Source organism: Podarcis cretensis (assembly GCF_951804945.1).
Source record: "Podarcis cretensis genome assembly, chromosome: 8".
Classification (NCBI taxonomy): Eukaryota; Metazoa; Chordata; class Lepidosauria; order Squamata; family Lacertidae; genus Podarcis; species Podarcis cretensis.
Window position 1 is genome coordinate 90,438,738 of NC_137177.1, and position 142,218 is coordinate 90,580,955.

At 45.1% G+C, this 142,218-nt stretch overlaps 4 protein-coding genes across 9 annotated transcripts; 3 read left to right on the forward strand and 1 right to left on the reverse strand.

Annotated features, from left to right (window-relative positions):
• The first annotated feature begins 8,178 nt into the window (after positions 1-8,178).
• On the forward strand, positions 8,179-56,794 carry SNRNP200 (small nuclear ribonucleoprotein U5 subunit 200). Its single transcript, XM_079987406.1, has 45 exons — positions 8,179-8,339; positions 9,777-9,940; positions 12,647-12,818; positions 14,222-14,414; positions 15,425-15,480; positions 16,965-17,063; positions 17,337-17,489; positions 20,507-20,606; positions 21,535-21,671; positions 22,999-23,082; positions 23,297-23,470; positions 24,848-24,985; positions 25,140-25,295; positions 26,117-26,287; positions 26,501-26,694; positions 28,670-28,793; positions 30,433-30,582; positions 31,348-31,458; positions 32,228-32,359; positions 32,537-32,725; positions 34,421-34,618; positions 37,479-37,631; positions 38,141-38,221; positions 38,589-38,672; positions 39,342-39,448; positions 40,314-40,432; positions 40,668-40,822; positions 41,050-41,239; positions 43,894-44,067; positions 44,923-45,083; positions 45,505-45,732; positions 46,944-47,135; positions 47,375-47,553; positions 48,608-48,759; positions 50,217-50,325; positions 51,193-51,301; positions 51,530-51,719; positions 51,953-52,117; positions 52,252-52,373; positions 53,440-53,583; positions 53,786-53,962; positions 54,069-54,229; positions 54,547-54,628; positions 54,789-54,881; positions 56,334-56,794. Exons 1-45 carry the CDS (start codon positions 8,295-8,297, stop codon positions 56,475-56,477), a joined length of 6,411 nt encoding a protein of 2,136 aa, XP_079843532.1. The 5' UTR covers positions 8,179-8,294; the 3' UTR covers positions 56,478-56,794.
• Positions 56,795-58,167: 1,373 nt separating this feature from the next.
• On the reverse strand, positions 58,168-69,144 carry CIAO1 (cytosolic iron-sulfur assembly component 1). Of its 4 annotated transcripts, none has more exons than XM_079987580.1 (8): positions 69,020-69,144; positions 65,593-65,758; positions 64,812-64,960; positions 64,347-64,458; positions 64,012-64,100; positions 62,410-62,611; positions 61,029-61,116; positions 58,168-58,998 (listed from the first exon to the last, which is right to left on the reverse strand). In XM_079987580.1, the coding sequence occupies exons 2-8, from the start codon at positions 65,729-65,731 to the stop codon at positions 58,758-58,760; spliced, it is 1,020 nt and encodes a 339-aa protein (XP_079843706.1). In that variant the 5' UTR covers positions 65,732-65,758; positions 69,020-69,144; the 3' UTR covers positions 58,168-58,757. The 4 variants fall into 4 exon arrangements, with proteins under 4 accessions (XP_079843706.1, XP_079843707.1, XP_079843705.1 ...); XM_079987581.1 differs by having other exon boundaries at positions 69,016-69,128; XM_079987579.1 differs by lacking the exon at positions 69,020-69,144 and adding an exon at positions 68,599-68,645.
• Positions 68,824-83,166, forward strand: TMEM127 (transmembrane protein 127). 2 transcript variants are annotated; one of them, XM_079987615.1, is made up of 4 exons: positions 68,824-69,043; positions 71,464-71,893; positions 77,922-78,086; positions 80,350-83,166. In XM_079987615.1, the coding sequence occupies exons 2-4, from the start codon at positions 71,650-71,652 to the stop codon at positions 80,655-80,657; spliced, it is 717 nt and encodes a 238-aa protein (XP_079843741.1). In that variant the 5' UTR covers positions 68,824-69,043; positions 71,464-71,649; the 3' UTR covers positions 80,658-83,166. The 2 variants fall into 2 exon arrangements, with proteins under 2 accessions (XP_079843741.1, XP_079843740.1); XM_079987614.1 differs by lacking the exon at positions 68,824-69,043 and adding an exon at positions 69,193-69,330.
• Positions 83,167-85,835: 2,669 nt separating this feature from the next.
• STARD7 (StAR related lipid transfer domain containing 7) lies at positions 85,836-106,464 on the forward strand. 2 transcript variants are annotated; one of them, XM_079987539.1, is made up of 9 exons: positions 85,836-85,988; positions 89,745-90,188; positions 97,317-97,507; positions 98,367-98,416; positions 99,003-99,113; positions 99,205-99,287; positions 99,899-99,998; positions 102,634-102,718; positions 104,394-106,464. In XM_079987539.1, the coding sequence occupies exons 2-9, from the start codon at positions 89,764-89,766 to the stop codon at positions 104,591-104,593; spliced, it is 1,245 nt and encodes a 414-aa protein (XP_079843665.1). In that variant the 5' UTR covers positions 85,836-85,988; positions 89,745-89,763; the 3' UTR covers positions 104,594-106,464. The 2 variants fall into 2 exon arrangements, with proteins under 2 accessions (XP_079843665.1, XP_079843666.1); XM_079987540.1 differs by lacking the exon at positions 85,836-85,988 and adding an exon at positions 86,277-86,324.
• The last annotated feature ends 35,754 nt before the right edge of the window (positions 106,465-142,218 follow it).

Consider the following 142,218-nt stretch of genomic DNA (forward strand, 5'->3'; position numbering starts at 1 on the left):
TTTGCCAACAGGCTCAGGCGGACAGGAAAAAGGAATAAGTGCATTCATGGAGTCAGTGACGCAGGCATTACTGAAAATAAATGAATCTTTAGAAAGATTGAATAAACAGAGTACAGAAAATACTAAGCAACTGGCAGATTTAACGGCAAAATTAGACCTGAACACCAAGAGTGTGACATCTAACACACAGATTATACACAAATTGGTCGAGGAAAATGCCACAATAAGGAAGATTGCAGAAGAAGCTAAATCCACTGCGGAATCTACACAGGAAAATTTAGTACCGGTTTGCAGGAGGCTTGACCAGCATGAGGCGACCCTCTCTTTATGGGACATGCAGCGTAAGGAGAAGAATTTAAGACTTAGGCTGGTTCCAGAAAACGAAGGGGACAACCTAGTGGACTTTCTTACAAAAGAAATTTCAGATTTTTGGCAGGAAAACCTAGAGGGAACAGAATTTGAGATAACAACTGCCTTCAGATTGGGCAGAAGGCAAGGTAGGAAGATTCCAAGGGACTGCCTGATATCATTGAGATCCAAAGAGGAAAGAGACAAGATACTAAGTTTGCACTACCAGAAAACACTTCAGATCCAAAACGTCTCTGTGCAAATCTACAGGGATATCCCAAAATATATTCTGGAGGTGAGAACTCAATTCAAGACTTTGGTGGACCTGCTGAAGAAGAACAACATACCTTTCAGGTGGGAATTTCCACAGGGTTTGTCTTTTAATTTTAGAGGAAAGAAAGTCAAGATAAGAACAGTACAAGATAAAGAACAATTTCTGCACAAGTACGGAGAGGACTTGGTGAAAGGGGTTCTAAACTCAACCTCGGATACAGATTTGGGGAACTTGACATTTGGACTTAAATCACCAACGGACGAAGAACAGCTGCAGGGTGCAGTTGGAGGAAACTAATTAACAATGTCTCTGAGATTCCTAACTTGGAATTGTAATGGACTGAACCTTCCCAGAAAAAGGCGTGAGGTTTTTCACATTTTGAAAAGAGAACAATTGGATCTGATTTGTTTACAAGAAACCCACGTGACAAGGGCACAGAGAAGACTACTTATAAATAAAAGATTGGGACAAGAATTTATTTCATCAGATAAAGTTAAGAAAAGAGGAGTGGTGATCTATGCAAAAGAGAAATTGGCTCCAAAACAGATTTTTAAAGATGAATAGGGTAGAATTTTGGCAATTGAGATACAGATTCAAGGAGAAAAAATTCTGATATTTGGAATTTATGCACCGAATGAAGGGAAGGCAGAATTTTATAAGAAATTGCACGAGACATTAATGGACTATTTGGATTATAAGGTGATTCTTTTAGGCGATATGAATGGTGTCGTTTCTACAAATGTGGACAAAGCACAAAGACAGGTGATCTCCAAGGACGGGAGATTACCTAAAACTTTCTTTGAAATGACTGACAATTTGGACCTGATTGACATTTGGAGAACAAGAAATCCTCTCGAGAGGGAGGGAACATTCTTCTCAGAATCACAGATGACCTGGACAAGAATAGATCAAATATGGATTACTAGTGGAATGGCTCCAAAGATAAAGAAAGTGGAAATCTGCCCAAAGACATGCTCCGACCATAACGCGGTAAAGATGGAAATGAAAACAACAACAGCTGGTTCCTTCAGATGGAGAATGAATGACACCTTATTCAGAGATCCAGAGGTCTACCAAAAGGCCCAAAAGACTTTGAAGGACTACTTTGAGATAAATCTGAGGACAGAAGTGGAGAAACGAGTGATCTGGGACGCAAGCAAGGCCGTGATGAGGGGTTTCCTGATACAGCAGAATTCCTTGAAAAGGAGGAAACAGCAGGAGAAGAAAGATAAAATTTTGGAAAAGATAAAAGATAGTGAAAAGAAATTGAGATCTAATCCAAAGTCACATGAGATCTTGAGAGAAATTAAACTGTACCAGAAGCAATATATGGAATTGATGAATCAGGAGATTGAATGGAAAATTAAACGAATGAGACAAAAGACATTCGAATCGGCAGATAAATGTGGAAAACTCCTATCATGGCAATTGAAGAAGAGACAGAAATTGAACACAGTTACAAGTTTGGAGGTAGATGGAAAGAACATTTCTAAACCAAATGAGATCAGCAATTGCTTTCAGAGTTATTTCAGAAGACTTTACGCACAAGGGCCGGAAAACGAAAGAGAAATGGAAGAATTTCTCAAGAAATATGGATTACAAAAAATTTCGCAACAAAGTATGTTGCTTTTAAACGAGAAAATAACTGAACAAGAAATTGAGGGTGCCATTCAAAATATGCAATTGGGGAAATCTCCAGGGCCAGATGGATTAACCTCCAGATACTACAAAGCTTTGAAAGACTGGATAATACAGCCGCTTAAGGAGGTTTGCAACGAGATACTAGAGGGGAAAAGGGCACCTGAGACATGGAAAGAAGCTTTCATCACACTTATACCAAAGACTGAGGTTGATAAAAAACAGATCAAGAACTATCGCCCTATATCATTACTTAATGTGGATTATAAAATTTTTGCAGACATTTTGGCAAAAAGATTAAAGAAGGTGTCGGTGGAGGAGATCCATAAAGACCAGGCAGGCTTTCTCCCGGGTAGGCATATATCTACCAATGTAAGGAATATAATTGACATTATAGAAATGTTGACAGTGAACATTAATACAAAAGCAGTTCTAATTTTTGTGGACGCAGAGAAAGCCTTTGACAATATATCTTGGAAATTTATGAAAAAGAATCTCCATGGGATGGGGGTAGGCCAAAGGTTTGAAAATGGTATAAGTGCAATTTATTCTGAGCAAAAGGCAAAGTTAATTGTAAATAATGTGGTCATGGATGAATTACCTATAGAAAAAGGGACACGTCAGGGGTGCCCAATATCCCCATTACTTTTTATATCGGTCCTGGAGGTCCTGTTAAACATGATTAGGGGGGAACCAGCTGGTAAAAGGGATTCAGGTCGGAGCCAGACATTACAAATTGAAGGCCTTTGCAGACGACTTAGTATTGACCTTACAAGAGCCAGACACTAGTACCAAAAGAGCTTTAGAATTAATTCAAGTATTCGGCCAGGTCGCAGGATTTAAGTTGAACAAACAAAAAACCACGGTACTGGAAAAAAACTTAACAAATGTTGAAAGAGAGAGATTCCAAGAGGAAACTGGGTTAGTGGTGGCAAAAAGTGTAAAATACCTGGGGATTAACATGACATCTAAGAATATAAACTTATTTAAGGACAACTATGATAAGTGCTGGACTGAGATAAAGAAAGATTTAGAAATATGGTCAAACCTGAAGCTTTCCTTGTTAGGTCGAATTGCAGTAATCAAAATGAATGTATTGCCTAGAATGTTATTTTTGTTTCAGACACTACAAATTGTGGATAAACTGGACTGTTTCAAGAAGTGGCAGAAAGATATATCTAAATTTGTCTGGCAGGGCAAAAAGCCCAGAATTAAGTTTAAGATACTTACCGATTCTAAAGAAAGAGGGGGGTTTGCCCTGCCGGACTTGAGACTGTACTATGAATCGGCAGCTTTCTGCTGGTTAAAAGATTGGCTACTTCTTGAGAACGCAGATATTCTAGATTTGGAAGGATTTGATAATAACTTTGGTTGGCATGCATATATCTGGTATGACAAGGTTAAAGTGTACAAGGGTTTCAAAAATCACATTGTCAGGAAAGCACTATATAATGTTTGGATACGGTACAAAGATTTATTGGAAAATAAAACTCCCAGGTGGCTTTCACCTATGGAGGCCAAGGAGGTAAAGAAACTTAATATGAGAACTAATTGGCCGAAATATTCTGAAATTTTAGAACAAGAAGGTGGTGAACTTAAATTACAAAGTTATGAGAAAATAAAGTCCAAGGTACGAGATTGGCTCCATTATTTTCAAATAATGGAGGCTTACAAACAAGACAGGAAAATTGGTTTCCAGGTGGAGAAATCGAAATTAGAAACAGAACTGTTAGAACCCAATACTAAGAATTTATCAAGAATGTATAACTTGCTGTTGAAGTGGAATACATTAGAGGAGACGGTGAAGTCTGCTATGGTTAAATGGGCACAGGACATAGGTCATGACATTATGTTTGCTGACTGGGAGCAGTTATGGACCACAGGTATTAAATTCACGGCATGCAATGCCTTACGAGAAAACATTATGAAAATGATTTACAGGTGGTACATGACCCCAGTCAAGCTTGCGAAGATTTATCATTTGCCCAATAATGAATGTTGGAAATGTAAGGAGACTGAAGGTACCTTTTTCCACCTTTGGTGGACCTGCCCAAAGATTAAGGCCTTCTGGGAAATGATTTATAATGAAATTAAGAAAGTGCTTAAGTGCACCTTTAATAAGAAACCAGAGGCATTTCTCTTGGGTATGGTCAGCCAGTTGGTGCCGAAGAAGGATAAGAATTTCTTTTTGTATGCTACTACGGCAGCAAGGATTCTTCTAGCAAAGTATTGGAAGACACAAGAGCTACCCACGCTGGAGGAATGGCAGGCGAAAGTGATTGACTTTATGGGATTGGCAGAAATGACCGGCAGAATTCGCGACCAAGAGAAAGAGACTGTGGAAGAAGATTGGAAGAAATTTAAGATGTATCTTAAGAACTATTATAAAATTGAGGAGTGCTAAAATGCTGAGGGAAAGGAAGACGTAGAATTGCAGCGGTAAACTGTGTTTGATTTTAGGGTGGAATTGAAAAGGAGAATGAATTTATATTTAATTGGCTAAGAAGGGTTGCTGAATAATGGCTTATAATTAAGGATGCAAAAAGGGAAAGGTATGGGGAAGTCCGGGAAAGGAGGGCTATGGAAATAAGGTTAAGAAAATATGATTTTTATGTTTGTTTTTATGTTGTTTTTGTCTATGTTAAAAAATTTGGAAATTAATAAAAAAAAAGAAAAAAGAAAAAAAAGAAAACCCAAGATCTACCCACACTGGAAGAGTGGCAGATGCAGCTGATAGACTATATGGAACTAGCCGAGATGACTGGCAGAATCCGAGACCTGGGAGAAGAGAAGGTTGAAGAAGACTGGAAGAAATTCAAGATTTATTTTAAAAAGTATTGTAATTTGGTTGAATGTTAAGAAGGATGCTAGATCATAAATAATTGACCACCACTAAATTAGATGGAATTAGGATGATAAGTAGATCGAGGAAAATATAAATCATTTGGAGAACAATTAGATTATGTTTAAAAGAATGGGACCTAAGAATTTAAATAAGATGATAATTTGCTGGTTAAAATTTAAGACGATGTAAGTGGGAGTGGGAGATGTGAGGGAGTCCAAAGAGGTTTTGAAAATATGTTATGATATATGCTATATTGTTGATTATTTTTGCATTTGTATTTAAAAAATCTTAATAAACATTTATAAAAAAACAAAAAACAAAAGTGGTTTGTGGGAGGTCACAGCTCAGAGGTAGATGAGGGATGAAGTTGGGATATAATGGGAGAGGAGGAGGCAGAGCCAGAGCAGCTGGCTGACACGTTATCACTAGAAAGCATTCCAGACCCCCCTTCTCCCAGAACCTGGTGAGCATTGAAAGTAAGAGAGCAAAGGCTTGGAGACAAATGGCCCTAAACGACCACCATAAGGTAGGTGGTGCTGTTGATGATTGAGGAGATAAGGGGGGTGGAGATTACTTGGACCAATGCAATTACTCAAGAGGCAACATTTCTAAGACTCTCTCTGTGAATATTGAATAAAAGACCTTGGTAAGAACTTTCTTTGTCTATCTATTCCTGGCAGTCTACCATGGGGGGGACCAGGTTCCATGACGCCTGACAGGGGCAGATCAGTGTGAGCATACAATAAAGTTTGCAGCTTTGAGATTCAGGGTAGATTAAAAAAGAAAATATTGGTTGACGTTTTCCTTGGTTAGGGATAGGTTTTGGGTTAGGTTTAAGGTTAGGGTTGGGTAAGCATTAGGGTTAGGGTTAGGGTTAGGGTTAGCATTTTAGGATTAGGATTAGGCTTATGTTTAGTTTTAGGTTTAGGGTAAAGGTTAGGGTTTTCCCAGTAGTGATGTCTGGAAGTGAGAGCTGGACCATAAAGAAGGCTGATCGCCGAAGAATTGATGCTTTTGAATTATGGTGCTGGAGGACACTCTTGAGAGTCCCATGGACTGCAAGAAGATCAAACCGATCCATTCTTAAGGAAATCAGCCCTGAGTGCTCACTGGAAGGACAGATCCTGAAGCTGAGGCTCCAAGACTTTGGCCACCTCATGAGAAGAGAAGACTCCCTGGAAAAGACCCTGATGTTGGGAAAGATGGAGGGCACAAGGAGAAGGGGACGACAGAGGACGAGATGGTTGGACAGTGTTCTCAAAGCTACCAGCATGAGTTTGACCACTGCGGGAGGCAGTGGAAGACAGGAGTGCCTGGCGTGCTCTGGTCCAGGGGGTCACGAAGAGTCGGACACGACTAAACGACTAAACAACAACACCAAGCATTAGGGTTAGGGTTAGCATTTTAGGATTAGGATTAGGCTTATGTTTAGTCTTAGGTTTAGGTTTAAGGTAAAGGTTAGGGTTAGGGTTGTGTCCGGGTTAGGGTTATTCTCAGGGTTATGGTTAGGGTTGCCTTATGGTTAGAGTTAGAGTAAGGTTTAGGGTTAGGGTTAGGCTTCTGGTTAGGGTTACTATTGCGGATATGGTTAGGGTTGGGTTAGGGTTAGAATTGGTTAGGGTTAGGCATTGGGTTACTTTTAGGGGTAGGGACAGGATTAGGCTTATGGCAAGGGTTTGGGTTCCGTTAGGGTTTGGGTTTGGGTTAGGTTTAGGTTTAGGGTTATTCTCAGGGTTAGGTTTAGGGGTAGGTTAGGCTTACAGTTGCAGATAGGGTTAGGGTTAGGATTGTGTCCAGGTTAGGGTTAGGGAATACCCCTAAAAATGTTTAGGGGTACTCTCAATTCCTACTCAAAAGGAAATACTGGCTTAGCCTTTGGGTTACTGTTAGGGTTAGGATAGCCTAAGGGTTAGTGTTAGGTTATGGGTTATGGAATAGGGTTTGGGTTAGGCTTAAAATTAGGGTTGGGCAAGGATTAGGGTTAGCGTTAGGGTTGGTGTTTGAGTTATTCTCAGGGTTAGGGTTATTCTCAGCGTTAGGATAAGGTTACCAGACGTCCCCGTTTCCCAGGGACAGTCCCAGATTTACAAATCAGTCTCCTGACAAAATCCATCTGTTTAGTAGGAAGTCGAAAAGTGTCCCTGGATTCATTGAAAAAAATATTACCGTAGGTTAGATAGCCTTAGGTTAGGATTAGGGTTGGACTAGCATTAGGGTTAGGGTTAGGCATTGGGTTACTTTTAGGGGTAGGGATACCTTAGAGTTAGGGATAGGCTTAGGTTTATGGCCAGAGTTTGGGTTCTGTTAGGGTTTGTGTTTGGGTTAGGGATAGGTTTAGGGGTAGGGTTATTCTCAGGGTCGGATGTTCAGCTTCTGAAAAACATTCAAAAACCAGAACATTTACTTTTGGGTTTTCGGCATGCGGGAACCAAGGTTTGACCAAGGTTTGTGGTGGAGTCTCCTTCTTTGGAGGTCTTTAAGCAGAGGCTAGACAACCATATGTCAGGAGTGCTCTGATGGTGTTTCCTGCTTGGCAGGGGGTTGGACTCGCTGGCCCTTGTGGTCTCTTCCAACTCTTCTATGATTCTATGACCGTAACACTAATGTCTCAGAACAAATGTATCTGATCTTTAGAAAACACAACCTGAAAAAAGAGACAATGCATATACTTTTGTAAAATAAGAAATTCTTTAATAAAAATTATTTTTAAAATATTTTTAAATATTTAAGATCTGGGCAGCCAAGCAGAGATATATTTACACATTCGTGTGTGTGTGACAAATTCCAGAGGAACCATCCTGTTAGGCTGCAATAGATTGTAATGGATTGCTTTGCAGTCACCTCAGCACCAGATGAAAAAAAAGTTGCCGCATCAAGGCGGCAGCCCGAGGCTTCGGGCCCTCTCTATGGAAAGAGAAGGGAGGGAACCATGGCAATCAGAACCCGGAAGTGCAGTGCACAGGCCGCTCTAGGATTGTGAACTTATTTCTGCCCTCTATCCCTCCGAGCCAGTTTGAAAGAGGAAGAGCTTGTAGTGTTCACCCGGAAGCGGAAGTGTCGCGGCAGCCTGCTGCGTGTGGGGATCGTTTCGCAGCGTTCGAGGAGCGGGAGAAGGCGCCGCCGAGGCCGAGCGGGGCAGTAGCGGCTGCTCTTGCGGGGCAGTAGCGGGGCAGTAGCGGGGCAGCCGCCATGGCGGACGTCACCGCTCGGAGCCTGCAGTACGAGTACAAGGCGGTGAGTAGCGCGCGCGCGCGCGGGGGGTTAGCGGTGCTGTAAACCAGGCTTGTTGCTAGTGGGCAATGCTCACCGTTTGCTCTAGTCAGACCACATCCTCGGAAACTTGACTGGAGTTCAGTGGGTCTGTTCTGAATATGGCTACAAATATGGCTACAAACGGGGCTTCAATTTTCAACCGGAACTCACCGGGACTGAGTTCCGCTGCGTGTCGGAGGCGACGTTGTAATGCGGCCGCAAGCATGCCAGCAGTTGAGCGGAGAAGCGTCCCTCACCCAAAAAAGCGTTGTTTCCCCCTACAGGAGGCTTTGGCTCCCCCTAGTATAGTACTTTTTAGGTGCTTTAATGTTTCATAATAAATTATAAAAACACTGTTTTTAAAGAAATCATTTTTAATGATGTCCCAATAAAAATAGCCAATCAATATATCCACATCATAGTCTGGACCTCTGAAGCATATCTCCAAATCTCCAGTCCTGCCTCCTCTCATTGTTTTCATATTTTCCACATCCCAGTCCTAACGTTTTAATTATAAAAATACTGTTGATTGTTAGTATTGTTAATTGTTTATAATATTACTGGCGAAAAGTTGCTGTTTTTTGTGGCGAGAATGAAGAAGCTCTTTTCGACCCCCTGACTCCCTTTCTTTGCAGGCAGGCAGGGCAGGCAGGAAGCAGCCCAAATCTGTAAGGCCAGCTGAGAGGTGGCACCTGTCAGCTTGCATGATGCTTCTGCACTGATCTTTTGGAAGTTGAGCGGAAGGAATTTCTCCTCCCGCACCCTCAGTGCTAGCAGCGGCAATTTAAATCTGAAATCTTAGGCGCAGTATACTGCACCAAGAGTTCAGAAACTGCTCACACTAATGAAATCTCCTGTCACAAAACATGCCTAACACTATGGGAGTTTTGGAGGCTGCTGGATGATGATGGATTACAACACCCATCATTCCTGACCATTGGTCATGCTGGTTTGGGCTGATGGCAGTTGTATTCCAACAAGTTCCAGAGAGCCATAGGTTCCTCGCCTCTGTAGCAAAGTAACACAGTTGCCCATTTTAATAAAAACAGCAGGAATTACATAACATTTTTACTGATCAAAGCAAATAATACACAAATCTCTCAGACCAGTTTTACTATCTCCTTCCTACTGTGGAGAATAGATGTCTTGCTGATGCCACCTAGTGAATTTGAGTGAGCTGAAATTTGACTCACAGACCTTGGGATTGTAACGCAAGCTCTTAACAACTACAGCAGGTGCTGTTTTGCAAACTGCTGCTGACAATGATGTGAAACCCTAGAGCTGAAGCCGCTATTACTTTTATTCTTGAAGCCAATAATTGTGGGAGGGGTATGGCAAAGGAGGCTCTTCTAATAGCAGAATATTTGACAATATGTTTCATTTCCTTCTTCCCTCACATTGTCTTCTTGATTCTTCCAGAACTCTAATCTTGTACTTCAAGCTGATCGCTCCCTGATTGACAGGACCCGGCGTGATGAACCTACAGGAGAGGTCCTGTCGTTGGTGGGGAAGCTGGAAGGAACTCGAATGGGTGACAAGGCCCAGAGGACCAAACCCCAGATGCAGGAGGAGAGACGAGCAAAGTGGGTGAAGACTATTTAATATGTTCTTTCGTTTGTTGTGTAATAGCTCACTGAATTCTAGAGTTGGATCCAATAATTGAATGTCTCTGCTTATCATATTCAGGCCTTTGTCACTAATCAGCTGAGCGAAGTGCTCAGTTGTTCAGGGAACTTCTTTTTTTAATTTGTGTTTTTTATAATTTTATTTTTGTATTTTCTATTTTACATAAACAAACGAAATAAAAACATAAACATAAAATCCCCTTTGACTTCCCTCCCCCCATCGTGGATCTTAATATAATGATTTCCCCCTCCGCATCTCTTTTTATAACTCTATTCTTACAAATCCTTTATCATTCCATTTTTCAAATTTGTACTACAAGTTTTCTGTCAACCCTACCAATGTGTGTAATTGTTTACAATAGTTTTTCAAATAGATTGTAGACTTTCCCCATTCTTTATTAAAGTCTGCCTCTTCTTGGTTTCTAATTTCTTCCTGTAAGTTTTGCCATCTCAACATAGTTCATCAGTTTTATCTGCCACTCTTCCTTGGTCGGAGTTGTACCATCTTTCCATTTCTGGGCTAACAGAATCCGCGCAGCCGTGGTCGCATACATAAATAGTTTCATCTGGTCCTTCAGGATCTCTGGACCTATAATGTCTAAGAGAAAAGCTTAGGAAAGAGGTTTCCTAAGAGGTTTCTTAGGAAAAGTTATTTTCAACCTTTTTTTCAATTAATTGTATATCATTTCCCATAAGTCTTTTATCATCTTAAATGACCACTACATGTGATAAAAAGTACCCACTTTCTTTTTACATTTCCGAAATGTTTTAGACTTTGATTTATACATTTTAGCTAATTTACTAGGAGTTAAATACCAATGATACATCATTTTCATATAGTTCTCCTTCAAAGTGTAACAAGCTGTAAATTTTAATCCTGTCGTCCATATTCTCCCACACTGCTAATTCCATATTATAACCAAAATGCTTCACCCAGTAGACCATAACCAATTTGACCTGTTCTTTAGTTTGCCAATTTAATAGAAGTTTATACATTTTAGAAATTAACTTAGTTTTATTCTCTAATAGTTCCCTTTCAAACTGGGAGGTTTTATTTAAACAACCCTTCTTTTTGTCAAACACTTCATTAAGTTGGTGATATTGCAGCCAATCAGTTACTAATTCTCTTATATCTTCAAACCTCCTTAATTTTAATTCTTGATCTACTTCTATTAATAATTCTTTATATGTTGCACGATCATTTCTCATATTCCTTTTTTTTAAACCAGTATTGCTTCTAGTGGAAAGAGCCACCATGGTGTTATGTATTCCAATAATTATTTGTATTTGTCCCGTACTTCCTACACCAGTTATCTTATAACATGATTAAAAAAGCTTTATGAACTTTAACCTTGTCATACCACAAATAGGCATGCCCGCCAAATTGGTTATTGTGTCCTTCAAGATCTTATATGGAACCACTTTCCAATGATATACATTCCTTTAACTAGCAAAGAAAAGATGCCTCAAAATATAATTTCATATCTGGTAAGGAGAATCCTCCTCTTTCTTTGGCACCTGTCAGTAATTTATACTTTTTCTTGGTTTCTTCCCCTGACAGATAAATCTAGTAATATCTTTCTGTCATTATTTAAAGCATCTTGTATTGCTGATCACTGGTATTGTTTGAAACAGAAACAACATTTTTGGTAGCGCATTCATTTTTATCACATATACCCTCCCTATAAGTGACAAGTTCATCCTTCTCCAAATTTCTATGCTCTTCTTAACTCTAGACTTTCACATAATTACCTCTAAAAATTTATTCTATAACCCTTGGTATACTGACCTTCAACTATATCCTTCAGCTGCCTGCCCAGGAGAAATCCGGCCTGATCTTGATGTATTATGTCCTTTAATACGGTTTTTGTCTGTTTCGCCAGTATAGATAGATGCAAATAGCTTATAGTCAATTGTTCAATAGAGAGATCGACCTGTAATTTTTAACTGGCATTAAATCAGAGTCTTGTTTCAGAGTAAGTGTAATATAAGCATTAGTCCACGAATCTGGAACATTTCCTGCTACTAAAATTTCATTCATTACACCTTTCAGTAGTTGGAGTAAGAAGTCCTGTAGTTTCTTATAATATTTTGCTGATAGTCCATCTGGCCCTGGTGCTTTACCTATTTTGAGTTGGTTTATTACCTGTTGTATTTCCATCGTTGCTATAGGGGCGTTTAAGTTGTCCAGGGAACTTCTAACCTGCTTGTTTATTTTAACTGACAGCAACTCCTATCTTTCCCATCAACTACTCCCTGATCCTTGTAGCTGAAGATTAAACCTGGGCCTTCTGCATGCAAAATATATGATCCGCTGCTGAGCTACACCCTTGAAAATACTGTGTCAGGAAACACGGTAGTACTCCAACATCACTAAAAATAACATTATTCCCTAAGATAGTAGTAGCAGTAATAATAATAACAATAATAAGAATAAATTTATATGCCGCTCATCTGACTGGGTTCCCCCAGCCACTCTGAGCAGCTTCCAACAAATTAAAACACAATACAACATCAAACATTAAAAATTTCCCTCAACATGGCTGCCTTCGGGAAAGAAGCATGTGCTTTCTGTGTGTGTGCATGTGCTTATCTCTTCTGGCTATGAATTGGTCAGGTGTTCTCTTTCCTGATTGTGTGCCATTGATCTTCCCATCTTTCTAGGAGGCGGAAACGAGATGAGGACAGACATGACATTAACAAGATGAAAGGTTACACTCTGCTTTCTGAGGGCATTGATGAGATGGTGGGAATTATCTACAAACCCAAAACCAAGGAGACCCGAGAAACCTATGAAGTCTTGCTGAGCTTCATTCAGGCAGCTCTTGGAGATCAGGTGAGTGAAGAGAGTAATCCTCTTGGGGCATTGATTAACTAGATGCCTAATATCCCCATGTGTTCTGCTCTGTGTATGGACCAAAGAGAGTAATAATGTAAGCATATGAAGCATTTTAAATTTTCTGTAGTTATACCAGTATCCGGCATTATGAGTTCAGTTAACTTAATTGCATAGGCCTAGCAAATAATGTAATCAGCTAACACTAAATATATATAGCTCAGCAATTAGGAACCATTTCCTTGCTTCCGTGGTGGTGCTGAGATGGTAGAAATGCAAATAGAATCATAGAATCATAGAGTTGGAAGAGACCACAAGGGCCATCGAGTCCAACCCCCTGCCAAGCAGGAAAATAGCAGATGGGGACATTTCTCAGAGATGTATTTTATTTCTATTAAATAATTTTCTGGTCTTGTGTCTGCATGATGTGTCCATCATCTGAAATATTGCACCTGCTTCCCTTGGTTTCACACCATAGAAAAATCAGTGCTTATTCTGAAGTAAACTCAGGTATATGGAGACGTACTCTGAAATACATGTGGGACCTGTAATAAAATATTGTAGTGTAGGTAAAGGTAGAAGGTAAAGGACCCCTGGACATTTAAATCCAGTCAAAGGCTGTGGTGTGGTGCTCATCTCACTTTTCAGGCCGAGGGAGCCAGCACTTGTCCACAGATAGCTTTCCAGGTCATGTGGCCAGCATGCATTACTGATGCACTGAGGACCGTGACAAGTGCTAGAGTGCATGGAAACACCATTTACTTTCCCGCTGTAGTGGTACCTATTTATCTTCTTTCAGTGGTATGCTTTAAGACTGCTAGGTTGGTAGAAGCTGGGACAGAGCAACAGGAGCTCACCCCATTGCATGGATTTGAACTGCCGACCTTCCGATCGGCAAGCCCAAGAGGCTCAGTGACCACAGCACCACCCACATCCCCAAGTAATTTATGCTGTGAGATGCTCAGGCAAGGCATTTGTCCTTCCATATCCCATTTTTCTCTTCCAACTGGTAGTCAGCATTCTCTGACGACTGGGCATACTTAATCCTCATTGACTTTTTGGGTGGAAAGGGTCATCACATATAGAATTGTAGAGTTGGAAAGGATACCAAGGGTCATCTAGTCCAAGCCCCTGCAATGCAGGAATATCAGCTAGACCATACATGACAGATGACCATTGAGCCTCTGCTTAAAAACCTCTCATGGAAGTCTGCTCCACTGTCAAACAGTTCTTCCTGTCAGAAAGTAATTTTAAAAATACTTTTTATATTTCTGCAAAACTCGGCATTTCCCCAAGCTTGTTGATGCACCTCTTATTTGTCAGTTACCCCTTTTCGCTCCAGTCTTGTTGGCACTCATCACCTGAGTTGGGCGCTAGAGTAAGTCAAGTCTTGTTTCTTGCAGCCCCGAGACATTCTCTGTGGAGCTGCTGATGAAGTCCTGGCGGTCCTCAAGAATGAAAAACTACGCGACAAGGAGCGACGGAAAGAAATCGATCTGCTGCTGGGACAGACGGATGACACCCGCTATCACGTGCTGGTGAACTTGGGGAAGAAGATCACAGACTATGGCGGGGACAAGGAGATCCAGAACATGGGTAGGGCCTGCAGCCTCAGGATCTTCTAGCTTCTTCTGTGTTTATCAGTTGGATACTGAATTCTGTACAGAATAATAAAGGTTCTCAGAGCCACTTAAAAATTACTTCATATAATACTGCACCAGCTCTCAGGCTTACAGTCTAAAAATACATGGCACAAAAGGAAAGTGGTTTGGGACGGAGGAAAAAATAAGTAAACTCAGGTACAAGTTCTTAGTTGGAAGTTCTTCTCATGACTAGCTAGGATGGAAAGGTTCAAGGAGAGGAGGTAAAAGTTTGAGATTCCTGCTTTGCAGGAATTAGACTAGAACTCGATGACCCTCAGGCTCTCTTCCAACTCCCCCTTCTATGATTCTATGACCTACGCTGATGGAATGGCCCTAAATCCCTTCTTTTAGTTATAGTAGTGAAATTGTAAAGTTGTTCCTGAATGGTTGCTATAGGTAGTAGAGAGATTAGAGCTAAGTATTGTTTCCCAGTCCTGGACATCAAATAGCACTGAGAGGTGAATAGGTTTGGAAGCCTCTGCTAATGTGTTCTCATGGCAGAATGTGGTGGCTGTTGGGCAGGGTACGTGTATTACATGTTCAAACCTTAACAACTCCAGTTAAAGCTTCTTGAGTAACCCCAGCGGGGGAAATTTCCTCCTTTGAGGAGCCAATTTCAGTCAGAGTTTAATAGTAGGCTAGCTTCATATGTTGGCTCCCAGATGCCTCCTGCATCTGTTGAGGTGTCCACCATGCACTGAATTCTGCTGCTTATGTGCCAGTACAAACCACTTTAAATGTTGGTTAGTGGTAGCATGCAAAGTTGTGACTAGTGCTTTTGAAGAGCACAGTCTAATATTCTGCACAGCTGCATTACAGGTTGCTTATGAGCATGGGTCATTGCTTGCCTGCCTTCAGAGGTCACTGTTTTTCAAATAAAGCTCAGGATTCTTCTATATAGTACATGTGACCTCTTCTCCTCACCTGATGTTGCTTGTTTCTGATTTTTGTCCTCCTTTGTAGATGACAACATTGATGAGACCTATGGGGTGAATGTGCAGTTTGAGTCTGATGAAGAGGTGAGTGATTCATTTGGTGTCAATGGATATGCATATTCCAGACAAGCAGAGGGTGGCCCTTGTCCGCATGCACCCCCAAGGAGAAAGGGCATTCCATTTTCTTCGCAGTGCTGGGAGTTTGAATGTAGGCATCCAATAATCACACAAGCAATTCTCTCTCTTCCCATGTCCTTTTTCTAAGATTATCTTCCTTTCCAGTTTATGGGTGGCAGTCAGTGCTGGTCCTGCTCAGTAGATCCATTGATGTTAGTGGACATGACTAGGTTAGGTTCATTAATTTCAGTTGGTCTGCTTTGAGAAGGGACTTAGTTGAATACAACCCTGTGTTTGTGAAGTGTTGCCAACATGTTAGAAAACTCTACATTTGATGCTTTTAACATTAAAGTGACACTGGTAGCTGCAATACTGCTGTTTATTATTTTGTACCGATTGACTTGATTACATGGTATTTCCTTCCTCCAAGGAGTTCAAACCAGTTTGTATTTCTCTCCACTCCTCTCTGTTTTATCCTTCCAACAACCCTGTGAGGTAGGTTAGGGTGAGAGTGAATGTCTGGTTGAGTGAGAATTTGAATCCTGGTAGTAGGCTATTAACATTTACATAAGAATTAGGATAATAACACTATACCTTGGAAGTCGAATGGAATCCATTCTGGGAGTCTGTTGACTTCCAAAACATTCGAAAACCAAATTGTGGCTTCTGATTGGCTGCAGGAAGCTCCTGCAGCCAATCAAAAGCCGTGGAAGCCCCGCTGGATGTTCGGTTTCCAAAAGAATGCTTGCAAACCAGAACAATCACTTCTGGGTTTGCGGCGTTCAGGAGCGAAAAGGTCCAGGGTGTTTGGGATCCAAGGTACGACTGTAGCAATTTATAGAAGAATGTATGGGAATATTGTATACTGCATTTTTGCGCATATATATATATTCCTTTTTATATTTATCTTTGTTCTTTTCTTCCTTTTTTCTGTATCTTTTTTTAAAAATTAAAATCACTTCAATAAAATATAAATAACAAAAAAAAAAGTTTGATCAGCGAACAATACAGTGGTACCTTGGTTTAAGAACAGCTTTGTTTATGAACAACTTGGATTAAGAATGCTGCAAACCCGGAAGTAGGTGTTTTGGTTTGTGAACTTTGCCTTGGAAGCAGAACATGTTCCGCTTCCTGTTGAGTGTCTTCCATTTGTAAATTGAGTCCCCCGCTGCTATGGGAAAGCATGCCTTGGTTTAAGAACGCTTTGGTTTAAGAGCGGACTTCCAGAATGGATTAAGTTCGTAAACCAAGGTACCACTGTATCTAGTTCCAAGTAGAGGTTTTCTTCTAGGCCTCAACTCCTGCCTGCCTTTGCTTTAATGTAACATCACTTCTGGTAGATGTTCAACAGTGGTAGTCTTTGGTTCTCCTAACAGAGATGTTATGTGGTTGGAAGTGTTGTGGTATGTCCTTGGAAAGGGCACTGAACATGAACTATCTTGCACCCACAGGAGGGTGATGAGGATGTTTACGGTGAAGTACGGGATGAGGCTTCTGACGATGACATGGAAGGAGATGAGGCAGTGGTTCGCTGCACCCTTTCAGCCAATGTGAGTCACGCAGGGGAAAATGCAAAGGCTTTTGCCATTTAATTAGGGTGGTGACTGTTAATAGCCTGTGTGCATATGTCCAGAATAACTTAAGAATCTCTGCCACTATGTGGATTAGGAGAACTTCCTAACTGCTTAGGGGAATATGCAGTACTGTGGAGGAAAACGCTAAGTATGTGGCCTTCCTCACCAAGTTCTTTTTAAGCCTTGTGTGCTGTAAGCTTTCATGTCTGTGTGCCAAGTAAGTTGTGCAGATAATTCTGTTTCTCTTAGCTTGTGGCCTCAGGTGAACTGATGAGCTCCAAAAAGAAAGACCTGCACCCCCGAGACATTGACGCTTTCTGGCTGCAGCGGCAACTGAGCCGTTTCTATGATGATGCCATCGTATCCCAGAAAAAAGCTGATGAAGTGCTGGAAATCTTAAAGGTGCTCTGTTTTCTTCTGTTTCTTTCTGGTTGCTTGCTTCTTTCCTGGGCTGGTGCTAGCTGTTATTGTATATTTGTACCTTAATGTGAAAAACAAAAATATATTGCATATGTGGCTTCTCTAAGAAGGGAGGAAGAGCTGGACCTACTGTGTGTAGTTTCCCAGGTGCTCTGGCTTTTGAATTGCCTTGATTCCTGGAATTGTGCAGGCGTCAGCAATGGGTTAACACACTCATACACTGCGGCTTAGAAGAGGCAGGGATCCTTGACTGAAACGTGGGATGGGTGACTCCTTGAGCCGCCTCTCTCAAGTTAGTCTCTGCCTTGCCTATATAGAGCTGCATTTTATATTTCTGCTTTCAGGTTCCTGCTTTATTTGTTCTTAATTTTTCTACTTTTACTTTGGTTCTCTTGGCAGCTCCCTTTAGGTTTTGCTTTTTCTCCCATCATTTTTAAAATCTGCCCTGAATGGTTGGGATCTGGAAGGCCAGTGCCAGAACCTGTGCCTGTCTTCCTCTTGAGACCTCAAGTCATGGTCTTCTGGGTACTTTCTCTCCTGAGGTGGGAGAGGAATAATAGAATCTTAGAGTTGGAAGGGACCCAAGAGTCATGGGTCATCTAGTCCAGCCCCCTGCAATGCAGGAATCCCAGCTAAAGCATCCATGAGAGATGGATATCCAACCTCTGCTTAAAAGCTTCCAGTAGAGTGGCACTATTACTTCCCTGTAATATCATGGGGGGCTTTGTCAAAAGCTTTACTGAAATCAAGATACACTATCCACAGCATTTCCCTGATTCATTAAGTTTGTAATTCCATCAAAAAAAGAAATCAGATTGGTCTGGCATGACTTATTTTTGAGAAACCCATGCTGGGTCTTAATAATCACAGCATCCTTTTCTAAGTGCTCACAGACCGACTGTTGAATTACCGTATTTTTCAGTGTATAAGACGCCCCCGTGTATAAGACGCCCCTTATTTTTCGGGATTTAAGAAAATGCAGGAAGCTTTTTTGGGGGAGGATTGCCCAGAGTTGCTGACCTTTTTTTTTGGGGGGGGGAGGATTGCAAAAGTGTGGTATATATTCTAAGACCTTCCCTGGTATCAATATCAAGCTCACAGGTTGGTAGTTTCCTGGGTCTTCCTTTTCCCCCTTTTTGAACATGGGGACAACGTTTGCTCGCCTCAAGTCTGTAGGGACCTCACCTGTGCTCCAAGAATTCTCCAAGATCATAGACAAAGTTTCTGAAATTACCTTTGCATGCTCCTTTAGTACCCTTGGATACAGCTCATCAGGCCCTGGAGATTTGAATTCATTTAAAGTAGCTATGTGTTCCCTTACTATCTCTTTTCCTATCATGGGCTGCAGCTCCCTCCTTACATCATTTATTCTGTTATCACTAGGCTGGGCATGGTTTCCTTTTGGGTGAAAACAGAGGCAAAGTAGGTGCTGAATAATTCCACCTTCTCTCTGTCACCCAATGGCATTTCTTCGTCTTCTTCATGCAAAGGACCTACCACTTGTTTGTTCTACCTCTTACTTCAGACATAGCCAAAGAAACCTTTTAAAAAAATATTATTAACCTATATTGCAGGCCTGAACTCATACTGAGCTTTAGCCAGCCTGACTTTTCCCCTGCAACTGTTGGCTACTTGAGTATACTCCTTCTTTGTGATTTCCTCTTTCTTCCATTTCTTATACATGCCCTTCTTAACTCTCAGCTCACCTGTAAGTTTATACATACTATTTCTTGTTGGTATTGTCTGCATTTGGCCTTCAATATTTCTCTTTTTAGAAACTCCCCTCCTTCTTCGACTCCCTTCTCTTTGAGTATTTTTGACCATAAGTAGCTCCTTGAGCTTTTTGAAATTGACATTTTAAAAGTCCAGAGTGTCTCTCTGACTACACTTAGTTTCCCCCTGCCTCTGTATCCTGAAACCCAGGAGAACATGATCATTTCCTTCCCAGTTTCCGAGTACTTCCATTTCATTTATCAGTTCTTCCTTATTGGTAGGATCAGGTCCAAGATAGATGATCCCCTTGTTGGTTCTTCCACCTTCTGGGAAATGAAATTGTCAGCGAAGCAATGGAGGAATTTGTCAGACTTTACATTCTTAGCAGAGATTGACCTGGGATGCTTCTCAGCAATTTCTTTTAAAGGGACTTCAAGTCAGTACACCCTGCCACCCTCTCAGGCCAAAGTTCTGATGACTTGTTGGACAATATAGGGCTGGCTTCCTGCTGGGTAGCCTACCCTATGCTTGTTTCTCTGTCGGACCCCTTGTAGTTTACACAGGAAGGTAGTCCATTCTCCCAGTCTTCCCCAAGAAAAAGCAGTGTGCTGGTCTTTAACAACCCATATCTTAGACATCCAGCAGTGTCAAACGGCCTAAACTTGTGGGGATTTCAGGATTCCAAGACTGGCAAATGCACACGGTTCCCACTCATCAAATTATGAAACTTAAAAATTGGCAGTAAGGCAGATAGATGGTGAAACAGAATTCTGAAAACAGAAGAACTTGGGGCTCAAAACCTGGTTGCTACTAACCTATCCACTAAAAACACAGTATTTCTAGTCTACTTATGAATATGCAGTGGGAATGGTCAGCTGCCAGTGCATTGTGGACAACACATTTGTGGACTACTTGATGAGGGAAGGGACAAAGCTGCATAGAGCAGGTCAGCTTTTGATGATTCTCTCACCCCACATTGGAGTGTGTGGTACCTGCCTCCATCTGACCAATGACAGCCAATGTCATGTTTCATAGGTGAGCAGGGAATACTTTTGCCAGAGGCTTGGGAAAGGGACAGACCTCCCCTTGTGTAGAGGGAGGTGGGCCATTTCAGGTGTAAACTGGATTTTTCTATTTTCCCGGCATCTTCCTGTCAGCCATTCCTGGGGATTTGAATAACTGGTGGGAGATGCATGACACCTTTTATAGGGGAAATGGAGAAGCAATTGAGCAATGTCCTTTGTCACACGACCTATTTTCACTGCTCCCCTTTCATGTCTCCCCAGACTGCCAGCGATGACAGAGAATGTGAAAACCAGCTTGTCTTGCTTCTGGGTTTTAATACATTTGACTTCATCAAAGTGTTGAGGCAACACAGAATGATGAGTGAGTGTCTGCTATATTGTTATTATGTAGAGATCTCAAAATATTGGGTTATCTGAAATCTTGGTGTGCACAGAGAGCTTGGAGTTGTGTGGAGAAATTTCTTACCTAGCAGTTTCTTACCTTCTATAAAAAGCAGTGCAAGTGAAATAAGCCCCCCTACCAGCCCTCTGCACATGCCAAAAGACTTGCGAGAAAGAGGTGGTGTCTATCATATTTACACTAAGATATTTAGATAAGAATGGCCTAACTTGGAATGATATGAAGTACAGTGGTACGTTGGAAGTTGAATGGAATCCATTCCGGAAGTCCATTCGACTTCCAAAACATTCAGAAGCCAAGACACGATTTCCAATTGGAAGCCGTGGAAATCCCATTGGACGTTCAGGTTCCAAAGAACATTTGCAAACCGGAACACTCCCAGGTTTGTGGCGTCCGGGAGCCAAAATGTTTAACTTGCAAGGCGTTCTGGATCCAAGGTACAACTGTACATTGTTTCATTATTGTGTGGTTGCTTTTTTGTGTATTAAATAGCAGCTGTGTGTCCACCAATCCAGATCAGGACTGTTGCAGGGCATAGTTAGTGTTAAAATGTGGTTAGTTGTGTGAGTTGAGGACTATTAATAAAAAACATGGGAGAGAAGAGACAGCAGTGCAGAATTAAAAGATGCTGCCCTGTTTTGTACTTCTACAGGTAGTTGACATATTTAAAAATTAAACTGAGCACTAAATACCTATTAGAAGAAAGATAATACAGATCCCTAGGAATATAAATTCTGCACCAGATCATTTGCCTCTGGGAAGTACAGACAAAAAAGTACAGTTGGTCACCACTCGTTTCCTTTGTTTGCCCTTAAGGGGGATTCAGTTGTGTGTTTTGTCTGGAGTTCGCAGGAGATAAGATACTACAATTATTTGTTTTCTCCCCCAGTCTTGTACTGTACCCTCTTGGCAAGTGCTCAGAGCGAAGCTGAGAAGGAGAGGATTATGGGGAAGATGGAATCTGACCCTGAGTTGTCAAAGTTCCTGTATCAGCTGCATGAGACGGAGAAGGAAGATCTGATCCGGGTAAGGATTGGGGATGGAGGTGGGAAGGAATCTGGAGTAAAAATGATTTAATTGTGGTGTCTTGCTTATATATTTGCCCTGAAGGTATCAGTGTGGGTTGCAATACATCCTTGTTCCATTTTACTCCAATGATTGCTCTGTGAGGCAGGTCAGACTATGAGAGAGAGTGAGTTTTGGCTGATCGACTTGCTCAGGCCCTCAGTACACTATAAGACCAAGCAGCAGTTTCAAGTGTAGCCTCCCTTCCCATGCACTCAGTGTGCATATCAGATACTCGTGCTGTGTCACACTGTTTCAGAATAGTGTTGCTGAAGCTGAAGATTTTAAGCACTTAAAAATATTGTTAAACAGGAATCTCTTCCTCTTCACTTTCTCTCTGTTATCAGTGGTTCTCAAAGTGGGCATTACTCCCCCCTGGCGGGGGGGATTACCTAGAGGGGCACTAAGAGGCAAGGGGGCAGCAGGGGTTTTTTGTTGCACTGGAGGGGTAAATTATTATCAGGCTTTGAAAAACTGACATCAGTGGAACAAGTTTATCAGTTTTGTTGAATCAATTAAACTAAATAGTTTTAATTGGATTTTGAACAAATGTGATTACCGTATTTTTCGCTCTGTAAGACGCACCAGACCACAAGACGCACCTAGTTTTTGAAGGTGGAAAACAAGAAAAAAAATATTCTGTATCTCAGAAGCCAGAACAGCAAGAGGGATCGCTGTGCAGCGAAAACAGCAATCCCTCTTGCTGTTCTGGCTTCTGGGATAGCTGCGCAGCCTGCATTCGCTCCATAAGACGCACACACATTTCCCCTTACTTTGTAGGAGGGAAAAAGTGAGTCTTATAGAGCAAAAAATACGGTAATTGTTGCTGGTTTGAATTTCATTGTGTTATTATCTTCCTTAGTGGGTCATGGAAACTGCTATTCTGAAAGCTTTTTTATAGTTTAGGGTAGGGAGCACAGGGGAAGAGTTTATGGAACCAAGGGGGCAGTGGTCTGAAAATATTTGGGAACCACTACTCTATTGTGAGTCTGTAACTGCACAATCCTACTATATATGTTAACTTTGGTTCAGTGGGTTTTATGTCTTAGAAAAAGTATTTATTATTGTGCCTTAAAGGGAATGACATACACACAGTGGAAAGGAAGAAGGATTAGAGTTACTAGCTTTTGTAGGGCAAAGTTCAAATCGGCCACACAATTTACTGCAAGATGTCAGGGGAGGAGAAAGTGCTGAGTGTATATAGGAGCTCACCATTGTTGAGCAGCCTGGTATGGATCCTTGGAACAAAAACTCACCCTAACATGGAGTTTGTGTCCTCCCACTTCAGGAAGAACGCTCTCGCAGGGAACGTGTCCGCCAGTCCCGCATGGACACTGACATGGAAACCATGGATCTGGATCAAGGAGGAGAGGTACTCTTGCTTCATCAAATATTCTTAGGTGTGGGGGGGTCTGAGGTACATGTGAGGTGCCAAATAAACTGGGGGGAAATCATTCCTCATCTTAACTCCCCTGCTTGTTTATGAATGAAAGATTGGTGGGGTGGGGTTTTTATGGGGTTCTGTGCTATCACATCTTAATTTAATGAACTATTTTTGATGGAAATTTCCATTTTGTCAATTTCAGGCATTGGCCCCTCGGCAGGTTTTAGACTTGGAGGACCTTGTGTTTGCCCAAGGCAGTCACTTCATGGCCAACAAGCGATGCCAGCTGCCGGATGGCTCTTTCCGCAGACAACGCAAAGGCTACGAGGAAGTTCATGTTCCTGCGCTGAAGCCAAAGCCCTTTGGTTCAGAAGAGGTTGATGATGTGTTTTTTATTTCCCCTCTATATAGACAGCACTTGTGGCAGGGGGCTTGTGGTCTTGCCTACACCAAACACACTCATTCACAAACTAGCAGCCTTGCTGGATGCCTTCAGCAATCATGAAGCCTTTGCACATCCTACTGTTTCTTGGTCTCTCAGGCTGGTAGCAGGTTGTATGTATATGCTAACTACTGATCTACAGTGGTATCTCGGGTTACATATGCTTCAGGTTATATACGCTTCAGGTTACACACTCCGCTAACCAAATTGTGCTTTGGGTTAAGAACTTTGCTTCAGGTTAAGAACAGAAATTGGGCTCCGGTGGCGCGGCAGCAGCAGGAGGCCCCATTAGCTAAAGTGGTCCTTCAGGTTAAGAACAGTTTCAGGTTAAGAACAGACCTCCGGAACGAATTAAGTACTTAACCCGAGGTACCACTGTATTGTCTAGTGTCTTGGTGCTTCCACAGGGGGTCCTTGTATGAACTCAACCTCTGCTTTTTTCTGTTGCTCATTAGAGAGACCATAGAGAAAAAAGCAGAGATTGAGATACCAGTCTAGACAATCGCCTGAGACTGTAAATAGAACCAAGCCATAGCAGCAGTATTACCCCAGAAAAGCTCCAGTTTAAAAATCCTGAACAAATAAAGTCTATAACAGCAGTCTAAACTGTTGAGGTGACCCAGTTAGGGAGGTTAGGTGGCACCATTGAGAGAACCATGTGACTGGAGCTTTGCTCTCAAAAAAGAAAACCTTGGAAACCTGAGAAATCCATCAAGAGGGTCTTCTGCTGGTTCCCTCACTGGGAGAAGCGAAGTTACAGGGAAACAGGCATCCTCCCTGTGGAACGCCCTCCCTTCAGATGTCAAGGAGATAAAAAATTGCACAACTTTTAGACGACACCTGAAGGAGATTTTTAATGCTTTGTTTTTATTATGTTTTTATATATGCTGTAGTCCGCCCAGAGTGGCTGGAGAAACCCAGCCAGATGAGCATGGTAGAAATAATAAAATGATGATGATGATGATGAAGGAGACATTGTAGCAGCTAACTGCTGCTGAGGTCTTTGTTGAGCAGGTGATGTGTTAGGAATTTGGGCAAGGCTCGATGTCCTTCCAGTCACCAGGGTCATCTTGGAAGAACTGCTTTGGTATTTGCTGCCCATCTAAGATTTGTCATCCTCTTTACAACTTTAGTCTGCTTACTTGCTTCACTGCTTTTATGGGCCAATGGGCAGCATAGGCTCTTTCCTCTAAAGTGACTTCATAGTGAATTGTGGATTTGAACTGCTTCTGTTCTGCCTATAAGGATTCTGTCTCATGAGTTCGTTACTGACTTGCTGGACAAAACCATTATTTCTTTTCTTATTCTCAGCAACTACTTCCTGTGGACAAGCTCCCCAAATATGCACAGGCTGGATTTGAGGGATTCAAAACACTGAACCGGATTCAGAGCAAACTGTACCGTGCTGCCCTTGAGACAGATACAAATTTGCTACTCTGTGCACCCACAGTGAGTGTTCCGTTTTATGATGTCAAATATGATGGATCTTTCTGAGCCTCTGCACTGTTCCTTGATTTTTACTATGGGAAATGTCTTTCTGGTCTCCTGTTTGAGGGGAGGGATGGGAGAGTGAAGGTTTTCTTTGACACTCTCTTCATTCCAGGGTGCTGGGAAGACAAATGTGGCTTTGATGTGTATGCTGCGTGAGATTGGGAAACACATCAACCTTGATGGAACAATCAACGTGGATGACTTCAAAATCATCTACATCGCACCAATGAGGTCTTTAGTCCAGGAAATGGTGGGCAGCTTTGGGAAGGTAAGAGGAAACAGCAATTGGCTTGTATAAGACCTTCACCAGGTGGGAGTGGATGGAGGAGAACCTGAACTTGGAGGAGAGGTGGTGTCCAGTGTTCTGAGGAGCTTTTCCACTTGTGCTTATTAGGTGTTGCTATCATTTAAATTTATATGGCAGCCCAACAATAAAAGGATCAAGGCAATCTATAAAATAAAAGCAACCAAAGTATTTTAAAAATAGAAAGATTAAAACAAAAAGGATCAGTAAAAACAAGCACTGTACAAGAAATTAAACAGAAAAGTGTTTGCCAAGACAACTTGCAATGTAATAGATGCAGCACAATAGGAAAAAGTAGTGGAGGGAAGAGGAAAACAAGCAAGGTTACTTTGTTTGTGGCCATTCCAGCTTTTTTTTAAGCATATGTTCAAAAGGGCTGGGCCTATTAGCAGTAGTGTCCAGGCAGCCAATGGAAAGAGCTTTGTCTTGCCTCTCTCTCTTATGGATGCTAGGGGGAAGAGTCGATACCTAATGAGAATAGCGTCTAAGAGTCTGAATTGGGGGCTCTTTGGATCTTTGCTTTGGGCCTATTAATCAGTTTAAGGCAGCCTTGTTATTCATGCTGCCTAGAGTTGCTGGGAGTTGTAGTCCAAAGCACCTGGAAGGCTCTAGGTTGCGGAAGACTGTTTTCCGGTGTGCCCCACGCTCTCAACCACACACTGTTGTAATTTAGAGGTAGTACTGACTTGCTGTTAGGGTTTAAACAGTAATGTGTGTGGAATACTTGAAAGCACACTATGAATGCACATCTGTTATTTATAGCTGTGTTCCAATTTTCCTTCTAGCGCTTGGCCACTTACGGCATCACTGTGGCTGAGCTGACTGGGGACCACCAGTTGTGCAAGGAAGAAATAAACGCCACTCAGATAATTGTCTGCACTCCAGAGAAGTGGGACATCATCACCCGCAAAGGAGGGGAGCGTACCTATACCCAGCTGGTGCGCCTCATTATTTTGGTGAGTTGCCTTGGAAGCTTCTCGTTGAGCTGTGATGAGGGTCTGTGTTTCTGCTACACATGGCATATTGGGGATATTTTCTGGGTGGGAGAACATTTGAGACATTCAGAATTGCAACCAGCCAAATGTAATGGTTTCTGGGCTCTATAGGGGATGTGTAAATGGTGCGGCACCTCCCTTAGCAAGGAGGGTAATTCTTCCTGCATTCTGCAGGACGAGATCCACCTCCTGCACGACGACCGGGGCCCCGTTCTGGAAGCCTTGGTGGCCAGAGCCATTCGCAACATTGAGATGACTCAAGAAGATGTGCGGCTTATTGGGCTGAGTGCCACCCTCCCAAACTACGAGGATGTGGCTACATTCTTGAGGGTGGAGCCTACCAAAGGCTTGTTCTACTTTGACAACAGGTATGGTGTGTGTGCTGTGGAGAGTCTTCTTTTTTATTTTTTATGACTTTCAGTTATATGCATTTCAATAGTTTTACAATCATTCTCACATTTCAAAACTCGACTTCATTCCTCCTCTTTCTGTGGTTCCTTAAATTTATTTTTATTATTTCCTGCATATTCTAAATTAACTTAACTTTTTTATTCATCTACTTTAAATATATACTCTTATGAAACTGCAGGTTATTACAATAATCCTTCCAATGTCCTTATCTGTTTACAGTTTGTTTGTAAATATTAAATAAACCATTTCCATTCTTTTATAAAAAGTTTGTTATCTTGATTTCTTATTTTTCCACTGAATTTCACTATTTCTGCATAGTCCATAAGTTTTTGTATCCATTCTTCTTTCATCAGGACGACTTCTTTCTATTTTTGGGCAAATAATGTTCTTGCCACTGTAGTCGCATACATGAATACATTTCTATACTGTTTAGGTAATTCTCCCTCTATAATTCCCAAAAGGAAAGCATTGGGTTTTTTTTACAAATGTTTTTTTAAACATCTTTTTCAACTCATTATTTATCATTTCCCATTAAGCTTTAACCTTTCTATAGGACCACCACATATGATAAAAAATACCTTTTTTTTCTCTTTGCATTTCCAACACTTAATCAATTTTGATTTATACATTTTTGCCAATTTACTCGGTGTTCGATACCATCTGTATAACATTTTCATGTAGTTTTCTCTTAAACCATAGAATGCTGTAAATTTTATATCCGTGTTCTACAATCGTTCCCTTGTTTCCATATCTATATTATAACCAGTATTTGTCTCCCAATGTATCACTGAAGATTTTACTTGCTCATCCTTTGTCTCCCATTCCAATAGTACCTTACACATTTTAGACAGCACTTTAACATTGCATTCCAACAGATCTCTCTCTAGTTGTTATATTTGTTTCCCAAACCCTTGTATTCTGTTTTTCTTAAATATTTCATTTAAATGATTATCTTGTATCCATGTTGTTAACTTTCTGATAAAACCTTAATTTGTTTAATTTAAACTCTCCTCCCTTTTGTTTTAATATACATTGGTGCCCCGCAAGACGAATGCCTCGCAAGACGAAAAACCCGCTAGACGAAAGGGTTTTCCGTTTTTCGAGGCGCTTTGCAAGACGAATTTCCCTATGGGCTTGCTTCGCAAGACGAAAACGTCTTGCGAGTCTTGCATTTTTTTCGCTTTTTTCTCCCTTTTTCTAAGCCGCTAATAGCCGCTAAAAGCCGCTAATATCGCTAATCCGCTAAGCCGCTAATAGGGTTGCTTCGCAAGACGAAAAAACCGCTAGACGAAGAGAATCGCGGAAGGGATTCTTTTCATCTTGCGAGGCACCACTGTAGTTCTCTAAGTTGTCCAACCTATTATCATATTCAGCCTGGAAGTGCCTCAGCCCCCAGCGCACAGCAGCAGCTAGCTGCGGTGAAGGTGCTGAGGCACCCCTCAAATGCTGGCTTCGCACGGGGGGGGGGGCAGGATGGGCGTGAGCTGGTGGGGCGGGGCTTATTTAAACAGCTTTGCTGAGGTGTGTGCAGCCATGTGCCCCTCAGCAGAACAGTTTAAAGAAGTGGGACTCGGGAGCTGCAGTGGTTTCACTCGCGAGATACTGTAGGGTGAAGCCGCCATCATGCTCTGGCCCTCATACTGGTCCTGGGCGATGTATCACTACAGTCCCTGCCTAATAAACCAAGGGTTTCTGCACAAAGTTCTGTGTGCACTATGTTTGCCTATATATATTTGCTCTCTAGGTAAATGACCTGTCTGTGGCTATGGAGTTGTTTTTTAAATGTCAAACAAGAAGGGGATGTGCTGTGTATTTTGTAGGGTAGATAAATATGCCTTTGCTCCTTCACTTTACATTTCTGAGGAAGTAATTGCCTTCTGTAGATCTTACCTTTCTGCTTGTCACTTACTTGATGCCTGACACTTTTTGCAGTTTCCGCCCAGTGCCCCTGGAACAGACTTATGTGGGAATCACTGAGAAGAAAGCAATCAAGCGCTTCCAGATCATGAATGAGATTGTGTATGAGAAAATCATGGAGCATGCTGGGAAGAACCAGGTAGGTTCTCGTCTCTGGGTAAATTGGGGCAGTGGGTGTGGGGAGAGGGATTGCATCTCAGAGATGCAGGAAACCAGGCAGAGGGCCTTCTCGGTAGGGGCATCTGCCCTGGGGAATGCCCTCCCACCAGATGTCAAAGAGAAAAACAACTGCAAGACTTTTTGAAGACATCTGAAGGCAGCCCTGTTTAGGGAAGCTTTTAATGTTTGACGGACTATTGTATTTTAATACTTTGTTGGAAGCCACCCAGAGTGGCTGGGGAAACCCAGCCAGATGGGTGGGGTATAAATAATAAATTATTATTTTGGAAGAACAACTTGCAAGTGGGTGGAGGCATCTCTGTGCACCCCTCTTTACCTCAAGGCATCCTATTTGGCCATTGCTTTCTATCCCCTCCCCCACTTCGAAATATCATTTCTTAATCTGTTCTTGGCTCAGGGATGTGGTGAAGTGCATTTTCTCAGGAAGAGGCATGCGTTGTTGGGAATGTCATCCTGGCTGCTGGGTAGCTGCTGATTTGCATTATAGCCTCTATGGTGTTTCTTCTAATACCCAGCTGGAGTTCCCCATTTTGTTGAACATTGACTTTATCTATTTTTATGGGTCTCTTGGTTGTAACTGCAATGAACTTAAGTGGACAAGAGTTGCAATTTTAACATTGGGTACATTTTGAACATGCCAAGTCTGACCCAATATAACTTACCTTGACAGGTAGCAGCTTCCTGTGATTTCCCCAGGTGTCATTATCAGTGCCAAGGTCTTTTTAACTGGTGGTATCTGGGTTTTAGATTGCAAGCCTGAGAGCAGAGGCTGCTTTCGATTTTTTTTTAGTGCCTTTTAATCAACACTGGGAGCCTCTTCAGCTGAAGAGTGCGGTAAAAATGCTTTAAATGAACAGGACCTGGAATCTTCTGCTTACAAAAACCTGTGCTGCCTCCCCTTTTTTGCCTGGTCCTACAGCTATATTTTATAGTATAGAGAAAAAGAGGGTGGGCTGCCGTCTATCAGAAGCACATAGCAAACTAATGTCATGGTATATCTGTTGAGTGCCTATAAGCCCTTCTAAATGGCTCTCCTCTTGAGCCCTAATCCAGCTTTTCTTTGTACAGACATTTAGGAAAGAGCAGGCAGAATTGTGCACATAGTGTTCATCTGTGTTTTGGGGTTCTCTCTTTCCAGCAGATGCTGCTGCTGCTTTCAGACATGTCAATACAGTCTACGCTCACACAGTAGAGTGGGAAAGGGGCTGTTTTCCTCTATGCCACTGTTAATTGACTCTGGTGCTCTCCATTTATTCAGAATGTGTGTATTCTTATAAACCAAAAATCATGTTGGCTCCTTGCATGATTTTAGAACATTTATCTGAATGAACAGTGGTCTAAATCGCATCTGGAGCCTACCTGCACAGAGCAAGCTCTCCATTGCAGGCCTCACCCATATGGCTAGAAGAGAATGCAGGGCCAGCAAATACAGTTCTTCCCTTTTCCTCAAATGATGTTGATCACATGAGGCAGAACACCTTTTGGACTTTTCCGCTTGTAATTATACTGTCCTCTTTGATCCCCGCCCCCACTGGCTTGCTTTCTCCTTGCATAGCTATCATGGACTGATAACTTTGATTTCTGTTGTCTCCAATCAGGTGCTAGTGTTTGTCCACTCCAGGAAGGAGACCGGGAAAACTGCTCGAGCCATCAGGGACATGTGTCTGGAGAAAGACACCCTGGGGCTCTTCCTGCGAGAGGGCTCTGCCTCCACCGAGGTCCTGAGGACAGAAGCTGAGCAATGCAAGGTATTCATTTCTGTATTTATTCACCACTTTGTCATATTTAATTTCTATAATGATTCACAAATTAACCCATATAAATTAATACCAAATAACCAAACCAAAAAATAATTGGCAAGAAACAACGCCAAAATCTGTGTCAGAACCAGAAAATAAAGTGGTTTGCTTTCAAAGGCCAAGTGAAACCTTTTCTTTTCATAAGTCTTGGAAAAGAGACCCTTCCCCTAGTGGAAGGTCAACTCAGGCTCCTCATAGGATAGAATTCAGAGAAAGATTTCACCAGAATATCTTTAGTTATGGTGCTGGAGGAGACTCTTGAGAGTCCCATGGACTGCAAGAAGATCAAACCTCTCCATTCTGAAGGAAATCAGCCCTGAGTGCTCACTGGAAGGACAGATTGTGAAGCTGAGGCTCCAGTACTTTGGCCACCTCATGAGAAGAGAAGACTCCCTGGAGAAGACCCTGATGTTGGGAAAGATGGAGGGCACAAGGAGAAGGGGGCGACAGAGGACGAGATGGTTGGACAGTGTTTTCGAGGTTACCAGCATGAGTCTGACCAAGCTGCGGGGGGCAGTGGAGGACAGGAGTGCCTGGCGTTCTCTGGTCCATGGGGTCACGAAGAGTCGGACACGACTAAACGACTAAACAACAACAACAAAGCATCTCTTTTCTTTCTCTAGAACAAGTTCGCATCTCTTCCTTCACTCAGCTACAGAAAATCAGGAATCATTGGGGGGTTTTGACGGCAATGTTGTTGTTTTTTGCTCACAGAATTTGGAGCTTAAAGACTTGCTGCCCTATGGCTTTGCAATTCACCATGCTGGCATGACCAGGGTGGACCGAACATTGGTGGAAGATCTGTTTGCAGACAAGCACATCCAGGTATGACAGCAGATTTCCCCCAGCAAAATATTTGAAGGGGTCACCCCCTCCAAAGTTGATGGGCATTGCCATTCATATGGTGTCCATGCATGGCACCATATGATCGATTATGGAAGGCAGGGCATGCCTGACTCTCCTCCCAATATTTTATTCAAGTTGGAGCCCTGCTTCCCGGTGAGGTGAAAGACGGGGAAGAGGGCAAGACAACAAACAGCAGTTGGAGCTTGGGGTAGGCAGAACCCAAAGACCATGACAGGCATAACATGCTTGACATAGAGGCACACGTGACCTTTAAGTTGTCATGGTGGAGAGAGAGCAAGACTAGAGACTGGGAAGGGAAAGAAATAGATTCAGGAATGGAAGACAAATGGAGAGTGGAACTAGGGGTTGGGGAAAGAGGTTAAGAGCTCTGTGGGGAGAAATAGGTTGAGGGACTGGGATGTGGGCAGAAAGAGCAAGGGTAGGGACTGGAAGAGCAGACTTGGGAGACAAAGGGGTGAGTGTGGGGAGCTTTTCTTTCTCCTAGCACAGCACTGAAGTAAAACAATCTTGTCATGGTTCCCTCTCTCTGCTTTAAACTGATGCAGCGCAGCCTGCCTGCTCTTCTTCTTACCACCCAGTCTCCAAAGATGGGTGTTGGCGAAGCTCAATTAAAATTGGGTGCCACTTTTAATTCCCGCCCCCCCCCCCCGGTGCATTGCAGCATTGTTGGGAGTTCCTTTGAAACTAAGCAGAAGATTCTTTCAACCCTGATATTTTCCCCTTACAGGTTCTGGTCTCCACAGCAACTTTGGCTTGGGGTGTAAATCTTCCTGCTCACACCGTCATCATCAAGGGGACACAGGTGTACAGCCCAGAGAAAGGTCGCTGGACTGAACTGGGTGCCCTGGACATCTTGCAGGTAACTCCTATGGGACACAGGCACACACTTTAGTGGATTTTAGGATTAAGGACATTATTTCTCTCTCTGTTTCTTTAGATGTTGCAGGAATATTCTTAAGACACTTGGCTGTTAATTAATGTTAGAAGCTCTGTTTGAGGTCTAACTTACCTCTCTGACTTATGTGTGTTTTTAAAGATGCTGGGTCGTGCTGGGAGACCTCAGTATGACACCAAGGGCGAGGGAATCCTGATCACTTCTCATGGAGAGCTGCAGTATTACCTCTCACTGCTGAACCAGCAGCTTCCCATTGAGAGCCAAATGGTGGCGAAGCTGCCAGACATGCTGAACGCAGAGGTCGTGCTGGGCAACGTCCAAAATGCAAAGGTGAGGAGGAGAGACCCCAGTCATGACTTGTGGCTGCTCTGTTTTTAGTGGCTCAGCACAGAGATAAAGGGAGATGCTGTGTTAGGGAGACCATTTAGTCACAACACATGATCATGATCTCTCTGTCGGGTGCAGACCTGAGCATACTGAAGAATCTTGGTGGCATTTTATTAGTGGAGACCAATTTTCAGCTTTTCTTGACAGAGAATTTGGATTATTCTGATTAGGGATTTTGAGTGTGTGCATAAAGTATAAAGTAACAGTCCTGCTGATGGTTCTAGAGTCACATTTGAGGAGGCTAGATACTCAGCTGTGAATTTGGCATCTAGACTCATACTGGGCAGTAGTCATGGTATTTAGTGGGTTGTGTGTGAGAGAAGTTCATCTCTGAAGCCTCTCATCCTAGTTCGTGACAATTTCAGAATTCAGGGCTTTATCCAGTATTCTCTGTAAGCTAGTGCAAGGGTTCTTGTGCTGTGTACAAGTGAGTTTTAATGCTGTGAAATAGGAATCCAGTTCAACAGCTGACTAGTGGAAACCCATTATGCAACAGATGGTACAACAAAGAGCCACCTGCTTATGCATTCTCTTGCAAAACAATGTTCTGTTGTTGCCAGACATTTCACCAGTGACATCTTAGTGCTCCATTTGATAAAATCCTCCCTCTTCTCTTAAGGCCACATCCACACTATCAATTTAAAGCAGTCTTACACCATTTTTAACTGTCTTGGCTCCCTCACCCTGGCTGAATCCTGGGAAATGTAGTTTCTTGCTTTGTGAGGGATAAACTACAGTTTCCAGGATTATTTGGGGGGAAGCTGTGACTGCTAAAGTGGTATAAATGTGCTTTGAATGGCTGGTGTGGATGTGACATTAGTTAATGGATCTGCAAAGGTGTGCCCCTCCACTATTTTTTGAAGGACCTGTCCTTTGCATTTGCATTTCATTTATTATATTTCTATGCCACTTTTCACTCACACAAGTCACAAAGCATCATACACACAGTAAATAATAATATATTAGAACATCACAAATTACAATGTAAATCATATAAAAAATAAACAAATAATTAGTAAAGCAATTACAGATTATCAGTAAAACACTTTCTATAAAACGCTCTTAAAAAACCAATTTTTAAAAATAGGCTAAACAGTACAACCACAAGTAAAGTCATATTATAAAATTCACAAATCACGACAGCACTCATAATCCACAAAACAACATTAACAAACTAACAACCAAAAACAAACTAAGCACTGTTGAATTACACGCACACTCTCTACCCCATCACTCATAGTCTTCTACTCAGTTCATCAGAAGACACATTTGCATAATGGTCATGACAGCAACTCCCTTCTGAAAGCTTCCGGGGCTGAAAGGGCTGGAGGATGGGACAAGGCAGGTGGGAAAAGCCCTTACCCAGGCATAGGCAAGCTCGGCCCTCCAAATATTTTGGGACTACAACTCCCATCATCCCTAGCTAACAGGACCAGTGGTCAGGGATGATGGGAATTGTAGTCTCAAAACATCTGGAGGGCCGAGTTTGCCTATGCCTGCCCTTGCCTGATGGCCAGCAGAGGTGGCCTTTAAAGCATGCTGTGATGTCCCTGTGGCCTCTGCCCCATCCTATCCCTTCCAGGATTTGAGGTTGCTGGAAACTGCTGACTCTGATACTGTGTTTCTTGGCCGCTGCAGGATGCTGTAAACTGGCTTGGCTATACTTATCTCTACATACGAATGCTACGTTCCCCAACTCTGTACGGGATATCGCATGATGACCTGAAAGGAGACCCATTGTTGGACCAGCGCCGGCTGGATTTGGTGCACACTGCAGCTCTGATGCTAGATAAGAACAACCTGGTCAAGTACGACAAGAAGACAGGGAACTTCCAGGTGAGAGTGGAGGAGTTCAAACTCTCTTTGCAGGTGCATTCTGCCAGTCTTATCAGGAGTCTGGCCGCCCAGGATGCTTATTTGCAGCTGCTTTGCCAGCATCTTCGCGCATCTTCACACGTTATATTCTTATCAAACAAAACTTATTTTGTATGCTGCCCTTCAGCCAAAAAGGCTTCCTAGGTGGCTCCCAAGAATAAGCAGATACTGTATTTTTCATCCTATAGGGCGCACCAGCCCATAGGATGCACCTCGGTTTTTTGGGGGGGGGGAATGAATAAAAAACAGTTATTCCCCCTCAGCCGCGGCTGCCGCCCCAAGCCTTGCGGACACCCGCCTGAAGCACGGGGAACCCTAACCCCGTGCTTCGGGCTGCAGGCTGCCGCCCCAAGCCTTGCGCGCCCGGCGGGACCTCCCGCCAGGCTTGCAAGGCTTGCGGATAGCTTCCTGAAGCCTGGAGAGCGAGAGGGGTCGGTGCGCACCGATGCCTCTCGCTCTCCAGGCTTCAGCGAAAGCCTGCATTCGCCCCATAGGACGCACACACACTTCCCCTTCATTTTTAGAGGGGGAAAAGTGCGTCCTATGGGGCAAAAAATACGGTAAATACAATAACACAAATACAAAATAATACAAATATCAAATGATTCATGTATATTTAGTATGTAACATTTTGCTATATGACATATGGCTTCAAATTGTATAGGCAAAATGGTAAGTATACTAAAAATGACATCCTATATAGGTTTAAAAATGGTGTGCTAAATACTAAAGAGTTGCAGATGGTTGTATCCTGTGCTGCCTAAGCACATTATCTTATTTTTTTTCTACTTTTGAGATGCACAAACTAAGAAATTTGCAGGAAACAATAGCAATGTATGCTCCTCATGAATATGGCAGCATGCTGTAGGAGCAGAAATTCATCTTTGATCCAAGCATTGTATATTTCTCCATTGTTATACATGAGAATTATCAGTTTCTAAAGCTTCAGAATGCACTACATAGAAATTTTCACACTAGACATTCCAAATGAATAAAATTCCACTCATTCCAAAAGAGAAACTGTTTCACAGGAGTCTTTTCTTCAAAGATGGGAGAAAAATATGTTTTTGCCCCCTGGGCTTTCACATCTTTAATGCCACAGACTTAAAAGTATACTATCCTAAATTTTCAGAAATGTTGTTCATAGCAAGATTGAAGCAATGCACCCTCACTGCTGTTTCTCTAAGAAACTCCTAATACATCTACCCACCTACAAAACAAAGGGTATATTGGAGGTTCATAAAATTTCTGTCATCTATGCTCCGGTAACCTCTAGGTTAGTTTACTGCAGTGTGCATTATACATGGGACTGCCTCTGAAGATGATTTGGAAACTTAAGCTGGAAAATTCAGCGGCCAGGGCAAGATGGTTTTGAGCATATTACACGAATCCTGGTTTGGCTGCACTGGCTGCCAATCCGTTTCTGGGTTCAATTCAAAGTGCTGGTTTTGACCTTATAAAGCCTTAATCGCAGTACCTCAGGGTATTGCCACCTTTCCCCTGCAATCATCTTCTGAGGCTCTTCTTTGTGTACAAGAGGTCCAGAAGGTGGCAATGTTCCTGCATTGTGGGGGTTGGACTAGAATCGGATGACCCAGCTCTAGAATTCTATGGGAATGGAGCTTTTCTGTGGTGGCTCTCTGCTTGTGAAACACTCTCCTCAAGAAGGCTCACCTGAATCATTACATGTCTTTTGTTGCCAGGTGAAAAATTCCTCTTCACCCAGGCCTTTGGCTAATTAAACAAATATGGTCTTTTAAACTGTGTGTGGGGAGTTATTGCTTGGTTTATTACTATATTACATATTTTTGTATTTTTATATTGTAAATTGCCTGTGATCCTTAGATGAAGGGAGGTACAGAAATTAAACAAACAAACAGAGAAAGAAATAGACAGTGAAAGAGAGAGAGAGAATTCCCACTCCTTTCCTCGTGATACAGAACTTGGGGGAGGTGTCACACAATTCAATTGATGGGGGGCATGATCAGGATACAAGGAAGTAATTCACACAATGCACAATAAACTGCTGGAGCTTGTTGCCACAAGGAGCAACGGTGGCTATTAGCTTGGAGAGTTTTAAAAAACACAGATTCAAGAAGGTTAAGCCTGTTAGCCATGATTACAAACTGAACCACTGTTTACTGAAGTAGCATGTCTCTATATGACAAGACAGGGATGTAGCAAAGATCCTTTCTCCCCTTTCCATCTGTGGTCATTCCAAATACTTTAAATCTCTGTCACCACTGCCCATTTTTTGTATATTTTGAGTGGAGGAAAAACAGTTTTATATAGCAGTATTTACAATGAGTGGCTATGTTTGGACACAGCACCAAGCCGAACTAGTTAAGCAAAGTAGTCTATGTGCAAGTCACATGTTGGGGCACGTAGCTCAAGCTTCTCCCTTTTATTCAAACCACAGAGTGGTTGGCTTAGTGTTGTGTCTGAACCAGTTTGTTTCTTGAAGCAGCTGCTCCTTTCACTACAAAAGGCACCCCAGAAACAGCCTTCAAAAACAGTCTCTTTTGTTGGGAGGCAGTGGTCCTTCCAAGTACCTAATTCAAGACCTGGTGGGGCTTTTAAGGTTAAAACCTGCACCTTCAGTTATGCTTGGAAAGCAGTCTGGGCACCAATGAACATCTGTTAAAATTTAAATCTCTTAAAACGTGCTCATTCCAGTGCACCAACCTCCCCACCCTATTTTGAACCGAAGTTTCAAAATATTGAGGGCTGCCCCACTTATGTGTTTCAGTAACCTAAGCCTGGTTTGTTCTTTCCTCTCCATTTTGTTAACCAGAAGTGGCTTTCCTCCCTCTCTCCCCAGGTTACTGAGCTGGGCCGCATTGCCAGCCACTACTATATCACCAATGAGACCATACAGACTTACAACCAACTACTCAAGCCCACCTTGAGTGAGATTGAACTCTTCCGGGTTTTCTCACTTTCTTCTGAGTTTAAGAACATCACTGTGAGAGAGGTATGAACCCAGAGATCTGTGGGGCAGGACACCCACGTCCTGCCCTTGTAGTTATTTTTGTTAGTGTTTAGTTTGTATCCTCTTCTGCAGGGTCTTGTTTTTACTGCTGGAGTGGAGGAGACGTTCCTAGTCCTTGTGACTATAAATACTTTTAAACATGAAGGTACTGGATCGGCAAGGCTCTAACCAGAGAACACAACTTGTTCTGATTTTTTCAAATTGCCGTCATTTCTATGTTTGTATTTAAACTGATAAGGAACTGAATGAAATTTGAATAAAGTACTGGTGCTTAGCATAGTGTAAAACCCATCGAGAATGAAACTGATCATACATATTTCTCCATTAATCATGCAAACTTGCTGCAGTTGTTGATCTGTGGCCCTCGGAACTGGATGAGTTGCCTACTTTTTCCATTCATCTTCAAAAGGATATTGTACTGTTGTAGGGCTGGGCAGAGTGGCCTAGCCTACTCTGCTCTTTCCTAATTACTATTTTTAAAACAACTGCAGGAAGAGAAACTGGAACTGCAGAAGCTACTTGAGCGGGTCCCAATCCCAGTGAAAGAAAGCATTGAGGAACCTAGTGCTAAGGTAAGCAAGGGCAAGCTTATATCCAGCGTGAGGTTGGTTCTGCAAGTTCCTGAGTTGTATGAATTCCCCATTTTTTGTCCACTGACTAGTTCTACTTGTTCAGGGAGTCATTTTACCCAAGGGAGTAACTGGCTGGCTGCCCTCTTGGGAGCTGTTTTGTTTTAAACCAACTTCATTTTAAAAAAAAGCAAGCCTATGAAGAAAATCTATGGTGAAACTTGAGTGTACTTGCAAAGCTACATATATATACGTTTAGTATGTTGTGTGTGGGTCTGGCCAACACCAGGAGAACGTGGCTGTGGGGCTGAGAAAGGTTCCTCGTCCCTTCTTTGGAGGATGTTAATGCCCCTTAATGTCTTCTCCTTAGATCAATGTGCTCCTTCAGGCCTTTATCTCCCAGCTGAAGCTGGAGGGCTTTGCTCTCATGGCAGACATGGTGTATGTCACTCAGGTGAGTAACCATTCAGATTGGAAGTGGCTCTTTTGTGCGCCGGTATCCTCCATTTACAAGGCTTTCATGAATCCACCACTTTGAAAAAGACCACATTACAAAAGGTTTGTTGTTTAGCTATCACAAGCCTTCTGTTGTGCATGGATAAAGAGGAGCCTGTATAGCTTGTCATGTGGTAGATCACATACTTTATATACGGAAGGCCCCAGGTTGCATCCCTTCAATCTAGAGGAGGAAAGTCACTGCAGTAGGCATTGTAGAGCTTGCCCAGCCTTTGCCAACCCGGTGCCCTCCAGAGTTTTTGCACTACAATTTCGAACAGCCATATCCAGCGTGTCGAAGAATCTGGAGGGCACAAGTTTGGCAAAGGCTGGACTAGATGGACCCGTGGCTTAACTTGGTGTAAGATGGCTTCATTCCAAAGGGGTGGCCCTGTAAATTCATTGCAGTAAGGAGTCTTGTAGCAGGTCTTCTTTGTTTCTTGTGAGCCATTTTGTCAGATGCATTATATTAATGGGCCTGATCACCTGCAGGGTGGAAGCGGAGTTTCAAAAATGGATCTTTAGATGGATGTGGATACATGCTTGTATTTTAATCAAAAAATCAGTTAAAACCTCCCTGTGAGGTTTCTTCCTTTGATATTTGACTTCTGTTTTGTCCTGCTTTCAGTCTGCTGGGCGGCTCATGCGTGCAATCTTTGAGATTGTCCTCAACCGTGGTTGGGCGCAGCTTACTGACAAGACTTTGAACCTCTGCAAGATGATTGACAAACGAATGTATGTAGTGGCTCCAGAGCATGCTCTTAATCGTGATGTATTGCAGACTTTATATCTAGTAGTGCCCTACCATGCAGCTGGGCCTGGCAGCAGCACTCAGCCGGGCAGGGCACTGGCTGAGGACCCCAGCAGCTTGGCAGGCCCCTCACCAGCCTGATCCAGTTGTGCTGCCTTGCCATGCTCCTTACTTCATCCTGGGTAGTCTTTTGGCAGTAGGTGGGCAGTGGTTTGATTTCATAGATATGTGGAGTCAAAAGGGAGGGATGAAAATTGATTTTATGCTGTAACCGCCCTGAAACCTTTGAGTGTAGGGTGGTATACCCTTTTTAAAAAAAGTTTTGGTTGGGAAAGCAGCTGTAGAGGGGAAAGGACTTGTGCCATCCTAAAGACCAGAAGACTGGAGTTTCTGAGATTTCAAAATTAGCAGTATGTCCTGCCCTAGAAAGCCAGTTATGTGATTGCATCCGTACTGGTTTCCAGAATCACTTCCCATAAGTAGGACAGACCATGGTGTTTGTTTTTGTGCCAGGGCAGGGGGCAAGAAGCAAGCCCCCTCAGGCAACCCAAGTCTCTTGCGATGGCAGTATGAAGAGCATTGGCTTAGTCTCCTGAGCAGGCTTGCAAGCCAAAGGCACCGGAAATGGGAAGCCTTGTGGGGCTGCGGGTTGGGGTGGGGTTATGCACAGATGACCACACAGAGGGCCCATTTTGAGGCTGAAGAGGAACCTTCTCACTTTTCTTCCTCAGTTTGAAGGAAGAGCGTGGGGCAAAACACAAGGAACTTAGGAGGTGCTTAAATTTCTCTTCCATTACTTACTAACCACCATTGCTGACACCATCCTGATGGTGCTTCTTGCTCATGTAGGTGGCAATCCATGTGCCCCCTTCGTCAATTCAAGAAACTGCCTGAAGAGGTGGTGAAGAAAATTGAGAAGAAAAACTTCCCATTTGAACGACTGTATGACTTGAATCACAATGAAATAGGTCAGTGGACAGAGGTGGTTGTGTGTGTGTGTGTGTGTGTGTGTGTGTGTGTGTGTGTCAGTGGAGGGGATCTAAGGGATCAGTGTTTCTTGGCTAAAGGGTCTCTCAGTTTTTCTACAGAATATGGCCCAACTTGATTATGACCTGCTGAGAATCTTGAATGTGTGCAGTTCATCTCAGATCTCCATCTCTGCACATGCTTACTCGTCTGTTCTTTAATACCATCCCTTTACAGGGGAGCTGATTCGGATGCCAAAGATGGGGAAGACAATCCACAAATATGTCCATTTGTTCCCCAAACTGGAGTTGTCTGTCCACCTGCAGCCCATCACTAGGTCCACTCTGAAAGTAGAGCTGACAATTACCCCAGATTTCCAGTGGGATGAAAAGGTAAAGGGACCCCCTGGAGGTCTGAAGTAATGGCCACCAGTAAGGTGGGGTGGGGAGGTTTGCTGGGTAGCTAGTTGGAGGTGGAGGCAGCTCATGGAACAGGGATTGATGGGGACTGAATGGTAGCAGCCGTACAAGTTGCATTCCTTAGACACTACACAGAGAGAGCAAGAATTTTCACTTGGGGCCAGTATTTAAATCCCAATTTTTCTCCTCTCTTGGGCCAGGTGCATGGTTCTTCAGAGGCCTTTTGGATCCTGGTGGAGGATGTGGACAGTGAAGTGATCCTACATCACGAGTATTTCCTTCTGAAGGCCAAGTATGCTCAGGATGAACACCTCATCACTTTCTTTGTGCCGGTCTTCGAGCCTCTCCCCCCACAATACTTTATCCGGGTGGTCTCAGATCGCTGGCTGTGTAAGTCCCATCCATTTGCAGAAGGACGTTCTCCAGCTCCCCAGCTGGGGTCTGCAGTGTGAACAGTCTATTGTAGGGGGAAGCCCAGACATGTTATTGGCCTGTCAAGTCTTTTTTCTAGATGTTTCTGCCCCCTCTTGCTCCCCTGAAGATGAAAGCCCACCAGCACCACTCACATTACACATTGCCAGCCCAGGTGGGGCCAAATCAGGACCTCACTTTCCTCTCTGAACAGCCACAGACCTGCCTGGAATCATATGATAGGGAAGCCCCTCCAGTGTTGTGCCCTCCCCTTTGTCTCCCTTTGCCACACTGAGGAGTTAAAAGCATCCCTTCCATACTGTTTGCATTCACCTGCATAGTTAATTCTGTCCCCTCAGTACTTCATGTTTGGAAAAATGTGGTTGCCCTATAACCTCTTCCAATAGTTCATAACAGGTTGGTCGTGCCACAGGAGTGATGCAGAGTGGAAATTTTTCCATGGAAAGTGTCCCATATCCTAAGTTCATTGGTAATGAAGAATGGATGCAAACTGCAAATGCAGTTTTAAGCAAGCTGAGCAGTTCTGTTTTTAAGCTTTTTTTACTAAATAGAATGAACATGCTAAATTAAGTTAGGGCTGGCTTCAACTAGAGCCAGGGCTTTTTTGGCTGCGGCTCCAACCTGGTGGAACACTCTGTCACAAGAGACAAGGGCCCTGCAGGACTTGACATCTTTCCGCAGGGCCTGCAAGACAGAGCTGTTCCACCAGGCCTTTGGTCAGGGCGCAGCCTGACTCCCTCCTTTAACTTTAGTTTATGGTTGCCATCAATTTTGATTTTAATTAATTTTTATAATGTTTTTATAATGTTGCACTGTTTTAGTCTTGTTAGCCGCCCTGAGCCTGGCTTCGGCTGGGGAGGGCGGGATATAAATAAATTTTATTATTATTATTATTATTAAGTTACTATTTAGGGCATCAGAAATTTTCATGTTGCAAACTGAAAATATATTATATTACCCTATATATATATTATATTATATTATAATGTAATGTAATGTAATGTAATGTAAGTATATATACACACACACACATACAGTGGTGCCCCGCAAGACGAATGCCTCGCAAGACGAAAAACTCGCTAGACGAAAGGGTTTTCCGTTTTTCGAGGCGCTTCGCAAGACGAATTTCCCTATGGGCTTGCTTCGCAAGACGAAAATATCTTGCGAGTTCCTGCGGGTTTTTTTCCTCTCTCCCCCCCCCCCCTTTTCTAAGCCGCTAAGCCGCTAATCGCGGTACGGATTATTTTCGTCTTGCGAGGCACCACTGTATATAATATTATATTACCCTATATATATATTACCCTAACTCTTGAAAATTTTTCGGAAAGGCCGCATCATACTATGCTAGCTAGAGTAGACAAGGTAGATCCAGCACAGACCATTGCTTTGTACTAGCCCATTTTATAGATAAAAATGTTAAGAAACCAGTTAGTGTGCTATTTGCAGCTTTCTTAGACGTGAAAGCTGCATTCAAATCAATCTCTTGAGTAAGACTGTGGGATAAGTCAAATTCTTTGAGAATACATAAAAGATTGTTTTTCTTGGTTAAATGTCTACATAAAGACACCATGCTGAAAGTGCATTGCTCTACAAACGGGCAGCTCGCAGGTTGCATACCAGCTACAAAGGGAGTTAAGCAAGGTTGTATCCTAGCTCCTGCATTATTTAATTTGTATATACACCCCCAGAGTATCATGCCCCTAAATTGGCCACAAAAGCCATCTATTACTATATGCTGATGACACGGTACTCATATCTCAAACAAAAGTCAGCCTAAGAAGATTGACGAGGGCATTCTCAGGATACGGCCAAAAGGAACAGCTGGCTGTGAATTACCAAAGTCTTGAAGACACTACAGGGCCCACAGATGGTATATGGATAACCAGTTAAAGTCTTTAAATATATTGGTCCAAATTTTCAGTCAACAGGGCAGCACATCAGAAATACACGAAGGAAAAGGTAGAGTGCCAAAATTTGGAAATGCTTTTTCCATACAAAAGGTGGCAATCGTATATCTTCATCACTTGAAGTGTTTAAAGCTAACCCCTAGGACAGTTATTGTGTGGGGTGCAGATTTGGACAGACGCTCACCTTGGATCTACAGAAGCTGTTCAGTCCAAGTTCTTTAAGCATTTTTTTCTGTTCCATCCTGTGTTCCAAATGCTTCATAGCTCTTGGAGGCCAATCTTCCCTCTGTTGAATGACAGAATTGGCATAGGACATTTAATTATTGGCTTTGGGGTAGTAGACCCCCACTGGTCTACTACCTCTAACTACCGTCATGAGAGTGCCTGGACTGCATCTGTGTATGCAAGTATCTTTGCAGTCTGCTTCTCAGGGTGCAGAAGGTACAAAAGAAAGATGAAGACCCTGATGTTCCAGGGTTTAGGGGACAAACCTGGGATCCTGTTGAACATTTGCTAACAGCACCATATCCTGGCACAAGCACAGCCATGGCTAAAATGTGACTCCCACCAGCCCTCCTACAACATTCTGGGTCTGACCTCTCTCTGTTGATCTTCTCATTCAAAGAATACCTCTTTTAAAAGCAGAGAACAGATCTAGATCCTCTGTTTTCATCTTCTTTGTGTTTATGTGCTTGATTATTTCAGCCTGTGAGACACAGCTGCCTGTGTCCTTCCGACACCTGATCCTTCCAGAGAAGTACCCTCCACCAACTGAGCTGCTGGACCTGCAGCCACTGCCTGTCTCCGCTTTGCGGAACAGCGCCTTCGAGAGCCTCTACCAGGACAAGTTTCCCTTCTTCAATCCTATCCAGACTCAAGGTGGGCAGTGCAGCCGGGTCTTGAGTCAGTGAAGAGGAGGGCTGCCAAGAAAATAGGAACCATCTTAGCAGGGGGTGGGGGAAGCTGCATAGTTTTATATACTAGGTGCCAACAGCCTGGAGCATGCAAGACAAAATGGCATAATTCAGAACTGCAGTCTTAATTGTCAGACATTCCATCACATAGCTGGGGGATTCAGCCTTGTGAACATCACTTTGGTATGTGGTGCTTGTTTGAGACATGGTTACAAATTCAGATGCTGTGTCTGTTGCTGGGGAAGTTCACTACTAGCCGTGATGAATGCCAGTTGTTGGAAGCCACAGGAAGAGAGTCCTTTTGTGCTTGGATCTCACTTGTGAGTTTCCCACAAGCATCTGCTTGGCCACTGTGAGAACAGGATGCTGAATACGATGCACCATTGGCCTGATCCAGCAGGCTTTTCTTATTTTCTTAAATATTGACACTTCTAGCAATGTTCACCAAACTGGTGCCCTCTACGTAGTTTGAACTGCAACTCCCATGTGCCCCAGCCAGCAAGCCTCTGAGCTCAGCCAGCAGAACATGAGAATTTTAATCTCAGAGTTATGGGTTTGAGCCCCATGGTGAGCAAAAGATTCCTACTTTGCAGGGGGTTGGACTAGATGACCCCTGGGGTCCCTTCCAACTCTACCATTCTATGATTCTTATGATGCTCCCATCGGCCCCAGTTGTGTTGCCTGGATTTGATGGGATTTGCAGTTCAAAACATCTAGAGGGCACCATCAGGGGAAGGATACTTTTTGGTTCTTGTGGGTTCTGGAGTAACTGTTGCTGGCCATAGGGAATTTTTCCTCTGCCTTTTCTTCCTCGGTCTAGTTTTCAACACCGTCTATAACAGCGATGAAAATGTGTTTGTGGGAGCTCCCACAGGCAGTGGAAAAACGATCTGTGCTGAGTTTGCCATTCTGAGGATGTTGCTGCAGAATTTGGAAGGCCGCTGTGTCTACATCACGCCAATGGAAGCCCTTGCTGAGCAGGTACAGCGCTCCCTAACCATTTTGAAATCTGCCCTTTCCAGGAGGGTGATAAGAATAGCTTTAATCAATTGCTCTTCCCACTGAAAGCATTGCAGGCAGAAAAACAAAAGAAGAGGGTTTGGATAGGGTGTTCTGAGGGGTAGCTGTTGGCCTTAGCTGGGACAAGTACTCAAGTATATTTTACACAGCTCTCTCTACTTCCCCATTGTCCTCATTATTCTCTTTGCTTTGTGAGTGAAGTTCAGATTCTGCAAAGATGGAATAAAAGCATTGCAGAATATATGTGGATAAGCCTGGATGATCACTTTGTTGGTTGTAAGCTAGAAAAACTAGAGGTGGTGTGCTTTGTGTGTGTGAGGAAGAGAGTGCTTGGAAGGATGGCTGTTGAGAACATTGTCTGCTCTTCCTTTTGCCATGGAAGATCTTCCTGGATTGGTATGAGAAGTTCCAAGAGCGCCTACTCAAGAAAGTTGTCTTGCTGACGGGGGAGACCAGCACTGACCTGAAGCTGTTGGGCAAAGGCAACATTATAATCAGCACTCCTGAGAAATGGGACATCCTTTCCCGGCGCTGGAAGCAGCGCAAGAACGTGCAAAACGTCAACCTCTTTATTGTGGACGAAGTGCACCTCATTGGTGGCGAGAATGGGGTGAGTCTCATGGGGGAATGCAGCCCACCACAAAGGGGCTCGGAGGGAGAAAGCAGGACCCTGACCTTTCTTTCTTGGAGGCTTTCCCATGCAGAGCTGCTGCGTATCCTGTGTACTGAGGAGTTTCTCGTTCTGGGCAACAGAAGGAGACAGAAATCTGTAACCGTTGCATCCCTCCTTCCCAGCATCTAGTGCAGCATGAGGGGTTGCAATTAGAAGTAGCTCCCACAGCCAGTTGTGTGCTGAGCAGAATGCGAGGCATCCAAACAGGTCCATGTATTTTATTGCTGACGGTTTTCAAAGATAACTTACCCAGGGATAGGAAGACACCTTCTGTCAGCAGGCATTTGAACCACCTATCTCAGCATTCTACACAATCTAACAACAGCTCTTGAGGTTTTCGGAAGGGAGCTTTTCCCAGACCTACCTGGAAATAGTAGGGATTAAACATGGCGACATTTGGATGCAAAACTCAATTCTCCCGCCCTCCCCTGAGCAGTAAATATTACAATGAACCAGTTGGGCATCAAAAATGATGACTGAAATTGTCAGTTTTAGTAATTGTTGATAGCAGTTGGCAATAGCAGGTGCCAGCTGGATGTGAAGATTGTGGGCTTTTCCTGTAGAGCTGTCATCTCTCTCTAGTCAAAGTCAGGGTCCTTCAATCATCTCAAAATCTCCCTTCCAGAGGGGGACACTGAAGTATTAATGTGAGTGGTTGTATCATGAAAATGCAAAAACCATTGAGCATTCAAAGTGAACCCCAAAACAAAAGAGAATATATATTAATGTGCTGCCAAATTAGGGTTTTATTTTCAAAACAGCTCAGTTTGTTTTGAGGGATCTGAAAACAAAAGCAATATATCAATATTCAACATTGTAAAAAAGAAAGTCAATTGATTATATACAAGTTACATATCTATGCATACTCAAAATGAAAAACAGCCTGCCAAGATCTCTTGTTAATTGTATCACCTGTTCACATTAACTGGTTGCACCGAGGTATAATCACTTGGAATTCTTCTGCTGTTTGCTTAAGAGATCGAAGGGAGGTGGGATGGTTGAGCATAGAGCTGGAAACTGAAGATCCTAGCAGTGGTGATGGAGGAGGAGCGGATAGCGACATGAAATCAGTGCTGATGAAAATACCTAGATGTGGAATGGCTGAGGGTGCTTGAAATAACCCAGGTGTCATTGGCTTCCTTCTGCAGCCGGTCTTGGAGGTGATCTGTTCCCGGATGCGCTACATCTCCTCCCAGATTGAGCGGCCCATCCGCATTGTGGCCTTGAGCTCATCACTGTCCAACGCCAAGGATGTGGCCCACTGGCTAGGTTGCAGTGCCACGGCCACCTTCAACTTCCACCCCAACGTGCGCCCTGTGCCCCTGGAGCTACACATCCAAGTAAGTTCCTACCCCCCACCTGTGGGGAACTCCAGGAACATAGAAAGCTGACGGTCAACTAGCTCAAAGGGCCATTTGGCTTGTTACAGTCAATACTCTTGAAGATTTCAGGCAAGCCTTTGTCCCAGCCCTGCCTGGAGACCCTAGGGATCGAACCTGGGACCCTTCCATTAGCCTCTTCCAAGCATTGAGGTTTGGCATCATCATCACCCTCTCTCTTCTGTTTCGCTGCTCCTAAGGGCTTCAACATCAGCCACACCCAGACCCGCCTGTTGTCCATGGCCAAGCCAGTCTACCATGCTATCATGAAGCACTCTCCAAAGAAGCCAGTGATCGTGTTTGTTCCGTCTCGCAAGCAGACGCGCCTCACAGCCATTGACATTCTCACCACCTGCGCATCAGATGTCCAGAGACAAAGGTATGGGCAGGGCACCATGAAATCTATGCTCCAGATAACTTAATGATACAAGAGGAGAAGCTGAATTTTGCAGCCTGTGTGTGATTCCTTTTTATTGTACCTCTGTCAGTAATTGAGAAGGGGCAAGAAGCTATAAAAGGACACTGGAGCTACACTAGAGTAGAATAAGGAGGGACCTGCTCTTTAGAACGCCTTCCCTCTGCAATCTTCCAGTGACTTTGGCTAATAATAATAATAATAATAATAAATAATAATTAATAACTAATAATAATAAATAAATAAAATAAAATAAAATTTTATTTGTACCCCGGCCGGAGCCAGGCTCAGAGCAGCTAACATCATATAAATAATACGATATGCATAAAAACAAGCAATCAATTGACTAAAATGCATCCCAAAATTAATTCAAATAAATAACAGTTAAAATTAAAACTGAGCAAATGACAACCCTAAGGTTAAAATTGAAAGTGGTTAACACTTGCTAGGACCAACTGTTTCCACTGATATTATAAGGACCTGTGAGTGGGCTGGGAAACCTCCTTCGTGCTTGTTCTTAGACAAAGAAATGATATGAATAATCTGAAAGAATGGGTATGATGGGCTCACTTACTTAGTTTGTATTTGGCTGGATGTGTATGTGCTTAATGTCTACGTGCTGGAGGATCTGGGGTGAAGGATATCTAGCTCAGTCTGGGGCAGACGATATGGAAGTAATGAAGTTTGTGAGGGCCAAACATGGGCAAAGGATGTTGGAAGTAGACTGGATTTTGCAGAGATGAGTTTCTCAAGTTGCTACTTTTCTGTCCAGAAATTAAATCTGCTGCAGCAGAATTATTGCTTTACAAAAGCTGTTGAGGGAAATGAGAAGTGTTGATGAGAAACTCTGTCACTGACAGTTGATGGTTCCCATCTGCTTTTAAGGTTCTGGGGACAGGAGGGGCTCACCCTTCACCAGTCTCTTGGGTGATAGGATGGAGGCTGTTGACTGAATGAGGAAGTTTGTCTTGGTCTGCCGGCTGTCCTGACTTTGGTCTGGCTTGTTGCTCCTTGCCAGATTCCTGCACTGCACTGAGAAGGATGTGGCTCCCTACTTGGACAAGCTGAACGACAACACCTTGAAGGAGACCCTGGTGAACGGGGTGGGATACCTGCATGAGGGACTGACCTCCATGGAGCGAAGAGTTGTGGAGCAGCTTTTTGGCTCAGGTAAAGTGGGGTGGAAGCAGACTGCAGATTTATGGGTCAATTTAGAAAATGAGGGATTATCAGGCACCATAAAGAAATGTGTCTATTCAGGGGGGAAATTCCAAAAACCCACAAGGTAGTAACTAAGATGTAAATCAGGGATGGCCGTCTACAAGACAAAAGGTCAGATCAGGCTCCCAGTTGTTGATTTTTATTTATTTAAGATACTTATTTTAAATTGTTTTCCATATCTTTTTTTTTTAGTGTTTTAACTGTTTTTAACTGAGTTGTAAAGGGCATTTTGTGGGATGTGCCTAGGAGGAGAGCAGGAGGAGAGCAATTACAGTGGTTCTGGGTAGGGGGAGGTATGGTGTGGGAGGAGGGGCAGGCCAGGTAAGGGGCACGCGGCTCAGGCAATTAGTGACTATACCGTGTGCCAGCCCCTCCTCCAACCTGGGGAATTGTGGTTGTCATATCAGCCAACCCTTGGGTCTGCAACTGCTGCTGTTGAATGCCAGGTCGACCCAGAATAAAATCTCCCTCATCTATCATCTGATTATGGATGAGGAGGCTGATCTGGCATGTATCACTGAAACCTGGGTGTGTGAACAGGGTGGAGTTGGTCTCACCCAGCTGTGCCCACCTGGGTGCTCAGTGCAACATCAGCCCAACTCAAGGGTCAGGGAGGGCGAGTTGCTGTGGTCTATAGAGATTCTCTATCTCCAGGCTCTCTGTCCAGTCGGGGGAATATAGAGTGTGTGTTCCTGGCACTGGGGAATCAGGACAGATTAGGGATTCTGCTGGTTTACCACCCGCCTCACTGTTGAAATGTTTCATACATAAGGGAAAAAAATATTTTAAAGTAATGGAGATATTGAGCATTTTATGTTACACCTCTCATGTTTATGTATGTGTTTCCTGAGCTCATGTTTTCTGTATTTGAGAAGCTTTTCTTCCTAAGCATTTCTTCCAGCAACATTGTGAACTGCCTTGAGACTTCCGGGTATAGGGCAGTATATAAATTCAATAAATAATAATAATAAGGCGATCAACTACTCAGTTTGTGTGCAAAATCAAGTTCGCCACCCCTGAGAATTCAGTAATTGGCCATCCTATGATGCAGATCAAGCAACCTGCATATCTTCCTTTATGCACACAATCTCTTTTGTTAAATAATATTCTCAGTGTATGATTAGGTTTCTTGGTGACCTGTAGGAAATTAGAAATCTAGATTTTTTTCAGATGTAATCTGATATAGTAGAATTGTCAGGGGGTGGCACTGTGGTGGCAGGCTCCACCCCTTCAACTATGTATGTTCTTTGCTACACCGGATAATGTCATGAAAGGGCTTAGGTGTCTGAATCATACTTTGCAAACTGCGGACTGTTCCGCGCTGCTTCTATGTGTGTTGTTCCCCCACAGTCAGGTGGGCTGTGAATTGGTTCTCATCTAGTTCTGCTCTTCTGTTTTGCTGTTAGGTGCCATCCAGGTGGTGGTGGCCTCGCGGAGCCTCTGCTGGGGAATGAATGTAGCTTCTCACCTGGTGATCATCATGGACACGCAGTACTACAATGGCAAGATCCATGCGTGAGTGAAGGGAGTTGGGGTGCTGGGTTCTGGGCCCACGGGAAAGGTGTGGACTGCTGGACTATGCAGTGAGGAATGTAAGAGCCACTGGGGAAAGAAGCCCAGGGTGGTGAAAGGGAAAGTGAGGCTCACCCCAGACACTAGAGGAGAGCATCTCATTTGGGGCTGGTTTTGATTTTGTTGTTAAGATAGGCCTTGTTTCAGCCTGGCTGCTCAGGCACAACTGGGATAATCTAGAAGCTGGTCAACCAGATGTGTATTTCTTACTCCTAGAGTGACACTGATGTGAAAAAAATGGGTTTTCATGTGCCTCATGCATTACCTTTATCAATAGCTGCAATTTGGCTATGGTTTACAGACTATAATATCTGACCCAGAGTCCAAGTATTAATTCCTCTGCAGATTAAAACAGTCATATCAACAACACGCATTGCTGGTTCTTGTGATTTGGGCAACTGAAAATACGTGGCCAGGTACTGGTACCCTCATAAGAGGCCAGAAGGAATTGAAGTGGGCCTTTCATTCTTTAAGTGGAACCCTCAGCCCTCAGTGAAGATTCCTGTGCATTTTTTGCCTCTTCAGTTTTCCAAGCTCCTGCCCTGGTTTCTTCACAAGGGAATGTGATTATTTGGTGCAGTGGAGGAAGGAGATCCATGGATGAGCAGGAGAAGCAACCCATTGGATCTCCTCCATCCCTTGCAGAAAATGAACTAACTAGAGTAAGTCTGACCTTTTAACTTTCAGCCAGTCAGACTGAATCTGGAATTTGTCATGACATGCATATTGCAGAAGTTTCCCCTCTACAGAATTCTAAACCTTTTGCCTTCTGCTTCTATTAACATAGTTAATTACTTTCCTGTGTGCCAGGTATGTGGATTACCCCATCTATGATGTGCTGCAGATGGTGGGCTATGCAAACCGCCCACTGCAGGACGATGAGGGGCGCTGTGTCATTATGTGCCAGGGATCCAAGAAGGTGAGCAAACAACAGGGGATGAGTGGACTTGCATGTTCTTTAGGGCTGGGGGCCTGAAGAAATTTAGGATCACATTTCTTCCATATGTTCCCTGGATGAAGTTTGCTTGAGGCACAGTTTCTCTTCCAGTCTGGATTTGAGTATTCCTTTGTTCAGAGTGGAGATCTTTATGAAACTCGTAAATTGTTTGACACACTAAAAATGCCACTTTGGTTCTCCCACTCAAAGGATTTCTTCAAGAAGTTCCTATACGAGCCCCTGCCAGTGGAGTCTCATTTAGACCACTGCATGCATGATCACTTCAATGCTGAGATCGTCACCAAGACCATTGAGAACAAGCAGGATGCTGTCGACTATCTCACCTGGACCTTCTTGTATCGCAGGATGACTCAGAATCCCAACTACTACAACCTGCAAGGTGGGAAAGCCGAATCCCAACCCCTCCCCCTGTTTTTGTTGCTTTGTGCCTCTATCCTGCCACACACTTGGACAAGAGGGAGGGGAATGGAGAAGGATTATTATGTTTTCACACTGTCCTTCCTCAAAGTCGTACTGGTTCTGAAGTAATAAAACACAAAGATTATTTCAAGCTCCTATGTTTCCAGCCCCTGTGGATGTGCAGCATCTGTCTTCCTTTGTCTCTTTGTTCAGGAGTTTCACACAGGCATCTCAGTGACCACCTGTCAGAGTTGGTGGAGCAGACGCTTAGTGACCTTGAGCAGTCCAAGTGTATCAGCATTGAGGATGAGATGGATGTGGCGCCTTTGAACTTGGGCATGATTGCAGCTTATTACTACATCAACTACACCACCATTGGTAAGGGGCGTGCTGGGAGTTACGGACATCATGGCACCTGTGCATGGCATGCCGTGTGTTGCTTGTTGTCTGAGGCTGCAGCCTCATACCTGATGCTACCTTTTCTTTTATTACAAACCCACCACCACCTCTAGAGCTCTTCAGCATGTCCCTGAATGCCAAGACTAAAGTGCGAGGGCTGATTGAAATCATTTCCAATGCTGCTGAGTATGAGAACATTCCCATCCGGCACCATGAGGACAACCTCCTGCGCCAGGTGAGTCAGCTCTTCAGTTTGATGGGCACGGGGGGTGGGGGTGGGGTGGTTGGTTGATTTGGGAAATTTTATACAGCCCATTGGCTTCCCTCCAAGAGCAGAGGACCCCAGTCCTTCTCAAATTCTGGTTTAGCAAAACATTAAAATATATATATTTGGAAGCAATAATTTAACCCAAGTTAGTAGTATTTAGATGCTAGATGCAGGGCAAGTGGTCCTGATCCTGCTCTAGCGTCCACCTGCCTGAGATAAATCCATGAGGATACAGAGCAGGGCTCCATAACTAGGAGTTCCCTCCTAAGGCCTTTCTTGTGCGAAGTTGGTGAAGACTGAGTTGTTTAGGAGGGGTTTTTATGTATATATATTTTAAAGGTAAGCAAACATGGTTTTAAAGAATTGGGAAATTGTTATTGTCTGAACAGAGATTTTTGTGTGGAGATGGTTCATTTGTGAAAAATTCTTTCTGCTTTATGTGCGTTGCAAATATTTTTTAAATGTGTGATCTGCTTTAAAAAAACAACAACTTAAAACCAAAATAGAAGTTGGTACTTGTTGGGAAAAATATATTATGCATGTAAAAGTGGTAAAATTTCCAGTGGCTGAGAGCTAAGTTTATAGAACCAAATACAGTTAACCTACTGGGCTGTACATGTGCACTTAAGTTCCCCAGTTTGTATTCATTGTGTACATTTTGTCCTCTGTTTCGTTCGTAGAGAACTTTCACTTCTGTAGTTTCAAATTCTGAAGTCTGTGATGACCTTTTAAAACTGAATAATAAATATATCCCTATACCACTAAATGGTAGATCCGTGGGCCAATGTGGCTAGCAGGGCCTCTACATCCTGCTGGCTACATCTTTGCCAGCTCTAGACTTGTCCTCCGCATGGCAGTGTCGCCTGTCTTTTATGCTGCACCTCAAGCTCCCGCCCTCTCTGGGTGATGGGTGCTGATCTTTGTGTTCCAATCTGTCTTGCTCCCGCAAATTGTGTATGTGATTGCATTTGGTGCTAAGAGATAGTCAGAGAACATTACTGTGTGCTGAATGTTGCTTCTCTCCTTTCCTCAGCTTGCCCAGAAAGTGCCTCACAAGCTGAATAACCCCAAATTCAACGACCCCCATGTCAAAACGAACCTTCTGCTTCAGGCTCATCTGTCACGTATGCAGCTGAGTGCAGAGCTCCAGTCTGACACAGAGGAGATTCTCAGCAAGGTATTGGGGGAGAGCAAAAACACGGCTGGGGGGCACCCAGAGCTGCCTGCTGCTTCAGGGCAACAGATGCTGCCAATTCACAACAGATGCTGCCAATTCCCATTTGGTCTCATATTTGAAGCTTGGCTAGCTGAGGGCATTGTTCCCCCTTTTCTGCTGATGTCTGGGATGCTAAGCTCCTTTGTTCTGTCTTTTCTCCCAGGCAATTCGTCTGATCCAAGCTTGCGTGGATGTTCTGTCCAGCAACGGCTGGCTGAGTCCTGCTCTGGCTGCCATGGAGCTGGCCCAGATGGTCACCCAGGCCATGTGGTCAAAGGACTCCTACCTGAAGCAGCTGCCCCACTTCACCTCTGAGCACATCAAGCGCTGCACGGAGAAGGTGAGAGCGGACTCAGGCAGGGAGGTGGGGAGGTTGTTCCACCACCAGGAACCTGCTCCTTTCTTGGCCACCCCGGCTGGCTTATCCCATGTCTGCCCTTTTGCAGGGAGTGGAGAGTGTATTCGACATCATGGAAATGGAGGACGAAGACCGCAACGCCCTGCTGCAGCTCTCTGATACCCAAATTGCTGATGTGGCCCGCTTCTGTAACCGCTACCCTAACATTGAGCTTTCCTATGAAGTGGTGGAAAAGGATGGTATTCGCAGGTAATGGAGCATAGCAATGAAAAATAAAGCCAGAAGATGTAAATTTGACCAAGCAGTTCTTGTTACTTAGCTTTATTATTCTTCATTTTTTGTGCCCTTTCAGAGGGTTTCCTTCAAAATAACAAAGGCTTCCTCCGTTTTCAAAACGAAAGCTGCTGTGGTTGATTTTTCACTGTAGACCATGATTTTGCCGTGTGATTTGCTGCCAAATGGGCTTCTATGCACGTTGCCTCTTGCAGGCCAGTTAGCAACCTTTGCATGCTCCCCCTTAGCACATTGTTCCAGGTGTGTGTGTCTAATCTGGTTTTTTTCTTCAGCGGAGGGCCAGTGGTGGTACTGGTGCAGCTGGAGCGAGAGGAAGAAGTCACTGGACCAGTGATTGCGCCCCTCTTCCCACAGGTATGTTGAGTCCTGCTCAGCCTGTGCCTGATGCAGTCCAGCTGGGCCCACTTGTGGGAGGCAAAGGGTAGGATGGGGCTGGAACCTACAGGGTTGTGATGCAGAGGGACAGGGAGGATGTCACAAGTCGTCTTCCTCACTTTCTCTCTCTCATCTGCAGAAACGCGAGGAAGGCTGGTGGGTGGTGATTGGAGACTCCAAATCCAACAGCCTTATCTCCATCAAGAGACTGACGCTGCAGCAGAAGGCTAAGGTGAGTGATCTGGGAACAACCATGATGATCTCATTTCACCTCTAGAAGAGCCTTATGAGGAGGCATAATTGCTGCTGTCATGAGCCTTGTGTTAGGCTAGGGCATCCTCAGCATTGTAGGTCAAGGACCTCCTGCTTTTTGGCCAATGGGACAGAATTATCAAGCAAAAGGAGAGGTTAAAGGCATCCAGTGAGGGAAACCATAAGGGTGTGGCTTCCTTGGCCTCCCACAAGTTGCAGCGTAACAGGGATCCAGGCAATCACTCATGTAAAACAATTGAGATTATTTTCTGCCTCTTAGCTGCAAACAGAAAAATTGAGCAGCTCGGAAAACCTGCTGAAGCAGCAAGAAGGGACATAGTGGACGGCACAGTAAAACTACCCCCCCACCCCCAGAGAGGCCTGCTCTATTCTTGCAATCATGTCAGGAGAGAGCTTTGACTAAGATGCAACCTCTAACCCCCACCCCCACCCCATAAACCCGTATTTTGGATCACAGGAACAGTCCATGCTGTGCATCTCTTATTATATAAGCACACCTGAATTCTGTTCAGGCTGGAGCTGGGGGTGGTGAAGGTGGGTAGTGTGTGGGATGTTGGAGGTGGGATCTTTAGCTAACTCATACTCCTCCCAAATGGACAGCTTGACACACCTTGCAGCAGTCTGATTTTTGTTGGCTTTATTGACCATGTCGTGGTATTACTGGTCTCAACATTTTTTTCAGATTATAAGATAAGTTTGGGATTACTGAAAATAAAATTGTGCTTATACTCAAGGGTCTGGACTCCTCCTGGCCCCAGGAAATCCAAGTGTATTATGTGATCTATGTAGCACGTGCAAATTGGGGTTTGCTGATCCTTGATTGGGCTGAAAACCCATCTCCTGCAGCTTCTGGGATTCTAGCAGGCCTTGTACACACACTTTAAAACATGGCTTTGCAGTAAGGCAGGGGTGGGGACACCTGTTGCTGAATTGCAACTCCCATGGGCTGATGGGAGGTAGTTCAGCAACATTTGGAGGGCCGCAAGTGTCACCCCATGCAATAAGAGTGAGAGGGAGGGTAGACTTGCTAGAAGCAGCAGCTTACGCCCAATGCCAATTTCCTTGTGTTTCCTTCATTCTGTTAAATTGCAGAATACCCACAGTCCTGCTTATCATAACTGTCACTGATTGACAGAAAATCTGACACTTCAAAATGAAGAGTAGTCTGCAAAGGGCCCCCTGCAAGGAGGTGGGAATCCTGGAATGGGTTGTTTCTCTCCCTTGCTCTGCTAGGCAGGTCATATCACTGTCTATACCCTCATATCAGAGGGCGACGTTTCCAGTTCCTTCCTGCCCAGCTCTCAGCACAGGGTGTGCGTGGAGCCCCATTCCTCTGAGCTTGCTTCTCACCCCATCTCTTCCTTGTGGAGCAAACCCTTCACACCCCAGTTCATGCTCTGTCTCCTTTTAGGTGAAACTGGACTTTGTGGCACCAGCCACTGGGACTCACAACTACACCCTCTATTTCATGAGTGATGCCTACATGGGCTGCGACCAGGAGTACAAGTTCAGTGTGGATGTGAAGGAGGCGGAAAGTGACAGCGATACGGATTGAGCTGGGCCTTCACCTTCCGTCTTGTATGAGTGCAGTTCTGAGCCTCCATGGAATGGGATGTCCACAATATCTGCTTCTAGAGACGTTTGTGAATTTCTGCTTCCTGCTGGCTGGAGAGTTAGGTTACTCCGTACTTGACTGTTTCTGTTCACTTTCAACTGGCATTCGAGAAATTACCTCTGCCCTTCCTGTTTTGTTTTGTTTTTTTAACTCTGAGCAACTCAAAAAGTTTTGTGCACAGTATTTTTATGTGAGTGGACTCAGTTGGTTCTGCTGTGTTCCTACTTGTTTTCCCAAATAAAGATCTTTAGGAACAACCTCCTTGCTCCTTTTCTTGTGGGAGAGGGAACTAGTTCCTAGACCAGGAGTTGTCAACCTGTTTCCTACCACCCACTAGTGGGCGTTTCAGGATTCTAGGTGGGTGGTAGGGTAAGGTTACCAATTTTTTTTTCAATGAATCCGGGGACATTTTCCAACTTCAATGGATTTTGTATGGGGACTGGTTTGTAAATCTGGGGACTGTCTCTGGGAAATGGGGACATTTGGTAACCTAACGGTAGGGTGTTCTATGGCACAAGCTGAATCCTGCTTCCATCGAGCACTGGTGGGTGGTAAGGAAATTTTACTATCAAGAAAGATGCATTAGTGGGCGGTAGGTATAAAAAGGCTGACTACCCAGTCCTAGACTTTCTCTGCATGTATTTTTACCACACGCAGCCTTTTGGGCTGTCCCATTGTCCTAGCCCTGGTTTGAAGTATGTCTTTGACATTTGCTTTTCTGGCTTGTAATTAGGATCCTATCTCGGGTGCAGGAAGCTAATTAAGATGCCCTAGCACGAGCAAGAAAGTTATCCTGATTGGAGAATATGAAACAGCAGCAAAGCCATCTGTGGCTATGTCTCTGCTCTCTAGTGTAGGCATATAATATTACCTTGCTGGCAGAATCAATACATGTGTTTCTTCATGCAAAACTAATATGCTTGTCTCTGCAATTAGTTGACTTTCCAATTTGTTTTGTGCTGCAACAGACTAACACAAATATCTCTTTGGAAACAATTCCTTTGCGTTACCTTGTTCCAGCCTTTCAGTTAGTGATGGAACCCAACTTTCATTAGCCCTAACAAATGTGTCCAGGGAGAGTCAGCATGATGTAGTGGTTATTAGAGTCTTGGAGAGAGCAGAATTCAAAGATCCCCTTGGTCATGAAGGTCACTAGGTGACATGGGCTTTAGTCACTGTGTCTCAGCTTAACCAACATCACAAGGTTGCTTTGTGGATAAAATGGGGAGAGCTATGAGCGCCACCATCTTGAAGTGCTTACAAGAACCCAAAAGACAGTACCATATAAAGGAAGTTTGGAAATCATTTCAACCAGGGCTCCTTGACTCCTCCCTCTGCCTTCTGAGGTTGCAATTCATGCAGAATTTTTTGTGAAACAACCTATCCCTTGAAGTATTTGACACGGATGAGAAAACGATACCTTTCCCATGAGGAAACTCCCACACATTTTATAATGAGGGGGGAAATGAACTGACAAGGACAACTCAACCCATCTTTGCTGAGCTATATTGGCATTTTCATTTTTGGAATCAGCCGGGCAAATTGCCAACTAATTTCTGATAGCTGAACAGCACTTTTCTCTCTTGGATGGTGACCCCTGTATGTCAAATAAGTAGTTGGCATGGCAAAGTCTTAGTTGTATTTTTAACATAAAAACCCATTTAGAGATAGGAGCAGACATACAATAGCACATGGTCAAATTAAATTTTACATGTGTCACAAGCTCATTTGCTCAGAACTGCTCTTCTCCCTCTGCAGCACCACCTCCCAATCCAAACCTACATTTTATACAACCACATTTTAGTACAAAACCAGCAGTTACAAAGCCTGTTGCTTCCCAACTGGTAAGAAACGCCTAATCAGCAGGCCAGTCTTTCTGCAGGCAACCCTGGCTTTGTTTTAAAGGAGTGATGAAGCTAAGAAAACCCAGCCTGTGTAGTTGGGGGATTTTCTACCCAACTGCAAGATAAGACCCTGTTTGGTCAACAACATGAATCTGTGCAGAAGACCCAGCCGCCCTCCGCTGCCCCCACTAGGTGTTAGCTCTGGCACAGCAGCTCTTGTGGAAAGGGGGGAGGTACTTCATAACAAGGTTACACGATACCACCTTTTTAATTGCCTTTACAGAGGGGGTGCAGTCCAGCTTGCTGCCCACAGGTGTGCCACTGTTACACTACTAGAACTGTGTTATTGTCAGAGGGAGCTGGGAAATTTGGACCCTCAGCAGACCTCGGGGCGCTGGTATTTCCAAAATGCCATCTCTCCATCATCGCTGCATGAAGCCAGCAGCCCAGGCTCCTTCGGGTTCCAGGCCACACAGTTCACATCCTGGGAGTGAGCCCGGGCCATGTGGACAGTAAGGGTGAAAGTGGGCTGGTGGGGGTCTGAGTGCAGCTCCTCCTCAAATATTCTGATGGCATCATCTCCACAAGCTGTGGCTAAAGCTCCCGTTAGCTGGCACCTGCAGAGGATGAAACGAAAAGAATGGGACTTCCGGGTTAGCGCGATCCGAGTAATGGCGGATTCCCTCCGAGCTCCGGAGGGAATCGGCTCCATTGCAAACAGGTCTCACCGCGACGGCGACGCGGGGACCCTTAGAAACTGCAGGCGCGGAAGCCTGCGGACCTGGTGACTCGGCGGGCACCTAAAGCGCCCCCCCGACCCACGAAGAGCCTTTTTAAAGGCTGCGGAGAGGGTACGGGGAGTGGCGTGGTGCTGTGAGTAGACCGCTACTGCAGTGGAGCGAAGCCGCGAGCCATGGCCGGAGACCGCTGACTTTCTTCCCTGAAATTCGGACTTTAATCAATCCGTGAGTAGATTGGAATTTGGACTCTAAAAAGCTTATCCTTGAATTCGGCACGATCGGGGGATGTGCTAAAGGGAAGTCCGCACCCCCCTGCCTACAGAAAATTTAAAGCAAAGATCGGAGAACTAAGGTGGAGAGTTCTTTCCTTGGTGTTCTGTAAAAGATAAGATTTGCATAAATTTGACAGAAGAAGATGTGTGCTGGAGAGTAAGAGTGGTTTTTTAGAAGTTTTTGTTTGAACCCCCCCAGACCCGGGGGTGTCCTTTTATGTGAGCTGGAGAATAAGGAACGAGGAGTTTGACAGCTGTCAAAGGAGCTATCAAACGGGCAGCGAAAGTTAAAAACTTTATTATTTAACACTTTTTGGACTTAATTTGTTTCATTTGAACTAAAGTGGTTGGAAACAAAGTAGGGAAATAACAAAGTAAAGGACTATTGGAAAAGATTATTAAGTAACTAGAATCCCCCTAGGGGAAACATTGAAACATTGCAATGGCTGCAGATGGAAAACTACAGGCAGAGCTAGAAAGAATGTTTTTTCTTGTGGGAAAACTGGAGGAGCAGACTACGGTCATGAGTAAACAACTCATAACCTTGAACTCTAAAATAAATGACTCTGCTGAAGGTACAATGGATTTGACTGGGGAAAAATCTGCAGCTGAATCAGAAGAGATAGCTTCGGAACAGGGGGAGAGCGAGCAAGGGCTAGTACAGATGGAGACTACCAACCACAAGCCTACATTGTTAGAATACAAAGAAGAAGACCCTTGGATTACAAATCTGCGAAAGATGCGAAAGAGGAGGGAGGAAGCCCCTGGAACATCTGGAATACCTGATTTTAAAAGAAATAAGAAATACGACTGGGGCTTCCTATTTGAGTATGGACTGGTTGATCTTCTGCAGCATCTGGTGTCAAGTACTTTGGATGGAAGAAATTCTGATGAGACTGAGCTGAAATTTCCCCGAAACCTGAGGACCAATGAGGAGGGTTACCAACAAGATCGGCAAAGAGAGACTGACAAGGACTTAAAGGCCTCAGATGTGAGGAACCCAGGCTAAAAACTGTTGTTATGGATGGGGGGACATTTGGAAGGGACAGAAACCGGGTCTGGGGGGGGGGGGAGGAGAACTTGTTTTTAAATCTTTATGACTTTTGTGTTTGATTATTATGACCTATTTTTAAGATTAAAGGGAAATTCGTGGAAGGAACTCGAGTCGACCTTAGAAAAGGCTTTAATGTTTTATAAGAAAATTGGATAAGTAGAATTTGGCCAAGTAAATGGTTTTTTTTTTAAAAAAAACATATATATATATATATATAGTAATAACATGCAATGGATGAGAGATTTGAATTTGCTGAGTTAATGTAACTGAACTAGGATGTATGAAGGGGGGGTGGGGGGAGGTCAAGAACTGGGGTTAGGAAAGTAAGGTTATGAAATTTTATACGTGTTGTCTTTGTCTTTGTGTGTGTATGTTTGTCTTTATAAAATGTGAAAATTTAATAAAAATATTAAATGAAACGAAAAGAATGGACTATGGGCCTGAACACACTGGTGATCTGTGCAAAGGTCCTGTGATAGAATCACAGAAAAGCTTTACCACTTGACTGGAACAGATTGACTGGTCCCCAGAATGACTTGCAAGCTGCTACACAAGACTTCTCCCCTACCGTGTACACTCACCATGCCACGTCGTAGATGGTTCTTGTGTGGAAGCCAGAAAGGGTGCAGATGCATTTCCAGGTAGGATCTGTGCCATTGCAGACAACACCTGCAACACACAAACAACTCCTTAGGCTGAGCCTGTCTGCTTTGCTTCATAGGCCAAAAGCTTCTTGCAAAGAGAGGCAACTTGAAGCTCTACAGACCCCACCAATGCTTTTTCACTTCAGAAACTAAAGTGTATGGAAGGAAGCAGTGTCACCACTGGGTGCAGAAGCTGTGAAGTTCCCCATTTACATCCTGGAGCAAGAAGATTCTGACACACCTAAGTCTTGTCTTTGGTCAGCACTTCAACTTAAGTACTAAAACCCTGGAACTGAACTTTTCAAACACCACTTAATTAACTCTAGATTGCTCCAACTTACACACAGATTCTCATAACTGCACTCTCTCATGAGATTGGGCAGAATAGGGTTCACTCCTCCCCTCCCACTACAGTTTTTACTCAACAAGGGTTCAGTGATAAGAGCTAAGACACTTGCCTTCCCTACCCAAACCCCCTTTTCAGATAACACTTCCATGCTTCAGGCATCTCCACCATCACAAAGACTAGAAGTTAAAGAAGATGAAAGAATACAAAATTGTGTATGTGTGTGTCTGTATTCAGAGAATCTGTATGGAGAGGTAATATAGCACAGTGGCTAAGATTCTGAGCGGTAAATTTGAACATGAACATACACACACACACCCCTGTTCAAACATCACCTCTATCACAAACTCATTGAGTCTTAGGCAGGAATAAATGTTCTCTCAGCCCCAGGTTCCCCATATGTAATATAGGGGAAAATAATACTGACTTACTTCCACACCACCACCAGCATTTTGTGTCCAAGGAGCATGCCCATTTCTCACTGAGCTATCAGCCTTAGGCTGTTTTCCTAAATATTTTTTTGTGTATCTGCAAACCTTGGTGCTTCTTGTTTGTGGATGCTGTAGCTTTGCATACTTCAGAACCAGCCCACAGAGAATGGCATTTACTATTGGCATGTGTGGTGGTGGTTGATTTTAGCTATGTAATATGGAACCTGTGGTCCCCTAAGCACTGCTGGACTACAGCTCCCATCATTCCTGACCACTGGCTATGCTGACTGCGGGTAATAGGAGGCAGAGTCAAACAACATCCTTGACCTAATGAAAAAACAGCAGTGGAAAGCCCAAGAGAGGCTGCACTTCTACACAGCCACCAGTAACAGCTCTTCAGACCCTACAGAAGCCAATTCCTTAGGGTGGCTCAGCTGCCCCAGCAACAAAAACTTCAAATCTTAGCTGCTATGGCCCTTGGAAAACTAGGCAGATCCAATTCCTTGAACAGATACATTCCATCTTTGCAAATGCCACTGACCTTGCTCATTGCCCGGCTTATACTGGCGCCAAATGCGCACTGTCTTGTCATCGCTGCAGGAGGCCAGGCGCTCCCCACTGTGGTCAAAGGCCAGGCTCCACACCGTGGACTCATGCCCTTCTAGAGTGGTAAAACACACCCAGTCGTCCTCTTCCTCCCGGTACAATTTCACAGTGTCATCATAACTCGCTGATGCCAATAGCTGGCAGTGGAAAGGAAAAATCACAGGTAAGTGTTGGAACAAAACACCTCTGGAGCAAAACTGAGAGCAGGGCTGTTCAATGAGAGCATGGAGGGGAATGCAGAATGTTGTGTAAGACACAAAGCTCAGCTCCCTGATAATCCCGGAATTTATTTTAAAGCCAAAAGCATGTTTACAGCACTTAGGGTATGGGTTGCCAGTGGTATGCCTTCTCTTCTAGGTGATGTTGGACTCCCATGCCCATCAATCCCAGTCAGAACAGCCACTGATCATGGAGGATGAGAGTTGCAGCTGAGCAACATGGGGGTGGGGGGCAAACCACTTTGGCAATCCGTTCCCTAGGGCAACAAAGATATCAAGGATCCTGCAGTAGTTTCCAGGAGAAACAGATCCACAGAGAAGCAGCAGCTTCAAAGAAACAGGAATAGAGACGTAAGCTGTGAAGATGACAAAGCCCCACTGCTGGTGGTCACACCAAGGAGGGTGATGAACAGCCTTTTGCCTGCATCCCTGCTGCAAAGTGGGTGAAGCAAACACTGCAGCCTTTCAGCCCTTGCTGAAAGACCTACACTGGCTCCCTGTACATTTCCGAGCACAATTCCAAGTGTTGGTGCTGACCTTTAAAGCCTTAAATGGCCTCGGCCCAGTATACCTGAAGGAGCGTCTCCACTCCCATCATTCAGCCCGGACACTGAGGTCCAGCTCCGAGGGCCTCCTAGCGGTTCCCTCAGTGCAAGAAGTGAGGTTACAGGGAACCAAGCAGAGGGCCTTCTCAGTAGTGGCGCCCACCCTGTGGAATGCCCTCCCATCAGATGTCAATGAAATAAAGGTTGGATGCCAACCTCATTTGATCCTTTGCCCCAGGCAGCAAAATATGCTGGGTCAGCCCTTGGAAGGACCGGCTCCTGAGGAGTCTTCTTCCCTCTGCCAGCCAGGCCCTGAGCGGACAGGGCTCCTTGCACAAAGGTCTCTCCCTAATCCACCCTGAGTTGGTGGGGATGACCATCTTCCCACTGTCTGATTTGGGAAGCCCAAGGAGAGCTGCTGCTATGTACTCATTACAATTCCCTGGATGCAGTTTTATGGATCAGCCATGTCATTCCTGTCTTACTTCAAATGCCCATGTTGAAATGAGTACTCCAGTCCACACACCCCATTAGCATCAGGAGGCTGCAGCAACTGAGTGCAAAAATTGCAACACAAGGGTATTCTTGTTCGATTAGGAGGGCTATAAGGCTTCAATGGGAGTGGGCAGGAAGGACAGAAATATAAATGTTTACAGTTTATGACAGGGGGCTATAGAAACACTGCCCTGGTTAGAGACCAGTCATTTGATAGGTCTCCAAGACACCACGCCCCAAGGATACCAGCTGTCTGCCATACAGGAAGGGAACACTCACCTCTTGGTTGGGATGCCAGACAACATGCTTGACATCCTGCGTGTGGGAATTCAAGACACTCATGCACTCGTATTCATCCTCTTCGTCCACTGAAGCACAGAAGAGTGGGGATGTAGGGGAACAGTTTAAGAAACAAGGCACTTCTCAGCAGTGATTTCTGCATTGTAAGGTGTTTGACTAGATGAGCCTTGGGGTCATCTCCAACTTTACAATTCTATGATTCCCTCCCATGTCAGTGCTCCAGCCATCATGCATCAAGTATATTCACACACAGTGAAAATCCCAATTCCTTTTGCCCCAGCTTCACCCTCTCAAAACACTTTTGCGGCTCTCACCTTCCCAAACCCAGACAGTTTTGTCTCGGCTGCAAGTGGCCAGAAGGCTGCCAGATGGTGCCCATGACACAGACTTCACCTCATTCTCATGGCCCTCCAGAGTGGCTGCACACTGCAAAGAGAAAAAGGGATATGGGTAAGAGAAGGGTAACCAGGAAATTGTGTGAAAACCTGACAATGTGGCAGGATGATACACCTGAAAACACAGCAAACATTTCCTATTGCTGGAGGCAGCAGAAATGGTGCCTTCCAGACAGTGTTGGATTACAAATCCCACTATCTATGAGCATTGGTCATACAGGCTGGGGCTGACGGGAGCTGGAGTCCAGCAAGATCTGAAGGGTTTCTTGCTATGTGTTATGTGTTTGCATGTGTGCATGTATTCAATTGTTACAGATTTTAATCTACTGAAAAGTATGAGAAAAGCAGTAGCAGCAACAAAACCAAAAGGGAGATTCAAGACACCTCAAAATCCTCGTGGTTCTTCTTCCAAATGCAGGTGGTAGCATCAAAACTGGCAGAAGCCAGATAGTTCCCACAGGGGGACCAGGCCACCTTGCGGATAGTTCTCTGGTGTCCCTCACCCAGAACAGACTTGCACACCCAGGTATCACCTGCCAAGAGAGAAAGCCAATTAGGAGCTGTGACACATCTCTGGGTCCGCTGGAGAGTCCTTCTCCCTCCTCCTGGCACCTCAGAGGTCACTACATAAACCAAGTTAGAGAGGTGTTTACCTGGTTCAGCTTTACACTGGGATCAGATCCACCTAAACTACCCAGAAAAATCAAGAGCTGGCTGCTGTTACCACCACCTGAGTTAAAAAGCATCATGGGGGAAAGAGATCTAATAAAGTCCTGCCCACTCAACTCCCCTTTGGCACTGGCACACTCTTTTTTGTCATAGCTGTCTTGAGCAGGCCTAGGCACTGATATGGGATGACAGAAATTCATGGCCAATGGCCAAGGGATAGGAGGTCCAAAGATTCCTGACACCTGTCTTTCATCTATAGGTGGGTCACAAGTCTCTCTCTCCCCTCCCAGCATAAGATGCAGCGTGGAATCCAGAGTGCAATGCTTCTCCTAATTGCACAATGAACACTCTTGACCAAAGACTTGGTTGCCTGTTTCTCTCCCCTTACTTTCAAGGAATGACAACAAGGAGAGCAATCTGAACCATGTCTACTCAGTCCCATTGAGGTGAAGTAAATTATGTTAGGATTGCAGTCCAAACTGGCAGACTAGCTCACCTTCTTTCCCCCATATTCGAATGCTACGGTCCCCACCACAGGAAGCTAAGAGACTCCCTGTAGGGTTCCAAGCGAGAAACCAGCATCGGGAATCTGGGTGTGCTGGGATGCGAGACAAAAGTGTCAGGGAATCCTTCATTATAACACCAAACAGTCCCCGCAGAACCTATGAAGCAGCAAAGAATGAGACCAACAAAAAATAAGAATGATTTAAAAACTTGCAATTCAGGCATCTCCTGAACAAGAGTGCCCAGCATTCTAACATCGATTTGCAACTGCAGAATAAAGCCTTTATTTTATCAAGGTGTGTAATGAAAATCCTCCAGGCATGCAGCCCACATGCCTTTTGCATTATGCAAGTGTTTTAAAACTGTGATCTGCAACCTTTACTCCAGTGGGTCACATCATGTCTTCATCCAATAGTAATATTTATTGTTATTGCTTCTTTTATTTCTTTTATTGCATTATGATTTGAATTCTATGGAATATAAACTACAGTGCAATAGAACAATCAATAAAAATGCAATTTAAAAGTATACAGTATCTAGCACAGTGCATTACAATTGCTACAATGGGCAGAAAAATCATTAAAGTAGTCCACTAACATCATCAAGCAAGTTTCAAGTGGTCCTTGTGGGGAGGGGCAGAAAGTTTGGTAACTGGTACACTACAGAACTGTGTGTTTGCAGACAAGGGAAGAAACAAGGGAAGAAAGGGTTGGGCAGAGCTGCCTGCATCCCAAAGCCCGGGGCGCGCTGAAGAGCGCGCCGCGGGCTTTAGGCAGCTCTCTGCAACCCTTGGGAGCCCGGCGCGACTTCCTGCCGGGCTCCCTAGGCTTGTGGATAGCAGCCTGTTCTGGGCGCTGGGGTCAGGGGAAGCTCGGGAAGCTTTTTTTTCTTTATTCCCCCCCCAAAAAACCCTAGGTGTGCCCTATGGGCCGGTGCGCCCTATGGGGCGAAAAATATGGTATGTAGGTTTCCTTTTGACTCTGTGATCACAGGAGGACAAGGGCCACAAGCCTGTAGCTAAGTACTGAAGACCCTGTTTTCCAAAAGCCAAGCCTTTGAAATTGTTGGTATCTCTGTGGGAGTTTTTGTTATGTGAATGGTGCCACCATACCCTCCAACATGTCCCAATGCAAACTGGGATGCATGACCTGTGGGAGAGGAGGGCACCCCAAATTGAGATGTACCAGACAGTTGATGGGTATGTGCCACAGACCTCCTCGGTGGATTTGGTGGACCACTAATTGGGACGCTAATAGGGACGCAGGTGGCGCTGTGGGTTAAAGCCTCAGCGCCTAGGACTAATTGGGACACTAATAGGGACGCAGGTGGCGCTGTGGGTTAAAGCCTCAGCGCCTAGGACTTGCCGATTGAAAGGTCGGCGGTTCGAATCCCTGCGGCGGAGTGCGCTCCCGCTGCTCGGTCCCAGCGCCTGCCAACCTAGCAGTTCGAAAGCACCTCCGGGTGCAAGTAGATAAATAGGGACCGCTTACCAGCGGGAAGGTAAACGGCGTTTCCGTGTGCGGCTCTGGCTCGCCAGAGCAGCGATGTCACGCTGGCCACGTGACCCGGAAGTGTCTCCGGACAGCGCTGGCCCCTGGCCTCTTGAGTGAGATGGGCGCACAACCCCAGAGTCTGTCAAGACTGGCCCGTACGGGCAGGGGTACCTTTACCTTTACTTGGGAACACTGCTGTTGAGGGTTAGTTTTATGTGGCTCTCAGAAGCTACATAATTTGAATTAAGGCCTGGTAAAACATTTGTTGAGAATGTCATTCAAAAGGAAAGGAAAAGAATATTCAAATTGAAGAAGAAATATATCACACAATTCAACATTACATTTCTCTGGTTTGATTTAGTATGTAACCCGTTAGCTGTGATTCCTGTATTACAGGAGATTGGAGTAGGTGATAACCAGGGTCACTTCTAACTCTACAATTTTATGAGTTTATTTTTTTCCGCAGCTATATATAATGTGCAGTACCTAAGAACATGCCAGAAATAAACCCCAATTCCTACTGCATTATTTATTAATTTCCAAAATAGACTTCTTAGCAGACTGTTAGATGCAGTCAACATTTATAGAATCAAACCACTGCAGAGGGTGGGCTGGGGGCCAAGAAAAATACACACTTCAAGCTACATCCAAAACCACAGGAGTTAGCTATGCAGCGAAAAAAGATTTGTGTGTGTGTTTGTGTGCGAACCTTGCTGGCTCACAGTGAGATCCCACCGAGTCTGGCATCCTATTTCCCAAAGTGCTCAGCCAGTGCTTCCAGGGAGCCACAAAGTGGGGCATCAGATCAGGACCAACAACCAAACCTTACTGATCACTCCCAGCGTCACTCGTTTCCACAGCCTCTGTACACAACAGTTCATTCACAGCTATCACGTATATGCAGCCATATCTATCTATCCCTACGCTGCACTTCTCCTTCTTGGCCAAAGCAAGGCTTAACTTAGCATAGCATCTCACTTCCTACAGCAGATGCCTCTGAGAGCAGCGGCTCTTCTCTTTTATTTTACTCGTGCAGTTTGCTATGCAAAGGTATTCTGCCTCTGGACTAGGAAGTTCTAACAGCTGTATGTCTTGGGCATAAAAGAAAAGAGATAAATGGTAGTAAAGGACTCCTGCTGCAAGTCTAGTCTGGTAGCTGGATGAGAGAGCCAGAGCAGTGCAGCGGAGTGTCGGGCTAGGACAGGCACAGGCAAACTGGCCCTCCAGATGTTTTGGGACTACAACTCCCATCATCCCTGACCACCGGTCCTGGCAGCTAGGGATGATGGGAGTTGTAGTCCCACAACATCTGGAGGGCCGAGTTCGCCTGTGCCTGGGCTGGGAGCTGGGAGAGCAGGGTCCAACTCTCCTCCCCCCCCGCCCCAATTAGCCATGACGCCCACTGGGTGCCTCACAGGGTTGTTGTGGGAATTAAAGGGGGGAAAGAACCGTGTACCTTCGGCTCCAGCAGCCCGAGGAAGCCGCCCAGCTCCGCTGCCTCCTACCTGCCTCCGCGCTTCCTCCCCGCTTTCCACAGGGCACCTCTAGGCGCCACAGCGCCCCCTGGAGCCCACTCCCGCGCCGTGAGTTTCGCCCCCCTCTCCGGAGCGGAAGTGACGACACCACGCGGAAACTACGATTCCCAGCATGCTTTGCGAGAGTCAGTGTGAGGCGAGAAAGAATGTGTGTGTACACACACACACACACACACACACACACACAAAAGGAAGGAAAGATGGGCCGCATCTCTTTACTCAGTTCTTGAACTGGCCCTCCTGCAACTTTCAAAGGAACAAAGTTGCTTTATTTATTTATTTATTTATTTATTTATTTTACTTCACCCCTTGAAGGAAAAAGAAAAAGAATAAGCCCTCAAAGCGCTTTACCAAAAGATAAAGACAAGAAAAACTGAAAGAAGACACCAACAAGTCAGGGCTGAGAAATGCTGAGGTGAATGTTAATCTGCTTCGGGAGTTGGCCTTTTTCTCCCCTTCAGGCGGCGCCCGCCCGCCCCTCCTCCTGCCTCTGGCGCCGTGACGTCGTGCGCGCGGCCGGCCGGAAGCGGAAGTGGCCGGCGGCTGTTGTTTGGCGGCAGCGGGGCGGGGGGGGTCGGGCTGTCGTCGGGCGAGGAGGAGGAGGAGGAGGAGGAAGGCGCCGGCCCCCGCGGAGCGAGTGCCGCGGCCTTGGAAGGGAGGCGAGGCCCGACGGGGCTCAGCGCCCGGGAAGGGAGCCGAGCGGTGAGTGGGGGAGCCCGGCCGGCCGGCCAGGTCAGGGCGGCGCCCCTTGGTGTCTGCGAGGGGCCCCCGGGGGGCAGGATCCGAGGGAGAGCGCCCTCTCGGGGAGGCGCCGGGGCGAAGGAGGCCCAGGGGTGGGGGGAAGGTGGATCGGGCTCCCCGGCTCCCCAGGAGGGTCGCAAGTCCAGGGGCCTGGATTTCCGGCTTCCGACGTGTTTTGATAACGGCAACAAAATCACGCCTCCTCTTTGCCACTCACTGAAATGGGGGCGGGGGGGGGGTTTGCCCCGAGTGGATGTTTTCCTGACGTTAAAAAAGATTTCCGAGTTGAGTTCTCCTACTCAAAACAAATCCCTGGCCGTAGGATTCCTTAGTTCCGGGGGTTGTAGTCAATGCTAGTCCTGCTCAAGAGTAGACCCACTGAAATCAGAGGGCACGAGTAACTCAAGCTCATTGATTTCCACGGGCCTAGCGTTGGCAACAACCCTTAGCACCTGACTCCGGGTGGTGAGTCTTGGGGTTCTAAGGAAAAATAAATGAGTTTCCACAAGACTGAAGTCTGCCAGCTGTGCCCTAGTCCGTGAAAGCTTCCTCTGTAACAAACTTGCTAAGTCTTTAAGGTTCTTTTCGTTGTTCAGAGAGTGAACAGTTGAAGGTGAGGGCAGGGTTGTTTCTAAGTTACATGTGTACTTGAAGTATGTGTACCTCGCTCCTTAGCAGAATACAAGTTGCTTAAGAAGGCTATAATGCTGATTAAGATGGTCCCTGGTCTCAGGATTACAATTTAAAAGACACAACACAAAAGGAAAGGGGATTTGGAGGGAGCAGTGGGAGCAAACCAACTAAAAAAGACATCTTTGTTCCCTTTTTGGCTGGTGAAAGCATGTACAGGGTTCCTTGTGTCAAATGAGAGGATAAACAGAGGAAGGTAAAGCAGAAAGAATACATAATTACTTATGTTACTTTGACTTGGTTACCATTTAAATGTCTAATATTATTAAGTAAACTGAATGGTTTCTGTGGAATCTGTTAAATGGACTCAGCTGCTTGAGCTGTGATGGTTTGAGTGATAATTTCCCTTTATTCTTTATTCCAAAATACTTAGATGTGCCTTATGAAAATGTCTAATATCCTCTGACCTCACACAACCTGAATGGCTCTTGTGTGATGCATTCATTGGACTTGCAATAATTAAATGAACAACACAGTGTGGCTATGTCAAAGGCACTAATTGTTCTGCTTAAAAGTTGTGTGTGTGTATGTGTAGATAAACAAAGGTGCCATTTTGACAAAAGTACAAGAGAGGGTCCCTTTGTCTCTTAGCTCTTTTATACGCCATGTTTGATTATCTCCAGCCAGCTGAAATCTACAAACTGTTTTTTGAAAGTGTTCAGTGGGATAATATGCAAGATACGTGTTCCATTTATACTCTGTCTCAGTGGAGCACCCTTGGAACACTAACTGGCTTCACTGTTGTTTAGAAGCAATTTAGTTGGTTGAGGTGCATATGCATAACAAAGGCACAAAACCACTTGCCTGAAAATAAAGAAATGCTGGGGGGGGGGGGCTACTGCTGCTCCTCATTTCAAGCCATACATTCATACATCATTACAGGAATGTCTAATAAGCATGACCAACTCATTGGTTTTACAAATGCTGAATAGGCCATTGCCATTTGACAGGTTGATTTGGTTTGCTAGTATTGTTGTATGAAGTATAAAATGGGAGCCTCAGTAAGTTCTCTTAAAAACACTGCTTTTGTCCAATTTAATCTCGGAACATAATGAGTCTATTATACATGATAGTACTTGTAGTTTTCCTGAAGTTCTCTTATTAAAAGGACTCATTAGCAAAATTTTTGCCACTTTTGTGAACTCTGGCCCTAATTTCCTTTGGCCTGAGAATTAATGACCACTTTTTAAACCCAGGTTTCTTGGCATTGTGTGCTTGCGGGGTGCAGGGAAACTGCTGTATTTCATCTGCTTAACCATGGGAATCGCCATAGAAATCAGAGAGTCTGCTCACTTGTACCAAAAAAGGAAGAAATGTTGGTCAGACTTGGTCACCTTGAGGCAGCCCTTAACTTGCCACAGGTGAGAGGCTATTTACAAGGCTTGATCTGTTTGTCTTTTTCAGGTTCTTCTGAGTGCAGAAGAGACACTTCATCTGGTGCTCTGTTCTGCCTGCAGCCTTCTGTGAGTCTGCTCCCCCTGACTGGTGCCTACAGTCATTGGCCACTCACCCATTCCAGAAGATCCCAAGGGCTTCTGTGCATAGTGTGTTTCGTTGGATTTATTTGGCCTAATCTCAGAAAGAGGATCCATGTACACCCCAAGTGGCTCGGTGTTGCCCAGTGGGCGCAGGCGAAGAGGCCAGGATGGGAGTGCCTTGCCAAAGCAGCCAGAAAGGAGCCTGGCTTCTGCATTGCCTGGTGCCCTCTCAATAACTGCCCTGTGTACTGCACTAGCAGAGCCTGCTTGGCTACGGATTCATGGGGGCACTTGTTCTCGCCAGGAGCTGGGAGTTGCTGATGTGCTGGGATATGTAGACCCGGATTTACTTAAAGGTGAGAGTGAATTGTGTATAGTGTGCATTCTTTAAACAGAAATTGGTGTAGGTTGGTTCATGCAGTAGCTGTTCAGTGTAATCTTGTGCTCACCAAGGTGAATTTTGTGTGTGTGATTCCTGGTGTCATATAATAATCAACTGCCTGTAGAGGAGTTGATTCTTGTTTCATGGTTCTCCTTATTAAATATTTACCAACCCAGAAGTTATGGAGGGATAGGTCCCTGTGGCAATGAAACTTGCTGCCCCACCTACCCCTACAGTTTGTGCATTCTTGTTTGCATGTTTACTCAGATGTAAATCCCAATGTCGTCAGAGGAGCTTACTTACAGCTAAACAGGACTGCAGCCAAAGTTGTCTTTTTGTAGAACTAAGTGCTGTCAAAAGGATACTTTGTATCAATATTGTTATAATGATATTTTATATGTTCAGTGTTTTCGAGCACTAATCTTGTAAAAATTTAACTGCCAATGTTCCATTTGTTGCCGTGGGATAAAGTTATTGCATAAAATTTATATGCCACTTGATTGTAAATACAAACAAACCTCAAAGTGGTTTACAAAAGTTAGACATGCGCTTAAATCATAAATGTGTTACAGTGGTACCTCAGGTTACATACGCTTCAGGTTATAGACTCCGCTAACCCAGAAATAGTGCTTCAGGTTAAGAACTTTGCTTCAGGATAAGAACAGAAATCGGGCTCCGGCGGCAACAGGAGGCCCCATTAGCTAAAGTGGTGCTTCAGGTTAAGAACAGTTTCAGGTTAAGTACGGACCTCCGGAACAAATTAAGTACTTAACCTGAGGTACCTCTGGCTGGATCTTGCAACATACATCCCATGCAATTTCATATTCCCAGCTTTGGCTATAACTGGCAAGAAGCTTGTCACTACTAAAAAGAATGCACACTGCGACTTCTTGCGGGCTCAAAAAACTTGTTTCTTCAATAATTCCTTTTCCTCCCTCTTAGCACCTGCCTTTCCCCTGTAACTTAATGTGATGCTTATGTTCTGGAGAGGGCAAGGTCAGACCACGCATTAAGGATATAAGAAACCCAACTGAGTTTGCAGACCTTGCCAGTAACCAAACAATTAAGATAGCTTTTTTTACAACCATGTGTGTGGTTAATATTCAACCCAACAACTGGCTGTGTCCCAACAGCTCTCTTCTAGCAGGCAAAGTAGCTTCCTACTGTTAAAATAGGTGCCTTTGAGGACCTTGGTTAGTTATCTTTGCTGCTCCTGTTCTACAACTGCCAAAGCAATTTGTTTCATTTACTCACACTGCCTACTACGCCTGAAAATTCCAGAACACCTACAGGGCCAGGCAACCTCTTTGCTTCCAATGGCACCGACCATGCAATCATAGATGGTGGGTTGAAGGCACATGTAGCCTGTGGGTCAGGCATCCCTTCCACCCCTCTCTTTTTCACCCACACCTCATCTCACCATCAGTGGTGAGGAGATGCCATCATGCACATTTCTGCTATCAAGCTGATTAGCACAGAAATAGCTGAGCAGTATCTCTCAGCTATTCTGGCTAGTTAGTCGGGCAACAGCAGGCATAGGCAAACTCTGCCCTCTAGATGTTTTTTGGGACTACAACTCCCATCATCCCTAGCTACCAGGACCAGTGGTCAGGGATGATGGGAGCTGTAGTCCCGAAACATCTGAAGGGCAGAGTTTGCCTATGCCTGGGCAACAGGGACGTGGGGAATCAGTGGGAGGAGGACCCTGATATATGTGGGCTTGCCTATATATAACATCTATTGTACCACCTGTCTTCTTGCCATAATCTCCATGAAACCCAAGGTTTCCATGATGCATGTTACTTAAACCCTCTCAAACCCGACTGAAATGAAGCCTTTGTGTGAATAACTGCAGTGACTCTTAATTCATCCCTTGTAGAGTATGACTCTCTCCTTTCTCCCCTCCCTTTGTCTACGCCACTCTCAGTGTTTAGACTGTAAGCGCTTTGGATCTGGGCTGGTTTGTTTGCTTTTATGTATCAGTTGCTTTGCAGTAAAGGTAAAAAGGTAAAGGTGACTATTGGGTGTGGTGCTCATCTCGCTTCAGGCCGAGGGAGACGGTGTTTGTCCACAGACAGCTTTCCGGGTCATGTGGCCAGCATTACTAAGCCTCTTCTGGCACAACGGGACACTGTGACAGGTGCCAGAACACACAGAAACATCACTTCGGTACCTATTTATCTACTTGCACTGGTATGTTTTCGAACTGCTAGGTTGGCAGAAGCTGGGACAGAGCAACAGGAGCTCACTGCCGCCGTGCAGATTTGAACCTCCGATCTTCCAATTGGCAAACCCAAGAGGCTCAGTCATTTAGACCCGCATTTGCACCTTTTACCTTTTTACCTTTGTTACTTTGCAGTGCACTATGAACCAGCAGTGGAGCATGTTCCCACAGCGCCCTGGAGCGCTCAGGAAGGGCAGAAAGATCCTAGACTTCAATCTGGATCAAAGGGCACATGGCTGTTGCATCCTTTTTACACACCCTCCCCAAGGGCAAATGTGGAGGGCAAATGGAGCCCACTGTGTCAGGCATCACTCTGGTGGCCAGAGCGCCATGGAAATGCTCCTCTCAAAGCTGCTTGAGGAGGGCACTTGAGAAGGACATAATAGCCTTTCGCTGAGGCTGGGGTCCTTCTCATGCCACCCTCACAAAGCCACACAGGGCTGGCTTGGGGAGGGCAGCGTGAGCAGCGCCCCCTCCCCCAGACTGTCCCTCACCCCACTATGTCCCTGCTATGAACAATCAATACATGCCATAGTTCTCTTAATGGGAGCAAGAGGAATTTGATTTCATATTCAAATGAGGCTGATTCATTCTGGTATGGCTGGTACTGTGGTGTTTTAGCTTTATACATCCGGTTCCAAGTAAATATGCCTTTGGTATTAGATTATGTGGCTCCTGCACGAGATGCAAATGAATTGATCTGAAACAAAGCACAGTATATCTTACTAAACTGTTTTTTATGGTGCTCATTGTCATGAAGAAGCTGCCATAAAACAGCCTGTTGTCTTGAGAGGATCTGCATCCAACAGATGTTGAAGAAAGTCTAGGTAGTTTCTGGGCTCCTTTAGAAATCTCAGAATCCCTGTTTCTTTTTCTTTTTCTAATTGTTTCTAGCTCTTTGCAGAAAGGATGGAATATGTGAGGAACTTAATGTTTTTTTAATTTTATTAAAATGGAAATAACTACACTTCTCAGGACTTTTCAGTTTTCACATTTAAGAAGATAAAGGCATTGTGGGTTCAGTTTTAAAGACCCCTACAAAGAGGTCTGCAAAAGCAAGTAGTCCATGAAAATTCCTCCTTGCCTGCCCTCCCACACATTTGTCTTTTTTGTTAGATTGGTAGCTTTAAAGAAAAAGGAATCGGCTCTCTCCCAGTTGACAAATGCTCCATTGCCATGTCACCTGGAAGTGACCCTTGCTGCCCAGACAAGTAGTTATTCTAGCCCAATACAGTGGTCCCTCGGGTTACAGACGCTTCAGGTTACAGACTCCACTAACCCAGAAATATTACCTCAGGTTAAGAACTTTGCTTCAGGATGAGAACAGAAATTGTGCTTCGGCGGCGCAGCAGCAGCAGGAGGCCCCATTAGCTAAAGTGGTGCTTCAAGTTATAAGAACAGTTTCAAGTTAAGTACGGACCTCCGGAACAAATTAAGTACTTAACCCGAGGTACCACTATATAAGCTAGAATGAATCTGAGTGATTATCCTTTCCGAAGCAATAGAAGGCCCTTGTTTGGATATGCTGGCACTGCAGGTGACCAAAAGATTAAGATGTGTGTGACTTAGGCCAGAATCCAGAGTATGGTAAGCCCACAACTTGCACTCACTTTGCTTACATGAACATAACATTATGTGGGTGGGAATGAATGAATGAATGAATGAATGAATGAATGAATAAATAAATAAATAAATAGAGTGCGCTCAATTCTCTCCATGTATTTTTCACTCACTGACCCACCTGTGCATCCTTCGGGTTTTCCTTGCTTCCCAGGCTCTTCAAAGATACAGGAGGGCCCTGGGAGCTTTCCAAGGCCTTTCTGCAACTGTCTCAGAGTCCCTTGCAGTAGCGGGACAGTTCAGGGATTCCCAACTTGGGATGATTTTGCCTTGGCGCACATACCCCCAGAACCATAAGTGGCTGGCCTGCTGTACTGTGAAATGAGTTTCAGAGCCCAGTAGGCTTTTTGTTTACTTCTAAACAGCAGCTCCCTTCTCCCCACTCCATTCAGTATGGCAAACATGAGTTTTGGAATGAGTTTTAAATGATGGCATTGGGGGAGAATGTCAGTTTTTCAGACAGTTGTTCAGTCAAGAATTGAACATGGCTACCACAACCTGTTCAAGCCCAAGTAACACACAGCACCCTCCTTCCTCCTAACCTAGCTTGATCTCCACCTCCTTGTATATTTTGGATCAAGTTATTTGTGTTGGGTATTCCCTTCCCATGTTTTAGGGAGCACATAGCAATCTTGTAAGCTGCGAAAAGCAACAAGAAAAACCATTGTTAAACTTACAGAAAATGTCCTTGAGGAAATAGAATGTATGAGGCTTTTGGACTGAAGTAAGTCCTTTTGTGGGTTGGAATGGCTGAAATATTAGGTGATCAACATTATCAAATCAATGCAAGCCTAGAAAAAAGTTCCCAACCATGGGGGAAGCTGGAAAAAACCTGAGACTGAGAAAGACATCCTGCTGGAATCCAGTTAGAAGCAGTCTATGATGGAATCTTGCATCAAACCTATAATAGAGTAACTCTGCTTGTGTCAATGGCAAATAATGTGATTTTAGAGCAGCAAGTTCCCCAAGTTCATTTTATTTGTTATTAACGTAGCCGATCCAAAATTGTAAATTTCTGTAGTGCATCTCCTCTGTCGTTGGGTTCTCCGAAAATGATTTTTATTTAAAGCAAGAAAGCACATCTGTGATCCTCAAGGTTGTGGAATATAGCTTGAAAAGTGCATTGTGTTTTTTGTGAAGGCTTTTATAAATGACTGGATGATATCCCAGTACTTTTATTTCTGTAAAATGTGGTCTGTTTCTGATGGCATAGTGCAAAATGTGCTCTCGCATAACCAATATTCTACTTGTAAAGTGATTGGATATTAAAAGTCCTATATAATAGTCTTTCCCACAGAACCCTGGGAGGTTGGGTACAATTCCCATTTCAAACAAAGGGGACTGACATGTCAGTGATGTGTTCAAGGAAAAAGCTGTCTCATTTATCAATTATGTGCTGGACTACGCAGCCATTAAATAAGACCAGATAAGGCTTGTTTGTCCTTTGTTTTGTGGTTGTATCCATTAAATGAAGTCATCACAGAGTAGAACTAATACTGCTTCCACAACTTCCCCTTCTTTTCCCTATGACTACCTTCACTACTCCAAATCTACTCCAAAGGGTTGAGGGAAGCATCAGAGCTGATTTAGGGGGTGGGAAATGGAGTACAAGGGCAAATTATGTTCTATGAGCAGAAGTTATTCAGCTTGCGCAATGACTTTTGGCAATAACCCTTGGTGAGTCTGGAAGAGAGAGGTTCCTTTTTATCCAGAGAAGAAAAGGTTTGTCTTTGTTTAACGCCCACATCAGACTACAATATTTTCACATCTGTGCTCTTATGACAGAGGTGTCAAGCAGTTTGATCAGCATGGCACATAGAACTTAATCCAGCAATATTATAATACTTCATTAAAATGGTGACCACTTTTATTTTTGTCTTCAGCAAGCCATTGGCAATTCATCATCTTCAGCTAACAAATGCAAAACTGCTCTAAGCTGTATGGACAGAAACAGCCTCACTTCTGCCTAGCCCATCATAGATGCAGAATTTATATTGTGTAGATAACTTGGAAAGAATGCCAAGTACCACGTAAATCCTGGCACAGCTACAGACTAATATGTTTAATGCTCAGAATGCTCCAGGAAGCAGCTGGTCTTAGGAATAGTAAATTACATGTGTGAAATCTGACTTTGAATTCTCCCCCCCCCCCCCTGCAGAGTACTGCATGAACCCCCAGACTGTGTTGTTGCTTCGGGTTATTGCTGCCTTCTGCTTCCTGGGAATCATATGCAGCCTTTCAGCTTTCCTGTTGGATGTGTTTGGACCAAAGCATCCTGCACTGAAGATCACACGACGTTACGCATTTGCCCACATCCTCACAGGTAATGTTAAAGGGGATTGATCTGCTCCGTTTACTGTGTTGAGCACCTGAAGCTTATGCTTGCAAGCCATGGTTCAAAAAGGGGTTGCCCATCTGGTTGGTTCATAGTTTACTCATGGCCTCTGCAATTTCTCTAGACCCATGTGGCTGCTAAATTGTATTCTAGGTTGGTTCCTTTGGAGTGCCACCTCTTTCCTTATCCAAACCCTCCTTTTTCTATGAACCTCTTGCCTTTTAACCGAACCAAAACACAACTTCATCTGCACATTCTCCCTCTGCTACCCATTCCTGTGTCAAGAAGCATACACAGGGATTCAAGATGGCCTTAACAGATTGGAGAATGGGCCAAAACTAACAAAATAAATTTTAGTAGGGACAAATGCAAGGTTCTGTACTTGGGCATCCTGCCAATCTAGCAGTTTGAAAGCATGTCAGAGTGCAAGTAGATAAATAGGTACTGCTCCGGTGGGAAGGTAAACGGCATTTCCGTGCGCTGCTCTGGTTCACCAGAAGTGGCTTAGTCATGCTGGCCACATGACCAGGAAGCTGTACATTGGCTCCCTCGGCCAATAAAGTGGGATGAGCACCACAACCCCAGAGTCGGTCACGACTGGACCTAATGGTCAGGGGTCCCTTTACCTTTACCTATACCTATACTTGGGCAAGAATAACCAGCTGCACAAATGTAAGTTAGGGGACACTTGGCTTATCAGTAGTACATGTGATAAGGATCTAGGGGTCTTAGTAGACCACATGCTTAATATGAGTCAACCATGAGATGCAGAAAAAAGGCGCTAATGCTATTCTAGGCCGCATCAATGGAAGTATAGTGTCCAGCTCATGGGAAGTAATAGTACTGCTATATTCTGTCATCAGACCACATCTGGAGTACTGTGTCTGGTTCTAGGTGCCATAATTTAAGAAGCATATTGGTAATATCTAAAGGGCTGCCCAATGGAAGATGGAGCAAGCCTGTTTTCTCCCGCTCCAATGGCTTCAAGTTACAAAAAAGGAGATTCTGACTAAACACCTGGAAGAGCTTTATGACAGTAAGAGCTGTTCAAAAGTGGACCAGACTCCCCCAGAAGGCAGTAGAGTCTCCTTTGGAAGTTTTTAAGCTGAGGTTGGATAGCCGCCTCTTGTAGGTGCTTTAGCGGAGATTCCTGCATTACAGGGGGTTGGACTAGATGACCCTTGGGGTTCCTTCCAACTCTACAATTCTATGATTCCTGTGACCTGCCTTCTGCTTATATTACTCTATACAGTGGTATGTACATTGTAGATTACCGTATTTTTCGCTCTATTGGACGCAGTTTTTCCCCTCCAAAAATTGAGGGGAAATGTGTGTGCGTCCTATGGAGCGAATGCAGGCTTGTGCCATAGCTGCGTGCAACCCCTCCGGCAGGGAGAGGCTGCACGGGGCTATGGCTTCTTTAGCTCCACGCAGCCTCTCCCGGGAGGGAGAGATTGCGTGGGGCTAAAGAGGAAGCCAAAGCAGCGAGCGGGATCCATCCCACTCGCTGCGTTGGCTTGTGCCAGAGCCGCGCGCAACCCCTCCGGCAGGGAGAGGTTGTGCGCAGCCTGCTCTTTGGGGCTGCTCTTTGGGGCTGGGGGGGATTTTTTTTTTTTTATTGATTTCACTGTCTAAAAACTGGGTGCGCCCTATGGTCCGGTGCGCCCTATAGTGCGAAAAATACGGTATATAAATAGTAATAAAAATATTAGAATAGTTGTAGCAATACAATACCTTGTTTTGCTTTGAGTTTTACCTTGAGTTCTTTGGTTTGGGACTTAGGAAAAATCTCAGATGTTGTGCATGCATTATTTAGGCCAGGGCTGGGCAGACCTCAGGTTTGTGAAACCTACTTTGTTTTCTTTTGTCATCCTTTTGTCTTCCCTGAAGTTGTTCTTCAAACCTCACTAAGTGGGCAAAGCTCCATTGATGTCCTCTGAGGTCAGGCAAGAGGGTGGGGCTGAGAAACGGGAACATTCTCAGCCATGGTGGAGTCTGATAAATAGCTTGCATCTTTAAATCTCCATGTCTGTGCATAGAAACAAGGAAATGCACATCCACAAATTCAAATTAGTCAAATGTAAATGTGTTACCATTCTAGGATTATGTGCTACATTGCCCATATCCACAAGCTTTTAAGAAGTCGCATTAGAGCCAAACGAATTCCACTGAGCAATGCTTGTGATAATTGTATCTAAGTATAGAATCTGGGGAACAGTGTCTAATTCTTTTCTCTTGCTTCTGCCCTCAGTGCTGCAGTGTGCCACTGTGATCGGGTTTTGTTATTGGGCCTCGGAGCTCATCCTTGCGCAGCAGCAGCAGCACAAAAAGTACCATGGCTCACAAGTGTATGTTACCTTTGCCGTTAGCTTTTACCTGGTGGCCGGAGCTGGTGGGGCCTCCATCCTTGCCACAGCTGCCAACCTACTGCGCCATTACCCAACTGAAGAGGAAGAGCAGGCATTGGAGCTCCTCTCCGAGATGGAAGAGAATGAACCTTATCCAGCAGAATACGAAGTAATCAACCAGTTCCAGCCACCTCCAGCATATACACCATAATGCTACCACTGAACGACTGGGCTGGGGGAAAGAAGGCTTTCTTGTAGCCCAGCTGCAGATCCTAACTGCACACAATCACTTGGGACTGCATCCCTTGCCTGGAGCCACTCACTGGTGCTTTTCTTTCCCAGGTGGTTCACTCACTTTTATGACCTCCCAGCCAGGAAGAGAACTCACTTTGGAGCTGCAAACTGAAGCTTTGCTCATGTTGTGACTTCCAAAGCAGCCCTATGGGTGATTTTTCTTTCCCAGCCCCTTGCATTTCGTACAGCAAGTGACTCAATGAACTGACTGGTGTGACCCAGCTATAGGTTTGTGCTTTTTTGTGACTCAACAGACTCGACCCAGGCAGTCCAGCTACTTGCACTCACTTGGGTGTCCTCCTGTACAGAGAGGCAAAGCACAGCTACTCCAGGAGAGTTCTTGCCTTGCCTTGTATGTGAAAGAGATGGCATGTGCAAGCTTGACTTAAGTGTTTGGGAAGAGGGGGGAGGGGTCCACAGTTTTTTTTTGCATTGTGATAAGATCTTTCACACTAGTATGCACACTTGTGGTCGTGAGTTCAGCAGTCCTGCACTGTTCATCCACCTCTTTGGGGGGAATGTGACTCTCACTGATATTCACACCTGGGGGCAAAGATGTTCTTCATTTAGCACATCAGAAGGTGGGAATCCTTCTCTATGCACTGGTTTGTGGGGAGGTGACACATTTGGGTTGATTCATGTGGTCTCTGAAAGGCATGGTAAGCTTGCTGCCACCATTGCTTCTTCCTCTCCCACATTCTGCCTCATGCTACTTAAGAGAAACATTTTGCACTTTATTTGCTGTTCTCGTAGCCCCCATTCCTCCATAGGCATTGGGAAGGGGGGGGGGGAGAACCAACAAAACTTGGCAGAGCCACCTCCAGGATCTTGCCACTACTAAATATCTCCTGGATGGACTGGGCTACCTTTTGAGTTAAAGGAACAGCACCTTTAAAAGGGTTATCATTCCAGTTGGCACTGGTGTGTGTGTTTGTGTTGGCACATGTGTACATACCTCTGTGCACACTCATGTCCCAGTTTTTGAGAAATAGTATTGGCACCTATTTGTTTATCACAAGGCTATATGCAAAATCTGATCCTAGGCTTGATTTTAATTTTTTAATCTATTTTAATTGAAACTATATTTACTTCTGGTTTTTAAGCTCTCTAGCCCAAAAGGCAGTTCTTCCAACTTAAGCCACTGTTTAACTGAGAGGCAGAGATATTCCTGATAGTTGCAGGCAGTGATGCAGGATGGTGCATGATGCTCTGTGTAATGACTGACATCCCCTTTTTCTTTGTGTATTGTAGTGCTTTGAACTAAAATTGCTTTGAATAAGCCAGGAACTTGACCTCACTGCAGCTCTTTTTTGATGACTAGGTGGGATGTTATGTTGAACTGAAAAGATGGGGGGGGAGTGGATGAAAGAGATGCCTGTTTCAGTTTAAAATAAAAATAAGGGGATGGCACTTTGGAGAACTAAAAGCAAGACCTGCTTTAACTTAGGAAGACAAGAGATTCAACAGTGAAACTTCCATGAAATAGGTTGCCATTCAGGATATGCTGAAGCTATATCCTGAGGACACTCCTGTCTTTCAGATGTCTATCTGATTTCAGTCTGCTAGCTTCTCTGTCTAGAACTGGTACATGCAAAATTTATGTGCAGTGTAGCTGAGATTTTCCTGCTACAAGTATGAAATGTTACACATCACAGTGAGGAGTGACTCCTTTGTGTTATCCTAATCACTTGAAAACAGGGGCTTTAATTGGATTCTGATAAGGTGCTTCCCTCTCTGTGTCCTTCAAAAGATAGAGAAATGGGACTAAATTGTAGAATTTGAAAGAAGTCTGTCTTTAAAAAGCAGCTTGTATGAGATTAGACAAAGAGTGGTTTTCATTCAGCTCCAGTCCAGTGAATGATGAATGTGCCACTGGTGCATTCTGATTTTGTGTTCTCTTCTTGTTATTGCTGTCTTCACCAGAGGAGGGCCTTCCACATGTCAGCAGAGCTGACTCTGTAGCTCCTTTTGTATGTGGTGTGAGCAGAGACTGTCCCTTCCCCCTCTCCCCTCTCCCTCCCCACTGCTGCATATGAGAAAAGAGTTTGGCTGTAAATAGTATGCATAATTTTACTATCTCCACCTAATCTCTAATCTTTGGCTATCAAAGAGATCAGTGGTTGGTCTCGGGAATATTTTGCTGGTCACTCTTGCAGTCTTCTCTTTTTCTGGCCCTGAGAAGGGAAAGCAACACTGGCAGCACCTCCATGTGCCAAAGGGAGTTTGACTTATCTCCAGTATGGAGGTGGCTCCATTTAGCTTGTTTCCACAGAGGGGACTTGACCAAAACTGGTTTCCATGTGTACTTGGTTACTGTGATCATTTTTAGACCTTGAACAACATTCATGAAGCACTGTTGATTAAATCCATCTGTAAAATCCTGAATATCCTTTTCTACCAAAAATAAAATAAGGATGTAAATAGTCTTTTTTTGGGTGTTTATACTATGGCTGAGAGAAATTACCACATAACTGGGCAATCTTGTTCACCCACACACCATTAGAAAGCATTAACAAAACCTGCCTATTGTTTGCTTGTGTATAAGCTGTCTGTCAGTCACCAAAGGCCACTGCATTGCATGTGCATCTTAAAAAGCTTTTTTTTTTTCTCTTTGCTGTCAAAACCATTATACTACTGTCCTTTAGTGCAAATTGTTCTTAGCCAACTTGTCAACTTGTCTTGAACTTGGTTGCTTCTAAGGCTAATGCATGACTCTGGAATTAGAATTTCTAGTCTCTCTTATCTATGAAGGCTAGTGACATATGTAGGGGTCTTGCATCACTACTGGAGGGCACTTGGATCTCTGGACGAAGGCAGTTTTAAAGCTGTGGAACTACCTGTGAAAACACGAATATACACACTACCAAGAGAATGTCTCTATAGCTGGAGATAATCACAGGTCTTTGCATTAGGGACATACCATCTAAATTTTGACTCCAGGAGGTGGGAGAGGTATAGAGTATGTCATGGCTTCTCAGCTGACATGGAAAGGATGGGGATAGAAGTGGTCCTGAATTTGCCAAGACAAGAATGAAATACTTTGATATAGAGTTGAGCTCTTGTGGATTTTCTTGCACTAAGATCTGGGTGCTTGTGGCTTTGCAAAATGAGAGCAATTATATAGAGTGGTATATTGACTGAAGTTATTTTGACTGTCTTGCCTTGGCCAACTCAAGTTCTCTCACAAGGTACACGTTTTCAGAGCAAACACTGCTTTCTTTGTTCTCTGAACATCTATGCCCCAGAGAGGATGGCAGCATCTCACATCCAAGTATTTTAGATTTGTTTGTTCTCACACACACACACACCCAATTGACCTAATTGTAAAATACTGTACTCAAAAGGTATGGCAACATGTTACCCAACGGAAATTCAAAGACAAATGTTCTGCAGGGTGGAATCTACGTAAACTTTTTAAAAAAGTGATTAACTTCTGTATTTTAAGCAACTGATCACATTTTGGTTTGTAAGAGGATGTGGGTGCTGCTGTGGTCTAAACCACCAAGCCTCTTGGGCTTGCCGATAGTTCAAATCCATGCAATGGGGTGAGCTCCCGTTGCTTTGCCCAGCTCCTGCCAACCTAGCAGTTCAAAAGTATACCAGCGTGAGTAAATAGGTACTGCCTTTGCGGGAAGGTAAAAGGTGTTTCCATGCGCTTTGGCACTCGTCAGTGTCCCTTGTGCCAGAAGTGGCTTAGTCACGTTGGCCACAGGACCTGGAAAAGCTGTCTATGGACAAATGTCAGCTCCCTCAGCCGGAAAACGGAGATGAGCATCGCACCCTAGTCAAATTTGACTGGTCTTAACTGTCCTGGGTTCTTTTATCTTACCTTTACAAATATGTTGTTTTGAAGATCCTGATGGGAGAGAAGTTTTCTCTGTGATATGATAACTTCACATTTAATAAAAGCCACTTCTTGTTAGATTTGTTATCTTTAAAATTCTGGAACCATGTAGAGTAATCCCCATTATGGCAATATAGCAGTGCAAAATGATTCAAAAATGTGTTCAAAGCCTATGAGAATTATTGAAAATCTAGGATTAAAAGTTTTACTGAAACTGATTTTGATTGCTGCCAGCTTTAATTGGCTTGAGGTGTTTGAAGTACAGTAATCATTTAGCGCTTTATGAAAGTTCTGTTTTGCCTACAAGGGAGAATACATCTTTTAACATTTCCTCTACTGCCATTTCAGTGCAGGGATGAATGCTGCACTACTACAACTCCCATCTCCAGTTTATTTGCCTGCCTGGCTGCTGCTGCTGGGAGTTGGAGCCCAGCAATGTCTGGAGGGTCGCAGGTTCTCCTTGTTTTAATGGAAGTGTGTGGCTTCTAAGCTCCGGGTCCTAGCAGGAGTTCCAAGTTTTTGAAATATTAGCCTCCGAACCTGGTGGAGAGGGGGGAGAAAGAGCAGCGTAGTAACATTAATTAATTGAACTTGAGTAACTCATAATTGCCTAACTCATAATTGAGCTCAGGATGACGTGCAAGGGACTGCCGTGTTCTTACACCAACCCTGACTGGGGATTGGGACGCTGGTGTCCCGCCTCAACCATTATCCTGCACTGCCTTTTCGGTCGCTTGTACGCAATAAATAAATAAATAAATAAATGCAGAAGGGTGAAATGTTTTACGTTTCCTCAGTACATGAAGATTTAGCAAAGGGTGGTGGTAGCGCTTGCTGATTTTCATACCCGGCGCAGTTACGCCGTTCTTAAGTGCGATAAGAGGCTTTGTTTTTGAAGCTCGGTGTGAGGGAAAAAGGTACCAACTTTTGAGTCGGTGGCGGTGGCCTGACCTTACAAAACACACCGCTAGTCCTCCAGCAACCCACGCAGGCATCGCGAGGGGCAGCCCCGAGTGGGGACCTGCTGTCTCCAAGGCGCCCTTGAGCGGGTCACAAGGCAGAGCGGAGGGTTGGCGGCGGGTGACAGCAAGATCAAACGAAGAAGCAGGGGCAGCCTAACCTGCTGGCTGCGGAAAGAAGACGGACGCCCGTCTTCTCCAACCGGACGGCGAGGACGGTGAGGGAGCGGCCAATGGCGGGGCGCTGTCGAAGGGCAGGGGGCGGGACGCAGCGCGCGCGCGCAGTCGGTCGGTCGAGCGGAGTGTCGCTGGTGCGGGGGCTTCTTGGCTGTGAGGGGAAGCGGAGGGCGGCAGGCTGGAGCCACCCGGAGCGCGTCGCCTCTCAGTCCGCTAGGCCGCTGGTCGGTCGCCCCTGGCAACCGCGAGAGGGGCCGGACGTCGCCAGGTGAGTTGGTGCTGAAGGTCGCCCGCCGCCGGTTCTGCCGCCAAAGAGCGAGTGGAAGCGGCGGCGGCGGCGACGGAGTCGGTCCCTCCGCATTCTCGGGGAGGCCCTGGCCAGAGTGTGGCGGGAAGAGGCTCCTTAGGAAGAAGCGGCAAGCGAAGCCCCCCACGTCTCCCCGCGTTAAGCGGCCTGGGCCTCTTTCCTTCCCTGCCCAGCCTGCGGGGCTCGCCCTTCCTTGCTCCCCTTTAGCCCAGAAGTGGCTAAAGTGCGGGGCCCTCTCGCCCCTCAGTGGAATGCTGGCACACGCCTAGGCGAGAGCGCAGAGCGCGGCCGCGACAGGTGGGGGCGTCGCCGGGGGCCGGAGTTGAGCTGCTTAGCGGGCCACGGGATTTTGTTACTTTGTTGTGTGTTTTTATACTGTGGTTAGGGCTGGGCAGTTTCTGGTTTTCGATATTACGGTATAATGCCAGCTAAACATCGACATCTCGATATGTATCTGAAATAAGGTTGGAGCTTATAATAATCTAGGAAAATATTGAAAAGAATAAAAATCTAAAATTGATGCGTGTAATTAAATGGAAAATTACGCAGTGATAGCATGTTTAACTAAATCATTAAAGATTTCTGGAGAATCTGTTACTGTTCTGTTAAGGGCTTTATATACCCATAGTTACACCTTGAATTTGGCCCTGTAACAAATTAGGAACTGGTGCAGATCAAGTTTAGAAAGTCAGGTAGACAATCTAGGTTCCACATGGCGCCTAGTTGCAGATGGTCATCCAACCTCTGCTTAAGAACCCCCAAGGAAAGAGAGTGTACCGCCTCCCTGCTTCCTGCTTGCCAGGTCTGCAAGGCCAGCTGGGCAGTGCATTCTCAATACATTACAAGGTGAAAAAAATGAACCCTTTATCTCAGTCTGGAGTTCATACCAGTAAGAGACAAAATATCAATATATCACACACCCCTAACTGTGATCCTTGGATGAAGGGCAGTATAGAAATACAGTAAATAAACAGAATAATGATTAGGGTTGCAGGGTGGCATTAGAGTAGACCCCTGTTAAAATTAATGGACCTGACCAAGGCCACAGTTACACTGTACATTTCTGGTGCTGTAATAGGATTTAAAACAGTCATGGTTTCTCCTAAAGAATTATGGGAACTGTAGTTTGTTAGGTGTGCTGAGAGTTTTTAGGAGGCCCCCTATTCCCCTTGCAATGGTGCAATTTCTAGAGTTCTCTGGGAAGGATTGGTTGTTAAACCATTCTGGGAATTGTAGTGCCTGATGTGGCTGTAGAAACCAGTATGGGGCAGACATGCTTTGTTGCAGCTGGGGTAGATGAAGGTTTTGCTGGTGCACCATGGTGGTTCTTCTTTGGGCATTGCTGAGGAAATACATTCTTACTGCCTGTCTCTAGGAGCTGCAGTCATCTGCAAGGGATTCCCCCATGGAGGGGTTAATGTTGCCAGCCTTCACAGTAATTAAGTACTGTATTTCTGGTTCACTCTGAAAATCTGTAGCATTTCTTTTTCTCCTGTAGTGAATTGGGTGCAGTTCCTATGCCACTAAGAAGGCTGATCTAGAGATTTGGACCTAGATTCCTGAAGGAAGCTTTGCTATTTACTTGCTTTATGACCTAAGGAATATTGTTCTTCGCTTCTGTTCTTTGTTGTAACCATCTCATGTGCCAGTAGACACAAAGCCTTTATAAATAATTTGCAAATTTAAATATTTCCATGTAAAGAATTTGGGGGAAAGCAATTTTTTGGTATTTTTGTTTACTCAGAACTTTGGCAGCAAACAGAGTAGCCCGAATAAAGATTATTAGTGGTTTGCAGGCAGGATGATCTAGGCTGTATCCAACAGTCATGCTTAGTAGACCCCTTTAATTTCATTATTCCATTAATTTCATTATTCCATTAATTTCAGTGGGTTTCCACTGAGTAGAATTTAGTTGCTTACTACCCTCTGTCCAGGAGGCACAAAAGGCCTCAAAAGACTTACAGGAGGAAGGGTCTTTGCACCTGACTGGATGGGTTGGAGGGCTTCTGTAACCTTAAGGCATGCTAATGTCTAATTTTCAAAGCAGCTGTATTAAAACCCAAATTTTCTGTGACACCTGAAAGAATTAGGCTGCACTTCTTTGGGACTAATCTCCATTCAACTCACAATGTAGGTTAGGGCTGTAAGTGGCTTACTGTGGTCCTGTCAAAGAATCAGTGGCTGCTTGTCAGCACAGAATTGCGAAGGCTGATAGGAATGTCAGTTTTAAGATTGCACCCAGAGCTTCCACAAACTTCTTGGCCATTAAGGGACTAACAGGTTTGTGCTTGGGATCAGCTACAGCAGCTAAAAGAGAAAAGCAATTGCTGCTCATTTATCTGTTACCTTAATATTCTTGTGCAAACCCTGAAGCAATCCTGGGTGAGGGTGTTCCATTGCAGCTGCTGCAGAATACCTTGTGTGCAAAAAGATGCCTGTCAAACACTTCTTCCTCTTTCATGCTTAGAGTACAGACGTGACTATTAATGGTCCTGCACCAGGGTCATTGCTGGGTGATTGTTAAGCTTAGGCTGTTTGAAAGACTGAAAGCTAATGCTGCTAATGCAGATTACCTGCCAGGTTTTGCTGTATTGTGAAAGCAAGGTGGAGCTGGGAGAGAGCCTGTTTATTTTTGGCTCCTTCTCTGATTGGAGAGGAGGTCAAATCACTGGAAAATTGTGGGAGGGTGTGTCTCCAGTTTGATAAGCAGAATTTCTGGCAAAGGAATGCAGTGAACAGTTTGCCCCTTTCATTTGATTTGTGTAGTTTGGTGGTGTTTATTCTATTTCTTCCCCGCAAGCCATATCAATGATTCTACTGCTTTTGGAGAGACATATTTTTTTAGACAAACTACTTGCTCAAATCTTGGAAGCAAGCTTTCAAAATGACACTTTTCAGACTAACCCCCCCTCCACCTTTTCTGTATTCTTCCTGTTGACTATTACTGTGCTGGCTGACAGAAGCTAATCATTAATTTGTATATTTTCTTGTGGATCTGCCTGGTATCCACTTGAAGAAAAACTGTGCTTGAACAGAAGGGAAAGTTAGAAACCACAGATTCAAACAATGCATGAGCTGACCTATCTGCTGGTGTATTATAAATTTCCTGGCCACCTTCTCTTTTGGCCTAAATGAGCTTGCTTAGTCTAATTTCAAGCAACTGAGTAAATTCTGTTTTAAAATAAATAGAATGACTTAACTAAAATAGTAATGGCAATTGTGCTTTGGGAATAACAGCACACTAATCCTCTTGGTTGTGCTATATGTTAATTGGATGAAGTGGCTTGTGATTTCATCTATAAAACACAGCAGGGCAAAATAATTTTTTAGAAACTTTTTGCTATGCAGTAACAGAAAAATCATGCATACTCACACTGAACAAAGCAAGGGTCTGTTATGGTGAGAGCTTTTAAAAATTGCACTACTGTCATTCAGGTAACTGAAATTCCATAGTTGCTCTTCATCTATTTGATGTTAGTGAGGTAAATAAGTCTTCTGTCAAGGTTTTGATGGATTGTTGGTGGGAGGTAGGGGTGCTTTCCAATGTGGCTACACTTGCTTCTTTGATCCTTTGGTGGCTTTTGGAAGCCTAGCGTGAGACTAAAGCCTGGGAATGGCAGAGCTGCAAAGTTAGGGCATATTCTAAGCACGTAGGTGTGAAAGACTTCTGTTGGCATCTTTTGTGACTAATTTTCTGTTCTGATCTCTCTTCCCAAGTCCGTGAGGCTTGGCAGGAATGTTCCACCCACTTCATTGGAGGCCTCCCTCCAGCATTTATTCCTACTGCACGAATACTGCCCGCTTCATCGGCTACAAAGGGAAACTACAACTTGTTTGGCAAAATGAGAAGTCCTTGAAAGACAGGTACCAGTGGCTGCTCACCTGGCTACGGAAAGGAACAGAGCAATGTCCAAGGCAGAAAAACCTACTCTCGCTGCTGGCCAACCAGTGCAGCTATGTGACCGGCCATAGGGTCCTGCGTGCTCAGCAGATTGGACAGCTGTACAGTAACATCTACTCTGAGAGAACACGCAAAAGCCTCTTCAGCTCCTTGTGGCGCAAGTTCCTAGGGCGTTATACCAGTGCCTGCAAGCTGATGGCAGCCGTCACAGGTGTGTTCTTGTGGGAAGAGGAGAGGATCAAAGAAGAGGAGCTGAAAAGGTGGGTCTTAATTTTCCTTCTAAGGGCCATTATAGGCAGAAAACATTGTGTGCTCTTTAATTTTGTGGATAACATGGCATATTCCTTTTATTTCTGTTTTCATGTTTTGCTCTGAAATTAGTATTTCAGTTTCTTTGATCTGTATTTTTGGAGGCAGTGCCAGATGAGGTGGAATATTTACGTCGTGGTTCCCTCCCAAATAAATGGTTGTTGCTCTATGGATGACTGTACAAACTTTATCTTTTTCTCTGTCAAATGAAACTTGTGACTGAGTTGGGGAGGGGGAGCCTTGTCCCTTTAGTGGCACAATAGTTCTTCCGGGTCTACTGGACAACAGTGGGGCAAGACTGACCAGCTCCTGGCTTGAAGGACTGGCCAGTGATTCTTTTATAGTGTCCTTTGAATAATAGGGCTGTGTGTAATCTTGCTGCAGTTTGAAGTTGGCATTCCTGTTAATTGGTATTCAAAAAAATTATAAGTCATCCTTGGCTAGGAATATTTAAATACTCAAGCAAAGTGATAATAGGTAGAGAAGTGATAGATGGGTAGTAATAGGTGTGATGGCTTATGGCTTACAGTCAAGGTGCAGAGGTTTCATCATCCTACATAGTCTCAAATAGCTGAAATTGTGTTTTCTAAACTTCTGTCAGGAGCCGGAGTAGTCAGGCATAGTTCAGCAATAAAACACCCGGCTTCAGTTAAGTTAACTCTATTCAAAGAAACCAAAACAGTACAGGCTTTTCCCCAGTAGGTCTTTCCCAAATTGTGGCAGTTGTGAAGACTAAAGATCCCTGCCTTTCCACCGCTGTCTTAAGGTTCCTTCCCCAGCAAACTAAGGCTCCTTTGTCTTGTTTCTCTATGCTCCACCCTCTTCATTTCTCTGCGTCTTCTAGGACACCAGGGGGGAAGAGAGCTGATCACAGCAGGACCAGCCTGCCTCCACTTGCTCATTGAGCCCTGCTACCTCTTCAGCTTCTGACACATCCTCCCCCCAGTCTTCTCCCTCTTCTCCCTTTGACCACCTGTCCTCATCTCATCACCAGTCCCCTGGCTCTGAGCCTTCTTCCTGTGGGGGTTCCCCAACTGGGCCTCCCACCACTTCTCTGCATCCAACCAATCCATGACAACTACGTATCTATTTTGAACACCAGTAAACGTTTCTATGATTGGTTGGCTCTAGATAGGTTGGCCTAACAATTTAGCACTAGTTAACTTTCCTTTTAAAATCTACTACTTTTTTCTTCACTATACTATTTAGCCCCTGGTGCATTTTTTAAAAAAAACACCAGAAGTGTTCTGCTCAGATGTGTGGCTTTTTGGATTATTATTGCCTGTATTGTACATTTTTTTTTTTTTTGGGGGGGGGGGTCAATTCCAGATTTAGTAGCGGGAATATAAGGCCTGTTGAGAATCTCCCCTGACCTCAACGGGGCATCTTTAAATGAAACACCCTGTGCAGCTGTCCACAGACAATGAAGGATAGACTACAGACTCTATATTTGGAAATGGCTAATCTCCAAAGGCTAGACTGTAATTTGTGAAGGAGGATATTACCCTAACTAAATCTCATTTGGATGACTATGAGTCTGCCCTTTAAAAGTGTTCGGAAACTTTAGTTGGTCCTGAATGCTGAGGACAGGGTCCATTTTGGAGGGCACATGACTCTATTGTTTGAATAATATAACTGACATTGGAGGCATTTCCAGGAAAAAATCACAGTGCTTTCTTTTTATGGCTTTTAAAGCCTCTAATGGCTTAGGATCAAGATACTTGATGGATTCCCTTCCCCTGTATGGAAGTGCCTTGCTTCTAAGATTTTTGGGAGAGACTAAGCTCTCTGTGTACTGCAAACATTTGAAGTGAGGATGTATAATAGGGTCTTTACAGTGGCTACACCAAGGATTTGAAACTCCTTCCCAAGGGAAACCCAGTCCGTCACCCTGGGCAACTGTTTCTTCCATAAAATGGGTGCCCCGGGAAACTGCAAGCATAACATCTGATGACCATTTCCAAAATAATAATAAAAATGACAGGTTTTAAAATCCAAATTGCCTGAGTGTTCCTATCCTTCCAAAAGTCTGGGCAAATAAAAATGTCTTCAAATTCTGCCTGAACATATTCAGATCAGGAAAGTGCCTGATCTACTAGGAGAGGGAATTCAGAGACAGGGTGCTGCTGTGGAGAAAGTCCTCTCTCAGATTTGCCCCCTCCTTGCCATCTGCTGCAATAGAAAACTACAAGCTGGGGCATACATTGAGCTTTTTGTTCAAGCAGGTCTTTGACTTGAGGGGGTGATTGTTTGCCTTCTGCAGATTTTTATTAGTGGCTGCTCTCTTATTTTGTTCTGTTGTTGTTGGAGGGCAGGGTTAGGAGGTACATTGTGTGTGCTAGCTGTCATGTATGGGGAGCTTGGGTACACATTTAATAATAATGTTGTCCTGAAGGATTAATGTGGCTTACTTGATGTTTGATTGTGGGGAGGAATGGCAGGATTTCCCAAAAGGTGACTCCATAATGTTCCACAAACATTGGGCCATGTTGGGGCCTCTTTGGACTTCACAAGTGTTCCCCTCCCTTGCAACCATCCTAGTCAACCTCTTTATTTGAGCACTAGATAGGAAGGAGTTTTACTCCTCTGGTTGGGTATTTGGGATCAGAATTGTTCTATTAACTCTTGTCATGAGTAGCTGTGTGTGTATGAGTACGCTTGCAAGCATTTAGCTAATTATGGTAAAGAGTGGATCACGATAGATGGGGTGAGTGATTAGTATCTGGGATAAAAAGAATGGAGTCTGGTTTACAGTATTTCAACAGCAGCAAAAACAACCTAGGAGAATCCTCCTTGGATGATGTGTTTAGTAGCCTGTAAAACCAACTGCACTGTCAATGGAAACTTTGCAGCTGTTAAGTGGCAGATGATATTGTGGGAACAGGATAGGTCTGCATATCTCTTGGGGATGATGAGATGATGGTGGTAGGAGTAGTAATAATAATAATTTTATTATTTATGCCCCAGCCAGCCTGGGCATCTTCCAGCAAATATAAAAACATAATAAAATGCCAGACATTAAAAACTTCCTGATACAGGGCTGCCTTCAGGTGTCTTATAAAAGTTGTGTAGTTCTTTATTTCCTTGACATCTGAAGGGAGTGTGTTCCACAGGGAGGGCGCCACTGCCAATAAGGCCCTCTGCCTGGTTCCCTGTAATTTCACTTATTGCAGTGAGGGAGCCGCCAGAAGGCCCTTGGAGCTGGACTATCCTTGAACCATCTTCATTCTCCCAATAAGGGCAGTAAAATAGGGCTGGCAATTCCTCCCCTTAAATCCCAGTTTGAGGGGATTTTGCCGTTTGTCTTGCAGAGGTGCAGTTTATTTTCAGTTTAAACTATCTTTGCAACCAGAAATATGGCTTCCCATGCCCTCTCTTGATTTGCCTTCACACTGATTTCTAAAAGTATTTAATATGCCACATAACAACAGTTTTCTGTAAGTGACTTAACTGTTATAAAAACATTGAAATCATTACGTCCACCAGTGATTCATTAAGTTAATAACCAGCAATAGACCCATCACTCTAATTTATCTCTAATTCTCTTGCAAAACATGTCTCTCCCGTATTGGTCTCTGCAGCCACAACAGGCACTGTAACTCCAACGGTTTGACTTTACCCCAGATGATGCACTCTTCCATTGTTTCTTGAGGCAGACGGATGCCAACAACAACCTAGAGGTAAAAACCTGGGAATGGCTGGCTTGCCTTCCAGACTCCCCTCTTCCTCTTGGACCCCAAGATGCTGCAAAGTGCCTGCATCAGACATCTCTGTGTGTCAGACATCTGTGTGGTGGACTCTCTCTCCCTTTGTGACCCCTAGTGTTCTTCAAAGATTGGATGGCAGCACCCTCTTAATGATTACAGTACATTCATGAATCTGGTTCAGAGATTAAAAGCGTGAAGGAAGCTAGCTATTCATGGTGCATGTTTGGCATGCAATCTCTCTCTCTCTCTCTCTCTCTCTCTCTCTCTCTCTCTCTCACACACACACACACACACACACACACACACAGAGTTTTCGCATGTCCTACTGCAGACTCTGCAAAAGTGCTCAGCTTTAGCCTTTTGGAAGCATGTTTGGTTGGCCTCTGGGACTTACAGCTGAATTGGGAAATTTCAATGAAATTTCAGCTTCATTAGTTTGCTGGTGTGAGTGGCTTTTTGCTACCCTGCCTCCTACCGTCAAGATGGACTGCAGTGTTCAAGTATGTGCCTGTAAGGGGGTGGTGGCTGGTAAGAGCTTTTTGTACTGCAATGAGGCTAACTACTCAAACTCACCATAAATAGTGTTTAATATTTTGACATGCTCTCAGCTTTTATAGAGAGGAACTTGTTTATCAATGTGTTGGAAAACCTGTTCTTGACCCAGTCTAAAGGAATCTTCTGGGTAACCTTTTCAGATATTAGCATACAGTGGTACCTCTGGATGCAAACGGGATCCATTCTGGAGCTCCGTTCGCATCATGAGCAGAATGCAACCCGTGTCTGCGCGGGTCGCGATTTGCCGCGTCTGCGCATGCGTGTGACGTCATTCTGAGCGTCTGCGCGTGCACAAGTGGTGAAACCCGGAAGTAACCTGTTCTGTTACTTCTGGGTCGCCGAGGGATGCAACCTGAAAAGATTTAACCTGAAGTGTCTTTAACCCGAGGTATGACTGTATTGCTGACTTCAGCTCTCTGCATGTTTAAGCCTTGTGTAAATGTTTCATCCTTTGTGTAATCATGCTCAAGTTGCAGTGTCCCAAGAGGCCACCTGAAACCAGCTGGATGATAGCACTTGCTTTTGTTAAGGCTTCTGTCTCTAGTAACCAGGTCAAGATTAAGCAGCTGTACTCTTCTTATCTTTTCTAGCAGCTTCCAAAATAGCATAGTATCAGTGTCTTCCTTTGCTGCCATCATCAACTTGTTTTTGGTGGGCTGTGAGAATTACACAGCTGATGAATGACTGACAAACAAACAAACAAACAAACACATTATGTAATAAAACCTCTATGAAGCTTCAATTCTGGGCCCTCTGCTAAAAAGTATTAGATTGCCAGGCGCTAGAGATGCAGCCTTCTCAGTAGTGGCCCCATGCTTATGGAATTCCCTCTCTAAGTAGCTACATTTGGCCCTTACATGGATTACTTTAAACTGGTAGTTATCTGCCACTGTTGTTTTAGTTTGCTATTTTTGCTGCATGTATTTATGTGTATGTTCTCATGATATTATACTTCTCTATCTCTTTTAGATGTGTTACTATATAATGCTTTCATTTTTAACAGTTTGTAATGTATTCTGGATTGTGTTTTGAGTTGCCTTGAGTGGAGCAACCCTGAAAGGCAGCCTTTAAGTACCTAAATAAAAAAATACCTTTATCCTTGAGGATAGAACTGTACAAGAGGTAGGTGTGACTAAATTAGTGCAGAGGCCCAGCAACCCAGGATGGAGCTGTGCAAACTCCATTGAAGTGAATAAGATTTGGGCAAGAGTTATCTTGTCCAAGTGTCATAGGATCATGGGAGCAACCACAGAGTCAAGACCATTGCTCCCTCTAGTTCAGTGTTTTCTACACTGCTTAGTAGTGGCTCTCAATGATTTCAGACAGGATTCTCTCAGCCCTAGCTGGAAGTGCCAGGGATTGAACCGGTGATCTTTTGCATGCAAAGCATGTGTCCTACTGTTAAGGTATGACCCCTCCAATACTTAGTAATCCTTCTACCTAGGATTTTGTGACACATCTTTTGCAACTGCACTACCCTGCAAAACACCTGATTCACCTGGCAGCAAAAATATTTTTTATTATATTTTATTTATTTTGATGCCGGGTGACTCAGGGGGTCTGCAGGGCAGCGTGGCAGCAAAAGACACATCTTTTGCTACCTTGCAAAACTCCTGATTTGCACAGCTGCAAAAAAGAAATGTCTTTTTGCTGCTGCTGCGCTGCTGGGTGAGTCAGGTGTTTCGCATGGATAGCATGGCAGCAAAAGATGCACATATTTTGCTGCCGCTATGTCCAGCAGACCAGCTCACTGCAGCCAGGCAGGTGGAGATGCTAGGCACAAAGGGTGGTACCCAGCTAGTTTGGAACACTGGATAGACATGATTGAAAACGCTCCCACCACAGGATACCCATTCCTCCAAAACAAACTTAGGAAAACCATCCACTATTTCATCACACAGTCCAAAACTTAACAAAACTTGACGAGCCAAAGGCTTATATTGCCTAACAGGCTTCTACAAAAATAATAAACCCATACTGACACAAGAAATACAGGACAAACTAGGGGACACCCAAATGCCCTGGCTAACACACTGCCAACTGCATGCTTCTTAAACAACCCAGGAGTAAAAACAGCAGCCACTAAGCCTTTGACCACCTTTGAAAACCTTCTGCTGACAATAGAGGGACATGGCAAGGGGATGGCATTCACAATGTACAAAGACTGCTCCAGAATCCCACAAATCCCCTCATCTCAATCAAAAAACAATGGGAGTATGACATAGGCTACAAAAGAAACTCTACCCAATGAACTAATCTGTGGTCTAAACCTCCCTTTAAATCCATCTCAGCCAAAAGAAGGGAACTCATCTTGAAACTTACCTATAGATGTTACATAACACCATGTAAGTTGCTGCTGATACACCCAGGAACCTCATCAAAATTCTGGAGAGGCTGCACCTCTATTGGTACATATCTCCACGTGTGGGATTGCCCCAAAATTCAACCCTTTTGGACACCAGTGCTACAATAAATATGCAAAATAACTAAACAGGTATTAGAAGCCACCCCATAACTAGCTCTGTTGAATGTTTTCCAAGATGGGCAAGGATGTCAGGGATTCTTAAATGAAATAAATGATAATACTGGAAATGGGTGTTATTACACAACACAATTGTGGACTTGGTGCTGCTCATGCCTACATCCTGCTTGCAGCTTCCACACAACATTGGCCCTCATAAAAATGCCATCCCATTCCCCATCCCAGTTCTAAACCAAAGAATCGGATGATTATGGTAATCTAAGCTGTCCTGATAGGTTGAATCAGACTGAGCAAGCCCTAACTGATGATGATTGTTGTCCTCCTTTCATCGCAAGGTCTGCAGAAGAGATGAAACGCATGGAAGAAATCAATGTGTTCCAGAGTAACAAAGGAATGAGCCAGACACAGGAGCCAAAGGATGCAGGTTCTGTTTCCAGGGATCAGAGCTGGGAAATGGTGATGGACAAGAAGCACTTCAAGCTATGGCGGCGCCCAATTGGAGGGACTCATCTGTATCAGTACCGAGGTATTCCTGCTTCCTGGATTTCCTACTTGGAAGCCCATTTGTGTGGCAAGAACACTTGAAAAAACAACAGCAAACTTGTTAAGGGGCTTTCAGAAGAACACAGACTGAAAAAGGGGATAGAAACAGTTATTTTTAACCTGGGCTGGGTTCATGGCCTTTTTTTTAACCAGCAGAAACAAATGCAAAAGTCTCTGCATGGGGGGGGGGGGAGAAATGCACAGGAAATGCAGTACCCCTCTGTCCTTGCCCCCAATTCCTTGAGCCCCTTGCTTGCTGGAGAGTTCCAGGGAGACGCTTGCTTGTGCTGCAGTTTGGATAAGGAAGGAAGTGGCAGGAGGGACACCTGCAGTTTATTTCTTAGCCAGGCTGGAGGCTGTGGGTAGCTTTTCTCACCAGAAGGCAAGCAGAGTGAGGAAATTTGGTGTGGACACCTGATTGTTCAGGGGAAACACCATAGATGATGCATGGTTTACATGTTTGCTGGTAGCTGTAGAGTTAGTCTGCAGATGGACATGAATTGGAAAAGTGGTACTGGCTTATGGGCACTATGTAAACACACATCAGAATTGTAAACAGCAAGAAAAAAAAATGTCATCTTCATGGGAGGATGGGGTTGGAGACTCGCTTGATGAGAAGCAAAGAGATTAGCATGTACAGAGTAACTGAAATCCATGCATTAATCATAATAGTAGTATTATCACTGCCAGCAGTAAACTTGTTAGTCACTTATTGTTAAACTTATTAGTTGCATTAGACTTACATTTTGACAAAAACATAAATGCAGTATACTGTAGAAAAACCATCATATAGAACATTAACAATTTACAAAAACAATTTATGTCTTGTCGTTCCTTTGTAGTCTTTGGGACATACACAGATGTGACACCTAGGCAGTTTTTCAATGTGCAAGTGAGTATTTTCATCTCTCTTCCATGCCCCTCACTGAGTGAATGATGTCTCTAATGTAGCCTTCACCAACCTGGTGCCCTTGGACTACACCTCCTGTCCATTTTGTGCTGGTTGAAGCTGATGGGAATTGTAGTCCAAAACACCTCTAGAGGACTCCAGTTTGGCAAAGGCTGGTGCAATGAAGTTTCAACTCATACTGTGTTTTGAATGCCCCTGTTCTTGCTGCTGTTCCTGTTCTTTGAGATGTCTGACTACTAGGGGGAGTGTCAAGGGCACCAGAATGCAGTGATCTCAATTTGCATTCCTTGGAAATAAAGGGAAACTGGACTCAGAGTTAATACCTTTCGTAGCCAAGGTGAGGGCCTTTGGGACAAGCTTCTCCACCTGGTGCAGCAAGCTCAAGTGACATCGCTTCATTGTCTCCCCATGGTGTTTGAAATGCAGATTAAACCAGGAGGCATAAAACCCATCTTGCCTCTTAGTGAATTGTCACAGTATTTCATCATTTCTTAGTTGGCACTTCGACAAGTAAGAAACAAATTGTAGGGTCATCTCAAGGGAACTCTTCTGGATTCTTATCTTCTAGCTGGATACAGAATATCGAAAGAAATGGGACTCACTAGTCATTAAACTGGAGGTGATTGAGAGAGACCAGGACACTGGATCAGAGGTTATTCACTGGGTAACTCATTTTCCGGTGAGTTTTTCTTTCTCTGACTTCCATATAATGACACTGGTGTGTTGATGGCAGCTGCTCCAGGATTACAGCTGTGTCTTCTTCCTTTCAGTATCCAATGTACTCACGGGACTATGTGTATGTGCGACGGTACAGTGTGGACCAGGAGAACAATTTGATGGTGCTTGTGTCACGGTAAGGGATCCTGGGCCAAGTGGAAGATACAGCTGCATTTATTCTGCAAATTAAACTTCTCTATAGAGCTACTTACTTTGCATAATTCTGTCCTCAAGGTTTGGAGAGGTTATGGGGGGAAATGCTGGGAAATGAAAGGAGACGAAGACATGAAAATTGCATCTGGAGGTATCATCTACTTGCCCTACAGCTGGTTGCACCTGATAATACCTATATGTTTGAGATATATTTATATTGTAATACTTTTTGATTGGTTTAGATGAACTTTCCTCACTACTCTTCTAAAAATCTTTGAGCTGTGGAATACGTTCAACTTGCAGTATTTTAATATATTTGTTTATTTGTTTATTTATTTAATATATTTGTTTCCATTCTGTTTCAGTTTAATTATTTTTAATTATTACCTTTTATATGTATTTAGCTTTTCATATTTTCTCTACATTAACTTGTGTAAGCTGCCTTGAGTCCCAGTTTGAGGAAAGGTGGGACATAGATATTCTTACTCAGATTATAATATTTATTTAATTGTGATGAATTCTGCACATAGAGCTGAGGGGAATTTTGAAGTTTTTTTTCTGAAATGTTTGTCCTTTCTCCTGTTTGGTTGCCAGAGCGGTTGAACACCCAAATGTCCCTGAAGATCCCGAATTTGTCCGTGTTCAAACTTATGAATCTCAAATGGTTATCCGCCCTCACAGTTCGTTTGATGAGGTGAGTGCCCAACTTTTACAGGAGAAAGTTTGTTTGGGTGGTTTTTCCAGAACTATCTACCCAAGAGGCGAGACTGAACCAAGTGGTAGTCATTGAATTAAAATACCCAGTTTTTTAAACTGTGTTGAGTCTAACTTCTAATGTGCCCTGTATTGGATGACTTCTGGAGAGACTCATATCAAGGCCTCAGAGTATAAAAATGCATTTGGAAGGTCCCCTCACCTAGAACACTGTGGCTGATCTGAATTCCTACAAAGGTAGGAAAGGGGTGGTTAATTTTCTATGGGCCTGTGGTGCAGCACCACTGCATAAGATTAGCCCACCTCGTCTAGCATCCTGTTCCCACAGCGGCCAACCAGATGCCTCCTATGGGAAGCGCGAAAGGTGGATCTGACCTGAGCACAACTGCATGCTCCCCACTTGAGATTCCCAGCAACTGCTATTCAGTGGCATACTGTGGAGCATAGTGAGTGTGGCTAGTAGCCATTGATAGCCTTATGCTCAGTGATTTTGTCTAATCCTCTTTTCTTCATTTTGTTAAATTTCAAATATAAACAACATGAATAACCTCCTCCCCCACATATGAGTACAAGCTATCATGTCTGAATGAAAGCAATTCCAATCATAATGCCCATCTTATGAATATGTCTTCCCATAGATCACCATGAGATGTTTGCATCCATTTTCTTTTGTCACAGCACAACTAATAAAACACCATAAAACTTCTCATTTCTTCATTCTTGTAGCTTGTTGGTTAATTTCCTTGAGGACCAGGTCTTATAATTGTGAAAAGCAAGTTTCCATCAATTTTGTATTTAGCTGTGTTTTGGAAATTGTTCTTTTTGCTGCTGTCATGGTGTGAACAAAAACATATTTTGGGGTAAGGTCTTGGGCTTCTGAATCATGTATTGACCAATGAGCAATCTTTGCATCTAAATAGTTGTTTGATTAGTAATCATTTCAGCCTTGTGAAATACTTTTATCCAAAATCACTGGACAGGACCACCACTTCTGATCCTCTTCTGAAGCCCTCCAAATTGATGGCCATCATTACCTTCTGTGGGAGTAGTTTCTATTGTTTAAGTGTACACTGTACATATCTTTTCTTTTTTCTGCCCTGAATACTTAGATACTAAGTACGGTCGTGCCTTGATCCTTGGACATTTTAGCTCCCAAACACTGCAAACCCGGAAGTGAGTGTTCTGGTTTGTGAACGTTCTTTGGAACCTGAACGTCTGACGGGTCTTCCACGACTTCTGATTGGCTGCCGAGCTTTTACTATTTAGGGAGCTATTGCAGCACAGTGCCTTGAATGCAAAAGATCCCACATTCATACCTTGCTTGGTACCTCCAGTTAAAAGGGCTTCAGTCAGGAAGCATTGTTAGCGGGAGCCTCTCTTTGCCTCCTGAGACCCTGCATAGCTATTGGCTGTCAGGATGGACAATACTATAAAAACAGGACTGGGAACATCTGGCTTCTGAGCCCTCTCAGTTAAGCCTACCGTGCCCTTTTGGGGCAAATGTGTGCCTGCTCCTGGCTTGAAATTTGAATCATGTGATGTCAGATGATTTGCAGGTGGATAAAGCCTGTGTATGTGGGACGCAGGTGGCGCTGTGGGTTAAAGCCTCAGCGCCTAGGGCTTGCCGATCGAAAGGTTGGCGGTTCGAATCCCTGCGGCGGGGTGCGCTCCCGCTGCTCGGTCCCAGCGCCTGCCAACCTAGCAGTTCGAAAGCACCTCCGGGTGCAAGTAGATAAATAGGGACCGCTTACCAGCGGGAAGGTAAACGGCGTTTCCGTGTGCGGCTCTGGCTCGCCAGAGCAGCGATGTCACGCTGGCCACGTGACCCGGAAGTGTCTCCGGACAGCGCTGGCCCCTGGCCTCTTAAGTGAGATGGGCGCACAACCCCAGAGTCTGTCAAGACTGGCCCATACGGGCAGGGGTACCTTTACCTTTACCTTTAAAGCCTGTGTATAAAGTCTAGTCTTGCTGTTGCATGAGGCAATGCCATGCTCATAAACTTTTCTTGCACCTCAGAAGGCCAGATGGGAGCTAGCCTCCTTAATATACATAGTTCCCTTAAACATTTTATGCCGTTTCCAAATGACCCAAGCAGAACACATCAGTTCTGTACTGCAGGGTTGTCAGTGCGGCACCCACTGCTGCTTTCTCTGGGACTCATAGAGGTCCCTATGCCCACTAAAATTAGTCTTGAAAGAAGCAGTTTGCTGCAGCCCAAGAAAACAGGGTGTGGTGTCTGCTTGAGGCCTATGACAGGTTATTCAGTTTGCAAGTATGGCACAGGTTCCAAAAAGCTAGCAGCCCCTGCCAAATGGATTACAGATTGGCTACCTATTTGTGTTGGTGCTAAGTTTTTGAGAAGTCAGGTTCCCCAAGAATTGCCTTTGCCCATTAGAACCTTGAGTTTGGTGGTCCTGGAGTGTGGTTTTTCTTCTGTTAAATATTTCCATGCTGCCTTAGTCTTTCTAGCGGTTCTGCTTTGCTTTGTGTTTTTCATTTGTTCTCCATGGCTTTATGTAGAAGTGTATGTGAGAAATTGAGTGAATAAAGGGATGGAGTTGTCCTTGCTGGTTGACCTCCCAGGAAGGGCCTGCTAACTCCCTTTCTCTTTTCAGAATGGCTTTGACTACCTGCTAACATACAGTGACAACCCGCAGACAGTGTTCCCCCGGTACTGTGTCAGCTGGATGGTCTCCAGTGGTGAGTCACTGCATTGGGATCTCTCGGTTTAACAAGCAAAAAAACCTTGTTGACCAGAGGAACTCTCTGCCAGCAGATGTGTAATGCTTGCCATGGGATCAAAAAGTTCTCATTTTTCAAATCAGGATGCTGAAGAAGGCCATCTCTGATAACTTTCCCTGCCAGAGGCATGGATTAAATTATCAGTGACAAAATGCTCCCTTTGTAATGGCAGGGACTGATGGCGAGGTGCAGTCTAAAACATCAGGAGGGCACCAGGTTGCCAAATGCTGCCTTTTGGGCCATTCAAAGGGGTTTGACCTCAAGTGACTGCTGTGTTCCTTGGGGATTCCTTGGTACCAGCATCTTCCTGACATAAGCAGTCCTTTAGATCCTAAGATCAAAGGTCCTGATCCAGCATGATGGCTCGTAGGGCTGCATTGTTCTGGTCACTGTGCATTTATTTGAGGGCTGTTTGCTTGTGTTTTAGAAAGATGATTCCTGAACCCTTGGATGCTTTCATCAGAGTGCTTTCACAGGAGATACTCATGTTGCCTTTTGAATTACTGCATATAACTTTTTTAAAGTACCAGTCATATCCAGGTTTATGTGGAAGCAACTGCCCACAGACTTTGTGGGATTTGCCCTTGAGTTTGCCTGGGCTTAACGCCTCCCTCCATTTCTTAAAGCACCAAAGGCGCCACACGCTGTGGATGCCATGGGTATCGCATGGCAAAGTCATCTGCTGATGGCTGATGTTACTGTCTCACACAGGGAAGATGGCTCTGAGAGGCACAACCATGGGGTTTAGGAACAGATTTTTTTTTAAAAAATGTTTGTTTATTTACTTCTCCGTGTTTATAATTTGCCTGTCACCAGGGTGGAAAATTAAACAATAAAATTAAAAACAGCCGGTATAATTTCCATGCAAATAAAGCAGCAGCAATAAAAGTCCAAACCAGTGTGCCTTGCCTTTCCCCCAAAAGCCTGAGCAGGGAGGTGCATCTTCAGCTGAGAATGAAATAATGACACTGTCATGGTTATTCAGAGGGCAGGTCATTCCAGAGGCATTGGTCCACCACCAGGAGAGCCCAACTGTGGATCACCACCCCAGATATCTCATTGGGTGAGGGCGCTTCTAACAGGGCTTTCCCCACAAATCTTAATATTTAGGCAGTATGGGAGCAGGCATTCTTTCATGTTCTAGGGACCCAGGTAGTTTTGGGCTTTCAATACTAACATAAGCAGTGTAACTTTGTCCTGGAAGATGATAGGCATCCAGTCTGATCAAAATTGGTGCTGTGTGCAGCCGTGTTTTGTACTAGTCGCAGCTTTCTGACCATTTTCAACAGAAGCCCTATAGAACACATTGCAGTACTCCAGTGTGGAAGTTACCAGGGCATGGGGATAACTTTGGTTAAGCTTTCTCTGTCCAGGAATAGTCATAGTTGGTGCAGCAGCCAAAGCTGACCTAGCCACTGAGGCCACCTTAGTCTCAAGTGACGAATGACTCAAGGAACACCTCAAGGAACTGTGCATCTAGTTGACCTACCAGTTCCCAGACCTGAGACCTGCCCACCTACAGAACCATTTTCTTGTCTGGATTCATGGCCTTAGCAAAAGTATGTAATCCTTTTATGCTGAGAGTTTGATATGGGTTGACTTCTCTGTTATTCCTCCTTTCTTTCCTTTTCAGGCATGCCAGACTTCCTGGAAAAACTGCACATGGCAGCTTTGAAAGCCAAGAACATGGAAATCGAAGTGAAGGACTATATCTCTTCTGCCAAGTCCCTGGAGTCTGGCAGCAATGACAGCAAGGAGGGGAAGGCCAGCATGCCCAGCCAGGATCACAAAGGTGAAGGGACCTGCAGCCCTATTCAGATAGACTATGCTTAAAGGAGAGTGCTCCCCAACCCCGCTCAGAGTTGGCAGCCCAAGCCTTTTCATTCTGCAAACTGGAAAGGATGAAGATTGCAGGGATGCCTTTGGGACCTTAGTTCAGCTGGTCACTTCCTGTCTCTATAACTCCTCCCTCTCCTGTGCCATCTCGGAAGAGGGCAGTGATCTTGCCATTGGAAGCCAGGCTCAGCAACTTTGTAAAGCAATTTTGTGTGCCACTTGTGTTCTGGTGATCTTCTTTTTCCCAGTGGGGATGTTCATGGCAAAAGTCTCTCTCCTTTTCTCTTCACACACATCCCCGCCATTCCTTTGGTGCTGCCAGATGCCTTTCAGAGGTGGCCCTGAAAACCAGCAGGGCCACCATAGCCTTGACCCTTTTACAGGTAACTGTGGCACATGAGCACCTGCAGTGCCTCCACTGACACGTTGAGTGAAGCCAATCCAAAATACTTGTTGCTGGGGCAGGAACTCTGCATCCTCAGTGGGGCCTGAATGCTTTTTTGGGGCCCTGTGTGTGCCACCTGTGCAGTGTGTTGCTCTGCTGCCAACGTGCCTTTTTCTCCTCTGGCACTACCGAATGCAGCTTCAGGCTGCTGGAAGCAGCTGCTGGAAGTCAGGCTGCTGGAAGTCAGGCTCTGGGTCAGTGGTGTTGTTGCATCTCTGGCACCTGCAGAGTGAAGGAAGGCTATATTTTTATGCATCTTGTTTTGTTTTCTCCTCCTTGGCTTGATAACATTCAACAGCTACTGGCTCAAGTTCTGGCTGGAGTTATTCTACTCCCTTTGTCAAACTGATGGTAGCCCCAAATGTTTCATTTATAGTTGTTCGAAGCAGAAACAGGATCTGCTTGTGTCAACCGTAAATCAGTTGGTTTTCTCGGTTGATTTCGTCACTGGATTTGGAGAAGCGCCTATTAGCTGCCGACTTCTCACTAATATGTTTCCAGGGCAGTGGGGAGGAAATCGAGCTTCCTTTGGGAAACCCTTGAATAGAACTTGAATACCTGACATTAGTGTGTGTGTGCATCTCAGGTCAGAGTGTCTAACATGCTTTTGTTTTGGCATGAAAGGCTTTGAAACCATCTGTAAAAGTTTAACATCTTATAACACAAAAGTTTAACATCTTATAACACAAAAGGTTTGGTTTTCAGGAGAGGAGGGGGAGTTGAAGATGCACATGCATCTGTCCTACATATTCTCAGTTTTTTTAATAACTTACATTGGCTTGGTTCCTTCATTTATCGTTGAGGGTGGCGGGGGAGATGACATTCCTACATGCCTGCTATACAGGTGCACTACTGCCTTCCATTGTGTTCCGTGTGAAGCAAAGGCGTGTGCCAGTGATCTCCTTCCAGATACAGGCACCATAAGCTGAATTGTCCTGAAGTGGGTCATTGGTAAACACCCAGGGTACCTACTTCTACAGTGAGAGGATTCTGCTGCTTTCACTGTCCTCAAAGAATGCAAAGTAGAATGAATCGCAAGTGAAGCTTGATGTTGTATATAAATATCCTCAAGGAACCACTTCTGTGCCAGTGAAAAATTGGGTGCATTTCCCGCCCTCTCATTCTGTGCATTGAAGCATGTGATGTCTTTTTAAGAAGCTTCATGTGGAGCAGAAAGGAGACGGCCAGGTTGTGTTGAGGAGATCCAGTGCTAAAGTGAGAGAGCGCCTCTTGGCTTGGCAGCTGAGAGTTTCAGGCGGCTGTATCTGGGGGGTGGGGTGGGATGAAATTGTGCATGAAGACCCCTTTGGTCTTGCTCTGTGGCCAGTTTGGCCTGTTAAACATAGCTACTGATGCTTTTAATTAAAGCTCGTGTTTTTATTAGAACCAAAGCACCAATAAAGGTAACCAGTTGGTACGACAACCTCATGAGTCGATCCTTTTTGGGAATGAATGGGACAAAATCTCCTTCCGCTAGAGCAATTTGGGTTTTTTTGTTTGTGTGGAACATCTGTCACGTGCCCCATGCACATTTCTCTCTCCAAAAACAAAGGTGGTTTTAAGTCCCGGGGATTAAATGGAAATGCAGCGCTAGTTTCCTTGCTGCTCATCAGCAATGCAGTTGTGTATTGCACCTTCTCATACTATCACATCAAGACCTAAAAAAGGTCAGTCCACTGGCAGGAACATCATTCCAAAAGTTACGAAGGTGAGACTAGGGATATAGGACTTTGAAAGACTGGAAGGATGCCTCAGAGCTATCCTGTTACTTGTGAGTGACCTACGGAAATCCATCCTTCTCTGTGTCAGTAACAAATTACAACTGTGTACTGGAGCAATTCATGTGTTGTGACAAGAAAAAGCTGATTATGTAAATTTGCTATGAAGCCGTTTACGATTTTTCATTCCTTTGGCTTTGCCTGTCATGGAGAGAGGCAAGGAAGCTATTGCCCTAACGACAAGAAGTTTTAAACCAGGTGTATGTGGTTTTGGCATGGGAACATAGAATGCTGCCTTAATGCCCATGAAACCACTGGCATATCAGTATTGTCTACACTGACTGACAGCGGCTCTCCTGGGTTACAGGTGTGGGGCACTCCCAGCCTTGCCTGAAGAAGCCAAGGATAGACCTGGGAGGACTTGGTGTATACAAAGTAGGTGCTGTACAGTGGTGCCCCGCAAGACGAATGCCTCGCAAGACGAAAAACCCGCTAGACGAAAGGGTTTTCTGTTTTGGAGGTGCTTCGCAAGACGAATTTCCCTATGGGCTTGCTTCGCAAGACGAAAATGTCTTGCGAGTTTTTCCCCCTTCCCCCCCTTTTTCTAAGCCGCTTATCTGCTAAGCCGCTAATAGCGCTAAGCTGCTAATGGGCTTGCTTCGCAAGATGAAAAACCACTAGACAAAGAGACTTGCGGAACGGATTCTTTTCGTCTTGCGAGGCACCACTGTACATCTGAGCTTCAACAGCCTGTTTTCCATCGGCATCTTCCATGTCCATCCAAATCAACCAGTAGCTCTGCACAAGTCTTGAACCGATGGAGTGAATTGGATCTATTTTTACTTTCTAAAAGTCTGTTGACTAGTTGCCACTTAAGTGTTGCTCTGAGCGCATTCCCCAGGGCTAAAGAAGCTCTCTAAGAACGTAAGAGCCTCTGCTGGATCAGGCCAGCGGCCCATCTAGTCCAGCATCCTCTTCTCACACTAGCCAGCCAGACACCTGTGGGAAACCCACAAATGGGACCTGAGCATAAGAGCACGTCTGTAGCTTCCAGGAACTGGAATCCAGAAGGATAATGCCTGTGACAGAGCAAAGCAAAGCAAAGCCATCATGGCCAGTAGCCTTATCCTCCTTAAATTTGTCTAATTTGTTCAATCCTCTGTTAAGTTGGTGGACATCGGTACCTCCTCTGAGGGTGAGTTCCATAGTTTAACAATGTGCTTAATGAAAAAGTGCTTCCTTTGATCTGTCCAACATTCATCTTCATCGGATGTCCATGAGTTCTGAGTTTTATGAGAGGAGAAAAACACTTGTCTATCCACGCTGTTCATGTCATGCACAATTTTATAAACTTCTGTTGTGTCACCTCTTACTTGCCTTTTCTCTAAAGGTCTCTCTCTTTGCATCCTGTATGTAGGACAGGGCAGGGAACTGTTGTACTGAAATCCTTGGCTGGGCATGAAATTTTGGCTCTGGCAATTTGGTGACATCCAGGAAATGGCTTGAACAAGTTGGGTTTTTTCTAACCTAGCATAGTAGTTCTTAGTGTATTAGCATCCCAGGCAAAACATGAAAACATTTCTCATAGGACTGTATAGTTTTGCAGCTGATAGAACTTCATGTGAAAGTTGCTGGTTAACTTATTGGCAGTTCACTCTGCATTTCTGTTGATTAGATGCTTTCTGACTTCATCCTATTCTGTGTGATCCTTTCACTGTTGCTGTTTCATCTATATACCACTAGATTGCAGCATGCTACCATATAATATCTAAGAATGGGCTTGTCTGTAAATCTGTAAAGGAAACCTAAATCCTTCGGATTCTGTAAACTTCTGTCAGCACCACTTTGTGTGTGAAGAGTTTGTGGAGCATAGCCTAGCTCACCTTGAAACCTAGACAGGTTAAACAACAGGACATTCACCTGTCTTGAGAATCCTGTAGTCGTAGTGTCAAGGAGAGGGTGTTTTTTTAGAACTCTCTTTGGTCCTAACAAGGGCACTCAAAGTGGTTTAAATACATTTCTCTACACCTGTGTGAGGAAGTTCATTTGTATGTTGCTAGACTTAGTCGTAAGTAACAAAATCTTGCTTCAAAATGGAAACACAATGGTCCTCGGTAAAGGAGGTTTTCAACCTACTACCTCATATGCTCCACGAGCCTGCATCAAACCTTGTACTTTACTTCCTAGAACCTAAGGCCTACTTCATATACTCAGCCAATGAAAGTGGCAGTAAGAACACAATTAGTCCAATACAGTTGAGGGCACCTGGCTGGCCTAGGCTCTCTTGGAGCATACCCTCCAACATTTCTCTAATGAAAATAGGGGCGTCCTCTTCTCCATCAGGAGGCTTCTCCCGCATTTAATCTCGCCACACACATAGACATTATATACACAGATACATTGTTCACCTTGAGGCAATGGCAAGCTCTCTGCCTCACCTACCTCACAGGGTTGTAATAAAAAAATCTGCAAGAGAAAGGATTCTGTACAAGACCACACAGATAAATGGAATGAAATAAAATGTTAGTGGTAATCTGTCTTGAGCCCCTGTCAGGGAAAAAGGTGGGAAATCAATCAATCAATCAATCAATCAATCAATCAATCAATCAATCAATCAATCGGTGAGCATGATCAGGAACGTACCAGAGAGTAAATCCTATTGAGCTCAGTGGGACTTACTTCTGAGTCAAAATGCTTTGGATTGCAGTGTAAGGCTGTACAATCTTGACCCAGTTACCTGGGAGTAAGCTCCATTGAATACAGTGGGACTTTTTTCTGAGTAGACATATAAAGGCTTGCGGTGTAAGACTCCATTTACAATAAAGGAATAAACACTCCTTGCATTTCCTGATGAATGGCTGGCTGCTGAGCATTGCCAGGGACTCCTACAGAGGCACAAAAATGCTATCTTTCCTAGGGATGGGCAGTTTTTGCTTCAGTGGGAATGCTCAAATGGTCAACAGAGTTGCCTCCCACCCAACCCATCTGACTGCAAGGAAGCAAAGCCCAAGCAGCCATTCGTAAAGAGATCCGGCAGGCCACTTCCTCTATTGTGGGTTCTCCGGAAGCCTTTAATTTGTGTGTGGTTCTCTCCTGGCATCCAGTAGTGGTAAACTGTTGCCCACCTGCTCTCTAGCAAAGGGTGGGTGCTTATCTCACTTCCATCTTTGAATTTGGGTAGGTGGGGGAGTGGACTGACGTGAGGGGGTTGCCAAAGACTTGGATGATTTGGAGGGGGCGAGAGCAGAAGTGGCAGGGTTGTCTTGCACTCAGAAAAGGAAGCAACAAACATTACCTTCCACAGTTCAGTAAGCCATGAGGTGATGGAAACAGGAAGTCTATGCAAGCTGTGTGTGGGTCCTCCTGTCTACCAGGGAGGTTTTGAAAATGTGTGGGCTTTTCCTCCACTTTCAAGGCACCTGATGCTGACCTCAGCTTATGAAAGCATGAGGCTGTGCCCTGTGTCACATTCAATGTGGAAATAGTGTGTGGCCAAGTGGGCAGCCTGTTATCAGCTCTCCAACGAGTAGACCTATAGGCTAATGCCCATGTTTGCAAGCAGTCATATTCATATTTTGAATATGTATGTTTGGTTTTTTTAAGTGTACACTTAATTTTTAATTTATTTACTGCGTTTATATCCCACCTTTTTTCTCCTAGTAGCTCAAGGGGACATACATGTTTCTCCCCCTCCTCATTTACTGTAATCTTTGCAACAACACTGTGCAGTAGGTTGGGCTGAGAGGCAGTGACTGGCCTCAAGGTGACCCAGTGAGCCAGTGAACCCTGGTCTTCCTGGTCTTAGTGTAATGTTCTCGAATCACTACACCATGCTGGTTGTCCTCTCAAAAAATATAATGTGCTTAAATGCCCTGAGTCAAGCCCAAGTCCATATCAAAAGAGATGAATAGGGATTATAATCAAGACGCAAGGAAGACACAGCCACTTTGCTTGGCCGCTGGAAGGCTAACCCTTGTGTCAGCCAGGGTCTGTGTCTAGAAAGGGAGCAGGATTGGGAGCTGTGCCATGCTTTCTGGGCACTGCCTGGGCTTTAACTGGGAGTGAAGGAAACAACATTCTGCTTACGCACTTCATCTTGTCTTGAGCTGGAACCTGGCATTCAAAGCTGGTAGAGAGCACTGATTCAAACTGAGCCCAAAGAAACATCTGGAGGCACCACACTGGTGACAGTGGCAGATATTGGCACCTCAAATTTCAGTGGTGCTTTGTGCAGTGCCAAATTCTAGCACCCTCCTCCTCTCGCTCTCCATTGGATGTCACAGTTGCAGCACCTGCTGTGGCACCCAGATGCTCTGCTCCTGGTGCGTCCAAACTGATCACACTCCTCTAGATCCACCATTGTTGGTGAGGGCTTCATTAGGCTGAAAGAGGATGACTGGCTCAAGAACACCAAGTGAGCTTCTTGGCTGAGAGAGGACTTGAACCTGGGTCTCCCCACTCCTAGTCCTACTCCCTAACCACCCAGCACCACATTGCCCCATAACTGTTGATTTGGTTGCTGGGTTGATTGGAATGAATGAGCAATGGGCCACCATTCTCCTACAAATACTCAAAGTAACTCATGGGCACCCTCCTGGGGGGGGGAGGGGGGGAGAAAACAGCAAGGGTGGCAGCCAAAGATGACACCAGGGCGTGTGCCAGTGAGACTTACCCCTCCCAGCTGGAATATAAATGCAACCAAACAAGCAAGCAAACACTTGGTAGTAAAAGCCCAACAAAAAAATGCTAAAATGAAACCAGGACATGGCGACTACAGATTAATTAATGAATCCTGGCAACTGTATTTCGCTAAGGTGCTGAGAGTTGTTAGGAGACCCCTGCTTCCCTCACAGAACCACAACTTGCAGATAAAGAGATTGACAGTTTAGCCACTACAGATTGTAGCTCTGTGAGTGGAATAGGTCTCCTAACAATTGTCAGCACCCTTAACAAACTGCCATGACTGCACAGGGCAGATGGGCCTTGGTGGGGAGGGGTAATCCGCTTGCCATGCAGGAGATCCTGGGCTTAGGTCCTGGCAGCTTCAATCAAAAGGATCTTACCCTGGAGAATTGCTGCCAGCCAGAACAGGTAACACTGGCCTCAATGGACCAAGAGTCTGGTTCTGTTCAAGACAGTTTCCCATCCCTGATGTAGAGGGATATAGATAAATAGCTATATGCAACATATTGGCATCATTTGAGGGAAGGAATGAAATAACCACCCTAAATATCTCAGTATGCAGAATTGAGAGTCAACGGTTTAGGAGATCCCACATTACAGAGAAACTGGAATCTTTTGCATTGGATCAGAGACAACTCTGCGATGAGGAAAAGTGAAATTAAGGTTGATTTGGGGTTGTCTCAGGCAGCAGTATGAGAGGTGGATATATATCTGACCCAACGGAAGCACCAAGGAGATTGGCAGGCAGAATGTCAATAGGTGAAGCTTTTCTCATAAGTGCATATTCATGCTAGAAAATGCTTCACCCATCAGAAAGCTCAAGTTGCAGAAACTGCAAGCAGGAGTAGTTTGGACAAGACAGGAGGGCGGGGGAGGGGGGAATTTCCTCTTCTGATCCAAGGCCAGCCCCCAATAGGCCTTGTTCTGAACTGCAGCAGGGCCTTTGATTTAACTTCCCTTTGTCAAGGTTGCCAAAGCCAGCTCTTCAGACAGAGGTTGGAGGAAGTGAATGAGAGACAGTTTAGGTGAGAATGGACAAACCAGTTCTCCAAGAAGCCACAAGCAAGAAGGAGGAGCTATATTTGGCTGGGCTGGGACTTTCCACGCACGCAGTCATGAAATGTACTCTTTCCAGCATCTGCTAAAACATTTCTTGTTACAATCAAGTGGTATGTCAATTTTGTTGAAATCAAAATAAATCAAATTGTACATTCTCACATGTCCTCTGGTGTCTCCAAAAAGGTATCTATACTGGGAAAGTTTGGTAACACAAAGATTTATTGAAATTTAATACACCAATTCATTGATATAAGTGTAGGACTATAAAAAAATGTTTTAATCAGGTAAAGCCCCCAGGGAGGGGACTGCATTTCTTAGGGTTGCCAACCAGCCAATATCTTCTTATTTGACCAATATTCTACAATGTTCTGTAGGTCTTGGAGTCCCAATCAGCCAATATAATCTAGATTTTTAGAAGGCTCCACCCAGAGCTAAACATTACCCACTCTTGATCACCCACCCTTGCCATGGGTTTTTGTATTAAAAAAATAATAATTACAAAATGATGCACTTTGTGTGCTCAGAAAATATGGCACCTTCATTAAACAAAAGGGAAGACCAATACAACAATTGTGGAATGAATGCAAGCCTTAAATTGTGTGTTGAAAGGACTCGGAACACAGGACGTTTGCAGAGAGTCCTGGGGGAGTCCCCATTGCGCTTGAGGACCTGAATACCGTATTTATCACCCACTAGCCTTTTGCTGCAAACACATTTGCTGAGCTGTAAAGTCCCATTGGGCTGGAAAGGCCATACAGTACTTGCTTGGAATTGTAAGGTGCCTAGTAGGGAAATGAATTTTTCTGGGCTTTCAAAGGCAAAACTCCTGTCCCTGCCACACCAGACAGGCGGCGTGGGAAAATACTAAGAGCTGAACAACAAAGAAAATTGTTTCCTGGTTTAGGTGTAACTAGTTCTGCAGGGGAGAGAAAGAAGGTCATGCTTTCTTTAAAATAATAATAAAGTACTGAATATTGAGTATTGGGAAATAATGGCAACCTTTTAACCTGACAGTGATCAAGAAAACAAGCCTTGCTCTGCTGTGTAATTACCAGCAGCAGGAGACCATGAAACCCTGTGACACATCCCAGACCTCAGCCTGGGTGGAAGGTAGATGGGAAGTTCATGAAGACAGACCAAAGGCTGGGCTGGGCTGATCCTGGCTGACACCCAGGTCTTAAAAGGCATCTTAAACATGGCATGGAAAAAGCTAAGCCATATATTTGCTTCCACAGAGGTTTGGGGAGCAGTCCCCAAACAGAAAATGATATTATTGGAGCTAGGGTAGTGGAGAGACAGGAAACGCCACCCTCCTTTGACAAGCTCCTCTCTAATATATCGATATAACACTAGCCTACCTTACAGGGCTGTTGCAAGATGTCTTTATAAACAAGTTGAATGAAGGAATTGAAGGGATGCTCATCAAATTTGCAGGTGATTCCAAACTGGGAGGGATAGATAATGCAAGAATCAAAATTCAAAATGACCTTAAGATTGGAGAACTGGACATAAGCTAATAAAATGAATTTCAACAGGGACAAATGTAAGTTTCTGCACTTAGGCAGGAAGAACCAGGTGCACAAATATAGGATGGGGGACACCTGGCTTACTAGCAGTACATGTGAAAAGGATCACGGGGTCTTGGTGGACTACAAGCTTAACATGAGTCAACATGTTGTGATGCAGCAGCAAAAAAAGCTAAAGCTATTCTAGGCTGCATCAACAGAAGTCTAGTGTCCAGATCAAGGGAGGTAATAGTCCCACTCTATTCTGCCTTGATCAGACCACATCTGGAATATTGTGTCCAATTCTGGGCACCATCATTTAAGAAGCATGTTGACAAGTTGGGACGTGTGCAGAGGAGGGTTACAAGATGACCAAGGGTCTGGAAACCAAGTCTTATGAGGAAAGGTTGAAGGAGTTGGGTATGTTTAGCCTGGAGAAGAGGAGACTGAGAGGAGATATGAGAGCCATCTTCAGATATCTTAAGGGCTGTCACATGGAAGATGGAACATGCTTGTTTTCTCCTGCTCTGGAGCATAGAACTCGAACCAATGGCTTCAAGTTACAAGAAAGGAGATTCTGACTAACATCAGGAAAAACCTTTGGACAGTAAGAGTTGTTCAACAGTGGAACAGACTCCCTTGGGAGATAGCAGACTCTCCTTCCTTGGAGCAGAGATTGGATGGCCACCTGTCATGGATGCAGTGCAGGGAGTTGGACTACACTAAGTGATCCTTGAGGTCCCTTCCATCTCCACAAGTCTATGATTCTACGATAGTGTATATGAAGTGTCGGTCCCCGTGTGTGGTCTGAGGCAGCCTTTGCCAACTTGGTGCCCTGCAGTTGTTTTGGACCAGTCACTATTTGTTGCCACAACCTACCTCAAGAGGTTGTTGTGACAGTAAAACAGAGGGAATAGACCCATGTGCAGTGCCTTGAATTCCTTGGAGGAAAGGAGTTGTATAAATGCAATGAGCAAGCCAGTGACTCTCCCTTGACTAAGAAAAGTCTCCCTTGCTGTTTTATGCACATCAAACTTCTGTTAAGGGCACAAGAGCGGCCTGGCCTGGCCTTCTTTCCTGTCAGGCGGTGACCCTAGAGAAACTGCCATTTGGACTGTCTGTTGGCAGAGCTGGGGGTGCCCTCTTCTACAGGCCTTGTGTGAGCATGACGAGAAGAGGGGAGCAGAAAGGCCAGCCTCCCTTTGCTGCCTGAGGCTCCTGTGCTGAAGAGGCCAACTGGCCAAGGAGCCTCTTTTGCTGGGCCTGTTGCAGCTGCTGCTTCACTCTTGCCCTTTCCTCGTGGAGGTGAAAGGCCTTGTTGCTTCCGCCCAGAGCCACTTCCCTGCTCTTTCCTGTCACACCAATTTCCGCCCCCTCTTAAGCAGATTCACTTTTCCCAGATGCCACCTGGGAAAGTGCCCAGGGCCATTTTGGATAACTCCTTCCACCAACGCAGGCCTCTTTCTCTCTCCCTCTTCTGCCTGCACGTGGCTGGTTGCCATGTGCCATCGGGGCAGGAGAACTGGTTTCCTTCCAGATTCCCCCAGACAGGTTTCTCTCCTGCCACGGCTGCTGGATCAAACCTTCCAGTTTTTTGGGATCACCAGTTTTTTTGGGATCACATGTGCACACATCCCAAAAAATGAGTGTGTGGGATAGGAAATGGCCTTTTAGGGAGCACTCATTGTCGTTTTCTGTGGAACAGTGTACACTGGAGTCTTATTGAGCTGTTTCCCATGAATATATGCCCAGTCTAGCTAGCTACAGACTGTGAGGTGGGGCCTTTCATCAGCGGTGGAGCCCAGGGCGGACACACTCCTGAGGGGCACGGAGGGTGCCCTCCCAGACTCGGGATAGCTGCTTGGGTGCCTGTAGCGGTGCACGTGACCTGCAGCCAGAGGCGGAGCGAGCCACGCACGGAGGCAGAGCGAGCCGCCGATGGTGGATATTTGGCGCACCGCCTGCCCGTAACTCCAAGCGTACCCCAAGCCATTGGGAGGAGGGGGGTGCAGCTCCCCCTTCCCCCGATGGCTGGGGTACGCTTGGAGTCACCGGCAGGTGGCACACCGAATGTCACCCCCCTCAGGGATGACACCCGGGGTGAGCCGCCCCCAACGCACCCCCTTCCTCTGCCACTGCCTTTCATACTGAGGGATTCTCCCTTCCAAACTAGGCAATGGAAAGCACTGCATCTGGAGGCAGCTGTGAACAGGGAGTATAGCTTTGCCCTGGAGCCACATCTGTGCCAGTCCATTCTCACATCCCCACCTTCTCTCAACACAACTTCCACTAAGTGACAGAATTCCAGGGCTGGCAGAGGGAGGCAGACACTTCAGGTGGTGGGTGCTGTGGGGGGGGGGGGAGGAAAGGGACAACAGAATGACATAAGGAAAGGACTTGCCGCACCAGGCCAGCGGCCCCTCTAGTCCAGCATCCTGTTCTCACAGTGGCCAACCAGATGCCCATGGGAAACCTGCAAGAAGGATTTGAGCCCTTTAGTAGCCATTGGTAGCCTTCGTCTCCATTAATTTGTCCAATCCTCGTTTAAAGCCATCCAGGTTAGTAGCTATCACTGCCTCCTGAGGGAGGGTGCTGTGCAGAGAAGGGTTTGCTTTCGTCTCTCCTGACTCTTCCAACATTCAGCTTCATCAGATGTTCCTGGTTCCCGTGTCATGACGGACTAAGGGCCACTTTGTCCTCTATGCCCCCTGAGTTCCAGGGGAGGATGCTGTCCTGCTGTTGCCAGTTCATACTGTCCGACTTTTTGGGATGGGAAAGCAGGACACCTGGCACTCTCTCTCCTCCCCATCCGCCCAATTGTCACGCCCCACCCCACCCCACCCCACCCCAGGCTTACTCTCACGGACTCTTTCTCTGCACCTCTGTGGCTAGGCCTTAGCCTTCTTGTGGCCTATCGTAAAGCCTTCTCGGTCTCGCCACGGCTGCCAGATGTGGCCGCCTGCATCCTGAAGTGTGCTTCCAGATGCCCTGTGCCTGCTTCTGGGAATATGGCAGCAGCAGAAGTCGCCTATGACGGCGGTGGAGCCTTTGGTGGAGGCTGCCATAGCTGACCCAGAGAAGGTGAGGCGGCAGAAGCAGGACATCACAGATGTCAAACAAGCCGGGGCAGCTTCTGTGAATCCATGATGTCGCAGTTCAGAACAGCTGAATGATGTGCAGTGTGGAAGTAAAAGTCAACTGTTAGTGTGACTGGAATCTGCAGGGGGAATAGGGTGTTGTATCCTTTGCCTCAGGCAGCAAAATATCTTGGTCTGGCTCTGCAGAATGCATGTGTGTTAACAACCCTGAAGAAAACTCCATTTCTGGGATATAACTCATGTTTTTAGAACATCAGAAGAGCCCTGCTGGAGCAGCCCACTCAAGGCTCATCCACACTCCATTTTGTGTTGCATTTCCAGGCACAGGTCTGGGCTTTCCAGGTCTGTGTCTGTTTGTCTTGGTGTTTTCCCCAAGAAAACCCGTGTTTTACTGCTGAATCAAAGCAAATGGTAATCAGGTTTTCCTCGGATTGTCATTGCTCTGATTCAGTGGTAAAATGTGGCTTTTCTCAGGGAAAGCACCGGGACAAAATAAAACCGCTCAAAGTTAAACCTAGAAAAGCCAGACCTGTGCAAGGAAAGCACAGAGCAAAGGTAGGTGTGGATGAGCCCTAAGCCTGTTTGGCACAGTGGCTGACCAGGTGCACCCAGGAAGCCCTCAAGCCCAGCACGACAGCAACCCCCAGACACACACTGCAGCTGTTCAGCAACTGGTATTCAGAGGTTGATTGCCTTTGATGCTGGAGGTTCCATTCGTCATCATGACTGATGTACTTATTGATAGACCTAGCCTCTGACACTATTTATTATTATTTATTATTACTTATCACTTTTGTATTCCACCTTTCCTCCAAGAAGCTCAGGGTGATGTACATAGTTCTCCTGGTCCTTGTTTAAGCCCCTACAACAACCCTATGAGTAGGTCAGGCTGAGAGGTAGTGGCTGGCCCAAGGTCACATGCACTGGGATTTGAACCCTGGTCTCCCAGGTCCCAGCCCGACACTTTAACCACTGTACCACATTGGCTTTATCTAAGCTCCTGGCCAACGTCACCACCTCTTGTGGCAGCAGGTTCCACGGAGTAAGAGTGTCCTGTGTGAAGCAGGTCTTTGCGTTTTCTTTCTTTTATTCCCTCCAGTGTTTCTTCCTGAGAATGGTGGGAAGCTCAGTTGTGAGGTCACTTCCTTAATGCAGGGCAGCGGCTGGCAAATGCCACAGCCAAGGGTTGGCGAAAGAAGGGGCCTTGTTAGCTACACCTCTGTGACACTTTGCACCCTCTGCTGGATTTGTGCCTCTATATTAGCCTCCCTGCCAAACTGTGTTGGCTGATCCTGCTTAGCCTGTGAGTGTTGCTGGTGCCTGGACTACAAGAAGGAGGTGGAAGAGTTCAGCTCCTTAATCCTTTTGGGCTCTGTGAGAGAATTTTAGCTGGCCTTGACAGGATCAGTGGGGACTGAGGCAGCAGGACTTAGCAGCATTTAATCCCATCGCTTAGCAACTGGTGTGGGGCAGCGGGAAGATTCATCAGGTGGGTGCCACGCAGCGGCACTAGACCAGCCTTTGCCAACCTGGTGCCTCTTACAGAATCACACAGAGTCAGAATCACAGAAGTATAGAGGCTTTGGGCTAAAACTTCCATCAGCTCCAGCCAGCACGACCCATGGCAGGCTAGCCAAAACATCTGGAGGATGCCAGGCTGGCTGACACTGTGTGGAAAGAAGCTGGAATGATTGGCGCAGGAACGAGGGGCCCAGGAATGCCCAAGAGCCTAGACCAGCCTTTGCCAACTGGCATCTGGAGGGTACCAGGTTGGTGTGGGCTTCCCTATACCTCCTACCCGGTGCCATTTCTCTCCACATGTGTTCTCATATGCACATGCATCCGTGATCTTTACTAGGCTATCTGCTTTCAGAATGAGCCTGATGTTCCCTTTCTCCTTGGTGCTTTTGAAGAGGGGACCTCAGGCCTCTGAATTAACTGCTGCCTCCCCCAAGGGATGCCCTTCTGACCCTAAGACATTAGTGTACCATCCCACCATGCTCCTAACCAAGGTGGCTCAAGAGGAAGCGCCACAGCTCAGTGCTAGAGCCCCTGCCTGGCAGAAGGCCTCAGGTCTGATTCCTGGCATTCCCAGCTATGGCTGGGAAGGCATCCAGCCTGAAACCCTGGAGAGCCAGTGACAGTACTAAACTAGATGGACCGATGGACCTGTATTCCTAGAGTGGTTATTTTTTTAAAAAAAGGACGCACTGCAGGCTTTAAATTGCCTGATTGTGGAGCTGGCAGCCAGGTTTATTCCTAAATCAAGCGAAATGGAAAAGGGCTGTGCATTGATCAGAAGGCCTCAGCTCCAAAGCCTGGCATCTCCAGGTAGGGCCAGGGAAGACCCCTGCCTGAAATGCCAGCGAGCGACTGCCAGTGTCTATGATGATAGTGATCTTTGTGGACCAATGGCCTCGCTCCATAGAAGAGATCTTCCAGGGTTCCTCATAGCTGGGGAAAGGCCCATGCAGAAGATCTCAGGCTCACTTCCCAGCATCTCCAGGTGAGGCCGGGGATGTGCCTGTTCCTGAAACCCTGGAAAGTCACTGCAGACAATACTGAGCTAGAGGAAGCAATGGTGTGACTCCACCAAAGGTCAAAGCAGTCTCTGGCACATTCACAGGCAGGTTTCAGGAAAGCCTTGCCCAATCCCAACAGCACAAGGAGAAATAAACAGGGTTTATTTCACAGGGTTGAAATCCCGCTCCTGGCAGGAATGTATTCAGCAACACACATAGGAGAAAACTCCCTCAGAACTGCACATCCAGTAGTTAACACCTTGGTCAGGATAGCAAGCAAGGACCATTCATTCTGATTTTTTGCTAGGCAACAACTCCACCACCGCATCTTGGTCGGATGACTAACAGTCAACAGAATTAACCCTTAGGTTAGTAAAGGAATGATCCCTGCTGTTGAACTTCCAACACCCCTTCTCAACAGCGGAAGCCAGACAGGAGGTGAACAGAAAGAAGGGGGCTTTCCCAGTGGTGACCCCTCATATCTAGAATGCTCTCCAAAGACATGCTTGTCTGTTGTCTCCCCTGATTTCATTTCAGTGCCAGACAAGGACTTTTTCCATTCTAGCAGGTAGTCTAGTGGATTTAGCATTTGCATGTTTCTGTTGGTTGGATTTTATCATCTGGCATTGGCTTGCTGCTTTTGCAATGTTATTAAATTCCCTCCCCACCCGCAATGGCTGCAGTTCCCATTTGCCCCGTGTCCTCGGAACACTGGTATACAGGATGCAGTACTTGCTGTTACTTAGGACAGATCTAATTTTCTAGTTTCCGGCACTAATAAATCATTGACCCTACTTTTAGGGGTGTTCAGTTACGTACTATTTTGTCTGTGCCAGTTATAGTTTCCCAGGTCCCTGCAATTAAATCTCTCTGGCTTGTGGGGTTTGTGGGCGGAGGTGCTTTGCCGCTAATACACATGCATGCAAATGGATGCACATCACGGCACTGTGGAGCACACAGCTGTCTCCTGTCCCTGTCTGGTGGAGACTGCCTTACCTGTCCAACCACACATGGGCACCCTGCCAGCCCAGGGCACCTCCCCCTGCCAAACTTCCCAGAATCACCAGTGCCTGGAGGGGCTCCCACGCCAAGCAGGTTCCAAAATTGCAACAAGCTGGGCCAGAATACTTTATGCTAAAAGTCGGAAAGAAAAAGAAATACCAACAAATCAACAATGGCTGTATAAATTGACAGAATAGGGCAAACTCGTGAGCATGGCAGCCAAAATTAGGAATCAGAATATAATGGGATACCTTTGGGAAGCACTTAAGAAAAATTGATACTAAAGCGAAGCTACAAGTAGTGGTAATTCTCTTTGTTAAATACAAAGAAGGACTAGAAAGGGAAAAGTAGGGTAGATTAATATATGGATACGCAGCAGTGCTAGGTATATTATGAATGCCATGGAAGGCTAGGCTGGGAAGTCTATATGGAAAGAATACTTGACGGTAATGTATGATATGCAAATAGAAAAATGGAAAATGCAATAAAAATAAATTAAAAACACAAAACAAAATTACAACAAGCTTGCTCTTTTCATAGACAGCCTCCTCCCTCCTGCTTGGAAAGGCTGCATTAACAGCTCCTGGCTGAAATTAATGGGCATATATTGCCTTGAAACAAGAGACTTATTAATGCCCAAGGCCTGCGACAGGAACCAGGGGAGATGCTGGATTAATGCAGATAGCAAAATGCAGCTCAGTAGGTCAGAGATGTGACTGTAGCGCTGGAGGCCTGCTGAGTGCAGGACAGCCTGTTGCCAGGCCAGCCAGTGAGAGAGAACTGAATTTGGAGAGATTTGGAAAGGGCTTTACTGGGCAGTCAATGTCAAAGAGACAAGGCTCTTGCCTGGAGTCCAGGAAGCAGAGAATTCAAGTCTCCCCTGAGATGACTGCCTTCATTCCACACATAGAAACATGGGCTATCTAGGAAAAGGGTGAACAAACGGGCTGTAAGAACATAAGAGGAGCCCTGCTGAATGAGATCATGGAGGTTAAAGGCAAAGGGTAAAGGGACCCCTGACCATTAGGTCCAGTCGTGACCGACTCTGGGGTTGCGGCGCTCATCTCACTTTATTGGCCGAGGGAGCCAGCGTACAGCTTCCGGGTCATGTGGCCAGCATGAATAAGCCGTTTCTGGTGAACCAGAGCAGCGCACGGAAACACCATTTACCTTCCCACTGGAGCGGTACCTATTTATCTACTTGCACTTTGACGTGCTTTCGAACTGCTAGGTTGGCAGGAGCAGGGACCGAGCAACAGGAGCTCACCCCGTCATGGGGATTTGAACCGCCGACCTTCTGATCGGCAAGTCCTAGGCTCTGTGGTTTAACCCACAGTGCCACCCGCATCCCAATTCATGGAGGTTAGATGTAGCCAAATATTCCTCTTTCTGACCGTGCTCAGATGAAGTCCCTCACCAGAGTCCTCCTGAGTAAGCTTAGCAGTCATAGAATAAGGGGAGAGGTCCTCTTGTGGATCAGTAACCAGTTAGGAAACAGGAAACAGAGCAGGAGAGTTCACCCAATGGAAGGACTCTCCAGGGAGTTCTCCATGGAACAATAGAGTGTCATGGGTCAGTGGTGAGGTGACCAAGTTTGTTGCTAATAATAGATTGTTCTGGGTGGCTCAAATGAAAAGGGATGTGAGGAGTGCCAAAGGGATCTTTCCAAAGTGGGTGAACAGGCAGTAAAATGACAAATGCAATTCAATGTAAAAAAATGTAAAAGTGATGCCCTTTGGGGCAAAAAATCTTACTTTAACATCTGTATTAAGGGAAGCCATGATGGTTAAAGTTATAGAAGAGTGCTTTAAGGTGTGGATGAGACCCTAGAGAAGGGACGTGCAGAGGAATGTCAGTAAGTTTCAGGCCCACTGAATAAACATGGTGCGCCTCCAATGCTCCTGACCCTGCAGGCTGGACGAGCATCAGAATTGCCGCTAATGTGCCATAAAACATGCAGTGTGGGCCCTGGCCAAAGGACCCGGCTATGTCTGCCCCCTTTCACACCCTCCCTGCCTCCTCCTTTCTGACAACATGCTGGGCAGAGTCTGGTACATAGCTGTCAACTTTTCCCTTTTCTTGCGAGGAATCCTATTCGGAATAAGGGAATTTCCCTTAAAAAAGGGGAAACGTTGACAGCTATGGTCTGGTATCCATGCTCACTCACTGACCTCACCTTTCCCAAGCTGCTCTCCCACTCTGTACCCTAAAGTGGGCCAGCCTGTCACCTGCCTGTGCCACGAGCTCCCGCTAGTGCCACCTCGCCCAGGCTGGAGTGGGTGGCGGAGCCTCACCCAGTTCTACACTTTGCTTGTGCTGAAGTACTACTGGCTTCCCAGCCATTGCGTACTCAGAACCAGCTCCCACTCCTTGTTTGCAAGGAGTTTGCTGGCTGACACGTGTGGCTGCTCCTTCCCTTCACCACCTGCAAGTGGGGGCTGAGATCCGAGCCTCATAAAAGAACTGACTTAGAAAAATCTGAATGGAACACACACACACACTGCATGTCTGTGTGTGACTTGTCTTTTCCTGTGGTCTGCAGGTCAATTCATCCAATTCATTCAACAACTTTTGCGTCCGGATTTTCAATTTTTGAAATATGGCAGCCCTACACTGAGCCATGCCAATGCTGTGAAATGTCCCCACTCTGATTCAGGCCGCTCTCCCCACCTCCAGCTACACTGCAAAAATCCTCTGAGTTTAAGGAGCTGCAGGCATTAAGTACAGTGGGGTCTGTTGCCTGGACAAGGCTGGGTTCATGTGGCTCTGTTAGCATGGGAGTTGTGGTCCAAGACACCTCCAGGGCACCAGGCTCCTTGGGGAAGCTGCTCAGAACCTCTTTGGACATGGCTTATTAAAAATTATTTAAGCTTGACTTGAGATGCAGAGCTGTTTTGTATGAGGCAGGATGGAGCACCCACCTCAGGCGGCAAAAGCAAAAGAGATTGTGCCCTACTCACTCCATTGCTTCTGCCGCTGCCAGGAACACACGAGAGGGAGGGATTCTCGTGTGTGGCATTGCCACTTGTCTTTCATGCCCTTGGGGGGGACGGGGGGGGGCATGGGACAGCATATGCCCATTTCACCTCAGGTGGTAAATGTAAGGCCACCCCTGGGTCTCTCCACTTGAAGAAGATCCAATGGCATCCCTTGCTGAAATTGAACTGAATTTTTAGCTGATTTTAAAGGTAAATGCCAGCCTCTTATTATTGTTCAGATTGGATTATATTGCTGCTTTAACTTGTAATCTTTTGGTAAATTGCTGTGTTTCACGACTGTTTTATTTTTATTTTTATTATGTCATTTATACCCTGCCCATCTGGCTGGATTTCCTCAGCCACTCCAGACAGCTTACAGCATATATAAAACATAGTAAAGTATGAAACATTAAACACTTCCTTATACAGGACTGCCTTCAGATGTCTTCTAAAGGTCCTACAGTTGAACCCAGTGAATCCCGCATAAACCAGTGTGACCTGGCTCCTGTATGGGTGATGATATACCAGCCAGGGATTTCACAAATGAATGCACTCACCCCTGTTACAGGTTACAGGCACCAGCATTGAGACCTTTAAAAAAATGGGTTGTGGTTGCAATCACCTACTTATTCTTTATACAGTGGTACCTCGGGTTACATACACTTCAGGTTACAGACTCTGCTAACGCAGAAATAGTGCTTCAGGTTAAGAACTTTGCTTCAGGATGAGAACAGAAAGTGTGCTTATGCGGTGTGGTGGCAGCAGGAGGTCCCATTAGCTAAAGTGGTGCTTCAGGTTAAGAACAGTTTCAGGTTAATTACGGACCTCCGGAACGAATTAAGTATTTAACCCGAGGTACCACCGTATGCACTTGATAATAAGAATTTTAAAAAAGCAATTGGTATTGCTTATCATCTGTGATTTTGGGAGTCTTCCACAGCACTTGGCTATAGCACTTCCCACTCAGCACCAGCAAAGCTCTTCTTTCTCGATGTGTGTGTGGGCGTGCGTGTGCCAGAGATCCCCCGCTCTTTTCAACTTGCCAACCAAGCCCCCAACCAAACGGCCATCCTCTTGCTCCGCTTGCGTCTCCTGTTGTGCCATGGCTCTTGGCTGCTGGCCTGTGAGTCAGCTCTGGGCCCAGCAGGGTGGAACAGGGCAGGTGTGGTCTTGTCCTTCCTGAATGGGAGAGGCTGGGTGGTGCTGCACGTGTTGTGGTTATGCTCAGAGCTGCAATGGCCCACATTCGCCCAGAGTGGGGCAAGAGGAGCAGGGAGGGCAGCAGGATGAAAGAAGCAAACTGGTTCTGAGGCTGCCTTGTACTGAAGCAAGCCATTGTCCCATCTGCTGTGACTCCCCAAGGCCACATTAGAAGGCTTCTGCTGCATGTGCTGGTGTGCTAAAGAGAGGCAGAGGCTCCAAGAGTCTCTGTTTTCCAGGGACATCCCTAATTTAAAGAAGCCATCTCAGTTTCTGATTCTGGGGAATGTCCCAGTTTTCCTTAAGATGCCCCTTTTCATTAGAGAAATGTTGGAGGGTATGGAATTATCCAACACCTGAGCTGTCTGAAGGCAATCCTGTGTAGGGAAGTTTTTTAAAAAATGTTTAATGTTTTATTATGTGTGGGGCAAGGGACGCGGGTGGCGCTGTGGGTTAAACCATAGAGCCTAGGATTTGCCGATCAGAAAGTCGGCGGTTCGAATCCCCGCAACGGGGTGAGCTCCCGTTGCTCAGTCCCTGCTCCTGCCAACCTAGCAGTTCAAAAGCATGTCAAAGTGCAAGCAGATAAATAGGTACCACTCCGGTGGGAAGGTAAACGGCGTTTCTGTGTGCTGCTCTGGTTTCGCCAGAAGCGGCTTAGTCATGCTGGCCACATGACTGGGAAGTTGTACACCGGCTCCTTCGGCCAATAAAGTGAGATGAGCGCCGCAACCCCAGAGTCGGTCACAACTGGACCTAATGGTCAGGGGTCCCTTTACCTTTTATGTGTGGGGCATAAATAGTAAAATTTTCATTATTGAATGGAACATCCGTATTTTTATCAGAGAAATGTTGGAGGATATGCAGCGGCACCTCTTGGGGTTGGGGGTGGTCACTGGGTATGCTAACACAATTTCTTTCTTTTAATTTTTAATACGTATTTTTATCAGATTTTATCCATGTAACCCAAGTTCTGTTTTGATCACAGAACTTCATAAAACAAACACACAAAAACTACACCAAACCAAACCAAGGTTGGCATGGGATGTTACATTCACATGAAGAAATTATAAAGCTGGTTATCCAGATATTTGTGATAAGATGTAGGCAGGCAAGTGGAGAGTACTCTTGTGAGAAATGAAAAAACAAGTGGTGCACATGACTTGTCAGATATAGAGAAATATAAATCTGTAACTTGAAACTTGCTTATTCTGAATTTATTGTGAAACTTGTAATTTCTATTTTTCTGTGTTCAATAAAATCCCACCAAACGGAGATAATGCAGTCACTCACTGACATCTTTAGCAGATGTAGCGGCCTGGGTGCAAATATCTGTCCAGCGCCCCCAAATTACCACAGATAGTGGGGAGGGGGAAGCTGCACACTGCCAGCCATGCGGGGGGGGGGCACAACTCACCCCCATGCCACTGCGGGAGAGCAATTCTCGCGGAGGCTTGGGAAGGAAGCTGCATGCCCGCCAGCCATATGGTTGATGGGGCGCAGCTGGCGGGTGGTCAGGGAAACGGGAAGCCGCTGGCAAAGCCATGCAGCTCCCCCACTCACTGGGCACCCCTGAGGAGCCAGCGCCCTGGCACAACGAACCACTAAACCCTATGGGAAAGACGGCTCTGGAACCGTGTGGAACAGGGTTGTGTTCTCACCCCTACTCTCTTGTGCCTTCAGCTTGACTGAAGATGTTGTGTACTTCCATTCAAGGGGTGATGGGGGTCTGTTCAACCTGGCCAAGACTAAAGTGTGGCAGGTTCTCTTCCAAGAGATGTTGTTTGCAGATGATGCAGCTTTGGCAGTGCAATCCAAGGAAGCCGTGCATGGACTCATCAACCATTTCCCCAAGCCTGTGTGGAGTACAGCCCCACCATCAGCCCGATGACAACCAATATCTTGGGTCAGGACTAGGCCTGGGCAATGTATCAATATATTGGCCAGGACTGGTTTGAGGGGCAGAGCCTGGCAGTATATCACAGGTGAAACCGCCGCCACTTCTGAGTCACAGTTTCACCTGTGATATACCTTCGGGGGAAGGTGCCATTGTGCTCGACCCTCAGGCTGAGGGAGGAATGAGCCAGGAGGCGCTGGAGCTGATGCAGCATGGAGCAGCGAGCTCCATCAGCCCCAGCCCCACAAGGTGCCGTGGTTGATGGAACTCATTTGTCCCTTGGCGCACCAGGCATTGCCAGCGAACGGACTGACACCAGTGCCCAGCGCACCAAGGGAGGAACGAGCTCCATTAGGCACCGGGATGCAAATGCCATTGCTCCCTTGCGGGCCCAGGCCCAATGCAGCTTGTTCCTCCCTACGCTTTTCAACATCGTGATGTATCACTATATTGTGATATTTGGCTGGTTCCATTGACCAGCCTGAGTCAGGATGTTGCCAGCACTCCACACATCAGCATTGCTGACCACATGCCTGAAGTGGTAGATGATATGGTCTACCTGGACTCTATCATAACCAGCAACCTTTCCATTGACACTGAGCTGGACAAGCACATTAGTAACAGCTATGACAATGGCCTAGTCTCCAAAAGGGTATGGAAGACTGTGTTCCTAATGACCAATACCAATATGAAGATCTACCAGGCTTGCATGTAGAGCATGCTGCTTTATGGAAGTGAGTCTTATGGGCAACTTAAAACCACCAGGGGCAACACTTCAATGCCTTCCATATGCGCTGCATTAGGAAGAGTTTTGGCATTGCATGCTAAAAAAAAAAATGAACTCTTCCAAGCTCACATTCCCAGCATGTTCACACTTCTGTCTCAGCAATGTCTGTGCTGGCTTAGTCAAGTACACAGAATGGAAGATGGCAGGATGTGCTCTACAGGGAGCTGGATTCAGGCACCAGGCCTGTTGGCAGATCACAGAAGCAATCCAGCAGTAAATCACACTGAGCAAGCTGGAGTTAACTCTTTATTACCAAAGCAGGATCTGCAACTCAGGTCTTGTCCCCACGAGGCAGTTGTGAGACTAAAGGTTTCTGTCTCTCCACAGCCAGCTATGTCTCCTCCTCTCCAGGGACCCCCCTGCTAATCTCCTGTAATCCCCCCTGTAATCTCCTGTTTCCTGCCTCACCTGGTCCTGGGATACCAGGGTGGAAGGGAGCCTCCCCAGCAGGATGGGGAGACACACATGCCTCTTCACAAGCCTGGCTCATCTCTGTCTCTTGGCCTCTTTGCTCTTCAGTTTCAGCCTCTGATTCTGAGCTTTACTCTGCCACAGACTCTCCCCACTCCCTAAGCCCGGTTACCACTTCAGCTTCCAACACCTCCTCCTTCCAGTCTTCTCCCTCTGACCACCAAGCCTTCTTTCCTTGGGGGTTCTCTAGCTGGTTCCTCCAACTACTCCAACTATTCCTCTGCGTCCAAAGAGTCTGACAGCAAACCAACTCTGCATTAAAAATATGTCTGCAAATGAGACATGAAGGCTGGCAACATTAACTCTCCCTTGCAGATGGGCAGAGTGCCAGGAGACAGTTAGGTCGCGGGTCCACAGCAGTGACCAGAGGAGGAATGACTGCTGGGAGCAGCACAGAGAGTATAAACAACATCGTGCATCTGCCCCAGCTGCAGTAAAACATGTTTCTCCTGTATTGGTCTCTACAGTTTGACTTTACCCCCAATGGCACACTCTTCCATTGTCTCTCAAGACAGATAGATAGCAATAGAATTTTGAATTTATATCCCATCCTTTCCTCCCCAAGGAGCTCAGGGCAGCAAACAGATGCAGGATCTAAAACAAAAACATAGCAAACATTCCAAAAACAGGCACATTCAAAAAACATGAAATCAGTTACAGTCAACAGTATTGTAGAAGCAGTTAATGAACTCAGGGTAGTCAGGAACAGCCATCAAATGAATCGGAGTAAACAGAAATTAGGTTTGCCATATTTTGAAGAGCAAAAAAGAGGACACATTTGCTGACTTCTAGTTTTAGGATCACTGTGACAACTCTCATTTTACATGAAAAAGAGGATGTGTCCTGGAATAAGAGGACATATGGCAACCCGAACAGGAATGCTTTCACATTCCTCTTGAATGATGGAGACAGGTACACCTCACTAGGGAAGGAGATTCCACAGCTAGGGAACCACCACTGAAAAAGCCCTGTTGTTATAGGTCAGCACCAACTGGGCAGCCCCTGGAAGCAGCAGCAGCACCAAAGCCTCACCTTGGTCATAGGGGCTGAAAATCCTTGAAGATTTTTGCATTAAAACCCTTGCTTCATTTATTAAATGAGGGAAGGTGTTTGGGGCGGCCAAACCTTTTCTTTGGCCTTCTCCATCTTCATCTTTACCCCCATTCCCCCCCCCCGCCAAGTTTCACTGCTATATTTCTGTGTGTCCAGCTGCTGTTAAAGGCAGAGGAGCAGTGATAGAAAGACAGAAGGACAGACGAAAGAAAGAAAGAAAGAAAGAAAGAAAGAAAGAAAGAAAGAAAGAAAGAAAGAAATTAAGAAAGAAAGAAAGACTTGCACATCTTCCCTTGTTCATTTCTCGTTCTTAGATCAGAGTCTGCCAGCCTGTTGCCCTCCAGATGTTTGTCTTGAACCACAACTCCCATCAGCGTAATGTGGTCCAAAACATTGGTGGGGGCAGGCGAGGCGGGGAGGCGAGGCTGGCAAAGGCTATGGGCAGAGCTGCACCAAACATTTGAAGCACATCCAATGCACCTCAAAAATGCATGACTTTCTCCAAATTATCCTGGGAACCAAGGTTTGTTAAGGGTGCTGGGAACTGTAGCTCTGTGAGGGGTAAACTACAGTCCCCAAGATTCTTTGAGAGAAGCCATGTGCTTTAAACGCATGCTGTGCGCCTCCTGTACATGTCGCTCCCTATTTCCTTAACACCACTGCTCCTGCCCAAAATCCTATAGCTTGAATTGAATTGGGAGCCTGGCTGTGCTTGCAAGCAGCTATATAAGCCAACTCCTAGGGAGACCTCCCCAGTAAAATATTTGAGGGGGCCAGCCCCCCAAGTTATTGGCATTCAAATGATATGTTTGTGCCATGTCATGTGATCAATTATGTGGGGTGGGGGTTACTCCCCCCCCTATTTTACTGACGTTGGCACCCCTGTAAGCAGAGGATTGCCCAGGTGCAGAATACAGAAGGGTTCTGCTGCTGGAATTTTATCTCCTTGTCTCGTCTTTAGACAGCTCTCCATCTGATATAGCACAGTTTCTCCTACTCTGCCCATGGAGCCTCCTGTTCATTGCCTTTTATTGCAGCCTCTAGGAGTGGATGGCAATGGCACGGCTGCCCTTGGGGCATGATCAGCTAATGAGCGTTTGCTCCAATGAGGTGATGCTGTGCCTCCTTCACCAGGGCACAGGGAGCAGCGTCTCTCAGCTGCCGTGCAGTTGAAATAATAACCTCCTGCTCAGACATAATCTAATAATGTTCCTGCGTATTAGCTGAGCACTCTCGCTGCTTCTCATTCCTTAAATGCATGCCGATTACTATCGCCCTTCAGTTGGTTGGTTAGTTTAGTTTAGTTTATTTATCACTTCACCCATATGAAAGGAGTCCCAAAGCGATTTACAAGGAAAATAGAATACAAACCCACATATTAAAATATTCACAAGAGGAGTACAAATAGAAAACAAGTATTCATCCAAAAACAAGGATATTCACCACCACCCAGCACAGAAACAGAAAACAAAAGCACCAGTTAAAAGAAGGACCATTAATCCAGATGACTGGGAAAATAAAAACATTTTTCATACTAGCATCAAAAATATGACAGACTAATCGGTGCCAGGTGAGCTTTCTTAGGCAGCGTGGCAAACAAAATATAGCCATCCATGGAGTGTTGGGGTGAGAATGAAGAGACCATTTCAGAGAAGGCCAGGGGAGCATTCTCCCCCCCCCATCCCATTGGTTTAGTCCACATCTGATTATTCCTCAGGATTATTCCTCAGGATCACATCCACACCATACTTGTAAAGGACTCTTACACTTTTTTTTAATAGTCATGGAGAGTCCTAGCAACTGTTGTTTGTTAAAGGTGTTGGAATTTATATATTTATTTCCACAAGATTTATATACCACACGATTGTAACAAAGCCTCAAAGCTGTTTAGAAAAAAAAGTATACAATGATAAGATTACCAGTTAAAAACAGATTCAAAGAAAACTATTTAGAACATTAAAAATAATTAAAATAAAACAAAAGTTGAGAACTAGATTAATACACATGCCAATGTTCCTCATGTCTGGACAGGCTTGCCTTAACAAAAACGTTTTGGGAGGAACAGAAAAAAATTACAGGGAGGGTAGCCTGCCTAATGGGACACAGGTGGCGCTGTGGGTTAAAGCCTCAGCGCCTAGGGCTTGCCGATCGAAAGGTCGGCGGTTCGAATCCCTGCGGCGGGGTGCGCTCCCGCTGCTCGGTCCCAGCGCCTGCCAACCTAGCAGTTCGAAAGCACCTCCGGGTGCAAGTAGATAAATAGGGACCGCTTACCAGCGGGAAGGTAAACGGCGTTTCCGTGTGCGGCTCTGGCTCGCCAGAGCAGCGATGTCACGCTGGCCACGTGACCCGGAAGTGTCTCCGGACAGCGCTGGCCCCAGGCCTCTTAAGTGAGATGGGCGCACAACCCCAGAGTCTGTCAAGACTGGCCCGTACGGGCAGGGGTACCTTTACCTTTACCTTTAGCCTGCCTAATGTCAATAGATAAGAAGTTCCAAAATGTGAGTAATGCAAGACTAAAAGATTGATTTCTTACAACTGTGGACCGAGGATTATGTGGCCCCTGAAACGGTGCCAGTTCCACAAATCAAAGCAGTTGAGTGGGTGTATATGGAATAAGGTGATCTCGCAAGTAAACTGGTCCCAAGCTGTTAAAGGCTTCATATATTACTATTACTATTACTATTACTATTACTATTACTATTACTATTACTATTACTATTACTTATTACTCCTTTCCATGGAGGCGCAGGTTACAGCAACAGCCAAGGCGACATTTTTCCACCTTCGCTGCATCAAGCAGTTGGTCCCTTACCTTTCCCGCCCTGACCTGGCCACAGTGATCCATGCGACCGTCACCTCCAGGCTTGACTACTGTAATTTGCTCTACGCGGGGCTGCCCTTGAAGCTGTCCCAGAAACTCCAGCGGGTGCAGAATGCTGCAGCGAGGCTCCTCACGGGGTCTCTGCCATGGGAGCATATTCACCTAGTGCTTTTCAAGCTACACTGGCTCCCGGTGGAGTACAGGGTCAGATTTAAGGTGCTGCTTTTGACCTTTAAAGCCCTTCATGGCCTAGGACCCTCGTACCTACGGGACTGCCTCTCCTGGTATGCCCCATGGAGGAACTTAAGGTCCATAAATAACAACACCCTAGTGGTCCTGGGCCCTAAGGAAGTTAGATTGGCTTCACCCAGAGCCAGGGCCTTCTCAACTCTGGCCCCGGCCTGGTGGAACACTCTGTCTCATGAGACCAGGGCCCTGCAGGATCTGATTTCTTTCCGCAGGGCCTGTAAGACAGAGTTGTTCCACCTGGCCTTTGGCTTGGAACCAATTTGATTCCCTCCCTCTCTTTCTTTTTTTCTTTTCCTTCTCCTCCTGCGATGAGGCTACATTTTAATATTTTAATGTTCCATTATTTTAATGTTGTATTTTATTTTTGTTTTTAAGTTGTAATCATTCATCTTGTTTTTATTATTGTTTGTAAGCCGCTCTGAGCCCGGCCTTGGCTGGGGAGGGCGGGGTATAAATAAAAAATTATTATTATTATTATTATTATTATTATTATTATTATTAAATTTGTTAGTTGCTTTATCTTGCCCAAGGCAGCCCAAAGTGACTTAAAAGCAAGCAACCTAACAAGCAAATATTGTAATAGGTCTCATTGTATTATTATTGTATTGTATTATCAAATATTGTAACAGAGTCAGCAGGTCTCTGAGCGGAGGTGCTACATACTGAGAGACTGTGAATATGCCCATCAGCAGGGAACAGCACCTGGGCAGCACCTGTGTCACCTGGTGAAATTCTTCTTTGCTATGTTGGGATGTGTTGCATTTTTATTCAAATTATCGCAATCCCCCCTCCCTCCAGTTTGCACACCTATACTGTGGTACCTCGGGTTAAGTACTTAATTCGTTCCGGAGGTCCATTCTTATCCTGAAGCAAAGTTCTTAACCCGAGGTAATATTTCTGGGTTAGCGGAGTGTGTAACCTGAAGCAGATGTAACCTGAAGTGTATGTAACCCAAGGTACCACTGTATACACTTTTTATGTAAATCTGTGTCTTCTTTTTTTTTTGGTGAGACCTTTCCTCTTTTTTGGGCAATGTGAAATGGCACCTGGAAGGAAAGACCATTGATGTGTTCAGAACACGCCAGACCTTGGCAAGACATGATAAAAGTTTACAAAATTATTCACGGCATGGAGAAGAGGATAGAGAGAAAGATTTCTCCCCCTAACATAGTAAAAGGACTTGTGGACATCCAGTGGAGCTGAATGTAGGAATATTCCAGAAGATAGATAAAAGCAAATACTTCTTCATGGAGTACTTAGTCAAACTACAGGAGGCAGGGATGGCCACTGATCTAAATGGCATTAAGAGAGGATGAGACAAATTCATGCATGAGAGGACTATTGATGGCTACTAGCCCAGATGGCTGTTCTGCCTCCACAGTTGAAGGCTGCAGCAGTGGCGTAGCATGGGTTGCTGGCGCCCAGGGTTGGCAAGCTGCTGAAGCCCCCAGAGCACCCCCTCACTGGAGCCAAGCGGGGCTGGGCTGTGCCACCTGCTCATGTAGGGGGGAGCCTGGGTGACCAAGGCAGTCCTTTGAGGGCACATCCACACAATGCCCATGGAGAAGAGCACCGGGTTGGGCTGTGCTGGGGTCACCCCTTGCCTGCCTCCCTCCCTCCGCACCCACTCACCAAGGGCCTGAGCTGCTCTGCCACCTTCGCCAGGGTGGGCTGGGGATACCCAAGGAAGCTGATGCGTGGTTGCACCCCCTCAGAATTTTGCGCCAGGCACCATGGTCAACCTGGCTCTCCCCACATGATGCCTCTGGGCTGCAGTGCTTCCGAATATCAGTTTCAGGGAACCATGGGTCCTGCTTGTAGATTTCCCACAGGCATCTAGCTGGTTACTGTGGGTTCAGGATGCTAGACTAGATGGGTCTCCTTCAGCTTGATCCAGCAGCAATGGTGCCAACTTGAATAAAATATTGGGGGGGGGGGAGCGCACGCAGACCATTTGAATGGCAATGGCCATCAACTTTTATGCCCATCAGATATTTTAAAGGTAAAGGGACCCCTGACCGTTAGGTCATCTCGCTTTACTGGCTGAGGGAGCCAGCATACAGCTTCCAGGTCATGTGGCCAGCATGACTAAGCCACTTCTGGCAAATCACAGCAGCACATGGAAACACCGTTTACCTTCGCACTGGAGCGGTACCTATTTATCTACTTGCACTTTGACGTGCTTTCGAACTGCTAGGTTTTTAGGTAAAGGTAAAGGGACCCCTGACCATTGGGTCCAGTTGCAGATGACTCTGGGGTTGCATGCTCATCTCGCTCTATAGGCCGAGGGAGCTAGCGTTTGTCCACAGACAGCTTCCGGGTCATGTGGCCAGCATGTCAAAGCCACTTCTGGCGAGCCAGAGCAGCACATGGAAACGCCATTTACCTTCCCGCCGGAGCGGTACCTTATTTCAGGTTTTTAGAGGGAGGCAAAAAAACCCTTGGCCCCTAGGAGTTGACTCCTCTGTCCAGCAGGCTCTTCTTAAGTTACGTTCTAATCATTTTCATGGAGGAGGTGGCACAGACTGAGCACCAACCTGAGATTTATAACTTCAGTTCACTCGGAAAGTGCTAAATGGAACATCAAAAAAGCCACCAAAAGGCTGTTCAGAAGGCACTGAACCCGCTGCCCAGTTGGCTACAATGGGGGTTTCCAAACTTTAAAATACACCTTTACTTTTTACTTATTGCCATGTGTCCCCACCACTTACTACTGACAGACCCTCCATTTTCCATGGACAGTACTGGATTTAGAGAAGCCATGCTGGTTTCTGATTTGATTCAGGAATGTCCTGCTTTTCCTCAGGACATTCCTGTTTTCATTGGAGAAATGCCAGAGTTGGATATCCCTATTTTCATTGGAGGGTATGGAATTATGTCAACCGCCTTGCCATGGAGATTGTACAACCATTAGAAGACATCTGAAGGCAGCCCTATATAGGGAAGTTTTTTAATCTTTAATGTTTTATTATGTTTTATATATGTTGGAAGCTGCCCAGAGTGGTTGGGGCAACCCCGTCAGATGAGCAGGTATGATAATGATGATGGAATAGTGGTATCCAAACTTTTTTCAAAGAGGGCCAGATTTGATGAAGTGAAGGGCCATGAGGGCCGACCAAAGGGCCGACCAAAGTTGCTGAGCTTTTTTTAGGATAGAAGCAGAAGTTTCACTGTTTCACGCTTTCAGTCTCAGAGGGGCATTCAACTAAGTTTCAGAGAGACCCACTGAAATTAATGAACATAGCAAAGTTAAGTCCAATCATTTCAGAGGGTTTCCATTGTGTAAAACTTAGTTGAAAGCCACCACCTGTAGTTTAAGATTTAAATTTGCGCCAAATTCCTAATTTGGGTTTTCTGGTGACAGAACTGGATTTTTTTAAAGGTAGAAAACCCATCCCTTAAAATACATGAACATGAACTGTCTTATTTCCAGCACTCTCTTTGTCCTCCATTTTTGCATGTAAATGTTAGCATTACACAGTGTAAATATTGACATTGGAAGTCTTCTAGGTCAGTTGTGGGTGGCATCCAAATCTGTCTTTTGGATTTAGAGGTTTTGGCAGCTCTGCAAGGACCTGAGGACCTGGTAACCCTGGCAGATGTAGGCCAGCCCAGTGGAGATGGGAATGACTCTTTGATTTCTTTGTTTTCTTTTAATTAATTTATTTAAATTTCCCCAGTGAAAAGTGACTCCTCTGCTTTTCCCACCAGGACTAAGAAGTGAAAATGACAACACAGGCATATAATTAGCCAAACCCTGTCATTTCCCCGCAGAGGCAATAGCCCAGTGCTACTACGCAATCTGCAATCTTGGCCTCTAAAGCCGCCTCCACCCCTTTGGCTCCAGGCCTTTGCACGTGCTGGGAGATGCCAGTGATGAAAGCACAGGGCCCAGGAAGCTTGTGCCTGCTGGCCGGCCCCGCATTGCATGCAGAACCCTCTAACACTGTACAGGGAAAATAAAAATAAAAATAAATTTAATTTAAAAAGCTCAGTTCACAAACGTATTCTCAGACCAGCAATTGCTGCCTGAGCACAGTCTCACTGATGAAGCTCTCCTTTGAGGCCTTTGCAGCTTTGGGAAAGGGTGATTTTCACCAATGTTTTTAAAACATGCACATTAATTGCTTGTGGACAATTAACATCACACCAAGTTTGGCCCTCAATGATGCTTAATCTTACTATGAATCTGGTGGTACATATAGCTGCATCTCAAACTTTTGAGCAGCTGGGGCTCTAAAGGCGATTAGACCTTCGTAACCTCTTTTCCAAGTCCATATTTAAGAATTAAAATAAAACTTTGTTACTAGGCATTGTTACTAGCCTGCTCACCCAAATGACTTGTTTATTTCGCCCCACTGTGAATGGCCAGGCTGTATTCTTAATTTGCCAGGATAACTGTTTGTTATACCAAGAACTTAAGAATCACCTCAATGGTCTATCAAGTCCAGAATTCTGTGGCCAGAAATAACACAAGGCACAATATATTTTGATGCCTAAGCCTGGAAGACCTCCTTAAAACTGCATTTCTACCCCAAAGAGCTAAACAGCACGAGACGTCTGACCATGTGGCTTAATGTTGTGTGTATCTTTAAAAAACTACAAATAGCAGTTGTGGGCAATCAGGATAGTGGTGGATGAGGAAGAGGTGTAACACAACAACCCCACCAAAATTCCCAAATGCCCTTGGAGGGAGGCTTCCCTTAGCACCTTTCTGTTTGAAAAAGACTTGATCTGCGCTGTAATTATGCATACATTGTGATTGAGAAATAGGCACAGGTGGGAGAAATGTTTTCAGAGCGAGGAGCTGATCCACAAGCAAGGCAAATGACTTGGCCAAGGCCAAACACAGATAGTGGCAAAGGCTTATGGGTGGCTGCCCTTGGGTTTGGTACGGAAACTTCAGCTAGACTACAGTGGTACCTCGGGTTAAGAACTTAATTCGTTCTGGAGGTCCATTCTCAACCTGAAACTGTTCTTAACCTGAAGCACCACTTTAGCTAATGGGGCCTCCCGCTGCCACTGCTGCGCAATTTCTGTTCTCATCCTGAAGTAAAGTTCTTAACCCAAGGTACTATTTCTGGGTTAGCAGAGTCTGTAACCTGAAGCGTCTGTAACCCAAGGTACCACTGTACAATGTTAGTGTAGAAGACTGTTGATGGTACAGTAACAGACTACCACCAACACATCACACCAGTGTTAAAAGACGTGTCCTAGCTTCCCGTCTGCTACCAGGCCAGGTTCAAGGGTCCTGTACCAGTGTACAAAGCCCTGAGTAACTTTGGCCGAGGATGCCTTATCCTGTATGTCCCAAGTCGATCACTGAGATCATCTGGAGTAGCATGAGGATCCATGCCTTCAGTTGCTGGAAACCACAAGAGGGGAGAGAGCTCTTGTGCTTGAATCCTGCTTGCTCATTTCCCACAGGCATTTGTTCAGCCACTGTGAGAAAAGGATGTTAGACTCAACGGCCATTGGCCCAATCTAGCAGGCTCTTCTTATCTTCTTAGTGTAGTGGGCCCAATCCCCACTGGAAACAAGGCAGGCACCATCCCTGCTAAGTTTCAGATGCCATGTACAGCACATCCATTCTGGGAGGCCTTTGCACTGCGAATGTTGTTCTAGTGTTTCTGTTCCAACTTTTTAAATTTTGTATGCTTTTCTTTCCCCCCGCAAGCTGGGGAATACAGTGATAGCTCAGGTTACATACGCTTCAGGTTACAGACGCTTCAGGTTACAGACTCCACTAACCCAAAAATAATACCTCGGGTTAAGAACTTTGCTTCAGGATGAGAACAGAAATCACGCGGCGGCAGCGGGAGGCCCATTAGCTAAAGTGGTGTTTCAGGTTAAGAACAGTTTCAGGTCAAGAACGGACCTCCAGAACAAATTAAGTTCTTAACCCGAGGTACCACTGTGTAGTGAAAAGCAGGGCTTAAATGTCTTAAATAAATAAAAATAAAACCAAATACATAGAACAGAAGGCTTCTGCTGCTCTCCATAAGCCAGACTGGGCCAGGGGGTGGGAACCCATTTGCCCTTTGTCTCGCTGAGAACACAGCGCTCCTGCCACTGCTGCTGTTTTGACAGCCATCCTTTGTGACATTCTCTGAACTGAGTCCATCTTTGAGCCGCTGGGGGATTGAGCTTTTTGCTTGCTGCTGACCTCAAAGGGAGCCAGGATGGAAGAGCCAAGGGCGGCAGAGTCTACTGTCTGGTGCTCCACTGGCTGCCTGGGCCGCCTGTAGGGGAGGCGGCTGTTTGGCTCTCCACCAAGTCGGAGAGGCGCACCACAATTTCCAGAGCCACCCCCAGAGTCTCGTGCAGAAGCCGTGCAGGTTGAGCAGCTCAGCCAGGCGAAGTCGGGGATAATTACCAACAACAACAGTGCCTTATATATTTAAGTTAATGTTTCTTGCCGGTTTTGCTCAGGGGCATTTTCAGGAGAGCCAAGTGGGTTGGCCTCCATGTGCTCCAGCCGTAGAAGCATATGCTTAGCGCTGATGAAAGAGTCGGGTTTGACGACGCAGGAGACGGCAAGCCTTTCCCAGCCTCTGCCCTGCACGTGTGCCTCAGTAGGTCAACTTCTAAGTGACTCTCCCCACCCCGAGCCAAGAAATAGCTTGGCAGATGGGGAAACTTGGGCTGTGAAATCCAGAGATCCTGGCTAGCTGAGGCATCTATCTTTTTCACTGAAGGGCCACTTGCCTCCAGACCAGCCAGCTCACATGTTCAAATGTTCCTCCTTTCAAGAAAAGTGAGCAGTGCCTTGGCAGGGGAAAGAGTTCTACTCTGATATGCTAGCATTCTATGTGCTGGGATTTCATTTAATTTCATTTATTTCAGAGTGGAGCAACATTAAAGGCTCAACCAGACTTGTGCTTGTCTAGAAAGCAGAGGTTTGAGTGGTTTTGCCCTTGCCCTGCTGCTCTCACCCTCCAGAAAACCTGCTCTTGGGTGATAAATTGTGATAAATATTTTAAGTTGATTTTCCAATATCTTTCCAATAACGGATTCATTATAACAATGCCAATTTTATCCAATTAATACAATTATTAAAACTCATTATTTGTATGCCAAATTACAGTGGTACCTCTGGTTACGAACTTAATTCATTCCAGAGGTCCGTTCTTAAGCTGAAACCGTTCTTATCCTGAGGCGCGCTTTCGCTAATGGGGTCTCCTGCTGCGCAAGCGCCAAAGGTGCGCAATTTCCATTCACATCCTGGGGCAAAGTTCGCAATCAGGAGCAGCTACTTCTGGGTTAGCGGAGTTCGTAACCAGAAGCATTCGTTACCAGAGGTACCACTGTATACAGTTTAGTTAAAGTGACTCCTCATGTGCTAGTTTTGATGGGTTCTTCTTTGTTTTTTTTCTGCATTCCAAACTCTTAATAATTTCAATTACATTCCCTTCAAGATAGTAATCCCTTATACAACAGTTACAATCTTATGGTTTTGATTCTTGCTAATATATTCTATAATTTATAAAGTTTCAAGTGAGGTACTCAGTCTGTAAACATTATTCTTTCCTGTGTGTGGTATTTCCCTCCCCCCCATGATATTGTCCCAATATGGTGTTGTGTCTTTCATTCTTCCAACTGTTGATATTTCCCATCATGACTCGGGGGAAGCAATTGTCTCACAGTTTTCCAAAAGCCTCTGCATCACTTTGTCCTGTGATTCAAGAGCTTGTTAGAGACCCCTATGTTCCAACAAATAAACCGGGGTAGGAAGCCTAAGGCCTGGGGGCCGGATCCGGCCCAATTGGCTTCTAAATCCACCAGACGGTCCAGGAATCAGTTTGTTTTTACATGAGCAGAATGTGTTCTTTTACTTAAAATGCACCTCTGGCTTATTTGTGGGGCCTGCCTGGTGTTTTTACATGAGTAGAATGTGTGCTTTTTTAAAAAATGCATCTCTAGGTTATTTGTGGGGCATAGGAGATTGTTCATCCCCCCCCCCCAAAAAAAAAATAGTCCGGCCCCCCACATGGTCTGAGGGACGGTGGACCGGCCCATGGCTGAAAAAGGTTGCTGACCCCTGAAATAAACTGTCTTCGCCATCCCCCCCCCCCAACCTAGGAAGAGTGGTCTGATTCTAAACTGCCAATGATTAATTAGAAAACCTCTGACTTTGGAGCTGTCAGACTCCTTTCCTCCTTGCAGCTGAAAATTTATAGTCAGTTATCTTTCCAGTTAGATTACATTCCAAATTGTCTCAGTCTCCTTCACATTCCTGTAAAAATAACGGAGAGCAGGGGTGGTTTCGTTCTATATTCCAACATAGTCCTTTAAAAAGGTGTTACTTCCCCCTCTTTCTCTCTCTCTCCATTCCATTCTTCTCACACACAGAGTTCCAGTATGATGTTAAAATTCATGTTTTTCTTCCATCCTCACTTATTATATTATATTTTAACCTTGCATTCTGAGGGGGGTTGCCGAATCAAAAATGTAGAAGAAAAACTTTGAAAAACAACCGTAGGCTTCCCCCCTCCCCCAATCTCTGGCCCCAAATGAAACCTTATCTCAATTCCAACCTTTAAATCCTTGTAGCTGAGATTGTCCCCAGTTTGTAATCTCATCGCCTCTAGCGCATGCCTGTAAAAGGTAAAGGTAAAGGTACCCCTGCCCGTACGGGCCAGTCTTGACAGACTCTGGGGTTGTGCGCCCATCTCACTTAAGAGGCCAGGGGCCAGCGCTGTCCGGAGACACTTCCGGGTCACGTGGCCAGCGTGACATCGCTGCTCTGGCCAGAGCCAGAGCCGCACACGGAAACGCCGTTTACCTTCCCGCTGGTAAGCGGTCCCTATTTATCTACTTGCACCCGGAGGTGCTTTCGAACTGCTAGGTTGGCAGGCGCTCGGACAGAGCAGCGGGAGCGCACCTCGCCGCAGGGATTCGAACCGCCGACCTTTCGATCGGCAAGCCCTAGGCGCTGAGGCTTTAACCCACAGCGCCACCTGCGTCCCAGTGCATGCCTGTACTTTACTCCAATTAAAGCCCAATTAGCAGGATATCCTCTGTTTCCAGGAACAAACTGGGGGTCGCAGCAGTCTGAGTGCTCCATGCAGCCATTGCCTTTGCCTGTCCTCTCATTCCATAGGAAAGCAAGTGCCAGACCACAGGGCAATCCGCAGGCGAGAGCCTGCTCCTCTCCCACCCAGGGAGGAATTCAATGAATGAGTTTGCCCCATCACTCTTTGTTTACCTCCATCTGTCTCTCCCTGGGGTGTTGAGTGAGACCTCCATTCCTGGTGCGGGTGGAAACAGGAAGTCCCTCTTTAGCGATAAATTGAAGCAAACGTCAGTCAAGAGATAACCCAATTGACGTTTGCTCTGATTCAGTGGTAAAGACTGGGTTTTCCCAAGGGAAGTCTGGATGAGCCCCAATCACACACCCCTCCAAAACCCTGCTATTTACAGTGGTATAGGTTAGACACTATCACTGCCTTGCCGTGGCGAAGGGGCTTGAAGAACTCAGAGAAGCTATGAACTATGCCGAGCAGGGCACCCAAGATGAACAGGTCATAGTGGAGAGTTTTGACCAAACGTGATCCACCTGGAGGAGGAACCGGCAAGCCACTCCAGTATCCCTGCCAAGAAAACTCCATGGACAAAGACAACAGGCATATAAAAGTTATGACGCTGGAAGATGAGCCCCTCAGGTTGGAAGGCGTCCAACATGCTACTGGGGAAGAGCGGAGGGCAAGTACAAGTAGATCCAGAGCTGATGAAGCGGCTGGGCCAAAGCCGAAAGGACGCTTAGTTGCGGATATGCCTGGAAGCGAAAGGAAAGTCCAATGCTGTAAAGAAAAATATTGCATAGGAACCTGGAATGTAAGAACCATGAACATGGGTAAGTTGGAGGTGGTCAAAAATGAGATGGCAAGAATAAATATTGACATCCTGGGCATCAGTGAACTAAAATGGACGGGAATGGGTGAATTCAGTTCGGATGACCATCATATCTACTACTGTGGGCAAGAAACCCGTAAAAGAAATGGAGTGGCCCTCATAGTCAACAAAAGAGTGGCAAAAGCTGTACTGGGATGCAATCTCAAAAATGATAGAATGATCTCGATACGAATCCAAGGCAGACCTTTTAACATCACAGTAATCCAAGTTTATGCACCA

Bases quoted from the DNA above. Each gene is read 5' to 3' on its own strand.
- SNRNP200 (XM_079987406.1), top strand. From the start codon at position 8,295: ATGGCGGACGTCACCGCTCGGAGCCTGCAGTACGAGTACAAGGCG. The intron at 25,296-26,116 runs GTAAGAGGAAAC...TTTTCCTTCTAG, and splicing joins TGGTGGGCAGCTTTGGGAAG to CGCTTGGCCACTTACGGCAT. The intron at 39,449-40,313 runs GTATGTAGTGGC...TTGCTCATGTAG, and splicing joins AAGATGATTGACAAACGAAT to GTGGCAATCCATGTGCCCCC.
- STARD7 (XM_079987539.1), top strand. From the start codon at position 89,764: ATGTTCCACCCACTTCATTGGAGGCCTCCCTCCAGCATTTATTCCTAC. The intron at 90,189-97,316 runs GTGGGTCTTAAT...TTTCATCGCAAG, and splicing joins AAAGAAGAGGAGCTGAAAAG to GTCTGCAGAAGAGATGAAAC. The intron at 102,719-104,393 runs GTGAGTCACTGC...TTTCCTTTTCAG, and splicing joins CAGCTGGATGGTCTCCAGTG to GCATGCCAGACTTCCTGGAA.
- CIAO1 (XM_079987580.1), bottom strand. From the start codon at position 65,731: ATGAAGGATTCCCTGACACTTTTGTCTCGCATCCCAGCACACCCAGAT. The intron at 64,961-65,592 runs GTGAGCTAGTCT...CTCTCTTGGCAG, and splicing joins TCGAATATGGGGGAAAGAAG to GTGATACCTGGGTGTGCAAG. The intron at 62,612-64,011 runs GTGAGTGTTCCC...TTCCACTGCCAG, and splicing joins TCTGGCATCCCAACCAAGAG to CTATTGGCATCAGCGAGTTA.
- TMEM127 (XM_079987615.1), top strand. From the start codon at position 71,650: ATGTACACCCCAAGTGGCTCGGTGTTGCCCAGTGGGCGCAGGCGAAGA. The intron at 71,894-77,921 runs GTGAGAGTGAAT...CCCCCCCTGCAG, and splicing joins AGACCCGGATTTACTTAAAG to AGTACTGCATGAACCCCCAG. The intron at 78,087-80,349 runs GTAATGTTAAAG...TTCTGCCCTCAG, and splicing joins ATTTGCCCACATCCTCACAG to TGCTGCAGTGTGCCACTGTG.